The 144,179-nt window shown below is 37.9% G+C and overlaps 3 protein-coding genes across 3 annotated transcripts; 1 reads left to right on the forward strand and 2 right to left on the reverse strand.

Annotated features, from left to right (window-relative positions):
- Positions 1-15,709: 15,709 nt before the first annotated feature.
- On the reverse strand, positions 15,710-27,700 carry LOC132284367 (large ribosomal subunit protein uL11c). The gene is made up of 4 exons (XM_059786467.1): positions 27,346-27,700; positions 27,025-27,197; positions 26,682-26,745; positions 15,710-16,224 (listed from the first exon to the last, which is right to left on the reverse strand). The coding sequence occupies exons 1-4, from the start codon at positions 27,602-27,604 to the stop codon at positions 16,016-16,018; spliced, it is 705 nt and encodes a 234-aa protein (XP_059642450.1). The 5' UTR covers positions 27,605-27,700; the 3' UTR covers positions 15,710-16,015.
- Positions 27,701-50,473: 22,773 nt separating this feature from the next.
- Positions 50,474-51,035, forward strand: LOC132286245 (uncharacterized mitochondrial protein AtMg00810-like). Its single transcript, XM_059788513.1, has 2 exons — positions 50,474-50,723; positions 50,938-51,035. The coding sequence occupies exons 1-2, from the start codon at positions 50,474-50,476 to the stop codon at positions 51,033-51,035; spliced, it is 348 nt and encodes a 115-aa protein (XP_059644496.1).
- Positions 51,036-54,316: 3,281 nt separating this feature from the next.
- Positions 54,317-113,896, reverse strand: LOC132282977 (ubiquitin carboxyl-terminal hydrolase 9-like). The gene is made up of 14 exons (XM_059784829.1): positions 113,082-113,896; positions 112,704-112,876; positions 87,998-88,246; positions 81,105-81,246; positions 80,157-80,216; positions 79,946-80,041; positions 62,538-62,930; positions 62,309-62,449; positions 60,827-60,997; positions 58,422-58,679; positions 58,165-58,313; positions 55,901-56,461; positions 55,518-55,794; positions 54,317-55,077 (listed from the first exon to the last, which is right to left on the reverse strand). Exons 2-14 carry the CDS (start codon positions 112,853-112,855, stop codon positions 54,913-54,915), a joined length of 2,814 nt encoding a protein of 937 aa, XP_059640812.1. The 5' UTR covers positions 112,856-112,876; positions 113,082-113,896; the 3' UTR covers positions 54,317-54,912.
- Positions 113,897-144,179: the final 30,283 nt, after the last annotated feature.

The raw sequence follows: 144,179 nt of genomic DNA on the forward strand, positions 1-144,179 counted from the left end.
ATAAAAAATTCTAGTGAAAAGAATAAGTGTACCTAGAACAATAAAGCTTTAATAAAAGGTCCACTTTTTGTCTTGATGACCGGTACTAGATTTGTGTGCTAGTTTGAGGGTAAGGATGTGACTAATTCTTTAGTTGGCTAAGATAGCAACATATTTGATGCCGATCCACTCAAAAAGGATTCTAGAGTTGTTTTGATTTGCATGATCATTTTCTTGATGTGTGGAGGACCATACTTGCTTGCTTGATGTCGAAATTTTGGGAGATTGCTTAGAAATGTTTGAAACATTGCATACTTGAGGTAGTTTTCTCCCAATGCTTGTTTGCAATATTGGTGCCTCTTTTGAAAGAATGAGCTTAATGTTTGTGGGTATCATTTCTGGAAACTCTCACGAGACTTCACTCGTCCACTAGGGGTAACCTAGGGGTTTAAAAGGCTTGTTGCATATGCTAAGTGCAATCGTGTTCCCTACGAAAGTGGCGTTATCCATTTATTACTTTCTAGTTCATAGTTGTATAGTTGTTCATTTCATTTCTTTACTTTTTAGTTCATTGCTAGGGACTAGCAATATTTAAGTTTGAGGGTGTGATGAGCGCTGAAAAGTGCGTATTTAAACCCCTTAAGCTTAGGTATTCTAGAACATTTATCTATCTTACTTTACCATTTTGTATTGATTTCGTGTTATTTCCATTTTCAGGTACTTATCCCCAAAATAAGCTAACTCCGCCAAATAAGAGCAGAAATGAAGTAATTCTGGGATGAGTCAAAGAAAGGAGCAAAGTAGAGCAAAAGGTGGAATTTCAGCAACTTCGATCGATCTCAAGAAAAGTTCGATCGATCCTACTTTCATCGATCTCAGCACTTCAAGATGGATCTGAGCCATGTTTATCACTGTTCAAAGATCTCAAAAGTTCGATCGATCCAACTTCCTTCTCTGATTGATTGACCATTCTTGTCCATATCCAAATGATTGATCATATTCAGTTATACCACCCTACCAACCGCTTTTGTCCTTTTCCCAAAAATATCTCTCAAAATATCTCAGACTTGTTTTTATCCAAAAAGGCGCCACCATCGTGGATCGATCCAGCCTAAGTTCGATAGATCTCAGCCATGTTTGATCGATCCAAGTCCAAGGTTCGATCGATCGAACTTCCTCCAGTGCAAAAAAGTTAAATTTCCAACTCACAAAAAGTTATCCTTTATCCGATCATTGGGGAATATTTGTTGTATGACCCCAGCTCATTTTGGGTGTCATTTGACCTACCTATATAAGGATAAGGATTACTTTTTACATATATCATATCATACCTTGTAGATTCATCTAGAGGGAGGATTTTTAGAGAACTCTTAGTGAGGAAGCAAAGGAGAGGAGGAGGCTAGAGACACCATTGGAGACTCTTCATCAACCAAGGAGCAGATTTCTTCCATGGAGCTTGCCCTTGAGGGTTGGAGGACATCATCCATGAGTGGCTAGACATCCTCTTGGGGCTAGAGTTAGCCCTAAGCATGCTTTCTACTTCTTGATTTATGTATTTTTAAGGGGATTTGTATTGTGATTCATGTCTTGACACTTTTATATAAATAGATCTTATTTATTCAATGATTTATGTGGTTTAATGCTTCCAAATGATCATTTCATTCTATCCATATGTCTATGTATGCTAGAATAGATGTTCATGTGTTTGTCTCTATTTCTTGTGTTATTGATACATGTCTATGTGTATTGATGCTATAGATCTAGAGATTGTCAAGACATAGTGTTTAATGTCATGTTCTTGTGGTTTATTTGATGGTTCATACTCATTTCTTGATGGATTGTACCTCTCCCTTAGTTTAATTAGTTTAATTTCATGTTATTAGCTTAGTTGTAGTGTAGTTGTTAAATGGGAGGACAATCCATGCTTGTTGTTGATGTTCCATACTTATGAAAGCAAATAACATATATCTCTAACCTTGTGATGTGTTTGGTTGTGAGCTTAAAGAAAGGATTAATGGCTTAATTTGATATGTTGTGCTATCAACCATGTTGTTTAAACAATATATGCTTAATTTGTCATCCATGCTTGTTGGAACAACCACACACACACTTTATTGTAATACATGTTCTTCCCCTCATTAATCATTCATTAAAGGTGTAAAAAAGTTGTGTTTAGTGGTGATCTCTAAATCCCAAGATCTCTCTCTCTCTTTTATTCTTTCTATTGCATTATTGTTTACTTTAATTTAAATTACATCTGGTTTACTTCAACCAACCAACCACTACTTTGATCACTCGACCTACTAACCCTAATTTTGATTTTTCAACCTAGTGCGACCCTCAATCCCTTGGGAAGATCCCTACTCACCCTAGCTATATTTTTAGTGAAAGGTAGTAGTGGCAATTTCTAAACGTAAAACTTGGCCACATTGCATAAACTTTTTGGGTTTGACGACGACCCTACACACCATTTTCTTTTTAATACAAAACTACTATTACTATTTCTACTTTCCAAATTTAATATTTACCAATACCACTAATTATAACAATAAAAGGTAAGAACTAAAAAATAAAAATAGAAATCTCTTCATCTCTCGAAATCACGTCTCACCACCAATCGTGTGACGGCCCTGCTTTTTCAAGTCAACGCGTCATGTGATGAACCAAAGATTGACCCGATAACGGATTCGAATACTGAAGTGAAAATAGAAAATAAGACTCTAAGAAGTCCAAGTGACCTTCCATGAGGTCGTAGAACTCAATGAGAACTGATGCGGAAGTAAAAGATCGAACATATGACAACTAAGCCCCAGGGGCAAAATGGTAATTTTCTAAAAATATAACTCAGGTACCACCAAGTACACCGCTGGGAAGACAACGAAAAATTTATCAAAATGAACTGATTCGGAGTCCGGACAAAGGAGAAACGGCATTACGAAGAAAAACGAGCACTTAAGGCAAAAAGGGTAAACTGGTAATTATCCAGGAAGATCCGGGTGCAACCGAGCACACCGTTGGAAAGACATCGAAAAATTAGTCAAGTTCAAAAAAAAAGTTCACTCAATTTGGAGTCCGAACGAGGGAGAAACAAGGGTTTGAAGTTGAGACGTCGCGGTAGCCCGACAAAGGCCATAACGCGCCCGGCACCCATGTGCGAGCCCACCGGCGCCCAATGGCATGCACATGATGATAGCAAAAAAAAAAAAAAAGTGTGAGTTTCCAGAACTGAGGCTTGAAACGGAGGTTGAAACGAGTTTTTCTGGAAAAATATAAAGAAAAAACTCCACCTAAAATCGAGTTTTCTACCCGACCACGTGGAAGGAAATGAAAAAAACTCACTGCAAAATCCCCAAAACGCCCCTAAATCAGAACTAGACAAGAGGGCAAAAAGCTGCTACAGTAACTATCCACATCTGAGATAAAAAATGAGCTACCAAACGAATTTTTCTGGAAAAACACGAAGTATAAACCCCTCCCGAAATCAAATTTTCTACCCGGCAACACAAGAGAAAATGAAAAAAAACTCGTTTTAAAATGCCCAAAATGCCCATTCATGAAATCAGGTCATGAGGGTTAAAAAGCTGCTAAAATGCAAAACTAAAAGCTGAACTTTGCAAGGGATTTCCGGTACCAAGATGACATTTTCTAGAAAAACACAAAGAAGAAACCCCCCCTAAAATCACGTTTTCTAAGTGACCAAGTGAAAACCGAAATTTATTTCTTGAAGGAAAACCCCAAAATGCCCTAAAATCAGATTATGTAATAAAAATGTAAAATGAGTCCATAGGAGGCTCAAATCACCAAGGATGAGATTTTTCTTAAAAACGATCATGCACACAAACATAACTTACCTATTAGGACGTGCTATAATGGTCCATGGTTTAAAAATATCGCCGATGCAAAATTCGACCCCCCTACGGCCAAAAAGGCAAAAATGAACTAGAAATGGGAAATTTAAAAACTAAAATTAACAAATGATTTCAAATTACGGTTCGGCCCTTAGCCACACTTCATGCATATTAAGTAGGTCCTAATGAATGTGCTTGGGCACACTTTGCATCACCCAATTTGGAAATGAATCCTTAAAGGCTTGGATTTTACTATTTTAGCCCAAAATACAAAGTATGAAACTAAAATGCAAAAATGAAAACAAAATGGTGAGTGGCCCTTGGCCACACCTCATACATAGTAAGTGAATGCTAGATAATGAATTTCATACCCGATGCACACTCCGGTGCAAAAATGTCATACTAAAACCCTATTTTCTCGTATATTCTCATTAAAGGCAAGATTTCAACATTTATGAATATACATGAATTTCAAATATGGTTTGACCTTTGGCCTCATATCTTATACATAAAATGAGAATCAAAAAGTGTGCTTAGGCACACATTACAAGTTTAGAATCAAATATACATATTTGACAAATAAGGCTACAAATGGCTTTTCATGCCAACCTTTACAAGAATGGAACCTTCAAGTCCCCAAATCATCCAAGCATAACGAGAATCCCAACCTTGATTCCTGTACCTGAAAAATGTCCCCACTACGTGGATGAGTAATATAAAGCTACTCGTAGGAAATGAGCATGCATCGACCTAACGTTTTACAAAGTTATTACATTAACTTAAAACAATTCAAAAGGGTCATGCCACCTAATGTCTATGTCAATGGTGAGACTCAGGGAGCATCCTAAGCTACCTTAAAATATTTCTAACATAAATCACATCATTCATCCAATTCAAATAACATAGAAGCATGTTATACAAAGTAACAAGATATAGATCCTCAAAGCCATTGACTTAAAATCTAAAATGTGAAAACAACTAAAGTGGGTCATGCCACCTAATATCTATGTACCAAATGAATCTATAGGATCATTTTTAAGTTGCATTTGAACAATATAGCATAGATGTACTTAACAACATAAAAAACCTGCAATGATTCATTAGAAATCATAATGCCTGAATGTACTTAACAATATCAAAACCTGCAATGATTCATTAGAAATCATAATGCCTGAGACATTAAATCGCCAATAACCAAAACCACAAGTCACAATTAAACATTGGTTGCCAACTTGGAATTGAATGCGAAATCAAGAAGTAGAAGACTTGGACATCAAATCTTTGATAAAGCCAAGACCTAAACGGTTATTCCGGGCATTAAACCGCTGGGAATACCACCCTAAGTGCGCACTATAAGTGGGGAGAACTCATACCTCCCGCACTAGAGCCAAACTCTAGCTATGTCTCTATAACAATGTCCCAAGTGACTCCAAAACAAATAAGTTAACAACTTATATACGAAATATATATAAATCACGAAACTACATTCCATGCATAAGTAGGTTGTAACCACACAGCTCATGCTCTAAATCCACAACTACTATAGCATGACAAATGTCAAATCTTCAAAGCACGATTCGTTACACGCTATAATAACATCACATGTCGAATCTTCAGTGTGCGATTCGTTACATACTATAACAATATAATTTAATATTGAAAACATAAACTAAAGAATCTACTACAAGTCCAAAATCATGATTTAAATATACAATCAATGTCAAACACATGATTAAATCATTAACGCAATAGAAATGAAAATTAATTATATAACCTAATCAATTTCTCTAAGGCTCAAATCTCAATTCAATGACCCCTAATTAACATATGTTAAACAATATAGCATGGTCATTACATATACCACATTAAAAACTCAATTAGGTCATTGAAACAATAAAGTGGAATTTAATTAAATCATGATAATTAAATCCCTAACTTCCAAAGCAATTTCAAATGGTCTTAATTTAATATATGCTAGTATACAAGCCCTAGTCATTACAAATATCAAGTTAAAAACTCAATTAAGCCAATGGAACCTTTAAATAGATTTTAATTAATTCTTTTAATTAAAATCTCTAAATTTTCAAACTTATCCAAATGCTCTCAAATTAAAGTATGTTAAAAAACATACCAAAAATTAATTTAAAAGCATATCATAAGTTAATTCCATGCAAGGTACATACATGAGAATTAAACTTTTACCAAAGATAATTATTAAATAAAAAATGCAATTCTTATTCAATTAATCCCAATTTAATATATGTTAACAAACATATTAAGGGCTAATTTATCTTCCTGCCATAATTCAATTATAAGCTATATACATCCTTATAAATTAAATCTTATATAAAAAAATAAATATTACTAATTTTCTAGATTTGATACAAGGCATGTAAACAAGTTGTATAATCATAGAAAACACTCAATACAACATATACATAATCCTAAAACATCCCCTACCTCAATTTGAGATGAAAATCTCAAAAGCCACCAAAATGAAACCGCTCCGAATCCGACAATACTTCGGGGTTTTGTCGGGGACAACGTCGCGAACATTAAACTCCAAAGAGGACCTATCAAAATCCTAACTTGACCTCAAACCCGAACTCAAAAATTGGTCAAAAATGGGTTCTTATAAGGAGGAAAGATGTGCGTAGTCAAGACAAACACAAAACGCAAAGGCACTATAACTTTTTAACAAAGGGAATGAGGTTTAATTGAAAGAATAAGGGTGAAAGCCTCCCTTGGGCTGCCATGGCAGCTTCTAGTCATGCATGAAGAGAGGGGAAGATGATTTTTTAATTTTATAAGCCCCTATTTATAGGAAAACCCTAAAAGTGCCCCGAACGGGCCCCGCCGGGTCTGAAAAAATGAAATTTGAGCAGACGTATTCAAACGGCAAAACTCTATGAAAGAAAAAAAACCAAAATGAGAAAATATGAATAACGGAAGAAACGGCGTCAAAAACCAAATCCCGAGCAGAGAGATATGCCCCGAACAAGTTCGGCGGCAACTGGTGCCATAAACCTTGAAAGTAGAGAAAAACAACTAGAAGGGAATTCTAAGAGTACGCGACTCGACGAAAAGTGAAAATGAATCCCGTACGAGGATCCAGGCTCAAAATAATACATTTAACAATAACATTCATTAATTACACAATGACCCCTCCAAAAAGTGAAAACTGCGCTAATGCCCAGAATGAAAATATCTTCCAAAAATATTTTCTTAAAAACCCCTGAAATAAAATATCTTCAAAAGATATTTACGAAAAACACCCTAAGGAAAGAAAAAGATTCTGAAAAACTATGCATCCATGCCCCTATGGACACCGAGAGCAACCAGAGTATTTTACTGCAAAAGTAAAGATACGTATTTCGTGGAAACCACTTAGAATGAAGATACGTGAAGTCAAAAACCAACTCCGAACACAAAAAGTGAGGTTATGTCAACAAAGTGACAAACGGGAAAAAGACAAAATAGGGAAAAGGAAGAAAAGTGAATAGTGTCAAAAAAATGAAAATATGGAAATGACGCGGTTCTCAAAGGAAGTTGTCAATTCAAAGGAAAGAGTCTCGAAAACCATTCTAGAGCACTCTAGATGACACTAAATGACGAGAAAATGAACTTAGAAAGGAAAAGAACAACGGAAAAAAAAATATCTGTGAAAATCTGAGAAAAAGGAAAGGAAGAAAAATGATCAGGTCATTACAAATCGGGATTTTGTTTTCTTTAAAAAAAAAATTATAAGTGTTAGAAAATTGCATTCATGACTTGATACTAAAGTTGACATTGCCTATTTGTTTGAGTGTAAAAAAGAAATTAAAAATTACACTCTTGACATACAAAATATCGACTAAAAAATAATAAAATATTAGAAATAAAATCTCTATTTTTTTTATACACTTGACCAACTCAAGGTAATTTGTGATTTGCACAATACTTCACTCATAAAAAATGTAATAGATTACAATTTGAATTTTTGTATACCTTCCTAAATGCATGCTATTTAAAAATTAGAAATTCAATATATTTTTATGTGAACCCTTTGTCACAAATTGTCTCATCTTTCTTATTAATTTTGTTTTATTTTATTCCAAATTCTAACTAGTTATAATCACATTCCAATTACTCATCCTCGCAATATCTTGTTTCTAGTTCTACTATAATAATAAAAATTTATCGACGTAATGAGGAGATTCACTACAAAACAAACTATTATTCTATGAAACTTCATATTTTCTTTGTAAATTAGTTGTTTTTCTTAGTGTTTTCTTTAATACTGCTATTATTATACCATCATTATTATTTTTTTCACTATCATCAAATTTCTTTTTTCTTTTTTTCTTTTTTTCTTTTTTTTTGGTAGAAAAGCATGAAAGGTAGCTAATATGTAAAGTTACAACAAAGATATCAATCCACCATTATTATTACATGACAACTCTCATTTTCACTTGATCACAAACCAATTGCAAGAGATAACATATTGAAAGATTTCATCATTGACTATTAGGTTTCGAGGCATCAGTCATCAACTCTTGCATATAAGAAAAAATGCTTTGAATCGTTGAATGAATGTAGAGTTTGAAAGAAAAAAAAATGCTTACTTCTAAAGACTCATTTAAAATTCAATGATTATTTATTTTCTCTCTAGTGGAGAGCCTAAATGAGGACATCTTTAGCTATTGGACTTCTGCAATTTCTTTTTCTCACTCAAAAGAATAGACAATGTCAACTTTAGCATTAAATGATGGATGCAATTTTCTAACACTTTCTTTTTCAAAGAAAACAAAAATTCCGATTAGTAGTGGTGAGACGTTCCAGAGTGAAACAATTTCTATTTTTATTTGTTTGGTTTATTTGTTTGGTACTTACCTTTTATTGTTGTAATTAATAGTATTGATAAATATTATATTTAGAAGCTAGAAACAATGATAGTGGTTTTGTATTAAAAGGAAAGCATATAAGTGGGTTTGGAATGTGACCATTAGATTTAATCTAAGGGTCACTATAGAATTTTCTTGCTTCATAGGGAGCAAGAGATCACTACTCTATATATATATATATATATATGGATAGGCTTCCTCTTTCTTTTGCATAAACCTATTTCTTCTGCATAAACCTAATATAGGGATAGAGAGAGAAAAAAAGAGAGATATTTGGTGGTTTTGTTAGATTAAAAAATAATGATATTTTTATCATTTAAGATTGTAGATATTTTGTATTAAATTGTATTAAAAAATTAGGGGTAAATAGGCCATTTCACATGTGTCAGAGTCCAAAAAGTAATTTGGGGTATAATTAAAAGTTAAAACCAAAATGTCAATCTTCGTGAGATTTGACCTAAACTGAAGAGGTGTTGGTGTAATTTGCCCTTATTTTTATACTAAAATGAAATAATTAATAAAAGACATTTCGTTGTTCCCACCACTAATTCAGCCTTGTACATAGTCTTCGTCCGGTATAGTTTTGAGTAATTTATAGTTGCCTCCCTTATAGATAGGTTAAATTATATTCGCATTCCCTCCCATGATTTAAAAACTTTGTAACAAAAACACCCTTCCGACACGATCAACCACAGTCAACGATGACATCACTACTATATCACCCTAAAAATAACTACACAAACCCTGAAATGTCTGTGAAGACAATTTTATCCATTTAGATGTATGTAAACAAACATTGATACTCTCGCTTTGAAAAAATCCATGTTCCAAAGTTCACGTAGCTTGTGTATAATATTTATACATATATATATGTGTTGACGCTAAAATCGGCTCCTAAGATCCGATTCTAAATTGATGTAGTGCGGGCGTGCCAAAACCAATTATATGGTTCAAGTGTGAGTTATCAACTGTAGTCTCTTTGAGAATATTGACTATCAGGCGATGCGAGGAGAAAGAGAACAAATATAATTCCTCTTTAAGTTCTAATTGCCTTAATTAAAAGGACTTTATCAGTGAATAATATATAGTAATAATTAAGAGAATAGAAAGGGGAGAAAAATTAGATATAAAAAGTGATAGGGAGAAGAGATAGAGAGACAGAGATATAGGGAGAGAAATAGAATGAGACTGAAATAGAGATGGGGAGAGATAGAGATAGCAAGGATGCTATTTGGGGAAAGTGCTTGAGAAAGCAAACAAATAAATTAAAGGATTCTAAGGGTGTTGGACCTCTATCTCAGCATGCCTCTTTGATTATTTATATAATAAAACATAGAAATAAACTCCTATATGCAAGTATTTTACTTGCATTACAACTCTATTGCAACTAACTATAAATTTAAAATAAACTAATCCTATAGATAACCCAACTAACTATAAATATAAAATAAACTAATCCTAAAGATAAATATAAATATTTAACTTACATCAACTAAAAGATAAATACTAAAATTATAATCCCTATCCATTAAATAATTCAAATGCTTCAATCTCCTTTGCCTCTGAATGTAGCTTTCGTAACCTTTTCCACATGTCAATTTATACCCAAATTGGTTTTCATGTCATTAATACAAAATTTACCAAAAAGGGTATCAACAATGTCCCCAATTTTAAATGTCTTATCGGCTGTCGGCCACCCAAGCCGGTAAGATTTTTGAAATTTAAAATATATTGGAAGGAAATTTTGAACAAGGGTTGCGCTGGTCACTTGGAATAAGATTGCAAATCAACGAGCTCCAAAGCTTTATTTCTTCTGAATCACCCTTAACATGATCTTTATTTCTTCTGAATCACCCTTGAGATGATCTTTATTTCATATTAGCCAAATCTGCCGATTTAAGCTTCTTCCTAAATTCTCAAAAAGTTTGCCGATGTCGCCTGCCCATAAACCCAAGAAGGAATTGCCCCCATGCATTTCTAACTCCATTATCAAATCATAATCATGATCGGCAGGGATTAAATTGTTGTGAAGCGTCATTCTAGCCGATCTGCCTATTATCTCTATGACATTGTGCCAGGATGAAGTTTTCTTAGCTGATTTCCTTTCTGCCGATTTCGCATTCAGCTCCATCGGCAAGACTATATCATGCCCAAAAGTCCATTTATCAGCAAGCATGACCTCACCATAATCGGCAGGAGTCGAGATATGTTGTAGAATAACCTTTGCCAATTTTACATTCGGCTTAATCGGCAGGACTACATCATGTCCAAAAGTCCGCTGATCGGCAAACATGACCTCACTATAATCGACAGGCTGAAATGGAGCATATGGATCGACTAACTTTTGTTGGGGGTTTGCAATCACATGCCCCCCGGCAGTTGCTAGTTTTTCAGCCAATTTTCTTTTAGCCGATTTTGCCTCAGCCGATTTTCTTTCAGCCGATTTTGCCTCAGCCAATTTTCTTTCAACCAATTTTGTCTCAGCCGATTTTCTCAACTGAGCTCTAAGTAACCTTTTGAAATTAACATCGGTTAGTTTTTTTCTTCTTTTCTTGAAATTGGGCTGAGGACAGCGAGTTAAAACAATTCTTTCATCTGATGATTGTTTTTGCCGATTATTAAATGTCACAATCGGCAAAGAATTCTGGTACCATTCATCAATAACATGCTGATAGCTTTTCCAACTTTGTTGTTGATAAGTCATCTGTTGTGACTGATTTACCGCCTACCGATAATCAGCTGCTGAAACTTGCCAATAATTGGCTGCTGAAACTTGCCGATAATTGGCAGTCGGTAACTGATAATATTCTGGCAAACTTTGCTGCTGATTTTTTGGTAAAATTTCCTACCGAGGTCGGCAAGACTGTCCAATTTTGGTACTGGTTATCAACAGCCCCTCATGTAACAAAGGTTGTGATACAGGGGTGACATGATGATTTACCACTTGGTCAGGATAAGATTTCCTATACATAGGCTGAGCACGTTTACGCCCTTGAGCTACCTTAGCCTGGATAAGCCAAGCTATCAATTCTTTAATCTCTTGATCAATCTCCCCCATTTCTTGATGTTTTCTTTGAGGGGGAATTGGCATAACTGGTGGGCGTTGTGTTTGAGTCATTAGTGTTTTCATCCTCTGCTTAAATTCTAGCCAACTTTCTTGCTGATTGGCCATCGGTTGCCCCCCGAGTACCGAAGATTGTGATACGGGGGTAACATGTTGATTTACCACTTGCCGATAATCAGTTGCTGGCGTCTGCCGATAATCGAATGTTGGCGTCTGCTGATAATTGACTATTGGTACTTGCTGATAATCGACTGTTGGAACATGCCAATAATCGGCTGCTGAAACTTGCTGATAATCGGTGACTGTTGGAATATGCCGATAATCAGCGGTTGTTGGCGTCTGCCGATAATCGACTTCTGTTGGAACATGCCGATTATTAACTATCGGTTTTTACCGATAATCAGCGACTTCTGGAACATGACGATAATCAGCGACTTCTAGAACATGCCGATAATCAGTGACTGATTGCTGATATTGTCTGGCCAACTGTATGGCTGATTTGAATATTGGTACATCGGCTGATTTGACTGATCAGAATATTTGTATGTCGGTTGAGAAGTCGACAGCATATTTTTACTATAAATCACTCACCTAGTGAGGTCCCACCGAGCGTGCCAAAAATGTTGACACTAAAATCGGCCGGTTAGAGCCGATCTTAATTTGATGTAAAACGGGCGTGCCAGAACCACTTGTGTGGTTTGATTGTAAACAGTCAACGTTAATCCCTTTGAGAAGGTTGACTTTCAGACGATGCGAGGAGAAAGAAAACAAATATAATTCCTTTTTGAGTTCTAATTGTCTTAATTAAAAGGACTTTATCAGTGAATAATATATGGTAATAATTGAGAGAATAGTAAGGGGAGAAAAATTAGATATAGAAAGTGATAAGGAGAAGAGATAGAGAGACAGAGATATAGGGAAAGAAATAGAACGAGACTGAAATAGAGATGGGGAGAGATAGAGATAGCAAGGATGCTATTTGGGGAAAGTGCTTGAGAAAGCAAAAAAATAAATTAAAGGATTCTGAGGGTGCTGGACCTCTATCTCAGCATGCCTCTTTGATTATATATATAATAAAACATAGAAACAAACTCGATCCTATATGCAAGTATTTTACTTGCATTACAACTCTATTACAATTAACTATAAATTTAAAATAAACTAATCCTATAGATAACCCAACTAACTATAAGTATAAAATAAACTAATCCTAAAGATAAATATAAATATTTAACTTACATCAACTAAAAGATAAATACTAAAATTATAATCCCTATCCATTAAATAATTCAAATGCTTCAATCTCCTTTGCCTCTTAATGTAGCTTTCGTAACCTTTTTCACGTGTCAATTTATATCCAAATTGGTTGCCATGTCATTAATACAAAATTTACCAAAAAGGTTGTCAACAATATGTGCAACTCCATGGCAAGAAACTCTTATTGCAAAATAGTCATTGATTATGTGTTTTGAAATTGATTGATCGGCAAAATATTGTAAGTGAGAATTATGCTTAGATTTTGAAATTGCCAAAGTATTGCACGTAATCGAGAATTAGGGTTAAGTTTTGATATTTTGATTTGGGAGAAATTAATTTGAATTGAAGGAAGAGAGGAAGGCGCAGCAAAAAAAATTACAAACCCTCAAATTTATTATATAATTAGACCAAACTTTAGAGGAAGTCATTGTAATTTACCCAACTTTTAATCAAACATTGTAGGAGTGTGTCATGGGCTTAACTAAATAACTCAAAGCAATTAGCGAAGAAGGGACAAAGCTATTGCGACTCACACATATTATTTCCACACACGACTTTTTTTACAATGTGGTTCCTCTTGCGTCACATTTTTCATATTCTTTGTTGCGTTAAAACCACTAAAAGAGTCTGATAAGTGCATTATTTTGTTGGGAATAGTCAACAACACAATCAGGGCAACTGATGATATTTGTTCGACGCAGTGGCAGTTCTTTGCCAAATCATTACTCATGCTGCATCGGATAATATGTTATCCCCTTCACGTTTTAATTGCATTGTTGTCCCCTCAGCCACATGAAAGAATTGGATGGCAAGATTTCCACTAAAGTTGTCTTTATTGGACGAATTTGGGATAACAATCTTTTCAGACCAAAAGTATTACTTTTTAGTAGGATGGCACCATAACTTGGGGTAAGTTTGGCTAACTATAATTCGTCCGGTTAAAAGATTCCTCATATCAATTATACTTCGTTAGAAAATTCATCATACATCCCGATAAAAAATTGTCATATCAACTCCATTTTTATTTCAGACCGAGTTTTTAATTAATACACCATCTTCGCTACTACCTTAACGGACAAAATATATTATTTTTGCTCCTACTCTGATAGACAAAGTATCGATTTCGCTCCACGTACTCTGTTTAATTGTGGAGCGGGGCGAGTTATGTTACCTTTATTATTTAGTAAAATAAAACTAACCCAATATATACAAATTAAGCTGATAAATAAATTGACTCACCTTTTAAAGTATTAAGTAGTGAATATTTAATATGTTAACTAAAATGCAAAATATGAATCGTTTAAAAAATGGAGAAAGTGTAGAAAACATCCTTGAAGCATACTTTTCGTATTACTTTTACCCCCTATTTGAAAAAGTGTGCAATAAACACTTTTAATTTTTTGATATAATGCAAAATTACCCCTCTGTCAAAAATCTGACATAAATTAGTATTGTAATGTCCATTTTACCCTTTTATTTTTTCCAAAATGCCCATGCAATCACCCTCTTCACTACAATCTTACTCTCCCGTCCCAATGTGGGGCACAATTGCTCTGTGGCAAATCACACCCATTGTATCATATTTTCTCACTCCATATGACTGCCCACAAATAGTTTGAACAGCACTTGCCATGCCCTACTGTAAATTAAACATGAACTAATACAACGTTAATCATGTTTATCAAAGAACCTTTGGCTGTATAATCACCCCTTCCTCAAAGAGGAGGGTAGGGTTTGATCCCTGTTTGATTACTTTTTTGTTTTTTTTGGGCAAGTCCTGTTTGATTACTTTACCCTTCGTAGACAACAAAATAAATAAGTAAATGCTGCTTAAATTGAGTTAAATTAATTTCCTATTTGAACAAAACTGCACCCTGTGAGCAGCAAACCAAAGTACACAAAAAGTTTGTTTAATGAAAGAGGTAGGTACAGGTACCATGATCCCATAAGCGAGGCCTTGAATTTCGATGTTGCTCCGGCAAGCTCCAGCACGCCCAAATGGCCGGAAAACATGAGGGTGACAAAGTTGAGCAAGTCAGCATGTAGTGTCCTTTTTGGTCTTTTTACAAAAAAAAATTATTTTTATATATTTTATAAAATTATTCAATAAGGGTAATTTGGTCAATTTATATTTAAATATGTCGGAGGAACCTAATTGCACCAAATTGAAACTTAAGGAGTATTTTTTGCACGTGAGGAGTGTGATATGCACTGTAAATATACTTCAAGAGTGTTTTTTGCACTTGACCCTTTTAAAAATATTAAACATATATAAATTTTTTAAAGGTACAAAACTACATATATAATCGGAGCTAGGACAGAACGGGTTCATTAGTAAATCTATACCCGTCCCAAACCCAATTAAGGGCTACCAAATTCACTCCTTAGAGGCCGAGTGGGTGGGGCGGGACGAAAACCTGACGTGATGAAGAAAATTGTGATCCCTACTTTTCAGTCATAACCTTTCTAAGCACTCTTTGAGTTCACATACCTTTTTTACACCTCCGACCAAATCTTCAATCACCTCTTCTTCCTTTCCAGGCGAAGACATGCTGAAGTAGATCATGACTGTTCTCAGTTGCAATACGCGTAAACAAATAAGACTTTTTTAAACAAGGAAAATTAAATAACCTTTTGAATCAGATTTTCTTTGAAAAATCACCTTTGAATCTAAGTCAGGATGAAAATCTCTTGTAAGAAAACTGTAAAAATGAAAGACAGCATTCAATACAAAGAAACCCTACGGTTAACTCCCAAGAGGACAATTAGTTAATGGTGGTTGTTTGAACCGTCTCTCTCACACACACAAAATACACGATCAAGCATATAGTGAAACTCTCTGGAACAAACTGTCACTGTTAGAAAACCACAACCCCGATGGCAAAACCGGACACAGAATATTACAGCACAATACTAACACGTTTCTTTCAGAAAAATGCTTCAAGATACAGCTGCAGTCAATTTCTGAGGATGAACTAAAATGATTACACAAGTTCCTTTTTTTTAGGTTCAAGAATAGGAGGGTCAACATCGATACCCATGTTAGCAGCAGTGCCTGCTATAATTCTCATTGCTGATTCAATGCTCGAACAATTCAAGTCTGGTAACTTCTCTGTTGCAATTGCACGCAACTGGTCAATTGTGACCATCCCCACTTTCTGTAGCTTTGGGTCTTTAGAACCTTTCTCCACCCCTAAGTAAACGGTCAACATAGTCAATCAGCTAATTTAGAATGTCATACTTTGAATAACAAAAATTAAAAGGAGGAAGAATGCCAAATGAGTGGAGGAAGAGAATGACAAAACAAAGGGGATATGCAAAATTGCAATAACTACAGAGGCATTGAATTAACGTCATGCAATAAAACTATAGGCAAGGGTGATAGAGCAAAAGATTAAGGAAGTAATCCACTGTGCCCAATAACCAATTTGGATTTATGTCGGGGAGATCCATGGTGGAAGCCATTTACTTGTTAAGACAATTAGCCGAAGAATGTAGGAGTAAGCAAAAATGTTCTACATATCATCTTTAAAATTTGGTGGGTTTTACTAAGAAAACAAATTCCTTAAGATATGACATAGATTATTCAAAATATGTATCTAAGTACCAAAACTAGATTCGCACTACATGCACTTGGACTAGTGATTTTCCTATAAATGTGAGGTTGCACACTAAGCCCATATTTATTCACATTAATTTTAGATGAGATCACAAAAATTTTAGAAGAAAACAATAATTATTATTCATAATATGTATCTATATTATGAATATGTACAAACACAATATTTAAAATAATTCAGTATTTAATTAAATTTGAAATCGTAAAACCTTCAAAATCTAAAAGAAAAATATATCTTTGGAATAAAACTTAACACTGCAGTTCCTCAACTGAATACTCTTTCATTTTTTTTTTCCAGAAATTAGGGTTCTGTGACTTGAATTGATCATCAAATTCTTGGGAAGACTGGTAATGAAATAAATTACAAACAAGCAGAGAAACTTGGCATGCTTCTAAAGTCAAACTCACATATATGCTTAGTGACTTGTTTTAAACTAAACAATCAATCATAAATAAATCGAAAAGAGCAAGTACAGTAAATCTAAACAAACTAAACAATCAATATAAAAAAAAAAAAAAAATCGCTTAAATTTCTCTCTATATACATATCTTTACATGTATATTGGGTAGATACACATATACATTGAATATAATTATATAAGTTAACAAAAATTGTTACGCCAAGCGCAGCGAACCCAAGCAACAATTACGAAACATGACAGAAAAGTAAACATCACACACAAAGAACACAAAGATTTATACGTGGTTCAGCGAAGTCTACATCCACGGTGAAGATCCAGCCCACGGTGAAGATCTGGCGAAAGTCTTCACTATGTGTAAAATCGGATATTTTTTGTGTGTTTGGTCTATTTTTCTTTAATTTCGCAACAACTAGTATCAGAGCCATTAGGTTCGAATGGGAGCGATGGGTAAAGAAGAAGGAAAGATCAAAATCGACAAGTTCAATGATGCTGATTTTGGGTTCTCAAAAATGCAAATTAAGGATTATCTATATCAGAAGAAGCTGTATCAGTCTCTTTCTAGAAAGAAACCAAAAGAGGATCAGCAGGCACTACTATTGCGCAACGTTGCCTCCAACATAGCGAAGGAGATGACAACAACAGGTTTAATGGCTGTCATTTCAAATATGTATCAGAAACCCATTGCGTCTAACAAGTTATATTAGATACGGTGATACAACCATCTGAACAAGTTTTAACACTGAAGTCAGAATCTAGTAGACATGTTAAGCAAGGAAGTGCCAATTGAGAAACTGAAGCTACGTTTAACTTCAGTTGGTGTTCAAGCTTTTGAGGATAATGGAGTGAGTTGCTCTGGAGTTTTGCTTTGTATGGAGGTATGGAGGAGTTGATAGTTTAATGTTATCAGTCTCCAAGTAGGAGATTGATGGGTAGTGTGGAGCCTGATATATATTGTACACCAAGCCCAACTCCACGGATTCAACTTTGCGGTAAGTTGGCGACAAGGGGAAGAGCCCCCCTACCAGAAGGTGGAGGTTCGGAGGCTTGCCCCCGACCCGAATTTTTGGATGTATTTTGGTAATTTCCGCACTTGTTATGTTGCCCTAGTGTGAGGATATTTATTCATTTTGAACTCTCTGTATTGGTGCCATTTTTTTTATCATCATAATGAAATACCTGCAACCCTCGGACGTAAATTGTAATCCTAGTTTTGGGTGAACTAAGAAAAAATATTTGTGTTCTTGTTGTGTGTATTTGATTTGTTTTTCCTTATTTTCTGTTTAATTTTGCAACACTGGATACTCGGCATACAGAAGAAATTAAGACCGACACAGAATACTAATCATAATCTCGTCTTCGCAATATAAATGGATAATAGCAGCTGATAACTACCACATTAAAAGTTTTCAAAGAATCTGATTTGAGCCTCCTATTGAGTTTGGCATTATCTTAGTTTCCACCCTAAAGCCAAAAGTGGCTTCAATTAGGAAGCAAAAAGATAATCCTGTAAGAAAACCTCAGGCATGATCCAACATGGAGAGTCAGAGACAATAAACTTAGTAGTGGGGCCTTTGAAAACCCCAAAGATCTAGACAAAGGAAAATTGATAACCTAATCCAAACTTAATGGAAAACTAAGGAGGTAATGGTGGATGCCTCCCTGTGAAGGCACTTTTCTCCTTGTTCAGATTCATGAGAGAGAGAGACAGAGAGACAGAGAGAGAAATCTGTGTATATCTTGTATCTTCTCTTCAGCCCAAATGAGGCTTATATAAAGGACAAAGGGTTATTCCCTAATTACACAATATTTGCTTAATTACACAATAATCCTAACTACTATGGGTAATTACATAATGACCCAAATAAACATTCTAACACTTCCCCTCAAGCTGGAGAATATATATCAAATAATCCCAGCTTGGAATAGATAGTCCTTAACCGGTTATGACCCAGTGCTTTGGTAAACATATCAACTAGTTGATCTTCAGACTTCACAAATGGAGTAGAGATGCTCCCACTTAATATTTTTTCCCGAATGAAGTGACAATCAACCTCAATATGTTTGGCTCTCTCATGAAACACAAGATTTGATGCAATGTGAACGGCTGCTTGGTTATCACAGAACAATGGAGTAGGAGCTTCAACTGTTAACCCAAGTTCTTTTATAAAATGTTGTATCCATGTCAACTCACTAGTGGTATGGGCCATTGCCCTGTACTCAACTTCAACACTAGATCGAGCTACCACCGTTTGCTTTTTACTTTTCCATGTAACAAGATTTCCTCCTACAAATGTGCAGTAGCCTGTAGTAGATCTCCTATCTGAAGGAGAACCAGCCCAGTTAGCATCTGTAAAACCTTCCACCCTAAGATGACCATTTGATTTGTATAGTAACCCAAAACCTGAAGCTTGCTTGAGATATCGAATAATCCGAAGAATAGTAATCCAATGTGGCATTCTAGGAGCTCCGATGAACTGACTTACAACAATAACTGCATATGAAATATCAAGTCGAGTGATAGTGAGATAAATTAATTTCTCAACAAGGCGATGAAATTTGCCCGGGTCATTAAATAGATCACCCTCATCGACACAAGTTTTGTATTTGAATCCATAGGAGCATCAACCGAACGACCACCTAACATACCTGTTTCTTCTAGCAAGTCCAACACATATTTTCGTTGAGATAAACTTATACCCTCCTTGGATCTAGCAACTTCAATACCCAAGAAGTACCTAAGTTTACCCAAGTCTTTAGTGTGGAATCGATTTTGCAGAAACAACTTCAACGTAGCAATGCCTGTGCATCACTTGTGATCACAATATCATCTGCATACACCACAAGAAAAATGAAGCCAGCTTTAGTGTGCAGGTGAAATACCAAATGATCGGTCTAGCATCTGTTAAGACCAAATTCTAATGCCGCCTCAAAGAATTTTCCAAATCAAGCCCGTTGAGATTGTTTCAATCCATACAGTGCCTTTGTAAGGCGACAAACAGTGTGACAATACTCCCCCTGAGCAACAAACCTAGGTGGTTGCTCCATATAAACTTCTTCAACCAGGTCACCATGTAAGAAGGCATTTTTGACATCCAATTGAAACAACAGCCAGTTACAGTTGGCAGCAATGGAAATAAGAACCCAAATAGAAGAAATCTTAGCAACAGGGGAAAAAGTCTCATCATAATCAACACCATAAGTCTGAGTGTACCCCTTTGCCACTAGACGAGCCTTCAACCGCTCAATAGACCCATCGTGAAGGTATTTAACAATGTAGACCCACTTCCAACCAACCGTTTTGGAACTCGGAGGTAAGGGAACAAGATCCCATGTTCCATTATGTTGAAGGGCATCCATTTCATCTACCATGGCTTGTCGCCAACCCAAATCAGAGAGAGCATCCTGCAAAGTCTTGGGAACAAAAGTAGCAGATATTTTGGATAAAAAATAAGATAAAGAGGATGAAATATGACGGTAGGAGACAAATTTAGAAATGGGATGTGCAGTAACACACGACCGAATACCTTCACGGAGAGCAATAGGCAAATCATCAGGTAAAGGCGTCAGATCCGAAGACTCTGAGGAGATGGAGGGAGCGAAGTAGGCGGTCAAGGTCGTCGAGTATAAACCTGCAATGGGATAGCAGAGCAAGGAGGTGCAGAAGCAGGAAACTGTGATGGAACCGTTGGCATAGGTGGCTTAGAAGTAATATCAATAGTAGTAGTAGAATCAAAAAAATATGGGAGAGACTCAGAAAATGTGACATCAGCACTAGTGAAATAGCGTTGAAAATAAGGACTGTAACAATGATAGCCCTTCTGAGTGTGAGAATGCCCAAGAAAAACACACTTAGTGGCACGAGGGTAGAGTTTGTCTAGGTTATGGACATAACACACACATCCAAAGACCCACGGAGTCAGATTAAACGATACGGAGTCTGGAAATAGAATAGAATGAGGAGATTTACCTTTTAACACTGATGAGGGCATTCGATTAATAAGATGACATGCCGTAAGAACAGCATCACTCTAAAATCGTTTAGGAACATGCATATGAAATAAAAGGGCACGACAAACTTCCAGGAGATAACGATTTTTCCGTTCAGCTACTCCGTTTTGTTGCGGAGTATAAGTATAAGATGATTGATGAATGATGCCTTTAGCATGAAAATAAGATTCAAAAGGGTCCGAGAAATATTCTTTGGCATTGTCAGAACGTAAAACTTTAATGGAACACCCAAATTGGGTTTTTATTTCTTTGCGAAATATTTAGAAAATAGAAAACAATTCAGAACAATTTTTCATTAAAAACAACCAAGTCATCCGAGAATAATCATCCACAAAAGTCACAAAATAACGAAATCCATTAATAGAAATATGTTTTATTAGTCCCCATACATCTTAATGAACTAATTGAAAAGGACTAGCAACACGATTATTGGCTCTCGGTTTGAAAGATACACGACAATGCTTACTAAGCTGACATGTTTCACAAGACATGGACTCAATACGACTAAGACCGGGGACTTAACACTGCAGAACTAATAGTGATGGGTGGCCGAGACGACAGTGCCATTGGAAAGAAGAAAAAGATGACTGAAGAGCTGTGGGAGATGGTGCAAGATTGAAGTAATACAAGCCACCTACTTCATGTCCCGTACCAATCCCCTTCTTTGTCTTGAGATCCTGAAAAAGACAACATGTGGGATAAAATGTAACGGAACAGTTAAGAGATTTAGTAATTTTACTAATGGACAACAAATTAAAAGGGAATTGAGGAACATATAACACAGAGGAAAGAGAAATAGACGAGGTTCCCAAACCCAAAACTTTAATTGATGATCCATTAGCAAGAGTAACTCTTTGAGAGGAAGGAACAGACTGAAAATCAGATAAGAAATGAGAACTACCAGTCATGTGATCGGATGCGCCAAAGTCAAGAATCCAGGGACTCTGACTAGAGGACAAAAGACATGCAGGGACACTACCTGATTGGGCCAAGGACCCCATGGAAGATGAGGTGGAAGGCCGTTGTTGAGACAGAAACTGAGCATACTCATCGCGGGGAATCGTGACCATAGCAGTCTCAATAGCCACATGTGGAGCAGTAGGTGTGGCAAAGAGAGAAGAATCCCCATCATTAGAAGTCGCTTGATGTGCATAGAAAGAAGGTGGCAGTTTCCCATGAAGATCCCAACAGTAACTGACAGTGTGATTGGTAAGACCGCAGTGAGTGCAAAGTTTTAAGTCTCTGCCTTTACCTCGACCACGGCCACGGCCACAACCACAACCACAAGTAAAACGACCACCACCGCCACGAGAAGACTGAAAGCCACCCTGGTTCACAACTAAGGCAGAGCGGTCACTGCTAGGAGGAGCAGTGACAGCACTTGATGCACCCCCTGAAGCACCACTAGATAAAGTGGCACACTGAAGTCTAGATAACATATCAAGTAGAGAGGGAAGTGCAAGGCTACCCAAAATCTGTGCACGAACAGGTTCATACTCTTGTGACAAGCCTGTGAGAACCCGAACAACATTAAAATCCTCACGTTGCTGTTGCATGCTTTTCACATCAGAGGTGAGGGGCTGATACAAGTTTATTTCTTCACAAAGTCCCATTGCCCGTGAGAGGTATTCTTCTAAACTTTTGAGTCCCTTGTTGGAGATCAAAAATTGTCTACACACCTCATAAATTCTGGTTATATTACTAGTACCGGAGTATAACTGTTGGAGTCGGGTCCATATCTCCTTGGCAATGTCCAGATATAACAAGTTGGAGCCAATATGAGGTTCAATATAATTCAACATTAAGGAGATGATCTGAGCATCCCTTTGTTCCCATGAACTGAAATCAGCACCACTGTTTTTGGGTTTATCCTTAACCAAACGAGTGCCAAAGCCTTTGGTTTTCAAGAAAATGGCTACTGACCTGGCTATAAAATGTAATTTTTGCCATTAAGCTTGATTGAAGTCATGGGAGGATTGAAGGAGGTAGAAGATAACAGGTCTGAACTGGAAGCCATGGAGAAGGTTTAAAAAAAAAAACGAACCTGGGAAAAAAAATATTGCAGAATCGGCAACTGGGTCGGATCTGGACAACCGGGTCAGATTTTGGCAACCGGGGCTGGATCAAAGCCAGGTCTCTGCTATCTCGGTTTTAGTACACCAGGTTTGGAATAGCATAACCGCATAACCAAACACGGCTGTTCTTCTTCACAACACCACCGACAAACTCCGGCAAGCACGCAGTGGCGACGGCAATAATCAGCGACACCACACCGAATCAAAACCTCTGCAACTTCCAACCAAGAGAAAAGACGAATCGATGAAGCCTCACCTCTGCAACTAACGACGGTAGATGTCGGCGAGCTTGCTGACGACCAAAGCGGCAACAACACGACCGACCAAAGGGGCTTCAGATCTGACGGCGACAAAGGAAGCTTCAGATCTGACGACGATGACGACGACGAATGTGTTCTCAATCTACCGGCGACAAGAAGTTCCAGCAAAGACACCAACAAAACACTCGCGATTCCGATCGCGATTCCAATCTCATACAAGGGCAACGCAATTGTCGTTTCCCACACCCATGAATCCATATTGCTCTGATACCATGTTTAGATTCATGAGAGAGAGAGAGAGAGAGAGAGAGAAATCTGTGTATATCTTGTATCTTCTCCTCAGCCCAAATAAGGCTTATATAAAGGACAAAGGGTTATACCCTAATTACACAATATTGCTTAATTACAAAATAATCCTAACTACTATGGGTAATTACATAATGACCCAAATAAACATTCTAATACTCCTTAATGATGGTGCTGTAAATGAAAACAAGGGAGGTTCAAGTGGAGTTATGAGAAAAAATAACAGATCATATTCAGCTTTGCTACAGCTGATTAACCTGATTTAATCATTATGCATTCCTATTGGTTTAAACCTGGCTGCTGGAAGGGAAATGGATAAAATCATTAAAGCGACTGATTCTATGACACCAAAGTGCTTGGTATATAAAGCTGAGTATATTCCTTGGAAGCTGCAAAAAGTGGTGAAAGAGTTATACAAAAGATGGCTTTCCAGTGTTGTAAAGTAATGATTGTGTATAGAGACCAATTCCATAGCTCTGTTTTTTTTCCCCCCGAATATCGTAATTTGGTTGTCATTTAGTGTTTCAGCCTTACTGCATTCAAGAAGAGGTGAAGGGGCTTTTGAATAGAAACTAAAGGTTGTATTTTTCTCAGGAAATATTAAATAAATCTGATTATTTTCTTAAAAAAAAAAAATCGATGACCTATCACAAGGTCAAGATCATGAGGCCATTGTTCTTGTGTTATGCTGGGTCAAAGACAAAAAGAAGGTTTCTTTTGTTCTAAAGGGTGCCATAGGAGGGCAATCCAGGTAGATCCCAATTCCAAAGTATATCAAAGAGACCTCATCCAACCCAAATTCTCTGTGTAGGACACATGGAACCTATAAAGTTCAAAGAGGAATTAAAAGTATCCCCTTCTTCAAAGCCACACAAATAGAGAACTGAGCATTGCATGCTTCAGCTTATAACCCAGAAGCTCTCGTCCAGTCCTCCTTCAGAAGTGAGCCTATTTTACTACCCTAGACACACCACCGAAATGCAAACAGCACAGCTGTCCAACACTGGCCTCGCATTCCTACTAATTCTAGCCCATGTAACAACTTAAATACCTTTAGCACTGACCTCATCATAATTTACCATGTTCCAAGCATACAAAAAAAGAATATATCACAATCTGCAAACAACCAAACAGTGTAGTAACAGAAGGTTAACTGTTTCCTCCGTGTTCTTACAAATGATACACCAATTTGGCACCATCTTTCCCAACAAAACTCTTGCCACTGAACAACTAATAGAAAGAACTCATCTTTACCGGAAAATCCTAAGTCCTTCCACCTTAAAGCATCCTTTCTGCCATTAATGACCAAAGCACCATAAAATAAGTCAAGGAAAAAAAAAAAAAAAGAAGAAGACATTGCACCAGTCTCATCAATTGGATGTCCCATACAGTTCCACTCTTTGAGATATTAACACTAAATGCAATGAAAGCCTCCTTTTTTGTAGTAATCTTCCCCAGATTTGGACATATCTCTTATGAAGCAAGCTTTTTTTGTAGTAATCTGCAAACAACCAAACAGTGTAGTAACAGAAGGTTAACTGTTTCCTCCATTTTCTTACAAATGATACACCAAAGAACTCATCTTTACCGGAAAATCCTCAGTCCTTCCATCTTAAAGCATCCTTCTTGCCATTAATGACCAAAGCACCATAAAATAAGTCAAGGAAAAAAAAAAAAAAAAAAAAAAAAAAAGAGACACGTTGCACCATTCTCATCAACTGGATGTCCCATACAGTTCTACTCTTTGAGATATTAACACTACATGCAATGAAAGCCTCCTTTTTTTGTAGTAATCTTCCTCATTGGACATATCTCTTATGAAGCAAGCTTTTCGCACCAGGCTTCATGTCAGTAGTTCACCACCCTATAACCATCCCCCACAATGAATCTAACATGCTCAAAGTATTCCTCCATATTCTTCCTGATGCTTTTACACAGCAACCCAACTTCTAGTCTTCAACAATCTCTCCGAGCTTCCTAATACATCGTTTTTACCATCTTTTTACCATCTTGTTCACATGGAACCACTGTCCTTTGCAAATATCTAAAACCATCCCCCATAAAAGCTTGCTTAAACAACCAAAACTTTGTAATACGCAACCTCCGTCCCCTAAAGGGGAACAGCACATCCATTTCAATCAAGTTGCCTAACACCCTTCCACTTGGCATAAGAAGTTGCTCTGAAGTTCTGAAGCCTCATAGACAAAGTGGTCAGAATAGTGAAAATAGCTACGAAGTATGTTGCCAAGAATTGTGATTCTCAACGCCTTCAATGAATATTTGAGGTGTGTTCCAAGGCAAGGCTCATTGGAGATGCCTCGAAGCACAAATTTAACTCACATATCTATGGCTAGACAAAAAACAAAACGTTATCCAGTAACCGCACAAGGAGCTCTTAACCATAAATTTAGGACATGAAGGTTATTGTCATAATTTCTTATGTCAGTCTCAATTAGCACCTTAATTTGTTTTAATAAAACTAATCAAGATTATTGTTATTGTTTTTTTATGGTCATTTATTATGCCAATCACGTTGGAGAGTTATAGATGTTCACTATCTATAATATCTCCATGATGTTCACTATCTACAATATCTCCAATGTAACCTTCTTAGATTCCTCTGTTGCTTCTGCTTAAATTTTGTATTTCATTTTTCAAATTCATGAAATACAAATACAATGTTGTGGATACAACTAGACTTGCCTGGACCTAAATGTTAACCTTTTAATTGACAACCTTGATTTTGTAAATTTTTTAAACAATCAAACAGCAAAGGGTTATCATAGATCAAGAAACAACGCACATAAAGTCCAGGCATTGTTAAAGCAACTCAAACACACACCATACAAACCATGGAAGAACAAAAGGCTTGAAAATGCAAGTAGCTTAACTAAATAAAGTAAATAAAATAATAAAGTGAGAGAGGGAACTATAAAAGCAGCAATAAGAGAGAGACAGACCTGCAGCCTTCAGGAGCAGGACTGAAGCAGGTGGAGTCTTCAAGATAAAAGTGAAGCTTCTATCCTGCAAACAAAGAATATATTATATATCATACAGTAAATGTATGAATTAAGGGAAGGTTTAAATGGCATCCATAAAGGTAAAAAGCAACAAATCTAGTGAAACAAATACGAGTATGTAGTGAGTGATTTTGGATTGATGCTAGTATGAAACCGCAAGAAGAAATGGTGGGATACAAATGAGAATGCTGAAAGAAATCCAAATAAGAAATAGTAGTAGCATAGTATATTCCACTCCCACTAGAGTATAACATTACGAGAGAGAGAGAGAGAAAGAACTGACATCATAGACGGTGATTTCAACAGGAATGACATAACCGGCTTTGTCGGCGGTCCTGGCATTGTAGTCCTTACAGAATGCCATGATATTGACACCCTTTGAACCAAGGGCTGGCCCAACAGGCGGTGCAGGTGTGGCCTTCCCTGCCTCCAGAGCCAGCTTAATCAATCCAGTCACTGCAAGCAACAATATATATATATATAAGAATTGATGTATGTACAAAAATACTAGATACTCCTATACATACAGGTAGAATATAATAAGTAGGGCTACGAAAAAAATAAATAAATAAATAAATCAAGAAATTAAAGGGAAATGGGATACCTTTCTTGGATTTTCCACCAGGCTTAGGGGGCGCCATTGATCTGACAGTGAGAGACTGCCTTGAATTTGAAGCGAGTAGCAGTTGGGATTGCTTAGAGTGAAGGAATTGGTGAGAGATGTTGGATTTGGAAGACAAGTTGAAGTTTTTGAATAACAATTGAGAAGAGAGATTGCCCCCATTCTTACTCTTTGAAGACCGATGAGTACTAATGGTAGCAGTAGGGAGGTGATGATAATAGGTAGATAGAGAAGACGCCATCAATTTGTTCAAGTTTATGATTGTTCAGAGAAAGAGTGGCCGAGCAAGCAGACCAACAACAAGAAGTGGATAAAAACGCCCTATATATATATATATATATATATATATATATATATATATTGTGTATAAAATATATATCCCTAAATCGCAAAATTTCCTGCTTCCGCCTTCCCTATTGAGAGATTCGGGCACTGCTGCGACATCGTTTATAATAAAGAAAACTCTCAGACATCCCGTAATCGAATTCACACATCATGCTTTTCTACCATCATCCTTGCAATTATTTTCATAAGAACGGATCAACTTCCTAAACTCTCTTTTACTAATTATTTGTTCGTATTTATTTATCTATCATAACTCATTTCACTTGTTGCATCTAAATTTTAAAATTATTTCTTATTATTTCATTAAATTTAATCATACGTTTTTAAAGGGAAAAATAATAATAATTTGTTTTTTAACTGGTGCATCTGCGAGTCTCTTATGAGATTTCCCTTTTTCTATTTTGTACTAGGGTTTCAATGCCGGCAGAATCCATCTCTGTCCAATTTGTCCACACCACCACATGCGCCTACAGTCACCAAATTTAATTGTAGAAGTAACACGTTAAGTTCTACATTCTGACTTGCCATATTATAATTCTGCCTCAACATCCATCTCAATATTTGTTCACATTCACTTATAATAATCCATTGCTCTTTTTTAATTTCAATGTCCAACACTCTAATGCTGTGTTTGGTGTGTATGAATGGAATAGAATGGAATGCAAGTAAAAATGGAATAAGGATGTGAATTGAATGGAGTGGTCATTTTCATTCTATTTTTTATTTGTAAATATGAAATGTATTAGAATAAAATGATAATAACCATTCTTGTGTTTGGTTGGACTAATTTAAAATTTAGAATAGAATAAATTTCAAATTGAATTATCTAAAATATCTCTCTTAGTAACAAATAAATTAAATTAACAAAATGACATTCTCTAATAATTTTTTTAAAATAAATGGTGGCAGTGGCAGTGGCAGTGGTGGCGGTGGATGGTGGTGACGATGGTGGTGGAGATGGAAAATAGTAGTGGTGTAGGTGTTGGTGTTGGAAGGCGGCAATGGTGGCAACGGTGGAAAACGGAGGTGGTGGCAATGGTGAAAAGCGGCAGTGGTGTTCGTGGAAGGCGGTGGCAATAGTGTAATGGTGGTAGTGGAAGGAGATAGTGGTGTAGGTGGCGATGGTGGAAACCAAAGAAGGTGACTGTGGTGGTGGTGGAAGGTAGTGGAGGTAGCGGTGGTGGTGGTGGTGGTGGTGGTGGTGGTGGTGGTGGAAGGAGGTGGCAGTGGAGGAAGGCGGTGGTGGTGGAAGGCGATAGTGTTAGAAGTGTGTGGCGGTGGTGAAAGGAGGTGGCGGTGGTGGTGGTGGTGGAAAGGGGTAGTGGTGGAAGGTGGTGGAAGCCGATAGCGGCGGTGATGGTGGAAGGTGGTGGAAGGTAGTGGTGGTGGTGGAAGGCGGTAGCAGTGGTGGTGATGGAAGGTGGTGGGCGGTGGAGGTGTAAGTCGATGGCAGTGGTGGCATTAGCAGAAAGTGGCGACTGAAGGCGGTGACGGTGGCGGCGGCGGTGGCGGTGACGGTGGTGAAAGGTGGTAGTGGTGGTGAAATGCGGTGGCAGTGGTGGAAGGCAGTGGCTATGGTGATAAATGCTTAAATGTTGCACATTTCAGCACCTAAGTTAGGGTATTTCAGTCATTGCAACTATCTTACTTTCATGTTTTAGTCTTAATTTATGTTTATGTGTATTTCAGGGCAATAAAGATAAAATGAGCTAAGAACGGTTCATTATGGCGTTTTGGAGTCAAGCTAGAGCATTAGGGCAAAATTCAAAAGGAAGCAGAAAAATGCAGCAAAGAGTGCATTGCGTCCGGACGCGAGTCTTCAATACACTGCGTCCGGACGCCATGTTGCTGGCAACAATTTAAGTTACGGGTTTGACATGTTTTGATGGTTACGGGATTTTGTCTTTTGGGCTTATTTTTATAACCTTTGGACTTTAATAGGTTTTGTATTAAAGGGAAAACAAGACCTTTATTTTAGAGTTAGTTTTTAATTATTTTTATTAAGTTTTTTTTTTTAATTTTTCGAGAATCGATATCACATTCTCTCTAAAAAAAAACGCGAAAAGGAGAAAAAGCTAGGGTTTTGAGAAAAAAAGTACAGAGAAGAAAAAAAAAAAAAAAAAAAAAAAAAGGGCAAAGATGATGAAGAAAAGGATGGAGATTGTTCTGTCATCAAATCCATCGACTATGAGTGACTAATTCTTCAACTTAGGGTTGGATAAACCCTAAGCATGTAACATAATCTCTCTCCCTTTCACTTTTTGGGAATGAATTTGTATAATTAGTGTATAGCCTTGAATGTTTATGAATAAATTCTTCCAATTGATTATCATTGTTAATATCATGTTATCTTATGTGTGTTCGCTTGATAATCAACCTTATTTCTTTGTGAATTGAATCTTGTGATGGCTATGCATGGTGATAATTAGTTGTATTTGTGTTTTAATTTGATGAAAAATACTTCTACTTGATGGATGGCACTATATGTTTAGGTTAATTCATTGTCTAATCAGTTTTAAGTTAATGTTTAATTAGTTTAATTTAAGTTTAATTGCAATTTAATTATTAGGTAAATATCCATACTTGTGTTTGAATTCCATACTTTTTGTCACAATTGCATTACCCTCTTGATTGATGTATATTAAAATTGTAACTTGAATTGATGAATCATACTTTGAATTGGTGAATTGCACTACAATTAGTTTAATTGTCATTAAGTAGTTGATTCATGCTTGAAATTGATGGTTTACACTTTTCATTGCAATTATTAGCCACAATTAGATTACACATTATTATTTCCTCAATTAGTTGAAAGTTAGTGAGTTAGGGAATGTACTTAGTAGTGAATCCTATACTCTAAGTCATTTTCCCAATCTCTTAAACTCTATTATTTAAAGCTTTAATTTTATTGCAATATTTAGATTAAAATTAGTTCTAATCACAAAACAAACCTCTTTTTAACAATCATATAAAGTAGAATTCAATTCCAAAAATCAGCATTTTTTTAGATCTCTGGGGACGATCCCTACTCGCTTCATATTCTATAGTATAAGTGTTTAGTGGTTTTATAAATTATAAAATATGATGCCCACTTGACATTATATCTAAACCTAAAGTGTTATGCATTAATTTGTGCACACGCTCGGTCGCATCATAGTTTTGGCGCATTTGCCGAGAATCTAACGGTTTAAAGAATTGAATTATACATTAGTTCTTTATTGATTGTTTACATTAAAGTCATTTTATTTTTATTTTCTCACTTGATACTTGTCAATTAGGTACTTGAAGCAAAGTGGAGCAAACGCTGGACCTGGAAGCAATAAAAAAAAAATAAAAAATTGAAGTTGCTTAAGGACTATTTGTAAGTTTTTATTTGAATTCTTGAATTTAATTGTTTACTATCTTGTATGTTTTGGACAGCCCAAGTGGTGGCTTAAATTGAATTGTTTTATTTTTAAGTCCAAGCATACCTTCTTGAAGAAGGCATCGGTCCGTGTGGAGGCTTTTATTTGTTTTAGTGCATTGATATTTTTGAGGAGTTTGGGAACATCGTATGTGGAGGTTAAAAAATTGAAGTGTTGGTGTGTTGACTTATTCTAGTGCATGCATGGTCGTAGATCACTTAGTCATCCTCTTGCTCATGTAAATCAAAATCTCGAAGTTTCCCTTCGGCGTTTAAGAGGTAGCATTAGGGATAGTCATCCTATTCTTCCCACTTTTGATCTTCCATCACCTTTAATGGAAGACCCAGTTGAAGATCTAATTGAAGATCTTAGTCATGTGGATCACCAAGGTGTGTACCACTCACAACTTCATAATGTGGAATCCCAAGGTGTGCATCCACCCTTGGGAATGCCACGACTAATCAATCCTGTTGTGCAACAACCTAATCTAGGAATGCCAAGGCCAAATGTTGTGCCCCCAATTGGTGAGCAACAACATCAATATATTCAAATGGCATACCCTCATCAAGGTCAAATAGCATACCCTCCTCTTAATCCTCTCAATCCTCTAATGGTCCTTAGGGATCGTTACACTCTAAATCAATATAATGCACCCACTTGCATTCAATTACCAAATTTCTGTGCTCACTATTATGAGATTAAGGCTTCCACCATTAACATGTGCCTCATTTTCTATAGGTTGAGCAATGAAGAGCCTTATAGACATTTAGATGAGTTTTTAGAAGTTTGTTCCACCATGAACATCACGGATGTGCCAGAAGAAGTCTTTAAAATGAAGTTTTTCCCTTTCACTCTTCGGGATATAGCTAAATATTGGTTTAACAACTTGGGGCCAAATGCAATCACCTCTTGGGCACAATTGCAACAAGAGTTCCTAAAGAAGTACTACCACGCGAGTCGAACCGATTCCATTCGTGAGTTTGCACAAGAAGAAGAAAAACCCCTTTATGAAGTATGAGAACATTTGAATGACTTGCTACGGAAGTTTCCACATCATAACATTCCTAAGTGGCAATTAGTTCAACGTTTCTTTTCAAGTTTATCCGATGCCAATAAGGGAATTGTTGATGTTTCATATGGAGGCAGCTACATAGAAAGAAATGAGGATGAAATTTGGCATCTTTTAAAAAAAAAATGAGTAAAAACTCAATGCATAGATCTTCATCTTCTAGGGGGGGTTGCCTAGCAAATGTGGGAGGAAAGAAAGCTCTAAATCAAATAGACTCTTCCATGGAAATTGCCGCGAGGTCAAAAATCTTACTCAAAAGTTTGATAAATTCCTTTTGAATCAAGGTCTAGTAATTCAATCTTATTTCCATCATTCTAATGAAATGTGCATGACTTGTTCTAGTTACACTCGCCATACTTCAAATATTCTCATCCTCAAGCATCAAATTCTCAATCTTACTCTCATCCTCAAGCATCAAATACTCAATCTTACTCTAATCCAAATCAAGTGCCTCCTAAGAGTCCCGCTTTTGAGGACAAGGACTTGGAAGCCTTGGGTGATCTTCAGAAAGATAATCAATTGTTTCATTCTCACTCTCAATCAATTGCAAAACTTGAAGCTCAAATCAAGCAATTAGCTAATTCTTTAAATGCGAGATAGAAAGGTAAGTTGCCTAGTCAAACTGAGACCAATCCTAAGGGGCAATTTATGTCGTAAGCAAGTCCTTCATCGGGATTTTTCTGGAAATGAGCAAGTTCAAGCAATTACTACCTTGAGGAATGGTAGGAAGGTGGACAATAAGGTAGAGGTACCTAAGAAGGATAGTGAACTAATATAACCAAGTGGTTGCATCCGTCCCATTCCAAATCCTATTCCTACTTCCTTGGATGTTAGTGGTTCCAAAAAGGACATTCCATCATCTTCATCATCATCTTCCCCAATTAGAGAAGCCTTATGAGCCAAAAGTTCCATTTCCTCAAGCATTGAGAGAGACTTCATCATTTGGGAGACAAGAAGGAATAATTCATAACATGATGGAACTGTTTAAACAGGTGAAAATTAATCTTCCCCTTCTAGATGCAATTAGGCAAATTCCACCATATGCAAGTTCTTGAAGGACTTGTGCACACAAAAGAGGAAGATAAAAGGAAAGGACCCTAAGAAAGTGCTTCAAACGAAACAAGTGAGTTCCATTCTTTTTTCTAACACTCCTCCTAAGTTCAAGGAACCGGATGCTCTAACCATTCTTGTGTTATTGGAAACCAAGAGGTTCGTAGAGCTCTCCTTGATTTAGGTGTAAGTATTAATCTTATTCCATACTTTGTTTACTTGCAATTAGGATTAGGGGACTTGAAGCCAACATCGCTAGTGATCCAACTAGCCGATAGATCAATAAAGAAACCCAAAGGAATTGTTGAGGATATTCTAATTAAGGTTGATAAATTTTATTTCCCGGTTGATTTTTGTGGTACTTGATACTAAGCCAGTCCCTAATCTTACCAATTACATTCCAGTCATCATAGGAAGACCATTCCTTTCAATTGCCAATGCCACCATTAATTGTTAATTCGGCATTATGGACATCTCTTTGGCAACATGATGGTTAAGCTTAATGTTTTCAATGTGAGTCAACATACCACAGATGAAGACGAGTGTTTCCTAGTGGATGTCTTGGATGAAACCATAGAGGAGAATCTTCCCTCTATTCTCTCTAAGGACCCTCTTGAGGCGTGCCTTTGTGAAATGTTTGGAAATTGTGGTTTTGACACAGAAGGATTCATAAGTGAGGTGAATGCTTTGATGGATTCTGTGGCCACTTTGGATTTTCCACCTTCTGAAAAATAAGAAAGAACCTATTCCTTCACTCTCTAGTACTCCACTAGTTCCTTCTCTCATCTTTCCTCATACTTTTGAGCTTAAGCCTCTTCTATCCAATCTCAAATACGCATTCTTAGGTCCAAAAGAGACTCTTCCTGTCATCATTGCTTCAAATCTTGAAAATAACCAAGGGAATGATCTTTTGTAAGTGCTTAAAGCTAACAAAGAAGCCATTGGATGGAGTGTGACTGACCTAAAAGGCATTGACCCTTCTATTTGTATGCATCGTGATGAGCGCTGAAAATTGCGTATTTAAATCCCTTAAGCTTAGGTATTCTAGGACCTTTATCTATCTTATTTTTCTGTTTTAGACTGATTTCGTGTTATTGCCCTTTTTAGGCACTTATCCCAAAAATAAGTTAATTCAATCAAATAAGAGCTTAAAAGAAGCTAACTCAAGCTGGATGGAAGAAAGGGGCAAAGTGGAAGCAGATTGAAGCAAAGTGTGGAAATTCAGCATGTTCGATCGATCTCAAGAATACTTCAATCGATCTGGAGTTCATCGATCTAGACATTTCAAGATAGATTCAAGCCTTTGTCTTTTTCCAAAAGAATCCACCAAGTTTAATCGATCCAACATTTCTCAGATCGATCGAAATGATTCGATCTTATCCTATCTTATCCACACCTACCACCCACCTACCACTTTTGTCTTTTTCCTAAAAATATCCCAAAATATCTCAGAGATTTATTTTTATTCAAAAAGGCGCCGCCAAGGATGATCGATCTCTGCAGTATTCGATGGATCTTAGCCAAGTTCGATCGATCGAACCTCCTTAAGTCCAAAAAAAAATAGATTCCAGCTCATTGAAAGTTGGCTCATGGTGTAATCATTGGAGGGACCTTGGTGTCCGAGCTCAGACCATTGGGTGTGACACTTGACCACCTATATAAGGATTTTGAGCCATTTTTACATGAGAACTAGTAGCATTCATTATATCTTATATCTTGGAGAGGAGGCTAGAGATTAGAGAGCTTTACATATTTTTGGGGAGTTCTTCCATTCTTTTAGGGTTTCCATCAAGAAGGAGGTTATTCCTACCATGGAGATAGCCTTTAAAGGTTGGATGACTACTTCAATGAGTGGCTAGACATCTACTTGGGGCTAGAGTAGGCCCTAAGTTTGCTTCCTAGACTTAGTTCTTTGTATATTTTTGGGGAATTATTTGTAACAATGTTTTGATCTTGGATATATATATATATCTTGTGGTTTCTACTTGATGTGTATGGATTAATGCTTTCAATTGATTATCTACTTCTAACCATATGTCTATGTATGCTAGAATGGATGATTTATGTGCTTTTCTCTAGATTTAGTGGAGTTTATGCATGTCTATGTGTATGGATGAAGTTAATCTAGAGATGGTCAAAACATAGAGCTTAATTGAACACTCTTGCAATTTATTTGATGATCCACACTTGTTTCTTGATGGATTGTACCATAACTTTAACTTACTTAGTTAAATTTATTGTCTTTAGTATAGATGTAGTGTAGTTGCTTTAAATTCATATATAGGTGGACAATCTACTCTTGTTCCTTGGTGTTCCATACTTATGAATGCATTAGGTGCATGTTTCTAGATTGTTGTCTATGCATAAATTGTGGTTTCATTGAATGGATTTTGGTCTCATTTGATAGGTTATGCTTTCCATTTGATTTGGCTTGACAATCTATGCTTATTTGTAATCCATGCCTAGTTTCAATTAATGTCACACACACACATAAGTTGCAAGTCAATTTCCCTATTAATATACAATTGCTAGTGTCTAGTGAAGTCAAGCTTAATGGTGAGCTCTAGTACCCCAAGTCCTCTCCTCTATATCTTTCTCTACTTTATTAATCATTGAATTTTGTTTACTTTAATTTCATTTGCATAATAGCTTAATCAATCAATCCAACCAACCTTTGATCACTCGACCTACTAACCCTATATATTGTTTCCATTGCAAAGGCACCCACAATCCCTTGGGACGATCCCTACTCACCCTAGCTATATTTTTAGTTAGAGGTAGTAGTGGCTGTTATAAATTTAAAACTTGGCCACATTGTACACTCACACTCTTAGTTCATCTCTTTGCACACTTTTAGACGTTGGTGCGGCGACACACCACATCGCATACACATGGAAGAGGATGAAAGGCCATTTAGGGATGCTCAAAGGAGATTGAACCCAAATATGAAGGAAGTTGTCAAGAAGAAGGTTGTGAAACTTCTAGATGCGGGAATCATTTATCCTATCTCTGGTTCCAAGTGGGTTAGTCCAACTCAAATGGTTCCCAAAAAGTCGGGAATCACAGTTGTTAAAAATGCTAAGGGTGATCTCATATCAAAATGCACCGCCACTTTGTGGCGTGTATGCATTGATTATCGAAAGCTAAATTCTGCTACTAGGAAGAACCATTTTCCATTGCCTTTCATTGATTAAATCTTGGAAAGATTGGCCATGCAACAATATTATTGCTTCCTAGATGGTTTCTCGGGTACACTTAAGTGGCTTTAGATCCATTAGACCAAGAAAAAACCACCTTCACATGTCCCTCTGGCACATTTGCTTATCGACGGATGCCTTTTAGATTATACAATGCTCTTGCCACTTTTTAAAGGTGTATATGATGTCAATTTTTTCGGATATGGTGGAGAAATATTTAGAAGTCTTCATAGATGACTTCTCGGTTTTTGGGTACTTCTTTGATTCGTGTTTCCAAAATCTCTTAAAAGTGTTTCAAAGATGTCGTGAGACTAATCTCGTGTTAAGTTGGGAAAAGAGCCATTTCATGGTTCGAGAAGGAATCGTGCTTGGACATGTCATTTCTAAAAGAGGAATAGAAGTTGATAGAGCAAAAGTTGAGCTGATTTCTGAATTGTCTCCACCTACTATGGTGAGAGAAATCCGCTCCTTTCTAGGTCATGTTGGTTTTTATCACCGATTCATCAAAGACTTTAGCAAAATTGCTAGACCCTTGCATAATCCTCTTGCCAAGGAGACACCATTTGTCTTTGATGAAGCATGCCTAAATGCTTTTCATCAACTTCGCACTTTTCTATCATCCGTTCCCATTATGCAACCTCCAAATTGGTCATTACCATTTGAGATTATGTGTGATGCTTCCGACTTCGCAATAGGTGCTGTTTTTGGACAAAGGGTGGGTAAGCTACCATGTGCTATATACTATGTGAGTAAGACTTTCTCAGGTGTCCAATTGAATTATTCTATCACCGAGAAAGAATTGCTTGCCGTAGTATATGCCCTTGATAAATTTTGGTAATATCTCTTAGGATCCAAGGTTATTGTGTTTTCCGATCATGTCGCTCTTAGGCATCTTTTAATGAAAAAGGAAACCAAACCTCGCTTGATAAGATGAATCCTACTTCTTCAAGAATTTGATTTTGAAATCAATGATAAAAAGGGATCCTACAATGTCGTTGCCAATCATTTTTTTAGATTAATGGTTGAATCTTCTCAAAATCTTCTAATTCATGAATCATTTCCTGATGAATAACTTTTTCAAATCTCAAATGGGATGTTGCCTTGGTTCGCCGACATTGTTAACTATCTTGCAACTGGCAAACTTCCCATTAATCGGTCAAAAAAAGAAAATGACCGATTCTTTGCTAACATCCGAAAATATTATTGGGAAGATCCCATTTTGTTTCGTTATTGCCCGGATCAAATCATAAGGAGATGTGTGCCGAAAAGTGAAGTTCTGAGCGTCCTTGTGTTTTGTCACACACTTGCTTGTGGTGGGCATTTTAGTGGGAAAAGACCGCTTAGAAGATTCTTCAAAGTGGGTTCTTCTGGCCTACTATCCACCGAAATACCTATAACTTTTGCAAGGTGTGTGTTCCGTGCCAAAAGTTAGGATCAATGTCAAAGCCCTTAACTTCAGTCTTCGTAGTTGAAATCTTTGATGTATGGGGTATAGATTTTATGGGACCATTCTCAATGTCTTACGGCTTTTAATACATCCTCGTTATTGTTGACTATGTTTTAAAGTGGGTTGAGGCTTGTGCTACCAAAATGAATGACCACTCCGTGGTAATTGCATTCATTAAATCAAATATCTTTGCTCGTTTTGGTATGCCAAGGGCCATGATAAGTGATAGAGGAAAACATTTCTGTAATCAATTCTTGAAGCAACTCTTTTTTAAATACTCTGTCACATATAAAGTGACCACTCCCTACCATCCTCAAACAAGTGCGCAAGTTGAGGTGTTAAATAGGGAAATCAAGCATATTCTTGAGAAAACTATCAATCCAACCCAAAAAGATTGGTCAAGGAAACTGAATGATGCTTTATGGGCTTATAGGACGGCTTACAAGATTCCAATAGGTATGTCTCCATATAGACTTGTTCACAGGAAGCCTTGTCACCTTTCGGTTGAGCTAGAACTCAAAGCACTTTGGGCAATAAAAAGGCTCAACTTTGATCTTGATAAGGCTGGAAAGGACCGTTTGTTCCAAATCAATGAGCTAGAGGAATTGCAAAATGATGCCTACAAAAGTTCAAAAATTTATAAGGTAAGGACTAAAGCATTTCATGATAAATAGATTGTGAAAATGTCCTTTAAGGCCGGGTAAAAGGCTTGGTTATTCAACTCTAGGCTCAAATTCTTTCCTGGAGAGCTTCAAACCAAATGGGAAGGCGCTTATCTAATCATCTCCGTCTCATCTCATAGGGCAATTGAACTTCAAAATTTTTGAAAGATGAAGGGACCTTCAAAGTTAATGGTTAAAGGTTTAAACCATACATAGATGGACAAGCTCTTCAAAGAAACGTGGAATTCACTCTCTTGGTAGATCCCATTTACTTTGAAGATTGAGAGCATTTCATGTCTTTCTAGCAACGTTAAACACTAGTTATGCCCCCAGCACCAGCCACCGTGCGCGAAAGGTTACGCTATGAGCGGCCTTGACAAGCCGCGTCCAGACGCAGCTCCTTGTGTCCGAACGCGATTTTGTGTATGATATAAAAAATAAATAAAAAAAACATTTATTTTACATTCTTTTTACATTTATGCATTCATAAATTCAAAAATAAACAAAAATAATAAAAAAAAAACAAAACAAAACAAAACAAAAAAAGAAAAAAAGAAAAAACATTTTTTTCAAAGTAGCATTCTGTCTTGCTAGAGACGTTAAACTTAGCCCATTTGCTTTTCATTTTTTAGGTTGTATATATAGTAGCTTTTTTCTTTGCATATTAAAATAAAAAAAATTCCATTGTGCCCTTCTATATAGTTATGTATGTTTTTGTTCTTACCAAGGGTTTTATCTCACATCTCTTTGCATCGTGTTCTATATTGTTTTGGAATGTATGATTCTTATCCCATTTAATATATGATGTGAGTTGCTAGTGTAGTTTTTCCAGTAGGTTTTTGCATCCAAGTTTAGGGGCGACCTCTTTCATAATGGATCATTGTCGAGCTTCATAGACTTTTGCTATAACGGTATATTATTTCCATCATTTTTCATTATTTTCTTTGCACATTGAGGACAATGTGCAATTTAAGTTTAGGGGTAAAGTAGTCTTGTACATTTTACTTTAAGTTAAGCTTTTAATGCATGATTGAGATTTGAGATATATTTGGCAATGATTTCGAACTTTTGAAGCATAGTGCCTTTGAAAAGTAAGTTGTTAGAGTCTAATACTTCTTGTATGCTCTAGGATACCATTTAGGGGTAAATTTTAATTTTTAATATCATGTTTGCTCTTATGGGACACATCATCTTGTTGGTTGGAAATGCTTTGAGAGTTGATTCTAGAATTCTACACTTGCACTTGTGCACACTAGCATTCAATTTGTAGGGTACATGCTTAGTTGATTATTGTCTTGGTTTATCCCAATTGAGATAGTATGCTTTAAAAGCTTTTATTCTTGATAAAATGACCTTGCAAATAAAAGAAATAAAAACACTTACCAAAGGTGAGAAAAAGCACTCACCAAAGGTGAGGAAGAAAAAGTACTCACCAAAGGTGAGGAGAAAAAAAAAAAAAGAAAAAAAAAAAAGAAAAAGAAAAATGAAATCAATTAAAAAGAATAATGTTTGATTGAATAACAAGGTTCGTTCACTGTCTTGATGATTTGTACTATATCTGTTTGCTAATTTGAGGGTAAGGCTATGCCATGATTTTGATTTGCTAGGATAGCAACACATTTTGATGCCAGTTCACTCAAAAAGGATAATAGAATTGATTCAATTTGCATGATTAACTTATTTGATGTGTGGAGGACCATTTTTTCTTACATGATGTTGAAATGTTGAGAATAGCTTAGAAATGGCAGAAATTTGTATACCTGAAGTAGTCTATTTTCAACACTTGTTTGATATGTGTCGTTGCTTCTCAAGTAAGAAAGAATTGTTGATATTTGTGGGTACCATTTCTGGAAACCCTCACGAGACTTTACTCGTCCACTAGGGGTAAACTAGGGGTTTAAAAGGCTTGTTGTATATGCTAAATGCAACCATAATCCCTATGAAAGTGGTATCATCTTTATTTGCTTTAATAGTTCATAGTTATATATATGTTTGTTTCATCTCCATACTGTAGTTCATTGCTAGGGACTAACAATATCTAAGTTTGGGGGCGTGATAAGTGCTTAAATGTTGCACATTTCAGTACTTAAGTTAGGGTATTTCAGTCTTTGCATTTATCTTACTTTTATGTTTTAGTCTTAATTTATGTTTATGTGTATTTCAGGGTATTAAAGTTAAAATGAGCTAAGAACGATCTATTATAGCATTTTGGAGTCAAGCTAGAGCATCGGTACAAAATTCAGAAGGAAGTAGAAAAATGAGTAGAGAGTGCATTACGTCCGGACGTAGCTTTTGGCATCCGGACGCGAGTCTTCAATACACTGTGTCCAGACACCAACAGCTGCGTTCGGACGCCATTTTGCTGGCAACAATTTAAGTTATAGATTTGACCTGTTTTGATGGCTACGGGATTTTGTTTTTTGGGCTTATTTTTGTAACCTATGGGCTTCAATAGGTTTTGTATTAAAGGGAAAACATAACCTTTATTTTAGGGTTAGTTTTTAATTATTTTTATTAAGTTTTTTATTTTTTTATTTTTCGGGAATCGATATCACGTTCTCTGTTAAAAAACGCAAAAAAGGAGAAAAAGCTAGGGTTTTGAGAAAAAAGTACAGAGAAGAAAAAGAAGTGCAAAGATGATGAAGAAAAGGATGGAGATTGTTCTGTCTTCGAATCCATCGACTATGAGTGGCTGATTCTTAAACTTAGGGTTGGATAAACCCTAAGCATGTAACCTAATCTTTCCCTTTTTTCACTTTTGGGGGATGAATTTGTGTAATTAGTGTATAGCCTTTAATGTTTATGAATAAATTCTTTCAATTGATTATCATTGTTAATATTATGTTATCTTACACGTGTTCGCTTGATAATCAACCTTTATACTTGATTTCTTTGTGAATTGAATCTTGTGATGGCTATGCATGGTGATAATTAGTTGTATTTGTGTTTTAATTTGATGGAAAATACTTCTACTTGATGGATGGCACTACATGTTTAGGTTAATTCATTGTCTAATTAGTTTTAAGTTAATGTTTAATTAATGTAATTTAAGTTTAATTGTAATTTAATTATTAGGTAAGTAGACCATCCATACTTATGTTTGAATTTCATACTTTTTGTCATAATTGCATTACCTTTTTGATTGATGTATGTTAAAATTGTAACTTGAATTGATGAATCATACTTTGAATTGGTGAATTGCACTACAGTTAGTTTAATTGTCATTAAGTAGTTGATTCATACTTGAAATTGATGGTTTACACTTCTGATCAACCATGGTCCAAACCAAAATTGAAATGCAAAATGAAATGACGAAAATACCCTAAATGACATACATTGCAAAAATGAACATATACATGAATTTAAAAGCATCCATTGCATATATAAAAGGTATTTAGCCCTAGGCCTCATTACATGCATATCAATGAGTCTCAAAAAAGTGTACTTATGTGCACTTTATATATATCCTAGGGAAGCTACTTTCTTTAAAGCAAGTTACATTTTACATATCAAAAGTAACTAATCAAAAACACATATTGGCATCCAAAACAACCCATCAAAGCTAAGGATGTTGTGCATCCCAAAATAAAGTCTCCTTACCTGAAAATATCCCAAATAACTAGGGAGAGTAAACAAAGTTACTCGTAGGAAGAAGTGCATGCGTATACCCTAAAGTTTCATATGTCATACAAGTTCAATACAAGGGATTATTCCTCCTAACGTCTATTTTGCAAGGTGAACTAAGGGATCATCTCAAGCTACATTTGGCAATTGAAATGAAATACACAACATACAAGTACACAAGCGCAAGTATACTCAACCACTTTAAAACTTCAAGTACTAAAATCACAAGTTACAGTTAAGCATTAGTTGTTAACTTGGAATTGAGCAAAATCAAGTAGCGGAATATCTTGGACATCAAATCCCAGAATAGAACTAAGACGTATAAGTTATTTGGGCTACTAACCCATGGGAACAACCCTAATGCACACTAAATTGGGGAGAACTACTCGTACCTCCCGCACCAGAGCCTCACTCTAGCCATGTCAAATATATAATGTGCCAAGTATTTCCAAAATCAATAATAAGTCCACAACTTATACATAAGTAAATAATGTATAGAACCACCTTCCATGTACAAGTAGAGTTGAAACCACACAAACCATATCCTAGGGTTTCAAGTCTAGAATGGCATTCAAAATGTCGAATCTTCAATGTGCGATTCATTACACATAACAATAATATACAATACGTCGAATCTTCAATGTGCGATTCATTATATAAAACAATGATATCATCAATCATGCTAAATCAATTCACCATCATAGTAGGCCACAATTACTAAATCTATAACAACTTAGTAATAAGCTTGTAAGGTAAATACTAGTAATGTTCTACAAGAGTTCATTATCATAACAAGATAAATCTTTAGAATTTTGTAATCTTCTAAAAGAACATATACTTTACAACAAGATAATTATGGTACACATGCTTTGAATCACTTAACCCTAAATTAAATATATAGAATTTACATCTAAATGTAATCCTATAATTCAATATATAGAAAACTCCAAAAACACTAAAACACTAAGAATATAAACATATAACAACCCCTACCTCACTAGAGAATAGAAACATATAACAACCCCTACCTCACTAGAGAATAGTATCTCTAGAATCCAAGGCAAACAAAGGCAAATGAAGAATCTAAGCAAAGGTGTTGTAAAGGAGGAAGAGGGGAAGGTTTTGTCTTCCAAGACCTAAGCTCAAAGGTGAGTGGAAGAAGGTCAAAATCAAACAATGGTGGCTAGGTTTCAAGAAGCTTCAATGGAGGCAAGGTGATAGAGAAAAGTGGGGAAGAGAAAGAGTTAGTGGAGAATGGTGTATTCCTCTACTAATTAAGGCCACACACACTAACCCTAAGCTACCACTACTTCTCTCTCACAAACACTTAGTCACCACCTTCCACTTGTCAGCAAAGTACACCTCCTCACAAGATCATATCCTAGGCCTACACTTATTAAGATCCCAAGCTCCCGCATCAGGCTTAATCTTAAGCCTACACTTGTCACCATTTAAAGCCAACAAATGCACCAACCAATGGTGTAATGACCCGGTCTTTTCACTCCTTCCCTTTTTTCGGCATTTTTCTTTTCTTTTTATTTTCGTCTTTTTCCTATTTCGTCTTTTTCCCTATTTCATCTTTTCCCGTTTATCGTTTTTGTTGCATAACCTCACTTTTTATGCTCGGATTTGATTTTGGCTTTGCATACATCCATGATATTTAATTTCCATGATATCTACATTTTTACTTTTGTAGAAAAGCATGCTAGATGTTTACTTTTTTTTGTAAAGGGCTTGGATGCATAACTTCTTGGAAATATTCTTGACTTTTGGGGTTTTAGCGTAATTATGTAAAGTAATTATTCTTCCTCTCAGGGACCATATTGCAACTTAATTAGGAAGATATTTTAGAAAATGACCTTTTTGCAATTTCCAGAAAGTGTGACAAGTGTCACACTCCTATGGTGCCACTTGTTGGCATTGGGATGGAAAGACTTGGAAGCATAATCTTATAACACATGGAGGGTAGAGATTCACACACTTGTTAGCCTAGGATTGGAGCACTTATTGGCTTGGATGATTGGCAAGTGTAGGTTTAAGATTAAGCCTAGGAAGGAGCTATATATTAGTGACAAGTGTAGGCGCCAAATTTAGTCTTGCATTGTGCGTATGTGAGAAGTAGTACAAGAGCACATAGTGAGTGGCGAATCCTACCACATTTAGTTTAGGGTTTGTGTTTTTATTTCATTTTATCTCTTTCCTCTCAAACCCTAACCAAGCCACCATTGAAGCAAAGCTTAGTTTAGAGCTTTAAGCTTTATTTTGGTCTCCTTCCACTCACCTTAGACCTATAAGCTTGGAGTACTTTTGCTTCCTCTAACTCTCCTCTATAAAACCCTAGTTTGGTTTACCATTTTAAGCTTGGCTTCTTGGTTTAAAGAGATTCAATTCTCTGAGGTAGAGGGTGATTTATACTTATGATATTGTTGTTATATTTATTTTATAACTTGGTTCATATGGAATACATGTCTTTGATCCAAATTTTTAAGTTAATAGTTAAGGGTACCTTGCATGAAAGACATGATTTTTGGGAAGGCCATGACTTGATTTATAACTTATGTTAATTTGAAGTCATTTAGGGTTGTTTTGAAATCTAGAGAAATTAATCAATTAATTTAATTAATTTTCATTTATATGTTCCTATAATTTAAATTAAGTTTTGAAGGGATATATGTAATGATTATGATAGGTTCCCTAACATATATAAAATTGAGCATGTTTAGATGAGAAATGAAATCTAGAGAAATTAGTTGTTTTATTAAATTAATTTCTATCTTTGTTGTATTGATGAATTGAGTATGAATTTCATGTTGATTACATGATTAAGTCTTGATTTTAAACTTGTATAATACTTGTGAGAGTATGTTCCTATCATTGAATAAAATTGTTATAAGTTGTGACAAGTTGCATAATAATTATTCAACAATTTGCATGCCATTGTAGTTATGAACTAGAGCATGTATTGTGTTTCCAAAAATTAGTTCGTGCATGGTAGATGGTTTTACATTGTATGTATATGTTATGTTAATACATATATGTTGTTGTACAAATTGTTGATTTTGGAAACTTGGGATGTTGTTGTTATGACTAAGGCTAGGGCATGGTTCTAGTATGGAGGATTGTCCCTCTACAAGTCTAGTGCGCACATAGGGAGATTAACCATGGGCTAGTAACCCTAAAGTAACTATAGTGTCGGTCTGATCTGGCGTGATGTCTAAGTATCCACTTTGGTTTGATAACTTTATAAGTTTATATTTTATTACATTGTGTTGGAAGTTCCAATGTCGGTTGAACATTATGAATTGAATTATATCAAATTGCAAAGTTGTATAAAGTAGGTTCATGCATGCTCATTCCTTACGAGTAAACTTGTTTACTCACCCCAAAGTTACTGAGTGTTTTTCAGGTAAAGAAGCATTATTGTGGAATACACAACACTTTTAGGATTGCTTGACTACTTAGAATATTTTTTGTTATGTTAGAATTTGCTCTTATTAGCATATCATGCTACATTTTGGTTTATTTTGACAAAACATATATTTAATGTTCAAACTATGTAATGTGCACTTAAGTGCACCTTTTGACACTCTTTGGATGTATATGTAATGAGGCCAAGGGTCAAAGACACTTATATGACATGTATGCTTGTTTAACTTCATAGTTTGTTTATGGAATATAAAGGGATTTCAAGGGTTGAAGGGTCATATTTTGCATATGACATGCTATGAGGCCGTAGGCCATTGTAGCGCGTCTACTTATTCATTTTACGTATGCGTGCATGTTTACATTTCACAAAACTCTTAAGTTCCAACTTTTGAACTATTTTTGGATGATGTATAAAAATTTAAGCAAAATTCATGCATTGGGTATCACTTAAAGCTTTATTTTGATTGAGCATGTTTTAGATGCTTGCATGAGGCTAGGGAATGTTTTGAAACTTGTCCGGATCAAATGGAAAGCATGCATAGCTTTAGGATTGAGCCAAACACCTTCCCCATAGATTGCAGCAGCTTTTTCTGCTGTTACCAGGTCCATAGGTCGGCTGATAGTAGTTATCAGCCGATTGATGACTGTTCGAGACTAATTCCAGTAGGTTTGCAAGTGAAAAATGGCATTTTGGCCGGCTGGTACTGTTCATCAACCGGCTGATGATTGAGTTTCAGTTGGCTGGTAGTATTTGTCAGCCTGCTGATCCTCCCTGAAGCTTGGTGTCTTTTTAGTTTCTTGGACAGATTTCTTGGGCCAACTTCAGAGGGTCATATCTCCTTCATTTTTTATCCAAATCAGGTTATTCTTGAGCCTAAATTCAAGAGCTTGAAATTAGCTTTCCAATAGTACCAACCACGTATAAAAATCAAACCATAATGAGAGTTATACCAGTTTTAGTGAGATAGGGTCGCGGTATCTCTAAATCGAAGAATGCCGTTTTGTTATTATTTTCATATATTTTCCGTTCGGACTCTGAATTAGGTGATTCTTGAGTCTAAATTCATTAGTTTTTTGTTGTATTTCCAATGGTATGCTTGGTAGCATCCATTTCTCTATGAAATGACCATTTTACCCTCAGTCCATCTCTTGTAAGGTTTCAAAACCTTTGTTTTCTTCTTGCTTCTGTTGAGTCTCAAGACTACTCGGGAAGCCACCTTTGTGTCTTAGGGATGACATCCATCTCTAGAGACCTTGGTTATGTCTTTCGCTTTTGTATTTTGGATCCATTAATGGATCATCTTCGGGTAATTATAAGACGCACTGGGTTCAGAAATCCAGGGCCGTCATAGGTGGTATCAGAGCTCTTAGGTTTGAATACATTAGGATGATGGGTTTTGGGTGCATATCATGCTTTTGTTAATGTACTTGATATATATGCATGCTTTTGATGACATGTTTTGGCGTTGTAACATGTTTACGTGTTTCTTGGCAATACGCTTAGTATTATGACATGTCTTTATGCTTATATGCTTTTGTGTTTAAAAAGCATCCTTGTTTGACATGTATGCTTATTGGCCTAAGTTCTTAACTGTTTAAAGAGCTTTCTTTGATTGCTTTAGCATGACCATATGTTACATACCTTATCTTGCTTTGTGTTTCATGTTTTTATAGTGTGAGTTGCATTCAATTATAATAGCTTGTGTTATTGTTGATCTCTTCTTTTCTTTCGTACGTTTAGCATCATGGTTGTCACGTGTGGAGAGTTTTCATGTTAGGGCATTGAGGAGCAGATGGATGACACCGAGTTTACGAGGGGTTCGGGGAGGCCCAGGATTCCAGTTCGTGGCATGGGTCCTAATCCACCACGAGCGCAGACTTATGAGGAGCAGATCACACATAGAGTGGCTCTGGGAATGTCAGAGTCCATTCAGTAGATGTTTCGTCAACATATTACAGGGATGCAGATTCTGGTACCGGCGCTAGCACGGGCACCGGTTGCTAATGAGGCATTGGACTACTTCATGAAGTTACAACGGGTTAAGATCGACCAGTTTATAGGGAATATGGATCCGCTTGCTTCAGAGGCATGGTTTGATCTCATGGTACACAAGCTTGATAACATGGCAGTACTTATAGACCGATTGAGGATCTCCTTGACAGCCTCTATGTTCATGGGAGATGCCGATATCTGGTGAAGGTCTATGACCAATATCCACGATGTGGAGGTGATGACTTGGGAGGAGTTCAGGATATTGTTCTTTGACTGCTTCTTTCCGAGGGCTATGAGGCAGGATATGATAATGCAGTTCACAGGTCTTTATCAGGGCATGATGAGTGTCATTGAGTATGAGACATGCTTCACTTCTCTTTCCCGCTATGTACTAGAGATGGTAGCTACCGACGAACTCAGGGCAAGAAAGTTTCAGGATAGGTTACATCTTGATATTAGGCCATGGATTTTAGTACTGGATTTGAGGACCTACAGAGAAGTGGTTCAAAGGGCTATGATGGTTGAGGCAGAGGACCGAGATTAGCGCAGGATCAAGGGTTTGTATAAGCAGTCTCGTGGAGAGGCTTCAGCAATATCTGTTGGGGGTCAGTAGAAGAAGGCTAAGGCCGGGGACAGTTCTCGTGTTCAGGGACAGTCACAGCAGGCTCGGTCTGCACCTACAGTTCCTGTTTCCTCAAGGAAGTTGATTTGTCACCACTGTCAGCAGCCGGGGCACATCAAGGCTCGCTGTCCACAGTTGCAGCCTCAGGGCAGTCGTTCTCAAATGAGTAAGTCTTCAGCTTTGACGCAGGGACTTTAAGGGGGTTGACGTTTGATCTCATTCATTCTGATGTTTGGGGTCCTTCCCCAGTTACTGTTTTCTCTGGGCATCGATATTATGTGACATTTATTGATGATTATTCTCATTGTACTTGGGCTTATTTATTAAAAAAGAAATCTAGTGTCCTTTTATTTACCCAGTTTCTTCAAATGATCAAAACCAAGTATAACACTGTTATCCGTAATATTCGTTCTGATAATGGACGTGAATATGTTTTGAATGAGTTCCAAACTGAACTTACTAAAAAAGGATTTTACATCAACTCACTTGCCCCTACACTCCTGAGCAAAATGGCGTGGCTGAACGCAAAAACCTTCATCTTATGTCTGCAATCCAATGTCTTCTGAGTGGTATGCATATACCTAAATTTTATTAGCATATGGTTGTTCCTACAGCTACTTTTTTTATTAATCACCGGTAGAGTTTTGGGTGGTAAGGCCCCAATTTAGATTCTCCAACGTGATTATACATTGTTTCACTTTCTGCCTTGTGTTTTCGACTGTACTTGTTTTATTCATAACCGTAGTCCTTCTTGTCATAAACTTGATGATAAATCTATTAGGCATAATTTCTTACGGTATTATGCTATGTCAAAGGGCTATCGTTGTTATGCTCCTGTGGCCAAACATATGTATCATTCTCTAGATGTGACATTTCATGAAATTGTTCTTTTTTATAGTACTAATTCTGTGGTACAGGATTCTCTCTTTTATGGTCTGGAAAAGGTGATCTCTCCTATTGCCCGTCATGTTCCTCTCTTTAAAAATCATACTGTCTTGGAAACTCCTTCTCCATCCATGCAAGGTTCCCCTCCGTCTTTACAGGTCTACTCTCGTCGCCATTACACTCAACTTCCCCTGCCAAAATCATCTTCAGAACCAGGTCCAAGTAACTTTCCTTTTCCCGTGACTCTTACCATTCCTAAACATATATCCCGTTATCATACTTGTGATCGTCACCCTCCTAATTGGTATGGTTTTTCTAGTAGCACTAACCACCTTATTTCCTCGTATGTCTCCTATAATGGTTTTTCAGGTGCATATAAATCCTTCTTGGGCAAGACTAGGACCGTTTTTATTCCTCGATTAGTGTCAAAGGCCCTCTTGGATACCAATTGGGTGTCTGCCATGACAACAGAAATGGATGTTTTACAGTGTAATAATACATGGGAACTTGTTACTTTACCTGCTGGAGAGAAAACAGTGGGCTGCAAATAGGTCTTTACTGTGAAGTACTTAGCCGATGGTTTTATTAATCGGTATAAGGTTCGGTTGGGGGCAAAAAGCTTTACTAAAATTCCTGGCAAAGACTTTGGAAATACCTTTGATCCTATGGCAAAGTTGACGTATGTGCGATTACTTATCTCCTTGTCTGCTGCCCATTCTTGGCCTCTGCATCAGTTAGATGTCAAGAATGCATTTCTTAATGGAGACTTACTTGAGACTATATATATGGATCCACCCCCTGGATTTCGGGCTGAGGGGGAGTATGCTGGGAAAGTCTATTGGCTGCGGAAGTCTCTTTATAGTTTGAAGCAATCTCCTAGAGCTTGATTTAGTCATTTCAGCGATGTCGTTCTATCCATGGGCTTTGTGCGTTGTCACTCAGACCATACTTGCTTTGTTTGATGTCACTATAATGGTCACTGCATTATGTTATTAGTATATGTGGATAATATCATTATTAGAGGTGATGATGCTTCAAGGATTGCTCGGGCGAAACTTCATCTTCAAAAGTCCTTTAATGTGAAGGACTTAGGTCCCCTTCAATATTTTCTTCGAATTAAGGTTGCTAGATCTCGTCATAGAATTTCCTTATCTCAAAGGAAATATGTTTTGGATCTTCTTCAAGATACTAGCATGCTTGGGTGTCGACCCGTTTCCACTCCTATGGACCCCAATCTCAAACTCTTTGTTGAGTCAAGGGAATTACTTCCAAATCCATCCATGTATCTATGTTTGGTAGTTCATCTTATCTACTTGACTAACACAAGGCCCAATTTGACATTTGTTGTTGGTGTGTCAATTCATGCATGCCCCTCGCTTAGCTCATATGGATGCAGTCTACCATATTTTGAGGTATCTTAAGTCGTGCCCTGGCCTTGGTATATTCTATGCCTCAAGAAATCAGTCTGGACTCTCATGTTTTACTGATGCAGACTATGCTGGATGTAAGACAGATAGACGTTCTACCTCTGGCTTCTGTACTTTCTATGGTAATCATCTCATATCATGGAAGAGTAAGAAGCAAGCTATTATCTCCAAATCTTCTATTGAAGCTGAATACCGAGCTATGGCTCAAGGTACTTGTGAGCTCCTTTGGCTTCAATCAATTTTGTGAGAGTTGGGTCATGTAGAGAAAGGTTCTTCAGGCTGTTTGTGACAATAAATCAGCCATTATGCTTGCTTCCAATTCTATCTTACATAAAAGGTCGAAACATAATGAGGTAGACATTCACTTCATTCGAGAGAAGGTTCAATCAGGTATCATTAATCCTATTTTTGTTTCCTCTTCAGAACAAACTGCAAATGTGTTCGCAAAGTCTATTGGGCCTTCTCTTCTCCAGTCTTCCATAGTCAAGCTGGGCTTAGTCAACATATTTGCTCTAGCTTAAGGGGGAGTGTTGGAAATTATATTTATAAGTTGACTCAATGATTGTGGTAGATTTTTTGGGTCTTCATTATAGGCTAATGTTTAGGCTTTTATTTAGGGATTTGATTTTTTTTTTCTCTTTCCATATTTGTAATTTTCCTCTTGCCTATAATGAGAGTCAGACTCTCAAATTGAGTACGCCAATTTTACCAAATTACTTTATATATATAAATATATATATAACTAGATACATGATAGTGAGGGGATTTGAGCGCTTCTTTGAATTTCAGAAGGTGGGTTTGAAACCTTTTCGACTTTTTCTCTTGGTATTGATTACTTATTTTTCAATGGCTTTCATTGAATTTTGTCTAGAAATTTCTAATTGTTTAACCAGAGACGTAATGTGTTATAGTGAGAGAAAGGAAAATATTTGCTTTTTTTAGGTGACTTCGAATGGCAGGGAAGGGTTGGTGTTAGACTAAGGGTATTTTAGTCCTTTTAATTTTTTGATATTTTGAAATAAAAAGCATTAAAAATTTAAGGATAAAATTATCATTTTGCACATTTTTAACGGTGTCATTGACAGAAAAGTAATTTGAAGTCTAAGTGATAGCAATTTTCGAAATATATTTTTGCGTGAAATTTGGTCAAACCTTAAGGGGTGTCAATGAAATTAATCTTTTTTCTATATATATATATATATATTATACACATATATAGGTATATTATATAAATAGAGGGAGAGTAGTTGTTGTTTAATTTGAAGTTAGTTTAATTATTTGTAAGAAATGGACCCGATGCCAGCTTAATCAAGCTGGATCTAAAGGGGATATACCCATACAACGGCTACAAGAATTGGTCGGCCACCAGCAGCGTAATCGGTCTAGTCGAGGGAGCTGCTGGGAGGACTTGAGGAGCTATTTTAAGCTCGTATTAGATATTACACTCTGGTAAATATAGCTGAGCTTGGGTTCACAACCATTGGACACCGTTTAACTATATATATATATATATATTGGACATGAAGGAAGAGGATCACATGAGACATCTCTTAGATTTTCCACTAGAGCTCATTGTCGGTGAGAGGTACAATATCAAAGCTGATGTTCGGGCCTACGCTGCCAAGGGCTGACCCTAAGACTCTCAAAATTTTGAGAGGCTATGGGGAATTCTCACATTTGAGGCACTTTATACCTAAGGTTTCATATGCAAAAAAAAATTAATAATAAAAAAATAAAATTATAAACGACGAGTATATAAAATATATTCATATGTTGTTTTCACTTTTACAAGTAATACATTCAACCAAAACTTAACGCACAACAATATAATTGTGTTCATCATCAATAAACAATTGTGTGCATGTGCAGTGTGCATAAGACGACTAATTAATAACTATAAATTTATCACCACTAACAACTATTTGTGTGTCAATACAGTTTGCATATGACAACCAACCAATAATAATAAATTTATTACCATAAATAAATAATTGTGCATCTGTACTGCGTACATATTCAATATTATTAGAAAAAATAAATCAAATAGAGTAAGTTAGAAGGAAAAAAAATAAAACCAAGAATAATTAGATGGAGAACGTGTACCATGACTTTGATTTTTAGGTTTCGACAATACCACTTCCTATCTGTCTTCATGCAATAAGATTCGATTTGTTGTTAATCATACTCAAAGATATATTTGACAATATTCCATGAAATATATTATAAGTACTTAACAAGAAAGTTGAAAAAGAAGCATCGTGGTATAATGTATATAATTTTTCCATTAATTTTTCCATCTTTCTTCTTCTTTATGGAATGTTTGGTCGACGGGGTCAATGGTTGTGCTCTGATGGTGTTGGTAATTTCGTGTTGGTAATATCCACCACAACGTTGACTAATTTTGGTGTGCCATTGGTTTTCCTTTTTTATTTTTTTACTTTTTTTTCATCTAATTCAATTATTATTATCTTTTATTTGGAAAGGCTAATTCAATTAATTGTTTCTTTGGTTGTTAGTCTAATTATTATTTATTAATTTAATTGAATAACAAAGTAGTATATGTCAAATTTATATAATCTGATAACTGTATTTGTTTTAATTAATATGTATTAGATTCCGTATTAGTAATTTGTGTCACACGTCACCAAAAAAATAATAATAAAAAAAAAAAAATTAGTGTCACCGTCGCATTAATTTTACATACTACTATCCTGCTTTTTCTTCCTGTTGTTATTGTTCAATTATTACTGCATGATATATAAGTTTGTTGGGCTCAAGTGTGGCTTTTCATGTTTTGAGCCTTAATAATTTCATTTTTCATGAAGCCTTAGTAAAATTGGGCCAAATCGGAGGCCCTTCCAAATTGATGAGGAGGAAGCACGGTGGCATCACGACCTCGACACCACCAACGCCCTTGACGGACTCTCTCAAGAAGGTAGTACTACCATTACACCTCTTAAAATTTTATTTATTTATTTACCTCTTAAAATTTTTCTTTCTATAACATTTTTTTCCCTTCTTATTCTTTTTATTCTTCTTCTACTTATTTAAATCAATTAATACATTCTACTTATTTAAATCAATCCATAATGAGAATTCCCCATCAAGGGCAGTTGTAATTGCTTAATGAAAATATTATTAATCAATATTTTATTTTATTTTGTATGTGTAAAGTAAATTTTTTATACACTACTTATTTAGCATATAATTTTACACTTATTTTTTTTTTCTATATTTGTCATACTTGTTGATTGTTTTTTTTTTTTTTCAATCAACTGCAATGTGCCACAGAAATAAAATCCTAGCAGACCCTGCATATATATGAATGATATATATGTATGTAACTTAGGCACATCCAACTCAAGTATGATGAAAATGATGATATATAATATATATATTACTTATTTATGCAACAGAGAAAAAAAATAATAATAATAATAATAGAGGCAGAGATTTGGAATACTCACAGCAAATATATCTGGAAAGAGGTAGAAGATGGAGTCTGAAGGCAGCAAATTCAAAGAATCCATTATATAAAATTGATTTTAGAAGTCATCAAATTTTATCACCACCTCACCTATTATGTAAAATTGATTTTAGAAGTCATTTTGCTCACATACAACAAGAACTAAACAAGTTTAATTTGGATCAAAAGCATAAAAGTAACCAAATGGGCAATAGCCCAACTCGTACAAACTCACACTAGCCTCGGCGAAGACACGAGCGTGTGAGTTTGCTTAAGCTTCTAAAAAAAAAAACGCAAGTAAAATTTATGAATATATAATGACGTGAAAAGATGAACTAACTGCAATCATTACAACACTCGTACATTAACCCACAAACTATAAGTTTCACAACAAAAATAAATGACAGTAGCAGTAGTGAAATGCTGTTTAAACCATACCCTCCTCCATTCAACTATAGAGAGAAGGGTGTGAAACAAGAAGCTGCATAATGTACTTTGTGAGATATGGGTACCAACACTCTACAATGAAAAGGATCCACAGAAAAGAATATTCAGGAATCCGTCAACTACCTGAATGCCATTAAAAAAATAAAAAGAATCTTTCAAAAATCATAAAAATAAAAATAAAAAATACTATTTTGAATAAATCTAACCCTCATCCTCTTGCCATGTTTGCCAGGTAATTTCTTCTCTTCCTAAATGCCAAGTAACTGACTCTAACCCCTCCCTGACGATTGATTTTTGTCCAAATGCCACTGTCCACATTTCCCTTGTCTTCAGCCCAAACCCGCAGGTTTAGATCATCAAATAAAAAACACCATGGTTGACCAAAAATGTGGTTTTTTTTTACCAAGTCAACCTTCCCTCCAAAATGGATAGCAAGAGCGCCATGAACCATGCAATACCAAAATGCATACAACAGATCTCAGCCTTCAAGAATTCACATTCACCTGGGATGACTCTCCCACTCCTATGTTCGGTTCAGCTTTAACTCTTTGGAAAAACAATACATAAGCAGCTGATGTCTTGATATCAGCTTCACCAACTGGTGAAACGTGGGCATCATCAAAGTGATACCATCTGTTCTCATCAATTGACTGCACAAAAAAGGAAATCTTTGAGCTTTTCTTTCTTCTACCCTTTTTCGTTTTAAATTCGACAAGAGTCCCATGAAAAAAGGAAGTATTCTGTTGCCAGGCATACAAAGCAAAGTACATTTAAATAATACGTAAACAACAGCAGATGGATTCTTTCACTTCTGTCTCAGAACCAAATGACCGTGTACTTTGGATGTGGCCGCTACCAGGCCACAAGAAATTCAAGAGAATCGGCCAAATGACAGCAAAATATAATGTAACTATTACAAGAATATCCATCCACACTAAGGATCTTGCAATTGTTACCAGTTAAATAGATATTGAGATGATGAAAACCACAGCCTGTACCAACTATAAGATTGGCAACAAATTGGTTTCCTAGAAATATCTTCAACAATAAAAGTAAAAAAGTTAGAACAAAATGAATATCATGTGTTTACCTTAGCATAAGCAGAGTAGTGACCGCCACCTAAGCCACCATAATGATTGCTAATGGCATATAGCTCATATACATGAGATCGTGTGGATGCATCTTTACTCTTCACATATTTGCTTAAATCAAGATTGAGAATGGGGAAATTTACAAAGGTATCAAGTTTGTTCTTCAGGTACCGGCTGTATGAGAATCGTTTCAAGTGAAAAACAAGTATGTCCGGAAGCCTCCACAAGTCTAACTTCTTAGTGGCTTGCCTGTGTTCCTTGCACCGTGGGCAATACCTGCATTCATATTTTAAAGCACAAAATAGAAAACGTTAGTAAGAAATTTAAAATTAACTGGCCTCAAAATACATAGTTCTGCTGTACCAATGTTTGAATATTTTACCACATATCATCGGGCCCTAAAGGTTCCTCCTTTAAGAATGCATCCAAACATGAAAATAAAGAGACAACTTCCTGCCGGGTTTTCTTCGTGGTAACACCTGACTTGTGAACTTCAGGGAGATCCTTCAGGTAGCTGGCATCATACAACTCATGTTCTTTATCAGTCCAATCCAGCATAACTTTCACCAGTTTACTGGGTCTTATGAGGGAATCCTTATCAATTGGCTTACAGCTCAAGCCCCTCTCATCTGCTAAGCAGAGGTGAAAGGACAACTTTCTACTGGACATTTCTTCCATTTCCATGTTGCACATTGACTGGCACTGAGATACAGACTGGTTATCAGACCTGTTCGTTGGTTCATCAACACCTTCTGAGATGGATCCATTTTCCTTGCTACTATGGATCTTAGTTGAACTAAAATATGTCTTTCTTCTCAATGGTGACAAAATTCTACTAACAGCAAGATTGATATCAGCTCCAGTGTGTGGGCCTTCTAAATACGTAATCAGTGGTGTCAAAAAGGACTTCCTCTCAAAGCCCTTCAAATTCTCTGACATACAGCTGTATAGAAGTTCTTTGGTTATGCAAATTACAAAAAAGGCGAATAAAGAAGATCAATGTATGGCTTAATTCTAGTATCTACAAAATAACTAAGGCTATTGGCCTCCCTAGTCTCTCAGCAAGGGAATGAACCACGGACTCATAAACATGCATGTGATCAAACAGGAACACATTGTTAATTAAAAGCATGTATCAACAAATTTGTTCATTAAATTTTGAGTTACACAATACACAAACAGGATAAATTGGAGAGGCATGACTGCATACACATGCCACATCTACCATGTAGAAATTATAAGCAAAATCCAAAGAAATATGACCAATTCCTTGTTCACAGGCACCCTAATGTTGCAAACATGAACGTCCATCTATTTGCTCACTTTCCTCTTGCTCTTGGACCACCATCTCCTCCCTATCTCTACTTTTTCTCCTCACCCAAATTAATTAATTATCCTCTTCCATCTAGCTGCTGACATTTTACCTCAAAGTTCACTCAAATTTTATCTTCTAGCTTCTCCCTATTTTTTCATTTTCTACCTTTTTTTCCTTTCTTTTGCCATGTGGGGAAAACCTCCTTCTTTCACATGATAAGGACCTCCATATATTAACTGATAAAGTCATTGGTATCTTTGAGACACACCCCCATCTTTGTAACTTTGTGGTGATGATGGCTAAGAATGGAAGAGAAGATAAATTTGAACAGATTGGCCTCTTCAGATCATATAGACCCATATTTTCACACACAGAAATAAATAACTCTGACCATCATAGCCCATTGAACCCATCAATGAAATGAATTAAAACAATGAAGACCTATATTTTGAGAGTGAAATCGACCCACCAAGTCCTCTTCGTGTCATATGCTCTCTGGCCATCAAAATTTGATCTCAATTACCAACTCCGCAGATGGGTGTATTTTTGGCTTTGGGGATGAAGAAGAGAATTAGTTCGTGAGGAACTTCAAAGATCATGCATGAAGAATAAGATTTATGGATGTCAAGTGTTTTTGGTGTATGTAAATGTTCAGAGAGAAAGCTGGGTAGGGATTCGGGAATTGAAGTAGAGAGAGTGGCAAAATAGAGAGGCAAAGGTAGAGTGAAAGGATCTTGGTAAAGATGCCAACATAGATGAGGGCTATGGAAGGCAAGGACATAGCCGAGTGGGAAGGGAGCGATCGTGACACAGGGTGAGGAGGCTGTCCCGTGCCTCGTTGCACATGAGTCTTCATAGAGATCAATTTAAATATATATGTTGGGGTCAATTCTGTCGCTACATTAAATAAGGATAATTTCAGAATTAATAGAAAAATCCATCGTGCTTAAGGAATCACTAATAGCTAGGGTAATTTGTAATTTTGTTATAACCCAAGGAAAGGTTGACCATAATTTTACTTTAGTTCTACGCATGGGTGCTAGATGCAAACACAAACACAGCCATCCACAAAACAGAGGCAGATAGAATTATTGATGTACAAATATCAAGTCATGAACTAATTATAAATGAAATCAGAATTTTCATGAATTAAGCTAATGGCCACTGAATATGTGTCCCTTTCCAACACATGATTCTTTTATCTTTGTAAGTCATGTGATCTGTTGGCTGGAACAAAGAACTTTCCAAGCCTTTTTTTTTTTTTTTTTTTTACTCCCATCATCTTTATCCCGTGTAAAACTTTAGGTAAGGATTTAAGAATGACAACTCACTCATCTAGGTATCGATGACATATCTCCAGTCTCGTTAATTCTGCATGATTTTTTGGAAGTCTGTATGCCACAATATGTTCCTCATCTTTTATAGACGACAATGGCTCCAAAGGGATCTCCAAGTATCGATATATTCGATGATCATAGACCTGGAGATTGAAAAAACAGTGCTTCAGAAAGCAGGAATATAAAAAGAAATAAGCAACATAATTATAAATAATTATTAATTAATGATAATCAAGAGAATATAATCTTACCTCTGCAAGCAACAGGCATTCATCACTCTTTAAACAGCATGCAGTACTCAAAGTCTGAATAAGATCTTTAGAGCAACCATGTTTTAGGACAGTAACAGTGAACGGCATCGGAAGACCACTCCCATCACCATAAAAGACAGTTATTGTCATTGTCCGAGTAACCGTCGATGGCAGCGGCAATGATAAGTACATGAAGGGATCAAATGTTATTGAAATTTTTTCGCAAACCGGACAGACCAATGTTGACTTATATTGACCCTGAGCATTTGTTAGCAAGTTTACATTGCCATTAGAACAATGTTCAATTTGTAAAAGCTCAGAACTATCAAGCTCTAAAACACTAATAAACCAAAAGGAAAAATACCTCATATATTTATACATATTTGCTGGCTATGTTACGTTGACTCGGGTACAAATGTGTCCAATCTTTCTGAGGTCTAGTACTAACATTATGTCGACACTTATAAGTGTCCAAGTTGTCCAAATATCAGAAAAAAAGGGTGTGTTTGAAAAAGCAAATAGAAAAGGGTGAACCCTGAAAATAATTGAGTATCATATAGGTTATAATATTACATGAATGGGGTTTTTTTAAATTGAATTTAGTGACATAAACAGAAGTCTTTTCCAAAAAATTGAAAAAAAAAAAAAAAAAAAAGGGATGCATTAGTAAAATTATCAAAATAACAAGATATTTTAAGTCCTTATCAAACAGTATATTTCATCTTCCTTGTTTGAAGTGAAAAGGCAGGACACCCTAGATCAGCCACGACTCCTTAGGTGACTCCATTAATCACCAGCAAGAAGATGATATTGCTCAGCCATTACAGAGTAGCACAGAAATATGTAACAAAGGTTGAAATCATGACAGCATTCAAATTTAGTGTGCCAATCCATAGTTTACTCCATTTCTTTTTTACATCTCCAATTGAGATGTATCAACACCTACGAAGCACAGACCCTCTGTCGGAGGTTCCATTGCGGTGTTGGACATGGACCCGCCAGGAACATGGCCAGACATGTGTCCTTCACGCCTAGAAGTGTCCATGTTTTTAAATGATATTTTTTTTGAGACAAACACATCCCAAATACACCAAGTACGCAGCTCGATAAGCAAAGACGTGTCCAGGACACGTTCCGGGACATGGCAGGTTCAATTTGTAAACATTAAAAAAATAAAAAAAAGTAAAAAAAATAAAAATAAAAGCATGGGGTATTGGGGCTTTAGCTCGAATTTTAAATTATGTTGCTGTTAAAATGTAAAATTAAGTTGGTAAACTAGCAATGCTTGACTGCCTAAATGATAGAAATGAACTACTTAATTGCTTTAAGTATATTTATTGTATGGTTGAGGAATTTAACTCGATTGGAGAAATGCTTTAAATTGCTTCTTCTTTTTTTAATATTGAAAAATTATAGTAGTATACTCCTAAAATGTGTAATGGTATTATTGAGAAATTGAAAGAAGCTAATTTTTTACGTAATATCATATTTTTATTATTATTATTATTTTTTACGTATCCTTGCCGTGTCTGAGTCCTTTTTTTTTTTTCTTTTTTCTTTTTTTTGGGGGCATTTGCCATATTGCCGTGTCTATATTGTGTCGTACCTATGTCTCATGTCCATGTCCAGGCTTCCTAGATCAACAAAGGTTCCATACCCATATCCATCTCTTTTCTGTTGACATGGCCACATGGGTACTCACTACTCTGGTGCAAAGCAGCGATTCCATGTAACAATCACTGGGTGAACCATTAAAATCTTCTATCCAGCATGAATTTAAATTCAATGCCAATTAATAATTCAAACAAATAAAAACACATTATCCAACAAAATAAACAAATGCTTTGATGGCTAAAGGATGTCAGCAAAATCATTTCAGTAGAAAAAATGAAAATAGGATTGATAGGATATGCTTTGTAAGGGAAATTTTAATAGTAGTAATAAGCATGCTCTGCCGAAACTACAAGGAAAATGAAGGATGGCTCAGCATGCAAAGCATGAAAGAGGCAATTCAACAGGAATCACTCTCCTCACTCAGATACATATATATATATATATATATATATATATATATATATGTATGTATGTATGTATATATATATATATATATGTATGTATGTATGTACGCACATATATAGTATGTAGCAACAAATATAACTAACTTCTCAATACCAAAAAAGACTAACAAAATAAACCTTGAATACTCCAACAAAAAACTATAAAATGTTGCATTCTAGGCTCAATTCATAGCCCTGCTCAAAAGAAAAAGGGAACGAATAGAACAACTTGACCATAGTAACTTAATGACCCGAGAATTATCTATAGTGATTTTATGCAACACTAATGACAACTTCACTATACACAAATTTAACAAACATAAAAGCATGTAACAATGAAATACTCACTTGGCAAACATCCACAATTACAGAGTCATTGCGGGCCTTGTGATATCTCCAACACTCATCTGCAACTTCCTCATCGGCACAACCATCGTAATCTTTTGTTTCAATGTAAGGCTTTTGCTTAACGCGATTCAAATCTTCATGCAGCCCATCCAGCAAGAAGGCAAGGAGTTCCTAAAGAGAGAATTCATTACTTAGAATTATAGATAAGAAAAGAAAAAAGAACGACTAAAAAAAACTTGATTCATTAGCTGATAAGGGTAGTCAACACCTAAAAAAAACAAATAAACACCAAGCTAAAATATATTTTTTAAAATTTTATTTTATTTTATTTCTTTGCTACACCACAAATGTTGCTATTGAGTATTAAACTTGCATCTCATGGATGACCATATCAACTTGAAAGTCACTGAAACCCAGGCCTTTGACTAGCAACAATTGCAATTCCTTTTCTTTTTCTTTTTCGTTTTCTTTTTTTTTATTACTATTAATAGTATAACACGAAATGCATAACAATATCCAACATATTTAATGTACTCAATTCCGTGCATGAATATACATGCATGCATACAAACAAGCCACTCCTACCTTACATGCATAAACGTGTAACAATATCCAACATATCATAGATATTCCAAATTACATGCATATATGTATTTATATAAATATACATGTATAGGTAGGATACAAACAAGCCCCTCCTACCTTCCCTGTGGGTAAGGTGCAGCCCAATTATTGAGGTACATACTCGTCATGAGGACTTACAGTACAATACATAAATGACACAAACTCCTATGGTAGAACAGCCATCAATGGGCAGGGAGAGTCCATTTTTCCATATTCAGCCAATTCTAGTTGCGAACAATCCAGATTGTTCAAAAGCTTTCAATTGAGCAGCAAACCCATAATTTTGTACAATTCAAAGATACTCAAGGCAAAGATAGGCAACCATCTCTTGATATCTTGCCTCATCCCACACCCGCACAAGTGCACATATACAAAAAAAAAAAACCATTTTGTCACTCCCATCTCATAACCACAATCAAAATTCAACTTCAGCTCATACTAACATAACAATTAAAAATATATATATATATATATATTGTTTTCCAGATATCACCAAAATTGAGGCAAGTAAATCCCAATCAGTGACACAATCAGAAAATTTCATAAGATAAAGATTGAGCAAACCAGAATAAACAGAGCAGCATCGTATAACTTTAAAATAAGCAACAATCACAGGAAGGTTATCTAAACACGTAATCCAATAGAATTAATTTTAAAAATACTAAGAAATCAACAATACAACGGACTGATTTCTTTTCAAATTGTTTTTTCTTTTTCTTTTTTTCTTCAATTGAACATCACTTTTTTTCTTGCTGGCACATTTTTAGCTTCTAAAAAAGTTACATATGATCTATTTGACTGCGAACATTGCGATTAAGAGGAGAGAAAATATGTATACATATATTATATAGCACTAACTTGAGAATCATGCTGATTATATCCACTAAATTGGGGAGCAAATCGAGCAAGTTTTCCCTTAAATGCACGAGGTGCAATTGGCACCCGCCCAGAGGACCAGAGTTTCCTCAATAAGTCACCAAATGCAACTGCAAGCTCACCCTGCACAACTACAACAAATATTAGATACCTTATGCAAAAGGTTTCATAATTCAAGCTTTCGCGTGATATATTAAGAACGTCAACTTACATGCATTCCTAAAGGATTTTGCTTGTTGATCTCATCACTGTAATCTTGCAAGAAGTACTCAACAAGGGGTGGTGTATGGACTAAACATTGAATGGCACTATTCATAAAACAAGTATTTCCCAAATTCTGCAATCCTGCCAAACCTCCCCTATCTCCTCTAGCTATAGGCTTTAAAAATCCGTCCTCCAAATCTGAAATTGGTGAACTAAAAGTACTTCCCTGAATAAAATTGGAACTGTAACCAGTTGAATAACCGTTGGATGATGTTGGGCCCCCAGCAATTGTTGTAGATGATCTCAACGGTTCTATTGGAACCAAGGCTAACTCATTTCCAGTTGAATCCATGCCAAATCTAGAGGGCTTAAATCCATCAACTTCCGCCTCGAGAAGAATCTGCAAAAACAAAACAAAAATTCATCAGAAAATAGACTACATAGCTACCAAAGTCAAAAATAATTGAAATCACAAAATTGGAGATGTATGTAAAAATTAGGAAAAGGAAAAACAAATAAAAAGAAGAACAGAGAAGAAAAAAAAATAAAAAAAAAAAAACGGTAAACTCGGATACTTGTGAGAAGTAACTGTGTCCATGTCAGACTACGACACTTCTCATACACTTCCAGATATGGGCCCAACACATCTTGACCGTATCCATAATTTTAACAATAAAATTCTTAAGTATGGACACATGACTTACACCTCTCTCTTGGAAACATTTGACTGATGAACCATGAACGTTGGATAAGACCTTTTACCATGGAGAAAGATAAAACTAAAATTGTAAGAAACAATAGAGTGAATATTTTTATAAAACATATATAAAGTTTGACCACACTTCAAAAGTAAAAGATATGTGCTCATGAGAGTATGAAGAGTCAAAATTTATGATTTCTAAATCATATAATTATAATCATCCATGTCATATAGAATATTTATATACATGTATACCTATATAACATGTCATAACAAGGAGACAGCGTATATCTATGTACATGTATACCTCATATACAAAATATTTATTTGTCATATAATATAATACAAAAATATATAATTTATGGCAGTGTCCAACCCAAGTCTGTCTCGGATTTTTTAAGATTTTTCCTTGTCAACGTGTTCATATTGTGTTGCGTCCAATTCCCCTCTTCATATCCACGCTTACTAGGCAGTGAAAATAAAGCATAGAACATACACCTAATCAAAACTATGAAAGTGAAGTATATTACCGACAAGATGACTTGAAAATTGACCAATGTATTTAAGTTCTACCATAGTTAAAACCACATACTTTTTCATCTGATAACAAAAAAAGCAACCCTATCATGAGCTAGTCAACAACATAGGTCTCATGAAGAGAAAATGATTATTTTTAAGTAAGGAAATTCGGATGGAGCAAGTGGTGGGATTTGGTGGAAACAAAATATGAAAAAAATATATATACTCTTTGTTAGGTCAATAGGAATATTGTTGACAAAAATTGCTTATAATTTTAAGATTTGGTTAAATTAGGTAGTTGAATTACCTCTGGCCAAGGACATATCGAAGAATTCAGAGCTTCAACAAGGGAGAAAAAGGAAATTTTAACTCTCAAAACTATGCACTCACCTCTATTTGATTAAATAAGTTGAGTTTTTAAATTTCATGTTTTAATCTTCAAAGTTATTTTTTACAAGGCATTAAACCGTTATTGAATATCAGAAATCAGAATCCTATTAGAATTAGGATTAGAAATAGAATATCGAGTATGATCAATCAAAGGACCAACTGAAACTCGCTGGACTAGGTTCGATCAATCAATTGAAAGTTGCGAAACAGCAGTTTCCAGATCTAATTTGAACTCTTTTAATACTAATCTTTTTCAGCCTCCAACATCTGTATAAAGACCATATGCTTTCAGAAAACCTAAGCAAGCACATAGAGCATATGTTGAGTATAAAACATTTATGTGAGGCAATTTGAAGTACATCCTTGCAATTCAATTAGTGGATCTTTATTTCATTATCATATTGAGAATAAGCATTCATGTGTTAAAATGTATCAATCCTAGAGCTTCAAGTATTTAAACACCATAACCAATTCCACACAAAAACAAACAATCGAACGTGACTAGTCATGGAGATCAAAGCACGGGTTGAAAGCAGATCACGTGAACATCAGATTTGTTGACTGACGATGACAAGAGCTCCGGTGGAATGTCTAGCGTAAAAGTTTAGGTCAGAGGTAACTACGGAATTCTTGGGTTAGAGTCTCATTAAACTAGTGTGCAATACCTATCTCCTAAAAGTGAACTTGATCTGCCTTGACGAGATCTCGTGGCTTTTTCCCTATTGTTCCGCGTAAAAATCAGTGTTCATGAGTGGATGTTTTCAAGTTTAATACTTCGGAACTCTTCCAATTAATTAGAATTTAGTTGGTTGCTTTAGTTGGAATTTAAAATTTGGCTAAAGTTTGTTACTTAGTTTTTGCAAGACCCATCCAAACTTCAACCACCAGTAGGTCTAATTGTGTATAACGTACTCCTATGTATCATAGCCTTGGGCAACAAAATATTCTTCAGTTTCTTCCCTATATTGGTATCAAAGCATAGCAATTGTGAATTTCTCACTTGAAGCGCATTGATAGTTCAAAAAAAAAAAAAAAAAAAAATTAAGTGATACTTTTTAATTTTATCTTATTTTATTTCCTAATTTTCTCTTTACGAGAGGAAGGGAGGTGTGAGAGGGGATTGGCATGTCCCCTACCAGTCAGTCTACAGAGTAAGATAAAATCATGTGTGCGATCACATATGTGAATAGATGAGATACATAAAAGCTTCCCTCCTTTCATAGGCTTTAAAGGCGCACCTAGGCTTCAAAAAGCCCAGGCTTGTCAAGGCACAGTCAAAGTGGCTCAACCCACTACAGGACAGATCTCTTCAGTCAGACTTCCGTGAAGCCTTAAGTACGAACTTTTTCGCAGGCTCCGGGCTACAGAAAAATTAATAATAATAATAAGGTGTCTCTTTAATTTTTTAATAATTTAATTATGTCATATTCTTTCTTCCTTTTTTAATGACTGAATTTCCATAATATACATCACATTATGGTCAAATTTACAGATCATGTAATTTGCTCTTATTCTATAATTGAAGGAGATCTTGAGTTAATTGTGTCGTGTTCGATTCTGAATTTTTATGATAACAAATATATGTTTCCAATATATATGATAATTGATTTTTATTGTTGCACATTTTTAATGTTATCTGATTCAGTTCATGCATGTGCTTATTTAATGAATGTTGATTAGTTGTGCTGCTTATGATTTTAAGAATTCATAATTTTTGTGTCCTCATATTTATTGTTCATTTTTGTCACACGCCTTACATCAATCAAGCTTCTGCCCTTCTTAGTGCCTTCCGCCTAGGCTGAAGGAGACCTTAATGCTTTAGTGTGTCTTGAGCCTTTAATAATTATGCCTCCTTTGGAAAACAAACACAGCGCTTGAAATTCATTTTTGTCATGCTTAGCTCAATAATGCTAAGACACACTTACACAGCCTTTTATATTATTTCATCTATTTATTTATACATTAGAATGATGACAATTAACAAGAAAAATCAAAGAAAGTGAAAGTTTGAAAGCCTATGAGCCTGCTTGGTTTGTAAAACTGCTTTTTGAGTGACAAAAAACTAGGAAAACTGGTTTTATATTTGCTTGGATCTGTTTTGAATAACAGTTGTAAAAAAACTGTCACAATCTCTTGGGTGCAAACAATTCCTTAGGGGAGGGGAGGTGTGAGTAGCAATTAGGAAAAAGGATATAAAATAAAATAAAATAAGAGTGAAGCTTTTTAGAGAACTACAAAATGAAGTTCTCTGAGTTTTTGGGTTACAATTTCTCAAACTGTGAAAACAAGGAAAACTTATTGCCACTTTGGTTTAAAACCCTCGCTTATAATCTCCTCTCTCTCTCTCTCTCTCTTTCTATCTCTCTCTCTACAGCAAAGCTCCAGTAATTTAAGTCATCTCTTGTTGTCAATTGAATTCTGTATCAAGGTGAATCCGGAGAGATTTCACAAAACCTCCAGTGATGGTTAGCTCTCTTCCGTCCGATTGATCAATTGGTTATTTTTGTGGTCGACAATTGATTATTTATTGCACCACCCTTCAGTGACGCAGAGGAGGATGATGACTTCAATGATTATTTTTACTTCTTCAGCATTGAGGTTCAGAGTGAGGAAGAAACTAGGGCTACGGTACTCCCAATTTGGGTTTTCCTCAATTGCTTAGCTTTGTTTGTTTTTGGTTGTGATGGAGAACGAGTTGTGATTTGCATGCATGAACAACACATGATTTGACTTTACTCTTGGAAAAGGGGCAAAGAAAAGAAAGATGAAATAAGGAATTTAATATAATTATAGTTAATTTTTATTTGTTTTCATTATTTTGATAATGTTTAATTTTAGGGACATTTTAGTACTACTTTATTTTTGGGTTTGTTTATGTTTTGCCTATATAAAGGCGGCTTCTATGTAAGTTAACAAGTCAGTTTTGGAGTACTGAATTATTATCTGTATCTCTTTCTCCCTCTTTGTTCTTGCTTTTCTCAATCCCTCAGTCTCTCTAGCCTATCTCTTTCAATCATCTTCTCATCCCCTTCGTCTATTTTCTCACCTTGGTCAAGCCTCATCTCATCTTCTCATTCTCATCCCCTTCTTTCTTTTCGCTACTAAATAAAAGTTATAACAAGCGTACCCGTCCTGCACCAACTTGGTATCAAAGCAAAAAGATCCAAGTTTAGCAAAAGATTCAAACAACAATAATCAAATCACCAAATCCAAAACCCATCACCTATACGGTTTGTTCAAAACCTAGACAAAATACCCTGAACAAATACACTGCCCAAAACCTATACAACCACTGTCATCACAGTCTAACATCATCAACCCAATGTCGGCAACCAATCACAAAACCCTAAATCCTAGTCATAACCCAAACAAACCCCAATATTGTTCAACTATTGAAACCATTGCTTCTATACTGGTTCATTGTCTCTCCCTAATCTAATCAATTGAACCTCACTGAATCTACTCACCAAAACAACTTTGCACTATCCTGCCATAACCACCGCTACCTCAGCCTCACCGATACCCCAGTTGAAAATCATCATCGGACTCTTCATCACCATAGTTGAGATTGAACCCAAATAAAAAACCACCTGTTGATTTGCCTCTGCAGAATCACGAAGTCACCTCGTCACTGTCGTTGTGCTTTGTCGCTGTGGGTCAGCACTACACCAACATCTTTCCGGTCTCACTCTAGACCAACCGCAAAATGCTGAACATGGAAAGGCGGAATTATCAAAGGGGGCAAACCAAGACAATCTCTGGTGTACATACTGTAAAATGTCGCGACATACCAGGGATCGTTGCTGGAAATTACACGGGAAAACACCCATATCCAGCCGAGAATGGGGAAACAAAGGAGGACAGCAGCAGTGACAACAAGGACAAGCCTATATGACCTCACAGGTGGGTCAGGACCAGACAAAAGAATATGGAAGATTCAACAGTGAAGAAATAGAGAAGTTAAGAAACCTGCTGGGAACCTTGAGAAACCATCTTCTGGTGCTTGTTCTTTAGCCTCTCAGGTGAGTCTTTATTCTCCCTTGGATTAAATGTTTCTGATAAATTGTTTGTGGATTCATGGACCATAGACTCGGGAACCACAGACCACATGACACATGCCTCAAACCAATTCAGCACTTCTACCCCATGTCCTAGCAATAGGAAAATCACTGTTGCTGATGGAACCACAACCACAGTTGTTGGTGTAGGAGATATCCATATAACCCCTAGTCTTGTTCTTAAAAATGTTCTACATGTTCCTAAATTGTCCGCTAACCTTGTGTCCATTCAAAAGCTTACTAGAGACTTACATTGTCATGTTACGTTTTATCCCTCTTACTGTGAATTTCAGGACCAAGATTCGGGGAGGAGGATTGGATGTGCCAAGGAAAAGGAAGGACTCTAGTACCTTGAGACACTGAGCTTTCCGAGTATGATCAAGCTCTTCTTCCAATAAAGATGTCATATGGTTGCATCATTTTCGTCTCAGACATCCTTCTTTTGCAATTCTAAAAATCATGTTTGCTTCTTTGTTTAAGGGATTAAATATTGGAACATGTCATTGTGATATTTGTGAGTATGCAAAACACACTCATGTAGCTTTTCCCATTAGCAACAAAAGAAGTTCCTCCCCTTTCTATTTAATTCACAGTGATATATGGGGACCCTCCACAGTCCCAAATATTTCTAGTTCACGATGGTTTGTGTCCTTTATTGATGATTGCACTAGAGTCTCTTGGATATTTTTACTTAAAAACAAATCGGATGTGAGTAATATCTTTCTCAATTTCCATACAATGATCCGCAATCAATTTGGTACCAAAATAAAGAGGTTTAGGTCTGATAATGCGAGGGATTACTTCAATCAAGTCTTGTCATCCTTCTTTCAAAAGGAAGGAATTATTCATGATCATCTTGCATTAATACTCCACAACAAAACGGAGTAGCCAAAAGGAAAAACGATCATCTCCTAAACACTACTAGAGCACTCTTGTTTCATCAAAATGTACCAAAACACTATTGGGGGGAAGCAGTACTTATATCTGCCTACATCATAAACAAACTTCCTTCACAGGTTTTAGGGTCAAGAAGTCCAATGGAAGCCCTTTCTAAATTCTACCCCAACCATAGCGCCACAAACAACCCTACCCCGAGGATATTTGGGTGCACTTCATTTGTTCATGTCCATAGCAACAACCGGGGCAAATTAGATCCTAGAGCCATTAAGTGTGTGTTTGTAGGATACTCGACCACACAAAAGGGTTACAAATGTTTTCTTCCTCCTACCAGAAAACTCTATATCTCAGCTGATGTCACATTTGCGAAAGGGAAACCATATTTTACTGAACCTTATCTTCAGGGAGAGTCGTCTATCATGGAAAACAAAAGATTTTTTCCAGCTCGCTTTACCGTCTTCGTCTCGTTCACCATCTCTCTTACCTGTATCAAACACTCAATCCAACTCGGTACCTGAGCCTGAATCTGCCGTTTTATCACATGTGTCTCCTGTGAAGGATAATATGACTCTTGATCACGTACGGTATGGGAAAGGGAAGGTGTACTCGAGGAAGCAAGGTCTAGCTCCTGATCCGGTGCAAGCCCAGACTCCTGAGAATGAGGTAACGGTATCTGAACCTACTCCACTTATAGAACACTAGCTCCCTGGACCTCAAATAACTGACCAAGATTTGCCCATAGCCATTAGGAAAGGAACTCGAGAGTGTACCAAACGACCATTATACCCTCTATCTCATTATGTATCCTTCAAGAAATTCTCACCAGCCCATAGAGTTTTCTCACGAGTCTAAATGAAATCTCTATTCCAAACACTTTATTTGAGGCATTATCAAATGAAGAATGGAGGAAAGCAATGAGAGTTGAGATGGACGCATTGAAAAAAAATGGGACGTGGGAGGTAGTTGATCTACCAAAAGGTAAAGAAGGCAGTAGGGTGTAAGTGGGTTTTTACCTTAAAGTATAAGACTGATGGATCGTTAGAGTGCTACAAAGCAAGGTTAGTTGCTAAGGGATACACTCAGACATATGGAGTTGATTACCAAGAGACCTTCGCTCCAGTTGCAAAAATGAACACTGTGAGGATCTTGTTGTCATTAGCAGCCAATTTTAATTAGGAATTACAGTAGTACGATGTGAAGAACGCCTTTCTACATGGTGACCTAGAAGAAGAAATCTATATGAGCATCTCGCCAGGATTTGGAGGAGTTGAAGGGAACAAGGTATGCAAATTAAGGAAGGCCTTATACAGTTTAAAACAATCGCCCCGTGCCTGGTTTGGGAGATTTACTAAGGTGATGTTAGCTACAGGATAAAAGCAGAGTCAGGGAGATCACACTCTTTTCATCGAACACTCGGTTTCAGGGAAAGTCACGGCCTTGATAGTCTATGTGGACGACATAATTATGACTTGAAATGATGAGAAGGAGAAGCAAGCCTTGAAACAATGTTTGATCAAAGAATTCGAGATTAAAGATTTGGGGATTTTGAAGTATTTTCTAGGGATTGAAGTGGCTCATTCTAGACAAGGTATCTTCATCTCGCAACGAAAGTATGTCACCGATCTTCTTAAGGAAACAGGAATGCTCGCAAGCAAACCAATTGCAACACCTATAGAGCCGAACCATAGACTTGGAGAGGCTATTGGAGATCAAGCATTAGATAGAGAGATGTACCAGAGATTAGTTGGAAAACTCATATATCTTGCCCACATCTAGTCGGGCATAGCATATTCTGTTAGCGTCATCAGCCAATTCATGCATGACCCCAAGGAGATTCATCTTCAAGCTGCCTACCGTGTGCTTCATTACTTGAAAGCTAATCCTGGGAAGGGGATAATGTTCAAGAGAAACTCTGAGCTTGTCCTTAAAGCCTACACAGATGCAGATTACGTAGGGTCCCCTATAGATCGGAGGTCTACTTCAGGTTATTGTACATTCCTTGGAGGCAATTTGGTAACATGGCGAAGCAAAAAGCAAAATGTTGTAGCCCAGTTAAGTGCAGAAGCCGAGTCTAGAGCAATGGCACAAGATGTCTGTGAGTTGTTATGGCTAAAGATTATACTGGAAGACTTGAAGATTAAATGAAGTGGACCAATGAGACTCTACTGTGACAATAAATCAGCAATCAACATTGCACATAATCCAGTGCAACACGACCGAACTAAGCACATCGAGATAGACAAGTCATTTTATCAAGGAAAAACTAGAAAGCGGATTAATTTGCACACCATACATTCCCACTGGAGGTCAAATGGCAAATGTTCTTACAAAGGGGCTCAACCGTGTTATCTTCCAAGAAATTATTTCTAAGCTAAGAATGGTTGACACCTATTCACCAGCTTGAGGGGTAGTGTGGAAAAATAAGAGTTAGTCTCCGTGATTAGTGATAGGTTAGCACTAGAATCGTGTAAATAATTGTTCCCTAGAGTTTAGGGATTTGATTGATAGAGAATTAGGGATTCCCGATAATAGGGTTTCCAAATTTAGTTAGTTGCTGATTTTTCTCTCTGTAATTTCTTATATATAGCCCAACAAAGGCTCTGGTAAAAACACACAGATTCAATATAATTGAATTCATTTCTCCACGATTATACTTATGCCTCCATATTCTTGCTTATTTGAATTTCTTGATTCCCTTGTTCAGTTTGTCCATGATTTCATGCCGATATGCAATGAAAAATTGTTTTGAGTAATAAAAATTATAAATTTACTGCATATGCTCATCCTAGGAATCAAAAATTTATTGAAGGAGAATATGTTCTAATTGATGTAGACCCACAACTTTTTTCTAATAATGCATATTTGTTTTACTTTCCATCAAATAATAGTAATAGTCCAATTTTTCTTGTAGAGTATTTGAAGCCTAACACAAGTATGTTGAGCTTCCTGTGTTGTTAGCTTATTGTCACGATCCGATTCCTAATGACGCCATGAGCATAGAAGACACGCATGCTGGTTGGCTAAGAACATTCATTGACTGGGAATGGTTCCAGGGAAGGGGCGTGCAGGACCACAGGATGGTACCTCTTCAGAGTTCAGGCAGGTCGACTCGGTTCAGTTCGAGGTGCTTGTCGCTGGTCGTGGACTTGACTATGAAGAAGGGAGTTGGTCATCCCTGCACAAACTGGTCGGGAGCTGGAGCCGTTCCCCTGACAAGGCCATGGCAGGCCGAAACCAGTCAGCATGTATCCTTGGGAAGGCAAGTCGTGGTGGCTGACCAGGGCGCTTGCGCGAGATGAAGCAACGCCTTGGTGCCGCACGGGCCGTGCCGCTGCGCCAAATCTCTAGGCCCGTGACATTATGTTCCTACAAGTGGAGTTATATTTTTCTTCAATACCAGCACTTGTTCTGCCATCATGTCAGCCACGGCAAATGGATCGGTCAAGGATGTTCTTGACATATGGGAGTGCAATCCAGTTTTAGATGTCACAAGGAATACATATGAGTTTTTGTGTTGACCCAGACTATATAGAGCAATACTGCAAGCTTTACTCTCCGGAGGAGAGTTTTTCTCAGCCAGAGAGAATTAATGGAGAATTGAGTTGAGTTGCGTTTCGCATGCATGAACAACACATGAATTGACTTTACTCTTGAAGAAGGGGCAAAGAAAATAAAGATGAAATTAGGGATTTGATATAATTAGAATTAATTTATTTGTTTTCATTATTTTGGTAATGTTTTAATTTTAGGAATATTATAGTACTTTATTATTTTAAGGTTTCTTAGGGTTGGTTTATGTTTTGCTTAAATGAAGACTACTATGTAACTAAACAGGTTAGTTTTGGAGTATTGAATAATTATCGTGAGTTTGTGAACTCTCTGTATCTTTTTCTCCCTCTTTGTTCTTGCTATTCTCAATCCCTCAGTCTCTCTAGCCTATCTCATTCAATCCATCTTCTTCTCCCCTCCTTCTAGCCTCACCTCATCTTCTCATTCTCATCCAATTCTTTTTTCTGGTTTTAAATCAACATTACAACAAGCTTATCTATCCTGCATCACGTGGCCGGATTCGTCTTACTTTTTTTCTGTTCAGATATGTATGTGATTGCCATTGTTTTCTCCAGTGTATGTGTAACTTAATGTATGTGTTTTAGCTAATTTTGAGTCTTGTAGGAGAAAGCTGTAGTTTTATTGATCACTGAGATGGAACAAATTGTGCATGATCTCTCTATCCAGTAGTGAATTTTTTCCGAATACGCTATTGCAGTAGTGAATCTTTTTCGAATTTGCACAAAAGCCCAAAAATGCACCAATACGCTACTTTTTACAATATAATTCAATAAAAATGGGTTCCTAGTGACTTTTTGATGGAGAACCGGGCCTGGCCCGAGAGCTTGAAAACCACATGGCCCACACCTACTATTGGAGACGTGGGAAAGAAAGATAAAATTAGGGATTTTTGTCTATTTATTATTATTATGGGATATTTCAATAATTTAGGGTTTTATTTATGGTAATAGGTTGATTAGGGTTTTTTTTCGATGCCTATTTATATGTTGGTTTAGACATTGTGAAAGTCAGTTTTTAATGATTATTATTGATATTGAATTTGAGATTATCTGTGATTTCTTCTCCCTTCTGATTTCTTTCCCTCTATTCTTATTCCCTTTCTCTCTCAATCTCTTTCTTATTCTACTTGAATTCTGATTTCAAATCGCCCCTACCTGCTGCTGCATCAATTGGTATCAGAACCACTGCTGCTTCACCATCACCAAAACCATACAAACCCTAGTTGTCATCTTCCTCGATCTTCGTTCACACTGATTTGTCAACGTGTGCCCAGATCTTTGCAATTGTTCACCGAAATTTCAGCATCCTCTTATCGATTCTGGAAAATCAACTTTGGATTATTGCAATCTGCGCGACTGATTTTGGAAAGTCGACTTTGGGTTATTGCAATCTTTGCATTCCATATTGTCACCAAAATTTTAGCGCTACTGATTTTGGAAAGTCAACTTTGGATTATCCCGTCTCGTTTGGAAAGTTTATATTTGGGTTTGGAAAGGATATATTTTGTTTCCTTATATACCAGATTTGACCAAACTCAAATTTAAAATAGTCAGATCCAGCCCTTTTAAGGAAGTTGCAGATTGAGTTTTCAGGCCCAAGCTTAGCCCACTTCAGAAGATCAGACCAAACTTCAAAGCCACAACAGAATAGTTCAGCCTGTTCAGTAGTAGAATGACACACAAAAAAAAAAATATATATATATATATATATATATATATACAGAATTCCTACTTCAGTTCGAGCAGCTATTTTGGGGTAATCTTCAACACTCGGAGCATTCAATTGGGATCTATATTCTACTTCGGTAAAGGTACATGTACTGCAACTAAAAAAAAAAATTGTTATTAGTACTTTTATCCATTCGATTAGTTTAGAAATTGCAAAAGGTCCTAATTGAACAATTTAAATTTTGAACCCCTTTAAATTGCCTCGGTTGCACATTTAATTAATATATATATATATATATATATATATCTTTTCATTGTTTCCACTTTATTTTTACCTAGGAAGCACGGACACTCCAAAATGGGCGAAGAATCCGTGTCCGACACGTGTCGGACATGGACACGCGTCGGACACGCCCCGACACGTGTCGGACACGCCAAAAAACATGTCTGGAATTTTTTTATTTTCTTTAATTTTCGGACACAGCTCGGACACGGCACGGACACGGCTCGGACAGACTTTTCTGGAATTTTTTTTTTTTTTTTTTTTAAATTTTTAATGCTGATATGTTAATTTTTTTTTTTTTTTTTAATTTTTAATGCTGATATGTTATATTTTTTGTTTTGTACTACCCTAAAGATGCTGATATATATATATACTAACCTAAAGATGCCACAATTCGCCGTGTCCGTGTCCTAAAGATGCTGATATATATATATACTAGCATATCAGTGATATATATATATATTCCAACTTAAACATATCAGTGTTTTTTTTTTAAAATTATTAATGCTGATATATATATATATATATATATATATATATATATATATATACTATTCGCCGTGTCCGTGTCCTAATTTTTTTGGATTTGCCGTGTCGCCGTGTCCGTGTCGTGTCGTATCCGTGTCCGTGCTTCTTAGATTTTTACACCTAAACCAGTGCATGACTTCTAGCATAATTAATTTCATTTGCATTCAGATTTCTTAGTTGTGCATTGTTCTAGTTTATAATTTAGTTTACTTAATTCAATTTGAGTTCTATGTTGGCATTATCCTCAACCATTCGTATGTCATACCTTTCCACCATGACCATCAGCAACCTTCTTTAACTTTGTCCATTTACCTAATCCTCTTAACAATGTCAGAGGAGAACATCGTTTTATGTCCCCAATGGCTTTGTTCTAAGCCAAGCAAGGTTAAGATTGTTGAGTCCAAACAAAGCTTCCCATCACACGGAAATAGAATTAACTGGTGTGAAAATGAAAGGGAAACAAAAACAACACTGAAAATAAATTTGGAACAACTTCTTCTGAAAATTGGAAATAGGCTTTTTCAACCTCCATCCTCCATCAGTGAGCTCCTTTGGTTGCTTAACAAAACTGATCACTTGCTTTGCAAAGTACACCAGGACCCATGTGCTTCAATGCAAGCTGCACTCCCTCCAATAATGAAAGCTTTAATTGCTAAAGAATTTTTAAAGCATTCAAATGGTGATATTAGAGTTGCAGTAGCCTCATGCCTTAGTGAGTTAACAAGGATTAGAGCCCCAGATTTTCCCTATAATGATGATCAAATGGTAGAAATATTCCAGGTGATTGTATCATCTTTTGAAAATCTATCTGATACATCTAGACCATCGTATGGTAAAAGGGTCAAAATTCTCAACACATCTGCAAACGCCAAGTCATGTTTGATAATGCTAGATTTGGAATGTGAAGAGTTAATTGTTCAGATGTTTTGGTACTTTTTAAAGGAAATAAGGGATCATCATTTAGATACATGGAACAAATTATGACTCTTCTATTGGAGGAAAGCGACCATATCTCAGTAGAGCCACTTCGTCCTCTTCTAGCTAGTGTTAGAAAGGAAAATCAGACTATTTCACCAGAATCTTACAAGTTAGGAGAAAAAGTTTTGAACAATTGTGCTACAATTCTTAAGTCTTGTCTTTCAAAAGCTCTACAATCCATGGCCCTCTTGTCAATTGATTTTGCTGAGATAGTCGCTTATGTTTGTCAAGATGAATCTGAAAAAGAGAATTTTGAATATAGTCACATCTCTCCAGTGTTGGCAAAAGAAGAAAAAGTGACTAATGATGTTCCCCATGTCACATATGAGGAGGTGTTGGATTCTACACCACCTAAATTTGTTAATGAAATTAAAAATGGGACAATTGAGGAACCTCCAACTAAATTGCCACACATGAATGTTGAGCAACACACCATTGCCTTAGCCCCAAGATCATATTCATTTGATGTCCTAAATGACCATACACATCCTAGGGAAGATGTTGAACTGAATGAAACAGATGATAAATTTGCACAAAATGAGATCACTCAAGATTGCATTGAAGAGATTGGTAAACTTCACAAGTCATTCACTGCCATTGTGTCAAACAAGGATGTCAAGTACAACAGTAATTTTGGGAAGACACTTTGGATATTCTTAGGAACAAATTTGAAGTTTCTTTTTGCATCTTGTCCTTTGAATGATAGAAAAATTGAGGTTGTGAATCAAGGTCTAGGAAAGTTGGTTAGTTTTATTACTAGCATGCGTCTAGACACTTGGAACTTGTTTTTACCTATCATGGAGTATGTTTATACAAGTTTGACTAATCAAAGTACTGGAAGTTGTTCTTTTGAGATTATCTACCATTCTTTACTATGCCAGTCCATTGATTATAATCCTTCGCCTCCATGTATGTATTCACTTGAGTTTCTTGATTCCTTTATTCAGCTTGTTCATGATTTTCATACCGATATGCGACAAGAAATTGTCTTAAGTAAAAAGAATTATGAACTCGTTGCATATGCTCATCATAGGAATCATGAATTTAATGAAGATGATTATGCTATAATTTGTGCACTACCTCAACCTTGTCATAAAAACTCCTTCCAGATAAAACATGCCAAAATTGATAGACTTTGCCACATCATTCAAAAATCAGGACCTAATGCGTATTTCTTTGACTGGTCTTTGGATACGAGTACTAGTTCAATTTTTTATGTGGAGTATCTGTTACCTAACCGAGGCACCTTTGAGCCTCCTATTTGGTTGGCATGTGTTCCTACAGGCAGTGTTCCATCTTTCTCAGCATCAGCACCGGCACTTCCGTCGTCTCAGCTGCAGTATATGGATTGGATTGATCGTATTTGGGACGTCCACAATTACCTTCTAGCTTCAGATTTTATTTGGATTGTAACAAAACAACTTTATTATATTGACTCTTACTTTTTGAAGATATACATTTGCATTTACTCTCTGGAGGAGAGTTCTTCTCAACCGAGAGAGAATGATGGAGAACCGGGCCTGGCCCGAGAGCTTGGAAACCACATAGCCCACACCTACTATTGGAGATGTGGGAAAGAAAGAAAGAAAGATAAAATTAGGGATTTTTGTTTATTTATTATTATTATGGGATATTTCAGCAATTTAGGGTTTTATTTATGGTAATAGGTTGATTAGGGTTTTTCTTCGATGCCTATTTATATGTTGGTTTAGACATTGTGAAAGTCAGCTTTTTATGATTATTATTGATATTGAATTTGAAATTATCTGTGATTTCTTCTCCCTCTGAATTCTTCTCTCTTCTGATTTCTTTCCCTCTATTCTTATTCCCTTTCTCTCTCAATCTCTTTCTTATTCTACATGAATTCTGATTTCAAATCACCCCTACCCGCTGCTGCATCACTTTTACTAACTCTTAAAAATCATTTAACACAAGTAGTGCAATATTTATAGATTCTAAGTCGTCATCTTTATTTAAAAGGCTCAGTAAATATGATTTTACTAAATTAATGAATAATAGATTTAAGCATTAAATTAATGAAAATTCATACCTTGTATAACATTTGAGAAGAGAACATAAAAAAATAAAAATAAAATAAGGCTGAAAATAATAATAAATTAGAAAAAATATAATACAAGTCAAAAGTACCAAGAAAATTGTATTTATTGTATAACAACATAACATGTGTATAATTTATTATCATATTGATTATTATATCTGTGTGTACCTGATTTTCGAGTCAAACTAAAAATGAGAATGTATCCGGGAATATCCCTAAAACAATGTGAGAAATATAGAAGAGTGGATTGAGGGAGGGAAAATCAGCCCAATCTAAGAACTGAAAACAATGGTAGAGAAGAACAAAGTTTGGAGTCATTGACTGAGCCCGATTTTTCTCTGGTTGTCTTCTTTTTTTAGCCACCTTTTTATAGCCCTAGGTCATCCAGACTGCATCTGTTGGGCCTGGATAAAGTGAGTCAGGGCCCATATCCCTTTATGGATCATGATGCCCTAATCCCTACTTTTCCAGATCTACTGCCAGGTGTACGTACCTTCCTTGAATGACCTAAAATAGAGCTATAAGGGTCTCTGTGATTAGTCTAGCCTGTCTTTCGCTTTTTCTCCTCAGATTGGGTCTGCCTTAGCAAGACTCAAAGCTGCTTCTCCATCCTCCATTCCAAAATCCCTTCAGCATTCAAAATGGTCTCGAAGAACCCTACCATAACTCTTCGTCACTAGTTCCCCCGCCCAGCGCGTCATGTCGAGGGTCCAGGCCCATCAATCGACGGGCCATAACTTGGATCGAGGTTCCGGGCCCATCGATCAACAGTTTATGGCTTGGTCAAATCGAGATTCTGGGCCCATCAATCAACAGTTATGGCTTGGTCAGATTGAGGTTCTAGGCTCGTCGATCGACAATCTGGCTTGGTCAGATTGAGCTTTTGGCCCATCGATCGACAATTCATAGCTTGGTTGGATTGAGGTTCTAGGCCCATCGATCAACAATTCATAGCTTGATCGGATCGAGGTTCAAGGCCATCGATCGACAATTCATGGCTTGGACGGATCAAGGTTCTGGGCCCATCGATCGAGTGTTCTTGCTATGGGCTTACGTCTTTGCTGAGCTAGCTAGTCTATGTACATCAATCGAGTGTTCAAAGCATTATGTCTTGTACCTAACAGTGATTGTATACATTGACTACTTTGCTGACGTGGCTACCTTGCTGGCGTGGCTTAACTTACATCCACAATATCTTACTTTTTGTTTAATTATAATTAATATATTGTGCATGTAACTAAGGATAAAATTAAAGGACCAGTTTAGATTAAAGAATAAACTATCGTTGGTAACAATAGGAATAAAGTCTGTAAAGCATAAACTTGTACATGACTACAAGAATTATACATTCGCAACATGTCTGAAAGTACAATTAATTTTTCGATTATGAACACATCCAATATGCGTTTGACATGCATCCAGGAGAAACTAACACTTGTCAAACAAGGACAAATCTCCTCATCCGGAATGTCCGCCATTCTTACAACACAATGAAAGGATTATAGAATCTTATAAGATATAACACTTACTGACAAGATAAATATAAAAGAGAGATTTGCAGTGCAAGATTTCACATATAACAATAGGCAAAGAAACTAGACTACAACAGTTACACTATTCAAGACAACTAATGCAGAGCAAGGTCAATGTATGTGCATGTTGTTTAACGTATGTGCATGCTCCATACTAATCCAGACATAAGTGCAGAAATTAATAGCCGAGCATAAACTATAAAAGCAAATAAAATCATTGTCAGGAGTACTCACATCTTGGTCCATCTGCAAGTTAGATTCCTCCAGGGATTGGCTTGAATCCACTAATATTGTGTGTTTCCGTTTATTAAAGAAGTCCCAGATACGTGCCTGTTGAAAGTTTTTAGAAAGAGAGTGTTTTTTCCTTCAGTATTAAGTACCTAAAGAAAGAAAAAAAAAAATTTTTGAGAGAAAATAAATGCGGAAGAAGAATCACAGGACAAACCTTCTCCAACTCTATCCCTTTAAGTGCGCACACTCTCTCATAAAGCTCATGTAATGAAGCCTGAAACGTATTTCAACCAATCAAAAGATGAATGACAGGTAATAACAAGATGAAGACTTCCATATACCATAACAACCATAAAATGTCATATTTTTTAGATCCAGATCTCCTCTGTTTGTGTGTCTATGCATGCATGTGCATGTGCGCATGCATGGTGTGTGTGTGTATGTGTGTGTGTGTGTGTGTGTGAGAGAGAGAGAGAGAGAGAGACCAACAACCAACCAAGAACACTTTTTACTGTTGGTATGATATACCGCTCAGCTATCTCTATTAAACAAATATATGTGCACAAGATTAAGTAAACAAAACATTAAAATACATCGCAACAAAACTATTCTCATCGAAAAACTAATTTCCCTAGGCCAGATGAACTGACAATAATGTGTTTGTGTGAGTGAAGGCACCCATCTGTGTGAAAATAGGAAACAAGGCAATGTCGGGATCCAGTTCCAAAGAACCATGATACACTACTGGGCAAGCCCCAAATGTCACTAATACAAAATGAGAACTGAAATAACAAATTTCCTTTTTTCTTTTTCTTTTTTTTAAGTAATGAAATAACAATATTACTGTAATATTGGAAACAAAGGGTCAATATTTGGTATATCTGCAAAGAACTTAGCTTGGTAAAATACGATGAGAGAATGTCTAGACATTATATTCATTTAGCTGATTTGCTTATTCTAATTTCAAACTAATAGATGTAATTGAAAAATAGGCAGATAAAAACAAAAAAAACAAAAAAAAAAAAAAACCCTCTATATTTCAAGCAATATGCAGCCCACTGAGTACATGAATGGCTATAGTAAGAGGGGCCATGTGATTATTATTATTTGCTATTACCCATTAGAAAGGAAAGAAAGGAACAAATGAAGTGAGAGGTAGTACCTTTCTACTCAACCTTATAACTAATTGGCTGTTATCTCTTGAATCAATTAATTTCAGGCATAGAGGGTAAACTTCCACTATGAACGCCTTTTGAACACCCCGAGAAATCAACTTCCTTGGTAATGCCGGTCCTCCTGAATACCTAAGAAAAACGTGATGAAGAAACAGAAAAATGTGAGCAGCATACAGAAAGCACACTTCCCTATGTAAACAAGGGAATCAAAATATCCAATGATATTTGGACATAGACCCGTCAAATCTTGTGAACATGGGAATCAAAATATCTAACTATTATGGACCCATACAAATCTTGAAAACAATCTAGCATAAGAGGTGGCAATGCAGTTGTTGCAATGCTGTCGTAGGCATTATATTAGGGAATACATTGATTTTGTTAAAGGCTACAAAGACATGGAATTTGCGTAGGCCAAGCACTTAAATATATCATGAGTCCATTTTATTCAAGATAATAAGCTTCTCCAAATGTAAATGGGCCAAGTGTAAATTGTGTGTAGGCCAAGCACTTAAAAATATCATGATTCCATTTTATTCAAGATAATAAGTGTTGAAAAGGAAAGATTTGGTAGTAATACTACCAAATATTATTAGTTGTAAATATAATATTTGGAGGATATTTGTTGTAAATAGAATATTGGTCAAATGCTGTAAATTAGGAAATTATTAATAAGGCCAGCTAGTTATGTGCATGTATTCTCTCCTATAAAGAGAACCCGTGTAAACTTGTGAATTGTGTGCTAATACAAAAAAAAAAAAGTTTATTCCATATTTCTTTCCTTTCAAGTTTATATAGTATCAAAGCCACTCTAAAAAAAAAAAAAAATAAACCCTAAATTTCTTTTCTGCACAATTTCTTTGCTGATCAACTATGTCTGACGTTTCCTCCATGTTAACCTCGCCTATCACAACCCAGTCAACCAATCCGATAACCCAAGCCCCCAGTACTGATTCTCACTCGGTTCAGATCACCAATATTCACCTTAATTGTGACAATTATTTACCGTGGTCCCAGTCCGTTCGGATGTACATCAGAGGGCGGGGAAAGATCGGATACCTGACGGGAGACAAGAAGGCACCAGCATCAGAGGACCCAATGTACATGACCTGGGATGAAGAAAATTCAATGGTGATGATTTGGCTTGTGAACTCCATAGATGAGGATATTAGCTCCAACTATATGTGTCACTCCACGGCCAAGAAGCTCTGGGACAACGTGAATCAAATGTACTCTGATTTGGGAAATTAGTCTCAGATCTAATAATTGACTCTAAAACTTGGTGAGATTCGGCAGGGAGAAGACTCGAGCACCAAGTATTTCAATTCATTGAAGCGCCTTTGGCAAGACATGGATTTGTTCAATGATTATGAATAGAAATTCACTGAAGATGCCAATCACTACAAATGGACCGTGGAGGCTCATCGCATTTACAAATTCCTTGCTGGGCTCAACGTGGAATTTGATTAAGTACGAGAACGGATCATTGGCAAGACTCCACTTCCTCCAATTGGTGAAATGTTTGCTGAGGTTCGAAGAGAAGAGAGCCGCAGACATGTAATTTTGGGGAAGAAGACTACCAGCGGACCTATTGAGAGTTCTACCCTTATTGTTGCAGAGACTGCTGCTAATAAAGCAGTCGATTTTCAGCGAAAAACTGAAGAGAAGCCACGGGTCTGGTGCGACTTCTGCAACAAACCGCGCCATACTCGGGAGAACTGCTGGAAAATCCACGGAAAACCAGTGAATTGGAAGAGTAGCAAGCCTAGTGACAGAAATAGGCGTGCAGTTCCTACTGCTAATGAAGCTGAGACAAGTCCCTTAAGCAAGGAGCAGATGGATCACCTTCTGAAGCTGCTGAAATTTAATTCCTCATCTGGTATTCCTAGTGTTTCTCTTGTACAAACAGGTAGTGCACTTAATGCCCTTTCTTGTTGTTTAAATTATACTCCATGGATCATCGATTCTGGAGCCTCTGATCATATGACCAGCCTTTCCAATCTTTTTAGCACTTACTTACCATGTTCTGGCCTTAAAAAAATTAGAATTGCAGATTGTAGTTTCTCACCTATTGCAGGAAAAGGTTTGATAAAATTATCCAAGAATATAGATCTTAAATGTGTTCTCCATGTCCCTAAACTATCCTGTAACCTTTTGTCTGTGAGTAAACTAACCAAAGAATCTAATTGTTGTGTAATTTTCTGTGATTCTTACTATGAATTTCAGGACCGGAGCTCGGGGAAGAAGATTGGTAGTACTAAGATAATAGATGGACCTTACTACTTTGATGGGGACTTCTCCAGTAATAAAAAGGCTCAGGGCCTTAGTAGTGTTAGTTCTAACTCTGTTTATGAACAAATGATGTTTTGGCATTTAAGACTAGGACATCTTAGCTTTCTATATCTTACACATTTGTTTCGTACTTTATTTAAAGGTTTGGATTGTTCATCATTCTATTGTGAAAGTTGTTGCTTATCTAAGAGTCATCGTACTATTTATTTGCCAAAACCTTATACTTTTTCAAAACCATTTTATTTAACACATAGTGATGTTTGGGGACCTTCAAGAGTCACTACTATCTCTAGGAAAAAATGGTTTGTTACTTTTATAGATGATCATACCCGTTTATGTTGGGTTTATTTGATGAATGAAAAGTCTGACGTTGAAAAAAATTTTAAGAATTTTTACACAATGGTTGAAACTCAGTTTCAAGCAAAAATTAGCATTTTTCACACCGATAATGGAATAGAGTATTTTAATGAAATTTTGGGGAGTTTTTTGAAAGAAAAGAGTATCCATCATCAGTCTACATGTGTGGATACCCCTTAACAAAACGGAATTGCTGAAAGAAAAAATAAACATTTACTTGAAGTGGCTCGTGCTATAATGTTTTCAATGAATGTTCCAAAATATCTATGGGGGGAAGCTGTTTTAACAGCTTCATATTTGATTAATAGAATGACTTCACGTGTTTTAAAATATAGCATGCCATTAGAATGTTTCGAAAGAATTTTTCCATTATCAAGGATATACTCGGATTTACCTCTAAAGGTATTTTGCTACATAGCTTTTGTTCATATACCCAATAATACTCGGTCCAAACTTGATTCTCGAGCTGAAAAATGTGTTTTCATAGGGTATGCTTCTAATCAAAAGGGATATAAGTGCTATGATCCCCAAACAAGAAAATTTTATATAAGTATGGATGTCTCTTTCTTTGAAAATAAATCCTACTTTCCCAAAAATTCTCTTCAGGGGGAGAATGAGGTGATGGAAGAAAATTTTTGGGATTTATCTCCTACTCCTTTACCAAATGTGATTTTGACTCCTTCACCTCATCCTACTGTTATTCCCGAAATTCAAAGTCAGGAACAATGTGATAAAACCAATTAAAACAATCAAGGGAATCCTAGTCATATAGTGCCGAACATTACTGGATCTGAAACAGGGGAAGAATCACAACAACCCGGTACTAAAGTTCCCAATACTGAGCCTCTGGTTTATACTCGGAGAATACCTCATCAAAAGAGTCAAAGTCAGCCTATTCCTCTTGGAAATGATCAATCTCAACCTCCGAGAACTGGACCTCCAGATATCACAGGTAATTTTGTTCCTAACTCATCTTCAGTACCTATTGTTTCTCCTAACCAAGAACCATCAGACCTTGATATTCCTATAACTGTTAGGAAAGGTATTCGAATCAAATATCCAAATCCAAAATATCCCATTGCCAAATACCTTTCTTATGAAAAACCCTCTCATACTCGGGGCTTTTACCTCAAAAATCTCACACTTGTTTGTCCCGAGAAACATTCAGGAAGCTCTTGATGATCCGAATTGGAAGTTAGCCGTGATGGAAGAAATGAATGCTCTAAGAAGAAGTGGTACTTGGGAGATAGTTGATTTACCTAAGGAGAAAAGAACAGTAGGCTGCAAGTGGGTCTTTACTGTGAAATGTAAAGTTGATGGTAGCATAGAGAGGTACAAGGCAAGACTAGTAGCAAAAGGGTTCACCCAGACTTATGAAATTGATTATCAAGAAACTTTTGCTCCTGTAGCCAAGATAAACTCAATAAGAATTTTGTTATCTTTGGCTGTGAATTTCAGCTGGCCATTACCAGTTAGATGTAAAAAATGCCTTTTTAAATGGAGATCTTGAAGAGGAGGTCTTTATGAATCTACCACCTGGGTTTGAGGGAAAATTGGGACCTAATAAAGTCTGTAGACTGAAAAAATCTTTATATGGTCTCAAACAGTCCCCTAGAGCTTGGTTTGAGAGATTTGGGAGATCTGTGAAGAATTGTGGCTACTGTCAGAGCCAAGCTGACCATACCATGTTCTACAAACACAGTAGAGAAGGCAAGGTTGCAGTGTTAATTGTCTATGTGGATGATATAGTCTTGACAGGTAATGACAATGAAGAATTGGAGAGACTGAAAAAGAGACTTGCAGCTGACTTTGAGATCAAGGATTTGGGTGCATTAAAATACTTTCTTGGAATGGAGTTTGTTAGATCCAAAGAAGGTATATTTGTGAATCAACGTAAACATGTTCTTGATTTACTTAGTGAGACAGGTCTGCTAGGATGTAAACCAGCCGAGACACCCATTGAGCCCAACCTTAAGCTGCAGCCTTCTAAAGATGAAGAAGTTATGAATAGAGAGCAGTATCAAAGACTTGTTGGAAGACTGATCTACTTGTCACATACACGTCCAGATATAGCTTTTGCAGTCCGCATGGTTAGCCAGTTCATGCATTCACCTGGACAAGTATACTTTGATGCAGTCTACAGAATTTGCAAGTTGAAGCCTATACTGATGCTGATTGGCTGGGAGTGCTATTGATAGACGGTTAACTTTTGGCTACAGCACCTTTGTTGGAGGTAACCTTGTCACCTGGCGGAGTAAAAAACAGAATGTAGTACCAAGAAGCAGTGCAGAGGCCGAATTTAGATCAGTTGCTCATGAAATTTGTGAGGTGTTATGGATTAAGAGACTATTGGATGAATTAAAGGTCTCTAATCCGTTGCCTATGAAATTGTATTGTGACAATAAAGTTGCTATTTCGATCGCTCACAATCCAGTGTTTCATGACAGAACAAAGCACGTGGAGGTAGACAAACACTTCATCAAGGAAAAGCTCGAAAAAGGATTGATCTGTATGTCGTACATTCCTACTACCGAGCAAGTTGTAGATGTGCTTACAAAGGGACTTCATACAAGACAGTTCGACAGACTAATTGGCAAGCTGGCTATGGAGGATATCTTCAAACCAGCTTGAGGGGGAGTTTTAAAAAGGAAAGATTTGGTAGTAATACTACCAAATATTATTAGCTGTAAATATAATATTTGGAGGATATTTGCTGTAAATAGAATATTGGTCAAATACTGTAAATTAGGAAATTATTAATTAGGCCAGCTAGTTATGTGCGTGTATTCTCTCCTATAAAGAGAACCCATGTAAACTTGTGAATTGTGTGCTTAATACAGAAAAAAGGTTTATTCCATATTTCTTTCCTTTCAAGTTTATAATAAGCTTCTCCAAATGTCAATTGTGTGAAATTAGATAAAATGTGGTTGTTTAATCTAGTCATGAGCAGGATTTGGAAAGTGAATGGATTAGGTGTCAATGCTGATGTTACTTTAAAAGATTTCTGGCCCCCTTAAAGTGGAATATTCAACCTCTGTTCGCTACTATTCTGTTCAATTCATTTACTTTACAAAATGTTCCGCATTATTTGAGGTAAGCAAAAAAACAAAATAAAGGCTATCAACAACACAAATCTATAAAAAAAAAATAATAATAATAAAAAAGAAGGTAAAACATGGAAAAAATTTATTCAGAAAGGCACATTGCAAGTGAAGACACGAGCAGCGAATCCTCTCCTCCTTTCTTGAATGTCAAGTGGCAATGAACAAATAATTATACTTCAGCTGTTGTAGGACAATGGAGAAATGTAGGAAAGAGGTTTTATAATCAATCAGATGCTAAACTCATAAATGGAAAAGAAAAGAAGATGAAGAGAAGGAGAACATGATACGCCAACATTTAACCAATAATATATCACTGTCTAAACAAGAGCAAGTATAATGGGTTTTGCAAGCATGCATGCAAATCAGAAAAGGGAAAAAGAAAAGGGTAGAAGAATCTCAAAAGATTTCCAGATTGCGCTTGTGTCTGAGCTCTGGTTGGCAAGATTTCTATGTCCTTAACATATGACCCTCCACTCGATAAAAATTAAGCAAAACCGGATATGGGAGAAAATGACTGAAATGTCTAGATTATCAAGTATAGATTTCTACGTCCTTAACATATGACCCTCCACCTGATAAAAATCTGCTTTCTGTATACCACCACATTATCAAGTATGGAACTATTAAGCATGACAATCCATCATTATAATTCTTCACAGATACCCACCTAAAAAAATCTCACAGCTTTTCAGTAAATCTACAACCATTGCAAAAGCCAATAATGGATAGCCATCTTAATTTTTCCACTTTAAGACCATTGCTTCTAAACATTCGTCAAGTTCAAGTTCAAGCTGTATACTGCTATATATCAGGTTCATCATTACTATCAAATTTATCGCAAATAATAAAACTGAAGAACCTCATCCTCCACCATCAATCAATTCGTCCATATTGAGCACAAATAACCATATCTTCAAGGCAAACCGCCTATCTCTACAAATATTTCTCTAACAAAGCAGTATATAAGTACGTGATTGCTTTATTATTCAACAAAAATTATAACTCTCTTCTTAGTTAACGAAACATGATAAACAGTACTGACAAAACAATATATATATATAGAGAGAGAGAGAGCATCATACGTCAAAAGCATATAGACTAGAGGGAATTAGATGAAGGACCATTACCAATGCAAGAGCTTCTCCCAAACATCTTGTGGTACTAAAACATAATGATGTCCTTCCTCCATTGTTCTAAGAAGCTGTAGATCATCACCCTCACAGTCACTTCCATTTGAAACTATGTCCATATTGTCAATTGGACCTGGTTTATCAGCTGTCTTTGACAGAGTAGAAGACTGTGAATCAGTAGAATGTTCATCATATGAATAACCACCAATGTCTTGCCCAGTGTATCTCTGCCAGCCTGTGAACCACCTACCCAAAAAACAGAAAGAACAAGGTTACATCAACATGAAAAACAAAATTTAAAAATGTTACCAGCACAAAGTTCATTAAAGAGATTGCAGCTGCAAGATGCAGATGACTAATGCTACCATGAAATGATAGTAACCACATAACCATTCACGAAAAGCACAGCGAGATTCTTAAAAATATAAAACATATTATTAAAATTAGGCCTGACTGAAAAATTCAGCCAGGATGACCATTTGCAATAGTTACTAATGTAGTATTTTTTTTAGCATCCAACAAAAGTACTTGTCAGCAGATATGATACCCACATGAAATGTCTCACAGGATAAATCTGACACTGCCACATTACAAAATAAGGAAGGAAATAAATGTTTTAAATAACCAAAAGAAATATGTCTTAAACGCGTGTGCCAACACATAAGCTGGGCTTTATTAGATGAAACAAAATTAGAAAATGAAGCGGAATGTGCTTGAGGTGACAAAGGAACATCCAATAGGTATAGACCGTCCACTTCATGCCCCTGCCAAGCTGACCAAAAGCAAAAAGCAAGTCAAGAACATACTTGCGTTGAGAGATAAAAATGCCAGCATCGGAGCAAGCCAACTCAATGCCCCAAAAGTACCGTAGGGGACCAAGATCCTTAATCTCAAACTGACGGATAAGATAGCTCTTAACCTCAACAATTCCAATAGTATCATCTTCGGTAAGAACAATATCATCGACATACACAATGAGAGCAATTGTCTTACTACTTGAATGACGTAAAAACAAGGTATGATCAGCTGCACTTTGATGGAAACCAAACTTGAGCATAGCAGTGCCAAAGCGATCAGACTAAGCTCGAAGAGACTACTTGAGGCCATACAGAGAACAACGAAGACGACATACCATACCAAAACGAGCAAGAGAACGAAAGCCCGAAGAAGGAACCATGTACACCTCCTCCTGCAAATCACCACTGAAAAAGGCATTCTTGACATCTAACTGAAATAGAGGCCAAGATCGAATCGCAGCAATGGAAAATAATACACAGATGGTATTCATCTAGGCAACAGGGGCAAAAGTCTCTTGATAATCTATGCCATTAGTCTGAGCATAACCCTTGGCAACCAACCGGGACTTGTAACAAGTAACTGACCCATCTAGATTATGCTTAACTCTAAACACCCAACGACAACCCACAGCCTTTCGTCCAATAGGAAGCGAAACCACGTCCCAAATCTGATTTTTCTTAAGTGCTTGTAGTTCTTCTGTTATAGCATCACGCCATTGAGGTTGTGCTAGTGCATCTGCAACACTAGAAGGAAGAGGAACCGACGCAACAGAAACAAGAAAACTCCGATAGGAGGGTGAGAGAGCACAATCAAAAACAAAATTAGAAATAGAGTATGTATAAGAACGTTTACCCTTTCGAAGAGCAATGGGGTGATCATCAAACGAAACAATAGCTTAAGAAGGCGGAACTGGTGCCGAAGGAACAGGGTAGTCGATCGTGGGAGTAGAAGCTTATAACTGTTGTCTCCGCCTAGAAGCCTGTGGAAAAAGGAACAATTCCCCCTGTTGGAGAGGTATCACGAGGAGGAATCATAGAAGACGAAACAGGTAACGGTAGAGGAGTTGAAGACGAAGAAGGTGATCATCCATTATATTCAATAGGAACCATTCACTTTGAGAACCAACTGAACCACTATAGTATGGCGTATGCTCAAAGAAAGAAACTGTTGAAATATCTTTATTATTTTTATTTTTATTAGCTGTTTTTAGCCTTTTATTAAATGTTTTATGTAAGATCCCTATAATCATGGATCACGTAGATAAGATCCATGTAATTATGGGATCCCATAGATAAGATCCCCGTAATCATGGGATCCCATAGATTTTGGCATATTTTATGTCTTTCTTTGATTTGGTTTCCTTTCTTTATACCCTATTCTTGTATATAAATATAGATCTTGACTCTCAGTTTGAGTAAGCCAAAACACAAAACTTCTTCTTTTTGGTATCAGAGAAAAACAAAAACCTTCGCCTCCCATCTTCCTTCCCAACACCGCCACCTTCTCTCTCTCTCTCTCCATTTTCCCTCACCTCTGGCGCACCTCCATCTCTTCCCAGCACTTGCACCGTACCCCTCGGGTAACCCTCTATTTTTTACTCCTTTTTTAGGAGAATTCCCTTAGGTTTTTTTATGATCTAAGGGTCCTTCTGGTGTTTTTTTTTTTTTTTGTGGGCTGCCGGTGTTTGTTCGGCAGCGTATTTGGTGGAAAGCGCCGATTTTTCCGGCCTTATTTTTTCTCTTTCCTCCCTCTTCAATTTGTGGACCAGCCTTAGTTTGATACTATGAGTGATTCTAGTAGCCAAAATGACACTTTATCTTCGGGCCGTGGCCACACTACCACAATAGCCAATACTATTGGTCGGTATACTACTCCACAGATTGTTGTCCCTCCTGCTTCAACTCCTCCCAGATCATCTTTTCAGGACTTCAAATAGTTACAGCCCCAGATTGGTCAGCTTCAGAAGCAGTTCGGAGCCTTATCTACCAGGGCCTGCTCTTCTACTCCCACGACTACTATAGCTACAGGTACTCCTTCTGCTTATCATGTTAAAGCAGGAAAACCGACTTGGGTTCTGGATTCCGGAGCCAATGATCACGACTCGTGAGTTGTCATTATTTTCTACTCCCGTTACCCCTATTAATTAGGCTGTTAGTCTAGCCGATGGGTCAACCACCATTATTCGTAGCAAAGGAAATGTTCATCTATCCCCTGACATTATTATTGTCATCTGTGCTTTATGTTCCTAACTTTGCATTTAATCTTCTTTCGGTTAGCAAGCTTTGCCAAATCACTAAATTGTGCAGTTATTTTCTTTCCTCATTACTGTGTTTTAAAGGACCTGTGTTCGAAGAGGATTTTTGGCAGGGGATATGAGCACGATGGCCTCTACTACTTTTGGGATCCTCCACTGACACCCCCTCCACTTGCTTCAAGCCTTCAAGCCTCTGTTCTTCCATTTTCGAGGTCTTATGATTTTTCTTTTCAGACTTAACGTTTATGGCATGCTTGCCTTGGACATGTAAACTTTCAGTATTTATGTCTACTTATCCCTTCATTAAAAACGGCTTGCAAGGATAATAAGTTTCAATGTGAGAATTGTGAGCTTTCTAAACATACTAGAACCAGTTATATTTCTCATATGCATCGTGCACCTAGTATATTTGATCTCATACATTCTGATGTGTGGGGTCCTTCTCCTGTTACTGCTTTTTCGGGGAATCATTATTATGTCACATTCATTGATGATTATTCCCGTTGCACATGAGTATATTTACTTAAAAAGAAATCTGAAGTTTTTCCCTTGTTCACTCAATTCCTCCAAATGATCAAAACTCAATATAAAACTGTTGTTAGGAATATTAGGTTTGACAATGGTCGTGAATACATTCCAATGAGTTTCGGTCTCAACTTAACCAACAGGGTATTCTTCATTAGCTTACTTGCCCATATACCCCTGAACAGAATGGTGTTGCAGAGCGTAAAAACCGCCAACTAATGTCAGTTGTTCGATGTCTTTTAAGTGGTATGAATGTGCCAAAGTTATTTTGGCACATGGCGGTTCTTACAGCTACTTTTCTCATTAATCGTACCCCTAGTATAGTCTTAAATGGTAAGGCCCCCTTACAAGTGCTTCAGCCTGATATTACTCTTTTTTCCATCATCCCTCGGGTGTTTGGATGTACATGTTTTGTTCAGAATTGTAGCCCTTCTCATATTAAACTTGATGACAAGGCCATTAAATGTATCTTTTTAGGATACTCTTCCATGTCAAAAGGTTACCGGTTTACACAAACACATGTATCACTCACTTGATGTCACCTTTCATGAGCATTCCCCTTTTTATGGTTCTACCACTATCTTGCAGGAAACTTCTACTCTCGATCAAGAGGCTTCTCATCTTGCTCGTCCTCTTCCTATTTTCCAAGAAGAGTCTTCTCTTGTTGTTTCCTCACCCACTTTGCAGGTCTATTCACGCCACCCTCGTGCTCCGCCTCAATTGCCTTCATCCTCCTCAGACTCAAGTTTAGGTATATCTCTCTCTCCTTTACATTGCCCTGACCCTATTCCTGTTCCTTAGTCTCGGTATCCAACTCAAGACCGCAAACCCCCGCTAGATTTGGATTCGTTTGTAGTACTGATCATCCTATTTCGCAGTATATCTCTTATGATGGTCTTTCAAGGTCTTACCGAGCCTTTCTAGGCAAACTTGATTCCATTTTCATTCCTAGAACGTTGTCTGAGGCTTTCCGGAATCCCAATTGGATGTCTGCTATAAAGGTAGAAATGGATGCTTTGCAGCATAATGAAACATGGGAGCTTGTATCTCTCCCTCCTGGTGAAAAGACTGTTGGTTGCAAATGGGTATTCAGTGTTAAATATCTGGTTGATGGTTCTATTGATCGGTATAAAGCCCGCTTGGTGGCCAAAGGGTTTACTCAGATTCTTGGTAAAGACTTTAATGATACCTTCGCTCCTGTGGCTAAATTGACCTCAGTTCGTTTGCTTATCTCCCTTGCTGCCTCTCACAATTGGCCTCTTCATCAGCTTGATGTGAAGAATGCTTTCCTTAACGGTGATCTTCTTGAGACTATTTACATGGATCCTCCACACGGTTTTCGAACTGAGGGGGAGTATGCCGGAAAGGTCTGTCGATTGCGGAAGTCTTTGTATGGATTAAAACAATCTCCCAGAGCTTGGTTCAGCCGCTTTAGTGATGTAATTCTATCCATGGAGTTTGTTAGATGTCATTCTGACCATACATGTCTTATCCGTCGTTCCTCCAATGGTCGATGTATCATTTTGCTTGTCTATGTTGATGATATCATCATTACTGGCAATGACATCCCTGGGATTGCTCAAGTAAAGCTTCAACTGGCTAACGCTTTTGAAGTGAAAGACCTTGAGCAGCTCAGATATTTCTTGGGAATTGAGTTTGCTAGATCTAAGCAGGGTATCTCCTTATCGCAAAGGAAGTATGTCTTGGATCTTCTTCGAGACACGGGTATGCTTGGGTGTAAACCTGCTTCCACTCCTATGGATCCTAATCTGAAGATCTCGACGGAGTCCGGAGATCTCCTTTCTGATCCCTCGCAGTATCAACGCTTGGTAGGAAGATTGATTTATCTTACCAACACCCATCTTGATTTGGCTTTTGCGGTTAGTGTAGTGAGCCAGTTTATGCATGCTCCTCGTACAGGTCATATGGATGCAGTATATCATATTCTTCGATATCTTAAGTCCTGTCCTGGACTTTGATTATTCTATTCTTCTAGCAAGCAAGTTAGGCTATTCTGTTTCAGTGATGCAGACTATGCTGGGTCCAAGACTGACAGACGTTCCACATCTGGCTTCTGTACTTTCTATGGAGACCATCTTATATCCTGGAAAAGTAAGAAACAACCTGTAATTTCGAGATCTTCAGTAGAGGCCAGTGTTGTTAAAGGCGCGCCTAAGCTCGAGGCTCAGGTTTAGCGCCTGTTGTTAACCTAGGCTCACTAATGTTTACTAGGCGCGTGCCTCGATTACACCTCGTCTAGTTTGTGAGGTGCACCTAGGCGCGCCTCAATGATATTTGTTTAAAAAAATACGATTGTTCTATTTCTTAAGCCAAAAAAGGTACTTTTGGCAATTTAATAAACAAAAAAGAAATCTCAATCATACGATATAAGAAACTTTTGTTCAAAAGAATAAAAAAATAAGAAAGCCCAAGAGTCAAAGTGTTAACTGAACAACGATAGAATGAGATTGTGAGATGAAGATGAAGCCCTAGTTGCAGAGATGAACGACGAAGCCACGTCAGTTCTTTCTTTTCTTTTCTTTTTTCTCTCTTCTCCTCTAGATCTCTCCTCTCTTCTTATCTTTGTTTACATCTCTCTCTTCGTTTAGTTCTCTCATCTCTCTGTCTTTTTTTTTTTTTTTTGCTCTGTTATTTCTTATTCTTTTTTTCTTGTTAACAATTTTTTTTTTTTTTTTGGGTTAACATATTTATTTCTTTTTGTGCTTTGTTTTGCCATTCAAAAAACACATTTTTCTTTGCCTTTCAAGAAAACAAATTTGTGCTCTGTTTTATGGTTGTTTGATGCTTGTATAGTTGATGGATTTACTTTTTTATATTTGATATTAATTTTTAGAATATTGATATGACTTATGAGATATGAATTTTATTATGGTAGTTTAAATTTTCAATTGTGCGCCTCACTTCACTCAGGCACGCGCCTCGCCGTGCGCCTCACGCCTATGCTCCAAAGGACCTCTAGTGCCTTGGTGCGCCTTGGGCCTTTAATAACTATGGCAGAGGCTGAGTATTGTGCCATGGCTCAGGGTACTTGTGAGATTCTCTGGCTTCGATCTTTCTTGGAGGAGCTAGGGCTAGGTGAAAAACGGTCCTCAGACTTGTTTTGTGATAATAAGTCAACCATCATGCTTGCTTCAGATTTTGTTCTTCATGAGAGGACTAAACATATAGAGGTGGACATTCATTTTATCAGAGAGATGGTTCGTTCGGGAATTATCTAGTCATGCTTTGTTCGTTCCTGTAATCAGTCGGCCGATGTGTTCACCAAATCTATTGGTCCATCTTTGCTTCATTCCTCAATTACCAAGCTAGGCTTAATTAATATCTTCACTCCAGCCCGAAGGGGAGTGTTGAAATATCTTGTTTATTTTTATTAGTTGTTTTTAGCCTTTTATTAGATGTTTTATGTAAGATCCCTATAATCATGGAATCACATAGATAAGATCCCTATAATTATAGGATCCCGTAGATAAGATCCCCATAATTATGGGTTCCCGTAGATTTTGGCAAGTTCTATGTCTTTCTATGATTTGGTTTCCTTTCTTTGTACCCTATTCTTGTATAAATATAGATCGTGGCTCTCAGTTTGAGTAAGCCAAAACCCAAAACAACTTCTTTTGAAACATCCATATATATAAACCGCCGACGACTGGGAGGATGGTAACAACTATAACCTTTTTGAGAGTGAGAATAGCCCAAAAACACACACTTCAAAGCCTTGGAGTCAAGCTTTGTACGAGTCTGCCCCAACTGCTAAACAAAGCACACACACACACAGAGTCGCAAAGGAATCAAAAAAAGAGATGAATTGGGATGTAAGATTGAGAGTTGAAGGAGTCCTATTAATGATGTAAATAGCTGTAAGAACTGCATCTCCCCAAAATGACTGGGGAACATTCATGCCAATGTAGATTGCACTAGCTAAGTCAAGGATGTGGCGATTTTTCCTCTCAGAACAACCATTCTGTTGAGGAGTTTAAACATTAGTCATCTAATGCTCAATCCCAAATTACGTACATAACCGATGTACCTCCCCATAAGTATACTCTGTACCCTGGTCAGATCTGAATTTTTTAATGGTACGACCATATTAAGTCTGAATCATTGTCATAAAAAATTTAAAAATGGTGTACACCTCATTTTTGGTTTATTAAAAAAATTTGTGGTGTTTTTGGAGTTTTTTATTGTCGTATGACAGATTATCGCAGATTCAGGGTCCTCGACTGTTAATTCTCTTGGCTGAAGTTCTGTAGGTAATGGTGCCATTTTTCCCACCAACTCATCAAAAAATCCAAGACTTCAAATCACCACAGTGAAGTTAGATGGTTCCAACTATTTGATTTGGGCACAGTCTACCAAGATATTCATTGGTGGAAAAGACAAGATTGGCTATATTACTGGTTCTGAGAAAGAGCCAGCTGAGTCAGAAAAGGCATATCCACAGTGGTTTGCAAATAACACTATGGTTATGTCTTGGCTAGTCAATTCGATGCAACCAAACATAGTTGTTGGCTATATATTTATGAAGACTGCTAAGCAGATTTGGGATTCAGTTCAACGCACTTATTCTCAGAGCCAGAATAATGCACAGATTTTCCAGCTGGGGCGAGATATCACCAGGATTTCTCAAGGTGACTTGACAGTTTCAGGTTACATCGCCAAGCTTCGTGCTATTTGGGAGGAGATGTCATATTATGATTCCTTCCACTATTGGAAGGATCCAGATGATGCAGTTTTATATGCAGGGATTGTGGAGAAGATGATGCAGTTTTATATGCAGGGATTGTGGAGAAGAATTGAGTGTTTCAGTTTCTTGCCGAGTTTAAGTATGCTCGTGTTCATTTATTGGGCTTATCTTAATTCCCTAATCTTGAGGATGCATACTCCTATGTGTTGTCAGATGAGAGCCGTCGGACTCATCCATTAGGTGTTGCTTCTATTGATCGTTCTGTTATGGCAGTTCGGGTTCCCAACCTTTCAGGAACTGCACCATCCCAATCAGTTCAGAGCTCTACCACCGGTCCTCCTTTGGGACGACAACGTGGACGGTGTGACCATTGTAAAAAAATTGGTCACATCAAATCTTGTTGTTATGCTCTACATGGACGCCCACCGCACCAAAAACAACAGCTTCGATCCTCTGCACATTCTATTACACAACTATTATCGTTGTCAACTCCTGACAACTCTGCCTCTACATCTTCTGCCAGAGTTACCTTGACTCAAGCTGATTTGGACAAGTTCAAACAATTCTTCAAACAAATGGAGGCATCATCTTAGCCAACTTCCACTTATGCCCACTCGGGTACTATTACGTCTGCACATAGCGTATCTACATCTTCGACACCATGGATCATTGATTCTGGTGCTTCAGACAATATGACTGGTATGTCCTCATTCTTCCAATCTTATAGTATTTGCTAACAGTACCATAGTCCCAACATTAGTTATGCTCTAGTTCCCAAGCTCAGATAAGATTAAAGCAGAAGCATACACATGAAAAGGCTTACAGGAACATCGAGTCAATTTAACAAAAAGATGTACTTTATTGATTTTGGGTAGAGATCTGTTACAAATCATGCCTTAGTCATGTGACAGCCAGGTAAACAATTGGAGTGGCAACAATAATGGTCTTTTCTCAATCAAACCATCACTAACCTCCTAGCTTAACTACAAATGCTACTTTATGTGATGTAGGAAGACATCCATTATTCAATTCAAAAAATCAAAAGAGAGATTATTATTCACTAAGTGAAACAAAGAGATTTCTTTGGGTTTCAAACCTCGAAAACCAACAACTTTACATCTCTCCAAAAACTTGAAGCACCTTTGTTATTTGTATAATATATGCACTTGGTTAAGTCTCTTCTTTTCTTCCCCAGTTTTCACTTTTAATTAAAAGAACACATCTTCCTCTATATCTCCCTCTATGTCGAAGTTTCTTATAAATACTATCCTCTATACCTTGCATATCTTTTTCATCTAAATAATCTTTATTGGGAGAAAATATAGGGATTTGGTCTGTATTGGGAGTATTTTAGGGATTAGATTTGATCTAAATCTTAAATTGATTTTATCCACCATTTTCATCATCTGCTTATTAGAGGCATATGATCAGTGATTTGATTTACTTTCCACTTATGTAACAGTGTGTAATATAAATTAGGAGCTATGTAGCACGGGCAATCCTCCCAGGGGTCCGTACAAGTATCAGACACGTGTCCAACACAGACACACATGTCCGAGGCTCGGACACGTGTCCGACACTTCTGTGAAGTGTACAGAAATTATTTTTTATTGGACACGGGGTGGACAAGGCTGGGACACGCGGAGGACACTTACCGGACACGACGGGGACACGTACTGGACACGGCGGGGTATATTTTGTAATTTTTTTTTAAGAAAAATGGGGTACCTAATGTAATTTTAGAAGTTTAACTCTTTTGACTCTTTTGTCTGAGATTCTAAACTTCTACTTTTATTAAATTTTATGATTCCATTAGATTTATTTTTTTATTTGATTCATTCATCTCAGTACTCGAATTAAATAAACTTTTAGACCGTAGCAAGAAAAACAGAGAGAAATCAGAACGATTATATTTGTGGATGTGTAAAATGTACACTGTAAACTGTAAAGTTGTTGATAGATCTGCTTTGTTCTTAATTAATTGAAGTATTTCTTTTATTGCATTATTTCTTTGGGGAGGTTAGATTTATGGTATTGTGGATTTTGAATATATATATATTATTATTTTATATCCGTATCCCCACCGTCTCCGTGTCTGTGTCCTATTTTTTTAAAATTTCTCGTGTCGCTATATCCGTGTCATGTCATACCCGTGTCCATGTCCGTGCTTCATAGATTAGGAGTATGGCTAGCGATGAGAATTTGTGGCTTACAAGAGCATTTTACATTCAACTTGGTATCAAAGCCAAGAACACGACACACACTCCACTGCTTGATCTCTACTTCATCTTCTCTTGGTTCATCCTCTTCCCTTTTTGTATTCTTTAAATTTTTCAGTAATCAACAACTAGACCACACCCAAGCAAACCAAACCCCTTTGGGAGTATTTCTTCCCTCCATCGCTTCATGCAGTAGAGGGGTCTCTAAACCGACGACCGGCTCGGTCATTATGTGTTGTTAACAATTCGTCCAACCTCTTTTCATACTCTGTCGACTTCCTCAAGGGTCAATACAAGTTGTTGACGAATTGTCCTGCCGAGTTTCACTCTTGCAGACAGAGCTGCTCACTTGGAAGACTTCTCTAGCCCGTGTGACTTGCAGACAGTAGTGTTTACAATCCGCAATTTGGTAAGAATCTGCGATTTGATTCTATATCATCACAATTTGAGAAATGGAATATGTTGAGATTTAAGGATAACGCATCCTATGGGCACAGTTCCCAAGCCTAAAGGATTACTATGGTTTTATTCACAGTTTCTTATGGGACTCCGTCCAGAATTTGAGGCCCTTCGCGCTTAAACTCTTAATACTACACCTCTACCCTCTTTTTTTTAGGCTTTTGCTATTATTGATGGGGTTGATCGTCAATGTCAGGTTACACCTTCGATGGCTCCTACTACACTTCCTGCACCTAAAACTGATCAGATGGCATTAGTCACTTCTTCTAGACCATCTAGTAATCGCAGCAGTGGCAGTGGCAATAACCGTGGACAGGGTAGTTCTACCATCTGTGCACACTAAGGTAAAATTAGTTATCCTAAGGAACAGTGCTTCCAGCTCTACCCACACTTTAGATCTAGCCGCACTACAACTCCTATTGCTGCTATTGCCGAGTCTTTTGGTGTCCATAAGTCACCTGCTCCTCCACCTGGATGTATTGATATGCATCAGTTGCATACACAAATTGGGTCTACTATCCGAGATCATTTATCACAAGCTGCTCTCCTTTCAGCTACATCTACTGCAGCTCACTTAAGTACCATCCCTTCGGCTATATCAACTGTAGCTCACTCAGGTACCCAATCTGCATTCCATGCCTCTCAGTTTGGTATTGTTCCTCTAACTTGGGTCCTAGATTCTGGTGCTTCCGATCACATTACTGGTGAGTCTCGATATTTTTCGGATATGGAATCATCCTCTGGGCAAGTACGCCTTGCTGATGATTCGTTTACACCGATCATTAGTAAAGGTATTGTCCCTTTATCTCCTGATTTATCTTTACAGTCTGTTCTTCATGCTCCTAACCTTTCCTTTAACTTACTATTTGTTAGCCGCTTAACTCATTCCTTGGCTTGCTCAGTGACTTTCTTTCCTGATCACTGTATTTTCAGGGCCTAGCTACGAAGCGGATTTTTGGCAAGGTGTATGAGAGGGACGGGTTGTACATCTTTGGGACATCTCCAACTCCTCGTGGTTTTTGGATGTACATGTTTTGTTCAAGACCGGTGACGTACGAAGCTTGATGATAAAGCTATTTGTTGCGTTTTTTTGGTAATTCGACTATGTTGAGAGGGTACCGTTGTTAACTTGTTATGACCCTAGCACTCGTCGGATATTTCATTCTCTTGATGTCACTTTTTTCGAAGATGTTCCCTTCTTTGGCATGACACATCTGTTTTGCATGTTCCCTCTTCTTTTACTCCATCAGTGACTTTCTCACCTCTGGCTCAACCTGCACCAGTTCTATCCTCAACATCTCCTCCTATAGCTCAGCCCGAACTTCGCGTATACACTCATCGCCCACGAGATCCCCCTCTTGCTACCCTGCCACTGTCCTCTTTTGGTACAGGTAATCTTAACCCTGTTATTCTCAATTCTACTTCAGATCCTACCTTGCCTACTGTTGTAGATCCTGCTTTGCCAACTTCTGATTCTAATTTGCCTATTGCACTCCGCAAAGGTAAAAGGACTTGTGTGACTAATAATCCTATTGCCTAGTTTGTTTCTTCTCAGGGACTTTCGCATAATTACCGAGCCTACCTGCCACCTCGGCTATTTCCATCCCTTGAACTGTATCTAAGGCTTTGCAAGACCCACATTGGATAACAGCCATGGCTATTGAGATGGATACCTTGCAGAAAAATAAGACGTGGGAGCTTGTTACTTTACCACAAGAAGAGCAAACTGTGGGCTGTAAATGGGTATTTACAGTCAAGTATAAACCTAAAAATGACTATATTTGAAAACTAGTCAATGATGACCCTCCATGGATTCACCTATATAAGCCGCGGCTAAAGTTGCAAAAATAAGAGCTTGAATACCACTCGTAAATAATCCAAGGAACATGACAGGTATAGGAACCACTGAAGGTACTAAAGAAACAAGAACAACAACTACTAATTCATCAGCTAATATATTCCCGAAAAGTCGAAAACTAAGTGATAACAGTTTTATGAAATCTTCTAAGATGTTAATGGGTAAAAGGATTAGAGTTGGTTGAATATATTTCCCAAAATAACCTAATCCTTTTTTGGCAAGACCTACATAGAAATATGCCACTGACGTGAGTAAAGCCAAAGCATGCGCCTCTGCATCTAGCATTGGGTAGACATCAAACAATAACTGTCCTAGCTCTACCGTATCTTTTGTTTCATTTCTTCTGGAACAATCACAAACACTTTTTTTATTATGGATCGACTACTAGAAATTCAATGCGTAATCTCAGCATTCAATGTGTATTCCTGAATAATCTCATTTTTCAATTATTCAACTATTTCATTTTACCACCCGTCGAGCAGGGACGAAAGTTGGCCTTAGTGATCCGACGGTGCCGAGTGGAAGGGCCGTCGCTCAACGGATAAAAGTTACTCTAGGGATAACAGGCTGATCTTCCTCAAGAGCTCACCCACATTAATAGCAGGCCTGATTCCAGCATTAAATAGATCGGCGGATAAAAATATTTGTCCATCAGTAATGGAAATTACATTAGTAGGAATATAAGATGTATGTCATTTCATTGGTTTCATCGGAACCAAGCTAACCAACTCCTAGAATACAACTAGTAAGGGGGTCAACTGGTTAGTCATTGTGATATATAAGTTTGTCACCCATGATTACCAATGTCGGGAAGAGGTCGACCGAGGCTTATCCTATAAGAACTTACGCGGCAAAGATGAATGATTCTCAGCATAGCTATTCTGCTATTCTGGATATTAAGGAGTTCAAGTCATAGCACGGCTGGGAAATAGAACTAGAACAAATATTCCTCTCTATTCTTGCCCGAAACATAACGTAGAATCGGATCCTCATTAAGCTAGGTTTGCCGCGAAGGGCTTTACACAAACTCTGAGGAAGGACTTTAATGCCACTTTTGCTTCGGGCGCCAAGCTGACTACTATCCGCCTTCTTATTTCCTTAGCGGCTTGCTACTCTTAGCCTATTCACCAATTAGATGTGAAGAACGCCTTTCTTCACAGGGATGTGACAGAAGAAATTTATATGGATCCTCCTCCCAGTTTTCGGATTCAGGGGGAGTATTCTGGGAAAGTGTGTCGCCTTCTAAAATCCTTATATAGACTGAAGCAATCAGCTTGGGCATGGTTTCGCCGATTCAGTGATGTAGTTATTTCTATGGGTTCACTCGATGTCACTCAGATCACACTTGCTTCTTCCGTCATAGCCAAAAAATCGTTGTGCAATTATCTTAGTATATGTTTATGACAATCATCATAGGAAATTATGCACCTTTCATTGACAAGGTAAAGATAGACCTTATGTAAGCTTTTGAGGTTAAAGACTTAGGTCTTCTTCGATTTTTTTTTGGTATTGAGGTTACGCGCTCTAGGCATGGCATTTCGCTCTCTCCGTGTAAGTATGCACTAGACCTCCTACACGACACTGGTATACTTGGGTGTCGTCCTACTTCCTCTCCTATGGATTCAACGCGTCGTCTTCATGCTGAGTCTGGAGACCTTTTTCCAGATCTGTCTGCTTATCAGCGCCTTGTTGACCACTTAATTTATCTAACAAACACTAGGCCTGATCACACATTTGCAGTTTGTGTTGTGAGTCAGTTCATGCATGCTCCTCGGACCTCACACTTAATTGCAGTATACCGAATTCTTCGGTACCTTAAGTCCTGCCCAGTACTTGGTCTATTCTACAGATCCACACCACAACCTCTTATCTCATGCTACACCGATGTTGATTATGCTAGATCTCTGACTGACCGTCCCTCTACTTCAGGTTTCTGTACTTTTAACTGGGCAATTTAATTTCCTGAAAAAGTAAGAAACAAAGTGTTGTGTCAAGTTCTTCTGCACAGGCAGAGTATCGTGCCATAGCTCAGGGCACTTGTGAGATCCTCTGGCTTCGTTCCCTATTAACTAAGCTAGGATTCCCTATATATAGTTCATCAACACTCTTCTGTGATAACCGGTCTACTATTATGCTTGCATCTGACTCAATTCTTCATGAGAGGACAAAGCATATTGAGGTTGATATTCACTTTCTCAAGTAGAAAGTGCGTTGTGGAGTTATCCATACTTACTTTGTTTCTTCTACTAATCAACTTGCCGATATGTTCACAAAGTCAGTAAGACAATCTGCTCTTCACTCTGGTATTGGCAAGCTGGGCTTAGTTGATATCTTCGCTCTAGATTGAGGGATTTTATCTGTATTGGGAGAAAATATAGGAGTCGGAGCGCGAAGAAAGGAGGAGGGGAGATCATCTTATCTGGTTTTTAATGAAGCTACGAATTATTTCTTGGAATGTTTGTGGTCTCAACGACCCGAATAAAAGGAAGGTGGTAAAGGTTGCTTTGATGAAGAGGGGGGCCAAGTTGTTTGTTTGCAAGAAACAAAGTTGGCATCCATTTCCGATGGGTGGTTAGGAGTTTGTGGGGAGGAAGGTATGTAAAATGGGAGGTCTTGAATGCTATAGGTACTTCGGGCGGTATCTTAGTTAAGTGGGATTGTAGATGGGTGTCTCGGTTGGATGAGTGGGTGGGGAGATTCTTAGTGTCTTGCAAGTTCAAACTGGAAGAGGACAATTTTAGTTGGGTTTTCACTAGGGTCTATGACCAGTTGTTGATATTGATTGGCCTTTTTCTGGGAGGAGCTTAATCATGCTCAAGAAATGTGGTCTCTTCCTTGGTGTTTGGGTGGGGATTTCAATTCTGTTAGATTCCCATTAGAGAGGTCCACAGGAGGTAGGAGGTCTTCTGAAATGGATCAATTTTCTGATTTCATTGACGAGCATCTTCTCATTGATTTACCAATGGAAGGCGCAGCCTAGGTCAAATGGCAGGGACCAGTCACTTTTTCAAAGCTGGATCGTTTCTTGATTTCTGGGGAATGGGAAGAGAAATTCCCGGATGTCGTTCAAGCAGTTTTAGCACGGGTCATATTTGATCATGTTCCTTTGGTTTTAGATTGTGGAGGTTTGAGTTCCCAAAGGTCTCCGTTTCGATTTGAGAATATGTGGCTAAGAGCGGAGGACTTCCAAGGGAAAGTTCAGTCTTGGTGAGATGGAGTTGTTGTCATAGGCTCATCTAGCTTCATGTTAACTACAAAGTTGAAGGCTCTCAAATTCAATCTTAAGAAGTGGAATAAAGATGTTTTTGGGAATGGAGGAAGAGTAGAGTCCTTGCTGATTTTTATGAGATTGATCGCCTAAAAGAGGCGAGTGGGGATGTGGAGTTTCTGCGTTCTAGAAGGGTTTCTTGTCAGGCAGCTTTTGCTGAGATTGCTAGTATGGAGTAGATATCTTTGCGACAAAAATCCTAGGCTCTTTGGCTAAAAGAGGGAGATCGCAATACAAAATTTTTTCACAGACTCACTAACGCTCATAAAAGAAGTAATCATATAGGACGTATTCGGGTGGAAGGTGTTGAGATGTGGAAGGAGGACGATGTGCGTAATGGGATTGCTTCTTTTTATTAGAAGCTTTATACCGAACCGCTTGCTTGGAGACCTAAACTTGATGGTCTTCATTTCGAGGCCATTTCCGAGATCGATAGGGAAGGGCTTGAGATTCCTTTTACTGAAGAAGAAGTTCTAAAGGACTTATCTAGTTGTAATGGGGACAAAGCTCCGGGGACAGATGGGTTCACTATGCGGTTTCTTTTGGAAAGTTAGGCAGTTGTGAAAAACGATGTGATGGGCACTTTTCAGGAGTTTTATTCTACTGGTGCCTTTGAGAAGTAACTAAATGCAACTTTCATTGCCCTTATCCCTAAGAAGAGAGGTGCTTCTGACATTAAAGACTTCCGTCCTATCAGCTTAGTGGGATGTATCTACAAGCTTATGGCTAAGGTCCTTGCTCTTAGGTTGAGGGGAGTGATGGATGGGGTTATTTCGGACTCCCAGAATGCTTTTGTTGGAGGAAAAAAATTTCTTGATTCAGTTCTTATTGCAGGTGAATGTGTGGACTCCAGATTGAGAAGTGGTGTTCCCGAAGTCTTGTGCAAACTTGACATTGAGAAAGCGTATGATCATGTGAATTGGAATTTCCTGCTTTATTTGCTTTAGAGAATAGGGTTTGGAAGTAAATGGAGGAAATGGATTGAGACATGCCTTTCGTCTGTCAAATTCTCTATTCTAGTGAACGGGTCTCCTACTAGTTTCTTTGGGTGTTCTCGGAGTTTAAGACAAGAAGATCCCCTGTCATCTTTCCTCTTTCTTATTGTTATGGAGGGATTAAGCAGACTTATGCGAAGAGCAGAGGATCTTGTTCTTATCAAGGGCTTTATGGTGGGAAGAGATCCTGTCCATCAGATGGAGGTCTCTCATTTACTTTTTGCGGATGGCACCCTGGTTTTCTATGATGCTAATGTGTCTCAACTTAGATATCTGAGCTGCATTTTGGCCTGTTTTCAGGCTGTCTCTGGTCTGAAGGTTAATGTGGCTAAAAGTGTGCTTGTTCCGGTTGGAGATGTTCAAGATATTTCATCTTTAGCGGAAGTCCTTAGGTGTAGGGTGAGTTCTTTTACAATTCCGTATTTGGGCTTGCCTTTAGGGGTTTCCTCTAGAAAGGTGGGGAGTTAGGACCCTGTGATTGATAGGTATGCGAAGAGATTAGCAAGATGGAAAAAGCAATACTTGTCTAAGGGAGGGAAAGTTACGCTTATAAAGAGCACTTTATCGAGCCTTCCCACATATTTTTTATCTATGCTCCAAGTTCCATGCTCTGTTGCTAATAGGATTGAAAAAATTCAAAGGGATTTCCTTTGGGGTGGAAGAGGTGATGAATTTAAGTAATCACCTTGTCAATTGGGAACAAGTTTGCAAGCCAATGAAGTTTGGTGGTCTTGGTATTAAAAGACTGGTCCCCTTCAAGCTCTTTTGGGAAAATGGCTATAGAGGTACAGAAGGGAAAGGTATCGCCCTTAGCGAAGGCTTGTTTCATGCCGATATGGGGAAGAGAGTGGTAGTTGGTCTACTCGTCCGGTTTCTCTCGTGAGAGGAGTTGGGGTGTGAAATTCATAAGGGATGGGACACTTTTTCTACTCATCTCAGATTCAAAGTTCGTGATGGAAGATGTGTATACTTTTGGGAGGATCTTTGGTGTGGAGACCGGCCTTTATCTTGTTTATTTCCCAGGTTATACAGTATTGCAGATGATAGACATGCCTATGTAGTCAACTGTTATCAACTTGATAGCAGAGGGATTACGTGGGACGTGCACTTTCGACGCTCTTTTCAGGATTGGGAGGTGGACGAGGTATGTGTTTTCCTGGATTTGTTGTATCGACAGGAGGCAGTTGGCTGAGGTAGTGATGATATGACATGGATACCCTTTTCCCATGGTCGCTTTGAAGTTCGTTCCTTATTCTTATGTCTTTCTAATTTCGATATTGTTTATTTTCCCAGGAAGACTATTTGGCGTTCTATGGCTCCAACTAGAGTGGCATTCTTTGTTTGGACCGTTGTTTGGGGTAAGATCCTTACGATTGATAATCTAAAGAAAAGGGGCAATTGTCTTGTTAACTGGTGTTACCTGTGCAAACAAGATGGTGAGTCAGTTGCTCACATTCTCATGCATTGTCCTATGACGAGGGATTGTTGGAATCTTATCTTTTGTCTGTTTGGTATGCGTTGGGTTATGCCTCGTTATCCTAAGGATTTGATTCGTCTATGGAGAGGATGCCGTGTGAGTAGCGCTATTCACGATTATTTGAGAGTTGTACCACATTCTGTTTGGTGGTGCATTTGGAAGGAGAGGAATAGTAGACTGTTCCAAAGGAAATAATCGTCCACGGCGATTTTGAAACTTCATATCATACGCTCTCTTTTTAGTTATGTAAAGAGGAAGTCATGTTCTTCTTCTGAAGATTTAATTATTTTTTTGGCTTCTTTGGGATCTTAATCCCTAGTTCCACTTTTGAATAAGGGATGCGTTCCCCTCTTGAACGCCTTTTTATTTCAATTATTACTTATCAAAAAAAAAAAATCATCTGCCTATTAGAGGCATAGGATCAGTGATTTGATTTACTTTCCACGTATGTAATATTCAGTGTGTAATATAAATTAGGAGTATGGCTAATGAGAATTTGCGGCTTACAAGAGCCTTTTGCATTCAACTATCTTCATTAGTGAAAAAATAAAATTCTTTATTTACTTTCAGAAGTTCAGTTTCTTTACTAGTTCAACAAAAAGTCCAGTTCAATATGGACCTCCAAAGCACATAATATGTACAAAAGGATGACACTGTTCCCATTCACGCAGAATACTGAACTTACGAGAATCCTAGCATAAGTTCACGGTGGCTCGGCAAGGTAAAATACAAAGTAGGATGTTTTCTACCATAATCCTATCAAGAACAAAACAATTTTACAACTTGCCATGCCTCACCTACAAGCACTAGTGTCTCAAAGTTCATAAACTAACACAGTTGAAATTTTCATTTGTTTTGAGGCTGCCAAGTCAGATTCCGTAGGGGGATGGTGTCAGAATTCCTAGGTAAGCTTAAGCAATAGATCCATCTAGTTGACTGGGTGTCGGGCTGTCCAGGATTATTTTGAAGTGTATAACAAAAAAACAGTTTGCTGACAGGACGAAATATTGCACCACACAAAGCAACTGTTATTTCCGAAAACCCTGACAGAGCGGTTAGTTTGACAATATAATAAAGCCCTATCACTCCACTATAAAAATAATTAATTAATTAAAAATAAAAATAAAAGCAGCCAACGAATATCAATGCTCAATTGACAACTTCAATGATTGGTTGCTGGAATGTCCGAGGTCTTAATGGATCAGGTAACATAATCTTGATTTGGTGTACTTGGAAACCATAGTTCAGCGAGGAAAGGTCGACAGAATTTCTTCCAAGCTGCTGAGGGGATGGCAATGAGTGGCAAATTACAACTTTCACTATAATGGGAGGATTTGGAGTCGCTGGGATCCAACAAAGGTGAAGATGAATTTTATTGCTTGAGGATGTCCAAGGCATATTGTGTGAGGTTTGCTTCCTTCAATCTTCAAAAAAAAATTATTTTACTGCAGTGCATGCTGCTACAACAGTTAGGGGGAGAGAGGATTTGTGGAGGGCTTTGCAGATTCATGCTAGGACTATTTCTAGTCCTTGGCTAGTTATGGGTGACTGGAATGTGGTGAGATTCCATGAAGGGAAAGTTGCGGGGTTGAGAATCCCTCAAAGGGTGATGGATGAGTTTAATTCTGTCCTTCAATCTATTGGTATTGATGATATGCCTGCAGGTATTGGGGGCTGGACTTGGTCTAATGGCCGATAAACTGGCAGAAGAATTTGTTCAAGGTTAGAAAGAGGATTAATAAACCATCAGTGGTTGCAGGTTTTTCCAGATTCTAAGTTGTTTCTTTCTTACTGGCCCTTTTTTGTCCGATCATTTTGCCATGGTGGTCAAGTATGATGGTCAAGTTTGGGACCTAAACATTTTAGGTTTCTGAAGATTTGGTGCCAAGAAGATGAAGTGGAAGGTTTAGTGGCTGCTGTTTGGAAAGAGAAGTGCACAGGAAATCCTATCCATACTTTCATGAAGAAACTGAGGTTGGTTAAACAGGCGGTGAAGGAGTGGAACAAAGGTAGAGGTAGTGTGTTTCATCAGTTGAACTCTGCTATAGAGCAGTTGGAGAAGGCCCAGATGCAGTTACTTAGTGATCCAATGCATGAAGACCTTCTTAGTGTTGTTAACAAGTCCAAAGAAGAGGAGGAGTTACGGCAGGGTCAAGAAGAGGTTGTGTGGGCACAAAAGTCTAGGGTCCAGTGCTCCAAATTTTTTCACCAAAAGGTTAATCAGAGGAGAACCATAAATTTTATTATTCATTTGGAATCTGAGCAAGGTGAAACCACTTGGGATCAAGAGACCATAAAGGATTGGCTTGTTGATTTTCATCAGAAGTTGTACTCCTCCACAGGCTCAACAGATGTTCCTACACGGTTACATCAGCCCAGAAGAAGACTTGATAAAAATCAAAGAAGAGATTTAGATATGTCAATCACTGATGAAGAAATTAAAGAGGTAGTTATGAACTTCCATCCTGATAAGGCTCCAGGCCCACAAGGATTCCCTGCTAGGTTCTATCAGAGGTTCTGGCATATCATATAGTATGATCATATTCCAGCTGTGAATTGTTGGTACAATTCACATTCTGTGCCTCAAGGTATGACTGCTACTTTCTTAACTTTAGTTCCAAAGAAGTCCTGCACCATTTGGTGGGTGGTGAGCAGATGGCCTTTATAAAAAGGTAGGAAGATTCAAGGAAATATTATATTGATTCATGACTTGCAGAAAGGGTTTTCCAGTAAAAAGGGCAATGCATCCATGGCTCTTAAGGTGGAACCTTAAGAAGGCATGTGATTCAATCTCTTGGAGTTTTCTCTTCGGGATTTTGGAAAACTATGTGTAGGTACACAAAATGCCCTTTCTCTATAAACGGAAAGTTTTCATGCCATACACACTCTTCCTTTCTCACCCTTTCTTCTTCCTATTTATACTCCCACTGTATTGCCCTAATTCCCTTTCCTTGGTCTTCGTGTTTCTGGGTCAATGGTCCTTTTATGTTTACTGGCTGGCCCAACTGACGTGATGACTCAAGCTAGTACTGTTGTTTTTGGGCTGACGTTTCACCGTTCGGCCCATTTCTAGAAATATCTGTAGTAATCTCTCTCATGGGCATTTTAGCCCTTTCACTATGGTTTTGGTCATCAATGGATCCATTGGATAAGGAACTGTCTCTGCAGCCACGTTTTCAGTTTTAGTTAATGGGGTGCCTGCTCGGCTCTTTGCTGTTGAGAGGGATATTAGGCAGGGGTGTCCTCTATCACCCCTTCAAGCTAGAGTGGATGAGGGTTCTATCAAGCTGTACAAAGCTGTTGATAGGGGGGGATGCAGAATCAGTCACTTTTTGCAGATGATTAGTTTGTTTTTGTTTAGGGTCATTTGGGTACTGCTAGAGTCCTTATGGATGTCTTCCATGAATTCCATGAGGCTTTAGGTTTGGTGGTTAGCACAGACACGGCTAATATATTCCCATCTGCGGCTGTCAAAGGAAGAGGGAGTCTGCTTAGAATCATGCAATTCAAACAGGGTTCCCTACCAGTGACTTATCTTGGGTTGCCTCTTTTAGACAAGGGCTTGAAAAGTAGACATTGCAGTGCCTTATTGGATAAGGTTGATTCTAGATTGTCTGTGTGGAAAAGTATGCACTTATCTATGGCGGGTAGGGAGGAGCTTGTAAGGTCTATCTTTACATCCTTCACTTGATTTTAATATTCCTGAGGCACTTGAGAATATGTCTTCAAAACTGAAGAATTTTATTTGGGGTGCCAAGGAGAACAAGCAGAAGTTGCACGTGATCAGTCGGAATAAAGTATGCTTTAAAAAGAACGAAGAAGGTTTTGTGTGGAAATTTGGCAATTTTTCTTCCAAGTCTGTCTGAGACAATTGCAGAATGAGGGACAACACAGTTGGTTTGCATAAGCTATTTGGAGTGTTTGTAGGCCTAGAGTGGCCATTACTGTATGTCTTGTTGTTCACAAGGTTGTTCCTTCTTGCTCAGTCCTAAAATACAGAGGTATCTCTCACCCCTCTGTGTGTCATAACTGTTGGAATGCTAAAGATACTATAGATAACTTGTTTGTTCAATGCAATTTTGCTAGGACTGTTTGGACATGGTGGTCTTTTGTTGTGGGTATTAACTGTTGGAATGCTAAATATTCCTTCTTACTCGGTCCTTAATTTTGCTACTTAGGCTCCACTTGTTTGGACGTAAAATATTTTTCAGAAAATATTTTTTTTATTTTCTGGTGTTTGGTTGTCATAAAATATTTACGAAGAAAAAAAATATTAAAATTTAACAAAAATTATTTATCCATCAATTTTCGGCAAGTTATTTTACATGTTTCGCCCGATGGACTCAACCTCAACCTCGATGTAGACCTTTGCCAAACACTAACAAAGTAAAAATAAAATAATATTTTACCTGAAAAAGAAAAATATTTTTCAAAAAGAATATTTTACGTCGAAACAAATGGAGCCTTAGTGCTCTCAGGTGTGGGATTTCACTCAAAACAAGGATTCCCTCTAGATTGCTTGGTTCAAGCAAAAATACACCGAAAAATCAAATTTCTAGTTTTACACCCCAAAATAAACTGACTCATCTATTTGGAGAGCTATGCTAAGTTAGGAAGTTCATCAAGCAGTATATTACTTTTTCTATTGGTGATGGCAGTTCTTTTAATCTGCACTAGGGTCCATGGGTAAAATGGTGTTTCTCTTATTCAGTTTTATGGGCTTATAATCTGGAGAGCTTGCGATATAGACAAGTCTAACATGGTTAATTCCCTTATTCAGCAAGGTCAATAGAGTATCCCGGCTGTGTTTCCTAATGAATGGATCAAAACAAAAAATATCACTTATGGTGCTAACAGAATTGTGTGAAAATTTGGCAATTTTTCTTCCAAGTCTGTCTGAGCCAATTGCAGAATGAGGGGCAACACAGTTGGTTTGCATAAGCTATTTGGAGTGTTTGTAGGCCTAGAGTGGCCATTACTGTATGGCAATTTTTCTTCCAAGTCTGTCTAAGCTAATTGCAGAATGAGGGGCAACACAGTTGGTTTGCATAAGCTATTTGGAGTGTTTGTAGGCCTAGAGTGGCCATTACTGTATGTCTTGTTGTTCACAAGGCTGTTCCTTCTTACTCAGTCCTAAAATACAGAGGTATCTCTCTCCCCTCGTGTGTCATAACTGTTGGAATGCTAAAGATACTATAGACAACTTGTTTGTTCAATGTCATTTTACTAGGACTGTTTGGAAATGGTGGTCTTTTGTTGTGGGTATTAATCTTCCCACTTTCACTTCTATATCTGATATGGTGGGATGGATTCTTTCACTTCCATGTCTAATATGGTGGGATGGATTCTTAGTTCACTTACTGGCACTTCAGTTACATCCAAGTTTATCAAAAGCTTTTTTGTTTCTATCATTTGGAATATTTGGAAGGAGAGGAATTCTAGAGTTCATGGGGTCCTGTCAGATTTGCTGATCTCCTTGGGCTGTTGATTCTGCCTTGGAATCAGCTACCTTTTTAAGGATTCCAGTTGGAGAATTCATCTCTTTAGTTTCTTTTATAAAATTGCCCCATTCAGCAGAGGAAAAAAATAAAAAAGAGAAATGTAAGAGTTGCTCAAACAGTCTCGATTACCTTAACCATGAAAGCAAACCCAAGACATGGTCTATGATTCCACCTATAACAAGAATGCCTCAACCAAGGTTGGTGAATGAACAACTAATGGAAAATGAATTTTGATTTCTGCAGACATTTAGGGTGACTTGTAAATATGACATAGCAATTAATGGTCATATGTCATAATAGCAACTTCAATTGACAAGCCATTTAAAAATAACGATTCCTTAAAAACATAAATCAATTAAACTCGATGTCCCAGTTTTATCCTTCAATTGCTACCCAAACTCTAAATGTAAATACAGCCAGGAGCACAGGCATGACCCCCACACCATTATGGACTTGATCAGTCAACATCAATGATTGAAAAGTACAAAACAAAATTCTAAAATAGTAAATTTCCATGCCAATACAATTCAAAAAAATCTATAGCAATGCAATTTATTTATGATACAGTAGTATGCAAGGCGATCGCAATAGGTGTACAATACGATAAATTAATAGGATTTGAAACTATGAATGACTCTGACTACCTGTTGGAAATGACATAGTACAAGTTGCCTTCAATTAAGTTCGACTCTGCCTTGCTGGCTAACTCCGTTACGATCCGTTTTTCTTCCTCCGGTGTGCACGGCAATCCAATTGCTTCATTCTCCATCATACAACCCGGTTCAGGAATCGTCATTACCGATGCTATTATATGCACCTGTTAAATGAACATATAAATAAATTAAGAAAAAGAAGAAAAAAAAAACAAAACAAAACAAAAGCTGAAGATTTCAAATTAATCTCTAGGATTCAAGTCATATAAACCCAAATTAGCGACCAATTCGGCTATGAAGCAGAAGTCTAAGAAAATTAATTGAATTGTTAAATCAAAACAATGAAAGTTTTTGAAGGATTGGACGAACCTTCTTCGATCAGGAGACGATCAACAGACAGAAGAGAGACAGTCAAGAAATGTGTTAGAGCGAGGGGATTTGGGGAACCCTAGATTGCAGGACGCTTTGATCCCAATGTGATTGAACGAGAGAAATCTTTTACCGTATTTTTCAACGATCTGTCCTCTAACTTGACACCCACTTTTTATAGCCTTCAACGAAAATTGAAAGTTTATTTATCCAGCGTAGCCAAAACTTTTTACCTAAAAAAAAAATAAGTAGCCAAAACTTCCGATATTTCAAAAAATTTCTCGCCTGCCAAAACAAATGGTAATTATTTTCTTCTATTAATAGCATGGATGCAACTTGCACGGACTAATCCAGCCCAGCCCAACCCCGATCAGAGATTTTGAAATTTTGACATATAATTCACAAATCGGATTCATGTTTGGGTTGGGTTTTGTCAAAATCAAGACATATTTGAGTTAGTCTCAGACTCAACCCGAACCCAACTCGAAACTCGAAAAAAAAAAAAAAAAAAAAAATCTATTTCTTCTTTTTATCTCCTCCTCCTCTTTCTCACTCTTCTTTCTCTTTCTCTCTCTGCCCATACATACAATTTAGCAGTCAGCGGCTGAAGCTTACGATGGAGAGAGAGAGAGATCTGGATTTTGATTTTTTGAACATTCTTGGAGAGCTTGCGATGGAAAGAGAGAGAGAGATCTAAAGCTTGCGATGGAAAGAGAGAGAGAGAAACAGCAGCTGAAGCTTGCGAACCCGAACTGGAACAGCGGGAGATGGAAACTGAAAGATCTGGGTTTTGATTTTTAGAACAATCTGAAATGATATGCCGATCTGGGTTTTGAACTTTTGATTCTTGCACACAGTTAGATAAAACTGAAATATATGGGTTTTGAACTTCTGATTCTTGTAGATTTTGTAATTCGCAGTTAGAGGAGGAGGGGGGGGGTTAAGAGAGAATGAAGATGGAGGCGATAGGGGAGGCTGAAGTGATTTGCCCTAAAAATATTTTGTTTTAATATATAATATAATATAATATAAATAATATATATAAATTTTCGAAAAAAAAAAAAATTAAAAAAAATTCAACCCGTCAACTCGACCCAACCCGCCCGAAAATATTCGGTTCGGGTTATGATCATAACCCATGTTAAGTATAATTCGGGTTGACCCAACCCAACCCGTTTCTAGTTGAGGCTGCGTTGGGACTGGGCTGGGCTGGGCTAGCCCAAGTTGCAGCCCTAATTAATAGTACAATCGCAAATGATAAGGCCTTGCCACGTATCATTGAGTGGTACCTCTTCTACTTCTGTTTCTATTTTTTTTTTTTTTTTTTTTTTTTTTTGAAGGAAAGGTAAATTTAGAGTCCTAAATAATAAAATAGTCTATTTTAAAAGCCTATTTTTGTTAAAATTTCAAATACCCTCTTATAATCTAGCTAGCTTTTCGTTGTTATTGAGAGGTATGCTCTCTAATTATCTTTTCAAATTGATTTTATGTACAATTGTAGTGAGACCAAATTCACAAGATTATAGAATAAAATAAAATAATTAAAATAAAATAAAATAATGGGGTATTACATGATACCCTAATCTTTCATTCTCAAGATATTGGTCTTTTTTACTATAAACCTAAGCAAAGAACTGAAAAACGTATTGCATGCATCAATAAGTCATATGCTTTAAGTCTTATTAGGATTTTAAGGTTTCAAAGAGTGGCTTGCATCTTTAATCGGACTTTTACAGTACAATATTGATACGTTTGTTTTATTTTGCTTTTTAATTTTATTCTGAAAAACTTTTTTGATTTTTTTTTTTATAATTAATCAATTTTATTAAATAAGAAAACAAGAGCAACTAGAGACGTATACCTCTCAACAATTCAAAAAAAAAAAAAGAAAAGAAAAAAGGCCAGATTTCAAAGATGGTATTTGGGACTTTAACAATAATTCTTGATGCATTTTTAATTATTTTGTTTAAATCAATCAAATTGAAAAATAGACTTTTGAAATAGATTATTTTGTTATTTAGGACTCCTAACTATATCTATGTGTAGTTTTTCCATTTTTTATAAGTGGTTGGTGAAAGTGTTTTTTTTTTTTTTTTTTCCCTAAATGACGAAAATTTTATAAATTTATCAAGTAAAAGTACAATTATGCACGAGGAGAACCCTCACAATATCCCACAAACAAAGAGATACATTAAAACAAACCCTAGAAATCAAAAGAATTTAAGATCCTAAGATATCCGGAGGCATACCTCCAAGACATCCATAACATCCCAAATAATACATTTGATAAGCGCCGAATATTACATATTCAAGTGCCATTTCTTACATTAGTTAAGTCCATTATTAGAGGATAATGTACAATTTTAATTCAGTTGTGTATTTCTTTCTGATTTCAGGTATTTTTCCCGAGAATGATTAAAGAAGCGGTTTTGACAACTTTCTGTTGAAATACGTGCGCTGTGTCGGGGAGTCATCTTCGGGACCTAACCTCTTCAGTGGCCATTTTTGTGAAGTTCGTGGCTCTTCGAGACCTAACCTCTTCAGTCGCCGTTTTTGTGAAGTTTGTGGCTCAGTGTTCATAGTGGAAGTGTGTATTCGCTCCAGCCTGAAGAAGCTTGCAACAAAATAAAGCCTGGATGAAGTGCAGGTGCAAGCTCCCGCGGGTGCCCGCCAATCCCCCCTACTCTCTGCCAACTTCCGCGGGCCCTTGATCAGCCCTCGCGGGCGCCCGCCAAACATGCCAATGCCTTCTTTGAATTTGCAAGCCCCCGCAGGCGCCCGCAGGCGCCCGCCAGCGCCTCGCTGGCGCCCGCCGATCTACAGTAGGCAATTCAACTGCCCCTGAATTTCAGCATCTTGGTCCCCTTATCCTTCTTTTGTGTGGTCTAGCTTCATGCAGATGGGGGAGCTCGAAATTTTAAGTATGGGGAGTAGGTTTTGAGTGTATATAGAGGGGAAGTTCATTATTTTGGATATCTCATTTTTTTAGTTAAGTTCTAGAGAGAGAAAGTAGCATTCTTGAGGGGTTTGGAGTTCTAGCTTGTTGGAGGGCAAAAATGGAGATCTTCTTCATGTCTTCCTCTCCCTTCATTGCTCCTATGGGTAACTAATCCCTATCTAGTGGGTGATGAAGCCCCATTTTGTAAGCATTGCTATGTTTTGATTTATATTTGGAGTATAATGTATATATGTAACTTTTCCATAAACTAGAGCACTTCACATAATGTAATGAATCTCATTATCTATAAATGATCATTTTGAGTCAAATATCTTGTCTTAGATTGTTTTTCTCTCATGATTATATTGCTACATTTTCATAGTGATAATGGAGATGAGTTCATGGAAGTGTTTTTATTGGCATGATATTTAGAAATTTTGATAATCTATTGCTTAGGCCTTTCCTTTGATAGATTCTTCTTGTTTCTATTTCATGTGCTCTTATTATGAGATTAAGGGCTTAATAATCTATGGCTTGGTGATCATGTCTAAGGTTGCATCCTAGTTTAGGTAACCAAACCATGTAAGCCTTGATAGGTTATTCTTGTATCTTGTTTTCATATATTTCTTGAAGATAATGTATCAATGTTATGTTGTTGCATTCCATGGTTATATGTAATGACCCGGCCTTTTTCCTCCTTTTCCATTTTTGGCGATTTTCTTTTTTCATCTTTTTCCTATTTTGTCTTTTCCCTATTTTGTCTTTTTCTCATTTCTTTCGTTTTTCCTTCCATAACCTTACTTGTTGTGCTCGGATTTGATTTCGGTTTTACATGTATTCATGGTATTTAAATTCCATGACATTTACATTTTTACTTTTATAGAAATGCATATTAAATGCTTACTTTCTTCGTAAAAGCCATGAAAACAAGACTTTTTGTAATTATCCATAACTTGAGGGGTTTTTGGGTAATTAAGTAAAGTAATTATTTTTCGTCTTAGGGACCATTTTGCAATTTTATTTGGAAGATATTTTCAAAAAGGACTTGTTTGTAATTTTCAGAAAGTGTGACAAGTGTCACATTCTCATTGGTCCACTTGTTGACATTTGTGTGGAAACACTTTGATGCCTTGGATGATGACATGTGGAGGGTGGAGATTCACCCACTTGTTAGCCTAGGATTGGTACACTTGTTGGTATGGATGGTTGACAAATGTAGGTTCAATATTAAGTCTTGGAAGTTTACATAGGATGGTGACAAGTGTAGGCTTGAGATTAAGCCTATGAATGAACCATAGATTCATGACAAGTGTAGATTCATCATTTAGTCTTGCATTATGTGTGTGAAAGAGGTAGTGTAAGAGCACATAGTGAGTGGAGGATTTCTAGCCCTTCCAGTCACCATTTTACACTTTATCATTTTCATTTTCACTTGTCTTCAAGAACTATAACCTAGCCACCATTGGAGAAAAGCTTGGTTAATAGTTTTTTTCTTCATTTTGGCCTCCTTCCACTCACCTTAGACATAAAACCTTGGAAGACAAAAGCTTCCTCTCACTCCCCTCTTCATTAACCCTAAACTTGTTTTCCATTTTGAGCTTGGTTGCTTGGATTATAGAGATTCAATTCTCTATTGAGGTAGGGGGTGTTATCATTTATCTTCCAAGTGATTTTATTTGTTCCTATAGTGATATCTAAGTTATATGTTTGTCTTGTATTAAAATGAGAAATAAATGATTAATTGTCACTTGTATGTAATTTACTTTAGACTTGATAAATAACATGACCATGGCTTGATTCATAACTTATGTTAATTTGAGGTCATTTAGAGTTGTTTTAAAATCTAGAGGGATTAATGAATTAATTTAATTAATTTTTATTTATATGCTCCCATGACTTAAATCAAGTTTTGAAGTGATTTATATAATAACCATGACATGTACTACAACATATATTAAATTGAGCATGTTTAGATGAGAAGTGAAATCTAGGGAATTTAGTTGTTTTATTAAATTGTTTAAATTATGATTTTAAACTTATATCATACTTGTGAGGTTATGTTCTTGTTGTTGAATGATATTGTTGTAATTAGTGGCAAATTGCATAATGATCATTCAATATTCTTCATGCCATTTTAGTTGAGAACTTAGGGCATGTATTGTGTTTCCAAAATTGATTTGTGCATGTTGATGGCTTTACATTGTATATATATATGTTATGTTGATACATATATGTAATGTGCACAAAATGTTGATTTTGGAAACTTGTGGATGTCGTTGTTATGACTATGGCTAGGGCATGGTTCTAGTACGAGGGAAAGTCCCTCTACAAGTCTAGTGCGCACATAGGGAGGTTACCCATGGGCTAGTAACTAAAGTAACCACATTGTTGGTTTGATCCGGCGTGACGTCCAAGTATCCACTTTGGTTTGATTTTGCATTTAAATTCCAAGTTGTTAACTTTGTAAAATTACATCTCATTGTATTATGTTGAAAGTTCTATTGTCACTTGATGGCATGAATTAAATGGTATTGGATTGTAACTTGGTACAAAGAAAAACCCATGCATTCCCTACGTGTAAACTTGTTTACTCACTGCTAAGTTAATGGGTGTTTTGCAGGTAAAGAAGCCTTAGTGTGGGATGCACAACATTCTTAGACTCACTAGAGTTCTTGAAGTATATTTTGATGAGATAGAATATGCATATGTTAGCATATCTTGTCCTACTTTTGCTTACTTTGATAAAACTTGTACTTATTGTCTAAGTTATGTAATGTGCACTTAAGTGCACCTTTTGACACTCTTAGAATGTGGTTGTAATGAGGCCAAGGGCCAAAGACACTTATGTGAAATGTATGCTAACTTTGAACTTCATTGTTGCCTATGGAAGATATGTGGATTAATGCATTGAAGGGTTCTATTTTGCATATGACATGCCATGAGGCCATAGGCCATTGCAACACATCTATTTTATCACATTACATATGCTTGCATGCTCACTTTGGCAAACAAAACCATCCTTGATGAAACAAAGATTCTAAGTAGCATTTTTAGGGAGTTTTACCCTATTCTGTTCTAGGGGAATTTTGGGTATTTCAAAATCCATTTTTTTCATTTTTCCTCGAGAGTCACATAGAAAACTCAATTTTGAGGGGGGTTTCTTCTTTGTGTTTTTCCAGAAACTGCCATATTGGCCCTTAAAAATCTATTTTTTTCCGAAAAATCATTGCTGCTAGGTTTTTGCCGACTTTAGTGCAAATATACTTGGTACTATTCATCGATTTTTTTTTGAAAAGCGTGACGATCGATCCGAAACTTCTGGGGGTCTTGTTGGTGTATTTTAAGATTGCATTTTCAATTTAGGTAATTTAAAAACCTTCCGAAGCCCCACTTTCTTTCTTTGGGCAGTAGCTTGGAACGATTTTTGACCTCTAGACCTGATTTTCTTAAGGGTATTTTGGACATTTTACAATGCATTTTTTTGGTTTCCGATCATGAGTCGGGTAGAAAAATTGATTTTAAGGGGGGTTTCTTCTTTGAGTTTTTCCAGAAAAGTCCGTTTAGATGCCCGTTTTTACTCTCAGTTGCAGCAGTAGTGGGTTGATGGCACTGTAGCTGTTACGACCTTCGTCGGGCCACCGCGACGTCGATTTTGTTTTTGACCTTTCTCCCTCATCTGGACTCCAAATCAAGTGAGTTTTTTTTTTTTGAAATTGATTAATTTTTCATTGTCTATCCAACGGTGTGCTCGGTTGCACCCAGATATTTTTGGATAATTACCAGTTTACCCTTTTAGCTTTATTGCTCGTTTTTTTTTTGTTTTGTCGTTTCTCCTTTGTCCAGAATCTGGATAATGAAATTCTTGAGTCCATCATCATTAGTTTTTCATTGTCTTCCCATTGGTGTGCTCGATAGCACTTGAATCCATTTTTTTTTTTTTGCAAAATGACCATTTTGCCCCTAGGTTCCTTTTTGTTCGTTTTTGAAACGACACTTTTGCATTTATTTTCCTTTGGGTTCCATGACCTCATTGAGGGTCACATTGGTGTCTTAGAGATGCATTGTATCTCTAGAGACCGTTGTTTCACCTTTCGCTTCCGCATTTCGGATCCGTTATCGGGTCATCTTTTGGTCATCACTGACGCACCGGGTTTACAAAACTTGGGCCGTCACATTATATATATATATATTTCCCCAAGTAAATCATGTTCTAGCATGCTTATTGATGGGTAGTGGATTCACTTCCCTAGTTCCCTTTTTAATTATCTTTGCCTCTTTACTTCTTAGCATTAACGCTTTATGCACTTTTCAATTCATAACCTTAGTGACAATCCAACAAATCCTCTATAACCCCCTTTATCATTCTAAAAATGACTCTAGACACCTAAGTTGCCATAAACTAGCAGTCCCAGTGGTTTGACTTACCCGACCAATAGCCCTATTTTATAATGATTTGTGCTATTGCAAAGGTTGATTTATAATTGACAACCGATCAATTTTTGGCGCCGTTACCGGGGACTTGCACACGGTTTAGCAATCGAAGTTCTAGGGTTAATTTTGGTTTGATTGTCAATATTGTGATTTGTGAATATTTCTTGTGCAGTTTTGACCATCTTGGTGTTGAAAGTTGTTTGTGAGATTCTAGGGACTTGATGTTTGCCGAGGGAACGCTAGCAAATTTGTAAGTCTAGAGGACTCCAGGTAAGTCTCTTGGCCTTTTAGTTTCGAAATTGTTAATATTGTGTATGTGTAAATTTGGTGATAGTTAAGTTGTGAAGCCCTTGTTGAGGCTATTTTCTTGTTTATTTTCAATTGCAAAGCATCGGTCCTTGTTGTGGCCATTTAATTTCTGTCTTGATAATTAAGGAGAAAGGGAACATCGTATGTGGAGTTGATGGTGATGATTTATTGTATTGATTATGGGGTGTGTTGTTGATGTTTGGCCGTAGATCACTCTCCCTACCAACTGTAGAATCGCCAACTGATATAAATCTCTTGAAAGAACTCTTAGACGAACCCTTAGGGAATCTTCTCATATAAGAGAGCTTGAAACTGAATTTAACAGAATGGATGAAAATGTAGGAAATGTCAGAAATGAGGGGATTAATAATGATAGGGTCGAAATTCCAAATGTGGTTCCCATGACTCTTAGGGACTATTTCATCCCTACCACTTATGTTTCTCCCTTTTGCATAGTGATGCCAAATATTGAGGCCGCTCAATATGAAATCAAATCTAGCACCATCCAAATGCTTCCATCTTTTCATGGCTTTGAAAATGAGGACCCTTATAAGCACCTTGATGAATTCCTTGAAATATGCTCTACCATCAAGCTGAGGGGCTTTCCTGATAATGCTCTCTAATTGCATCTCTTCCCATTCTCATTAAAAGAACAGGCAAAATATTGGTTAAACTCCCTTGCTGCTAATTCCATCACCACATGGGCTCAACTGCAGCAAGAATTCTTAAAGAAATATTATCCAGTGAGTAAAACCAATTTAATAAGGCGTTCCATTCTTAGTTTTTCACAAAGCGAGGGGGAACAACTCCATGAGACTTGGGAGCGATTTCAAGACCTCTTAAGGAAATGTCCGCACCACTTAATTCTAAAATGGCAATTGGTGCAAGCCTTCTATGCTGGGTTAACCAACCCACATAGGTTCATGGTTGACTCATCTTATGGAGGGATGTTCATGTCCAAAAGTGCGGATGAGGCATAGACCTTACTTGAAAATTTGAGTGAAAACTCATTGCAGCATAACTCTTGTAGTGGTCCAACCTCAACCAATACAAAGAACACCAACCCTTATCAACCAAAAAAACTGAGGGAGGAATCCTCCTAGGTGGATGCCATAGCTCATAAATTCTATCAATTGATGGCACCACATCTCTCCCCCTCTTTGTCTCAAAATTTGGCAACTGCGGTTTGTGCATCATGTACTAGTCCATTCCATCTCTCGGAAGATTGTCCCACTCCGAAACAATTTCCTAATTCCAATCAAGAGCAAGCAAATGCAATGTTCTCAAGGCCCGGAAATAATCCATATTCCAATACTTACAATCCTGGATGGAGAGATCATCCGAATTTCTCGTGGAGGCAACAAGCCCCACAAAACTCAAATTTTCAAAATCAAGGGCAACAAAATCAACCCTCTTCTCAATTTCAAAATAGGCAATTTCAGGCCTCCTCAAGCTACCTGATCGGTTGGTCAATTAACATCAACCTTCGCAATAGCACGAATCATTGTAAAATAGGGCTATTGGTCGGATAAGTCGAACCACAGGGACTACGCTAGTCTAATACAACCTAAATGTCTAGAATCATTCTTAGAATGATGAAGGGTGTATAGAGGTTTTGTTGGATGTCACTTAAGCTAGGAAATTAAAAGTGCATAAAACAGTAAATTGCAAGAATTCAAGGGAGTGAGTACAAGTAAAGAAGGCTAGGGAAATGAATCCACCTCCATCCCTCTACACATGCTAGGTTAAGATTAATTTAAGGGGAAAACAACATATATGATAGTCATGATACATAACAATACTAGGTTGCTATAATATCCTTAAGAAGTTCATTTAATTAGAAAGGCAAGAATAAACCATCAAAGGTTCACATGATCAACTACCTAAACTAAAATGTAGCTTAGAACATGCTTACTAAGCCAAGGATTATCAAGCCCTAATTTAAATGGTGAATGCACATAAAGCTAAGAATCAAGTATAGCCCATCAAAGGGAAACCCTAAGCCATGAACTATCTAGGTTCTCCAACTCCATGCCATTAAAACCATTCCATGATCTAACTTCCATTGTCACCATGGAAGTGCAAGCAATATGATTAAGAAAGGCAACCATCCAAGACAAGATGAATAACTCACAATAATCATTTAAAACATTCAACATTCATTACAACAAAAGTGAGGCTCTTGACCATGGAAAGACTATCAAAAATACATTGTAATCCCCAAAAATAAACTATACTAACACATGCTTACAAGGGAGGGGTTTCATCACCTCCCTAGATGAGGTTTAGTTACCCATTGGTGAGCTAGAAGAAGGAAGAAGCATCATCCTCATCTCCATTTTCGAGCTCCTACTGTAGCACTCAAGAACACCCTCTCCTTGCTCTCTTCTCTCTCCTTTCTCTTGCTCAAGATAAAGCTTAATGATATATGTGGCCTTTGGGTAGCCTTTTATGCTCCAACCATACCCTCTCTCCTCCAAGGAACACCTCCAACCACTTCATAAAGAGGGAAGATGGCATTGAGGAAACCAATGTGCAAGTGGGCTGAAATGAGCCATTTCCGAAGGGCATTCTGCCTGATTTTCGAGCGCACGCTTGGTGACTTCGAGCACTCTAACTTAGTGCAATGTGCAACATGCTCCTCTTGCTCAGTGCTGACCTATTTTGGGAAAACTGCTATAACTTTGTGCCCCGAACTCCGAATGACGATCTGTTTGAAGCTTTGGAGAGCTGATTCAGTTCTTTAAAAACTTCATGTTTTGATGAAGACCCAAATCTCAAGTCTGGTTGGTCGAAAATGGGGAGAAAGGCAGTACATCAGTGCTGCCAGGCAGTTCTGCGCACCTCTGTTGTGAAGATCATAACTCTCTGCTCCGAACTCCGAATGATGAACCACTTGAAGATTTGGAAAGCTGATTCAGAGCTCTAAATCTTTCATGTTATGAGGGAAGACCAGTTCTCGAGTTTGGAAGGTCAAAATGGCAAGCAAAGACCAGGCTCTACTGCTGCCAGAATTCAGCATTGGCACCCTTTTGTTGCTCAAGACTCCACAAGGCCTTATTCTTGTTCCATTTTGGCCAATGAACCTGAAAATGCATAAAAACATAGAATTGGAGTTAATCTACATAAAATAATTAATAACTGGACTTTGTTAATGTAATTTAGGGCGCTTGAATATACATTATTCGGCGCTTATCACACCCCCAAACTTACATTTTGCTAGTCCCTTAGCAAAACTACAATGAAAAACATAAAGAAAAGACAACCATGGGCATGCTACTACAAAAAATATCCTCCATGGTAAAATGAGATAGAAACATAGCTCAAATACAACTTGAAACAGACAAAAACTGGAGATGGGGTCATTGGGAAAACTACCTTGCATATATGAAGCATTGATACAAAAATTGGCTAAATACATTTCTACATACATGCATCAACATCAAAGTCTATATAAATAACTCAATTATCATCTCTTGAATGGAAATCAACTCTCGCTTCAGTGAAAGTGAATTGGATTCTCAACATGCGGCTTTTACTTTCTTTTCCAATTCCAAGGTACAAGTTTTCAAGTCAATGAATTCCCTTTTACATGAAGTCCCTAAGGCATGATTTTATTTTCAAGACAACTTTTGTTGCTTGTTAACAATTTATTTCAACACATAAGCGAAACATAGAATGGTTGTGCAATGCTGAAGTCCCTTAAGCTTTCTAACCAACCCTTGTAGCAAGCGTTAGGCCAACAACTCCCAAACCAGATGGCTTTAGGGTGCTAAGTGTAGAGACACTCCATAGGGCTTAATAGCTCAAGTTGGAAAGGCTACGAACTCCAACGAACCATGTTTATTACTAGTTTAATTTTTTTTTGAATGACCGTGCAATGTTTAAGTCCCTTAAGCTTTCTAACCAACCCTTGTAGCAAGCGTTAGGCCAACAACTCCCAAACCAGATGGCTTTAGGGTGCTAAGTGTAGAGACACTCCTAGGGCTTAATAGCTCAAGTTGGAAAGGCTACGAACTCCAACGAACCATGTTTATTACTAGTTTAATTTTTTTTTGAATGACCGTGCAATGTTTAAGTCCCTTAAGCTTTCTAACCAACCCTTGTAGCAAGCGTTAGGCCAACAACTCCCAAACCAGATGGCTTTAGGGTGCTAAGTGTAGAGACACTCCTAGGGCTTAATAGCTCGAGCTGGAAAGGCTACGAACGTCAACTGGTCATTATTATTATTATTATTATTATTTTTTTTTTTTTTTTTTTTGAATAAACATGCCAAAGGTATCCATCTATCAGGTTCATCAAATCAGATTAACTAGGCCAAGGTCAAGGTCAATCAAGTTGCATGCCTCACAGTTAAGTTTCCAATGTGCATCTGTGCATTGTGAAGCTTATAAGAGTGTAAATCCAGCAAGAATCTAATTGAGGCATTTATACAGACTACATTGTATTTACATGATCATTTCAACTCAAATTTTTCTTTATTTTCAAAATTTTTCAATTGCTTCTATACACAAGGTATTAAACATATGTTTCATCTCCGACAAGTGTCAAGTTATACTATCATTGCTTAGCAAAAATTATGGAACCAAAAATATGCCAAGAATGCTTGATGCACCCCCAAACTTAAACGACACAGTGTCCTCAATGTGGACATGGATGCAAGTGAGAGACAAAAATGACAACGAGTATAAAAGGAACAACAATACCCGGGGGAGGGAATGGCATTTTGAGACAAAAACCCCCAAACTTGAACCGGACTGCGCAACCTGGAAAGCAATATGAAGAACCAAAAGAAACAACCACAAACACATTAATAGCACAAGCATAAAGACAGAAAACGAATGTATCGAAAGTTAACAGAACATAAAGAACTTGCATTGCAAAAAGAGTTTACATGATGACAAAAAGAACTGTACAGGGATCATATCGACCAGAGCAACCTATACATAGCAAATTCTTACAGTTTAAAAGGAAAACAAAATATACAAGAGAAATAGTTACAGATGAAACAAAAGAGAAGGTCCACACGCGCAACAAGCTACTGGCCAGAAGGTAAACGGGCGAGGAGGGAATGGAGGAGAGATTGAGTCTTACGCCGTTCAGCGGAAGCCAAACGACGGTCCTCAGCGGCGACACGGCGGTCTTCAGCAGCAAGACGACGATCTTCCTCAGCACGTGAAGAAGACTCACACAGAGCCTGAGTGCACGCGGACAAAGAATGCTCAAAACGATCTAGTCGCGCATGAATACCGGCAATGGAAGCCCGGATGAAAGCCTGGTCCTGGTGAGAGTCGACCGAAGGCTCTATCCTCGCAGTGGCTGCGGCGGTGGAAACTGCCTCAGAAGGAGGAGGAGGTGGAGCGTGGATGAACAGGGGGGCAGGAGGCGGAGGGGTACTAGAATGGCTCAGAACATTGATCCACCGGCGCTGGGTAAAAATTTTGATTTTGTCGCCTCTTGGTTCGTGGGGAGGAACAACGAAACCCTTGTGCTGAAGGAGTCGAGTGAGGAAAAACGGCAAAGGCAATTTCCGATTTTCAACTCGCGGAGCCCGTGCATTATGAGCATCATGCCAAAACTTCATAAAGGTGGACCAAATGAGCTCTGGGATGGAGAACCATTGGCCTTGGTCCATGGCATATAAGGCTTGCAGAAAGAGGCCCCGACGCTCGGTGCTGTGCACCAAAGGGCAAACATTGTGCTTGAAGACAGTGTCAATGAACCATAGGCGTTCCGGAAGATTGGTTTTGCGGATAAAAGACCGGGGCCGAGTAGGACCGTCAATAGGGCAAATGGCAGCGGCAATCTGCGCCACAGTTAATGTATCCGGCTCCTCATATAAAGGGAGATTCTCACGATTGACAATGTCATCGGGGCACTCAATGGGGCAACCAGAAACCTGAATGATGTCGGTCATAGTGAAAGCATAGGTGGTGCCGTCAATGGATGTAGTGAGAGAAATGGGTGGCTTTTCAGGGCACTGGAGATTCTGGTAGAAGAGGCGCACTACACGGGGGTAGGCAACCCTGGCAAGGGGTGCGCAAATGTGTTGCAGACGCCGGTTAGTCAATTCGGCGACAGCCCACGAAGTTGTGGGTAGAATGTCAAAGGCATCCGTGAGCGGAAATGAGAGTTCGTAGTTGAGTGGTTTGCGATCCCAAGGATCACGTGGTCGCTCACGAGTGACAGCACGGGCACCTGAAGAGGGTCGAGGAGGGCGAGAAGGACCGGCACGAGACATTTAGAGAGGTGGACTTGGTTGAGGAATTTCAGCGAACACCTGGCGTGCACCACAAAAAGGAGAAGAGGAAAGTGAGTGGGATGGAGGAGCAAACCCAAAATTTTTAACAAGGAAACAAGCACTAGCATTGACAAAGCAACAACAAATCATCAACAAAACCAAACTCCAACATTACTAGCCCATCCTCCGTGTAAAACACCATGAATGAACAAAGGAAAAGAAAAACTAAGGAAGAGGACACAAACCTGAATGTCAGGGTATCCGAGAGCAAGAAGGAAGGCAGGAAGAGGGAGGTGAGAGGATGGAGTCTTCGAGCACTCGCAAGGGGGAGAGCGAGTGCTCTGCATGGAGACAGCAGGCTCGAGTGGGTTGTATGGGGAGTTCGAGCACTCGGAAGAGGAAGCTCGAGTGCTCGAAATGAGAGCAGTGAGTTGGCCAAGCAAATGGTGAAGCTTCGAGCACTCGAAGCTTGGGCTACGAGTGCTCGATTCTGAGGCAGTAGCATGCAGCTGCGGAAGATGGGCTAAAAAGCTTAGAGCACTCCAACTGGGAGCTAGAATGCTCTAAATGAAGGCAGCAGGCTCATGATTTTTGGTGCTTGAACCTTGAATGGAGCTTGAATGCTGTTGCATGGCCATGCATGAGCTTGCATGGATGGAAAAAATTGCATGGAAAAAATTTTTCTGGAAATTTTTCATGGAAATTTTTTTCTTTACTGATGCATGCATGAATTTAAATTGCATGGAAAAATTTACAACTTTTACAACATCACACAAAGCTTGAATGCAATTTCTGAAGAAAAATTTTTTAAACGTTGCAAATTCATTCCATTCCAATGCATGGATGAAAAAAATTTTTTTTTTTTTTTTTTTTTTTTTAAACTTTGCACTGCACACAATGCATGGATGAGTTTAAGAAAATTTTCAAGCTTTTGGCAACATGATGCAAAAGGGATAGAATTCTCAAAAATGAAAATTTTAAGCATAGAGAATTTTTGAAAATTTGCATGTCAGTCCTAAATTCAAGTCATGCATGGAAAATTTGAAACTTGACACATTATTTCTAATGTATGGATGTAACACCTCTCCAATGCATGGATAGAAAATTTTTGGAAAAATTGTCAAATTGCTCAACATTTCTAATGCCTGGATGAAAATTTTTCAAACTTTGCATTTCATCTCCAATGCCTGGAAAGTTTTGAGAAAATTTTCAAACCTTGCAGCTTCTCTCTAATGCATGAAAATTTTTGAGGAACCATGATTCAACAATGCATTGAAAAGGAGAGGTTGTGCACATGAGTTGCATGCCAAAGGTCCTATGAAATTGCTCAAAAGCGATAGAAATTTCCGGGAATGAAAATTAGAGCTAAGAAGGTCTAAGAGGCCAGTCTAAAATTGTGAAACACAACTGAAGACCATTTTAGAAAAATCAAATTTTTGGCTTATCGAAACCATTTCCCAGAAAATTTCAAGGCACGAGCAATTTAAGAAGGTAGAGAAGCTTGGAACATCGAAAGAATTTATTCCCTTGCTTTGCTAAATTTAATGTCGATAGCTAGACGAAGTTAGAGCAGGCACTATTCCTCATAAATGGGATCCGTCAAGGGGACTTCCTCAACTTTTCGGGTTAGAATTGTGCTGTCAATGCAAGGCTTAAGCCTTTGGCCATTTACCTTGAAGAGTGATCCACTTGCAGGATCATGAAGTTCGATTGCTCCATGAGGAAAGACGGTAGTGACAATGTATGGACCATCCCATCTTGACCGGAGTTTACCGGGAAAGAGTTTCAAGCGGGAATTGAAAAGCCAGACCTTTTGTCCCGGGGCAAAAGACTTTTTGACGATGTGTTTGTCATGGAAAGCTTTAGTCTTTGCCTTGTAAATTTTTGCATTTTCATACGCGTCATTACGCAATTCCTCAAGTTCATTCAATTGCAACGCACGATTAGAGCCGGCTTGTTTGAGATCAAAATTGAACCTTTTTACGGCCCAATAAGCACGGTGCTCTAATTCTACCGGGAGATGACATGCTTTGCCAAAGACAAGTCGATATGGTGACATGCCAATGGGTGTCTTATAAGCTGTCCGGTAAGCCCAAAGTGCATCGTTTAGCCGTAATAACCAATCTTTGCGATCCGGTTTAACCGTTTTTTCTAGAATGTGCTTAATCTCCCGGTTAGAAATCTCTACTTGACCACTCGTTTGAGGGTGGTAAGGTGTAGCAACCTTATGAATGACTGAATACTTAGCAAGGACGGATTTGAGATAACGATTTCGGAAATGAGATCCGCCATCACTAATGATTGCTCGGGGTGTACCAAAACGACTAAAGATGTGAGATTGAATGAAATGGATCACGACTTTATGATCATCGGTTTTGGTAGCCGCGGCTTCAACCCATTTAGACACATAATCCACCGCTACAAGGATGTACTCATAGCCATAAGAAGATGGAAATGGTCCCATGAAGTCAATCCCCCACACATCAAAAATTTCAACAATTAAAATGTTGGTGAGGGGCATCATGTCTCTTCGGGACATGGATCCAAGTTTTTGACATCGTTCACACGATTTGCAAAAATTGTATGCATCCCGGAACAAGGTAGGCCAAAAGAATCCGCTTTGAAGGATTTTGTTAGCGGTCTTTTTGGCACTGAAATGGCCTCCACAAGCAAGAGTATGGCAAAAATTTAAAATGCTTGTGGCCTCGGTTTCAGGAATACATCGCCGGATGATTTGGTCCGGGCAATACTTGAATAATTCCGGATCTTCCCAAAAGAAATGCTTGACTTGGGAGAAAAACCGGTCCCTCTCTTGTTTGGACCAATGAGCTGGAATTTTGCCAACCGCAAGATAATTGACAATATCCGCAAACCACGGAAGAGTAGAATGTGAAACTTGAAGAAGTTGCTCATCCGGAAAGGAATCACGGATGGCTGCAAATTCCGAAGATTTCTCAATAAGTAAGCGAGAGAGATGATCGGCGACAACATTGTCGGTCCCTTTTTTGTCCCGGATGTCAATGTCAAACTCTTGAAGTAAGAGGATCCATCGAATTAAGCGGGGTTTTGTCTCTTTTTTCGCTAACAAATGCCTAAGGGCGGCATGATCTGAAAAGACGATGACCTTGGAGCCAAGAAGATAGGAGCGAAATTTATCCAAGGCGTACACCACAGCTAGCAATTCTTTTTCAGTGGTGGTGTAGTTCAATTGGGCATCACAGAGAGTTTTGCTAGCATAATAAATGACATGCGGAAGTTTATCCACACGTTGGCCCAAAACCGCCCCTAATGCATAATCGGATGCATCACACATGATCTCAAAGGGAAGAGACCAATTAGGGGGTTTCATGATCGGGGCAGAGGAGAGGAGAATGCGAAGTTTGATGAAAGCTTCCATGCAAGCGTCATCAAAATTGAACGGAACATCCTTGGCTAAGAGATTACACAAGGGCCGTGAGATTTTGCTAAAATCTTTGATGAAGCGACGATAGAATCCGGCATGGCCAAGAAAAGAACGGATTTGACGGACGGAATTCGGAGGAGGAAGATTAGAGATTAACTCAACTTTTGCCTTGTCTACCTCGATTCCCCGCTTAGAAATGACATGTCCTAAAACAATGCCTTCTTGGACCATAAAGTGGCTTTTCTCCCAACTTAGAATGAGATTCGTCTCTTTGCATCTTTGGAGCACAAGAGATAAATTTTTGAGACACGAGTCAAAGGAGGAGCCAAATACGGAAAAGTCATCCATGAAAACTTCCAAGAACCTTTCAACCATATCGGAGAATATGGACATCATGCACCTTTGGAACGTTGCCGGTGCATTGCATAGACCAAAAGGCATGCGTCGATAGGCAAAAGTACCAAAGGGACATGTGAATGTTGTTTTCTCTTGATCTTGGGGGGCGATGGCCACTTGGTTATAGCCGGAATAACCATCAAGAAAACAATAGAAGCTTTGGCCGGCTAACCTTTCTAGGATTTGATCAATAAATGGGAGTGGGAAATGATCCTTCCTAGTTGATGAGTTGAGTTTACGATAGTCAATGCACACACGCCACCCGGTGGTGGTTCGTTGTGGCACGAGCTCGCCCGCTAAATTTTCAACAACGGTGAGCCCGGATTTCTTGGGGACAACTTGTGTGGGGCTCACCCACTTGCTATCAGAGATAGGATAGATGATTCCCGCATCTAGCAATTTGATCACCTCTTTCATGACCACTTCCTTCATGTTTGGATTTAACCGGCGCTGGACCTCTCTAGTAGGCTTTGCGTCATCCTCCATATGAATGCGGTGCATACAAATGGAGGGGTCAATTCCTTTCAAATCTGCCACTGTCCAACCAATAGCTTCTTTATGCTCTTGGAGCACCGCTAAAAGGTTGGTCTCTTGGTCTTTTTGAAGGTCCGAGGCAATAATGACCGGAAGGGTTTGCTTTGGACCAAGGAACACATACTTGAGATGGGCCGGGAGCGGCTTAAGCTCAAGTTGTGGCGGATATAACAATGATGGGACCGGAGGAGTGGTGGAAAGTTGGGGAAGTGGTTCTTTTGGAATTTTCCAAGGAGGTACATCCATGATAGCATTAATATCAAGCAAGGAATTGACGTCTTGAATGGCTTGATCAACATCAAAGTTTGAGAAGTCAAAATGAGACATGCAAGTTTCAAGGGGATCTTTGCTTAGGATGAAGGGGAGAGATTCTTCGACCACTTCATCAATGACATCCACAAGAAAACAATCATCCTCATTGGAGGGATGTTGAGTTGCATGAAAGATGTGGAGTTTGACTTGCATGTTTCCAAAAGCAATGTCCATCACCCCGGTTCGGCAATTAATTGATGCATTAGCCGTAGCCAAAAATGGTCTACCAAGGATCACGGGAATGTGCTTTTTTGGGTCATGGACTGGTTCCGTATCAAGAACCACAAAATCTACCGGGAAGTAGAATTTGTCCACTTTGATGATGACGTCCTCAAGAATACCTCGTGGATGCTTGACCGATCTATCGGCAAGTTGCAAAACCACGGAAGTCGGCTTAAGATCGCCCAAACCAAGTTGTAGGTAGACCGAGTATGGAATTAAATTCACACTAGCTCCTAAGTCAAGGAGGGCCCTCTCGATTTTGTTGTCACCAATGACGCACGAGATTGTGGGGGCTCCCGGATCCTTATACTTCGGGGGAGTGCTGTGCTGAATAATAGCACTAACATTTTCAGTCAACCTCACTTTTTTTGGCAAATGATTTTTAGAAGTGCGCTTTTGAGTGCACAAATCTTTGAGAAATTTTGCATAGGGAGGGATTTGCTTGATAGCATCCAACAGGGGCAAGTTAATCTTCACTTGCTTGAAGACTTCCCACATGTCTTGAATTTTACAATTCTTGTTCCCAAAGTGTGTCGACTCTTGAAGACGTTGAGGAAACGGAGCTTTTGGCTCATAAGTAGTTTCCACATTTGGGGAGACATGTGTGGGATATCCGTGAATGGTATTGGGACAAGAATTTGGATTAGAAGAGCTTGAATTTGGATTTTTCAACGGCGACACTTCTTCACTTTTGTCTCCATCGACCTTGTTGTCCACCACTCTACCACTCCGAAGGGTGGTGATAGCTTGAACTTGTTCATGAGTCGGCCCACTCGGAGGAGGGGTTTCGTCAATCACATGCATTCCTCTAGGATTTTCAAAAGGTTGAGAGGGAAGCTTGCCCTTGTCCTTTTGAAGCAATTGATTCACCGAGTTAGCTATTTGGCCCACTTGATTTTCGAGATTAGCTATGGATTGAGTATGAGAGTGGACCATTTGGAGAGTAGGCTGCAAGGATGTCAAGAGTTGCTTGTTGGCATCCATTATTTGCTTATTTAATGATTCCATCATTTGCTTGTTTGCAGCTACTATCTCGTCAGTTGGACACACAGGAGGTTGATTGGAGACATTTGGATTGTAAGGAGGACGGTAGCTTGAAGAGGCTTGGAAAGGTCTACCTTGATATTGAGAAGAGGGCTGATTTTGCCGCCCTTGGTTTTGGAATTGGGAATTCTGTGGGGCTTGTTGCCGCCATGAGAAATTCGGATGATCACGCCAACCCGGATTGTAGGTGTTGGAATATGGATTGTTCCCGGGCCGTGTGAACATGGCATTAGCTTGCTCTTGGTTGGGACTAGGAAATTGCTCCGTTGTGGGGCAATCTTCCGAGAGATGGAATGGACTAGTACATGAAGCACAAACTGAACTTGCCGAATTTTGAGACAATGAAGGAGGAAGATGTGGTGCCATCAATTGATAGAATTTATGAGCGATGGCATCCACTTGAGATGATTCCTCCCTTATTGACTTTGGTTGACAAGGGTTGGTGTTGCTTGGAGTGGTTGCGGTCGGAGCCCTACGAGAATTGTGTTGAAGTGAATTTTCACTCAAATTCTCAAGTAAGGTCCAAGCCTCATCCGCATTCTTGGACATGAGCATCCCACCACAAGAAGAATCAACCATGAATCTATGGGTTTCGGTCAAGCCGGCATAGAAAGCTTGCACTAATTGCCATTTTGGGATCAAATGATGAGGACACTTCCGAAGAAGATCTTGTAACCTTTCCCAAGTCTCGTGGAGTTGTTCTCCATCAACTTGAGAAAAGCTTAGAATGGAACGCCTCATTTGGTTGGTTTTACTCACCGGATAATACTTCTTAAGAAATTCTTGTTGCAATTGAGCCCAAGAAGTAATAGAGTTGGGAGCGAGGGAGTTCAACCAATATTTTGCCCTATCTTTTAGGGAGAATGGGAAGAGATGGAGATGAAGTGCATTGTCCGGAAAACCTCTCAACCGGATGGTTGAACAGATTTCAAGGAACTCGTCAAGATGCTTGTATGGATCTTCATTATCAAAGCCATGAAATGATGGAAGCATTTGAATGGTACTAGACTTGATCTCATATTGAGCTGCATCGATGTTTGGCATCACTATGCAAGATGGAGAAGCATAGGTGGTAGGGATGAAATGATCTCTAAGAGTCATTGGCTCGATATTAGGAATTTCAGCCCTTTCATTCCCCGGATTTCCTACGTTATCCCCCATTATATTGAATTCAGTTTCAAGGTCCCTTGTAAGAGTGGGTTCCCTAAGGTTCCGTCTAAGAGTTCTTTCAAGAGAATTGATATCAATGGGCGAATCGATTGTGGGTAAGGAAAGTGACCTATGACCGAACATCAACAATAAAGCATATACTCAACAAAGCAATTCATCAACCACAACTCCACATACGATGTTCCCTTTCTCCTCAATTATCAAGACGGAAAATGTAAATGGCCACGACAAGGACCGATGCTTTAACACAAAATTTAAACAGGATAAGAGCCTCAACAAGGGCTTCACAACTAAACTAAAACTAAATTTAACACATGCACAATATTCACAACTCGAAACTAGAAGTCACGAGACTTACCTGGGGTCCTCTAGACTTACAATTTGCTAGCATTCCCACGGCGAGCTTCGAGTCCCTAGAATCTTACAACACTTAAAACACAAAGGTGGTCAAAACACACAAGGAGTATTCACAAGACACAATATTCACAATCAAACTAAAATTAACCCTAGACTTTGGTTGCTAAACCGTATGCAAGTCCCCGGCAACGGCGCCAAAAATTGATCGGTTGGTCAATTAACATCAACCTTCGCAATAGCACGAATCATTGTAAAATAGGGCTATTGGTCGGGTAAGTCGAACCACAGGGACTACGCTAGTCTAATACAACCTAAATGTCTAGAATCATTCTTAGAATGATGAAGGGTGTATAGAGGTTTTGTTGGATGTCACTTAAGCTAGGAAATTAAAAGTGCATAAAACAGTAAATTGCAAGAATTCAAGGGAGTGAGTACAAGTAAAGAAGGCTAGGGAAATGAATCCACCTCCATCCCTCTACACATGCTAGGTTAAGATTAATTTAAGGGGAAAACAACATATATGATAGTCATGATACATAACAATACTAGGTTGCTATAATATCCTTAAGAAGTTCATTTAATTAGAAAGGCAAGAATAAACCATCAAAGGTTCACATGATCAACTACCTAAACTAAAATGTAGCTTAGAACATGCTTACTAAGCCAAGGATTATCAAGCCCTAATTTAAATGGTGAATGCACATAAAGCTAAGAATCAAGTATAGCCCATCAAAGGGAAACCCTAAGCCATGAACTATCTAGGTTCTCCAACTCCATGCCATTAAAACCATTCCATGATCTAACTTCCATTGTCACCATGGAAGTGCAAGCAATATGATTAAGAAAGGCAACCATCCAAGACAAGATGAATAACTCACAATAATCATTTAAAACATTCAACATTCATTACAACAAAAGTGAGGCTCTTGACCATGGAAAGACTATCAAAAATACATTGTAATCCCCAAAAATAAACTATACTAACACATGCTTACAAGGGAGGGGTTTCATCACCTCCCTAGATGAGGTTTAGTTACCCATTGGTGAGCTAGAAGAAGGAAGAAGCATCATCCTCATCTCCATTTTCGAGCTCCTACTGTAGCACTCAAGAACACCCTCTCCTTGCTCTCTTCTCTCTCCTTTCTCTTGCTCAAGATAAAGCTTAATGATATATGTGGCCTTTGGGTAGCCTTTTATGCTCCAACCATACCCTCTCTCCTCCAAGGAACACCTCCAACCACTTCATAAAGAGGGAAGATGGCATTGAGGAAACCAATGTGCAAGTGGGCTGAAATGAGCCATTTCCGAAGGGCATTCTGCCTGATTTTCGAGCGCACGCTTGGTGACTTCGAGCACTCTAACTTAGTGCAATGTGCAACATGCTCCTCTTGCTCAGTGCTGACCTATTTTGGGAAAACTGCTATAACTTTGTGCCCCGAACTCCGAATGACGATCTGTTTGAAGCTTTGGAGAGCTGATTCAGTTCTTTAAAAACTTCATGTTTTGATGAAGACCCAAATCTCAAGTCTGGTTGGTCGAAAATGGGGAGAAAGGCAGTACATCAGTGCTGCCAGGCAGTTCTGCGCACCTCTGTTGTGAAGATCATAACTCTCTGCTCCGAACTCCGAATGATGAACCACTTGAAGATTTGGAAAGCTGATTCAGAGCTCTAAATCTTTCATGTTATGAGGGAAGACCAGTTCTCGAGTTTGGAAGGTCAAAATGGCAAGCAAAGACCAGGCTCTACTGCTGCCAGAATTCAGCATTGGCACCCTTTTGTTGCTCAAGACTCCACAAGGCCTTATTCTTGTTCCATTTTGGCCAATGAACCTGAAAATGCATAAAAACATAGAATTGGAGTTAATCTACATAAAATAATTAATAACTGGACTTTGTTAATGTAATTTAGGGCGCTTGAATATACATTATTCGGCGCTTATCACTACCGTCCTCCATACAATCCAAATGTCTCTAATCAACCCCATGTGTTCCCAACTGATGAGATTGTGGCTGTAAACAAGCAAATGATGGAATCATTGAATAAGCAAATGATGGATTCCAACAAGCAACTCTTGATATCTTTGCAACCCACTCTCCAAATGGTTCATTCTCGTACTCAGTCCATAGCTAAGCTTGAGAATCAAGTGGGCCAAATAGTTAACTCCATGAATCAATTGCTCCAAAAGGACAAGGGTAAGCTTCCCGCTCTACCATTTGAAAATCCTAGAGGGATATATGTGATTGACGAAACCCCTCTTCCGAGTGGGCCAATTCATGAACAAGTCCAAGCAATCACCACCCTTAGGAGTGGTCGTGTTGTTGACAACAAGGTTGATGGAAACAAGGATGAGAAAAATTCTCCTTCGAAAAATCCAAATCCAAGTCCCAGCTATTCTAATCCAAACCTACTCATGAAAATCCCAAGCTTGTCACCCCAAATGTGGAAACTTCTTATGAGCCTAAAGCTCCGTTTCCTCAACGTCTCCAAGAGTCGACACATATTAGGAACAAGAATTGCAAAATTCAAGACATGTGGGAAGTTTTCAAGTAAGTAAAAATCAACTTGCCTATCTTGGATGCTATAAAGCAAATCCCTCCCTATGCAAAATTTTTCAAGGATTTGTGCACTCAAAAGCGCACTTCCAAAAATCATTTGCCAAAGAAGGTGAGATTAACTGAAAATGTGAGTGCAATCATTCAACACAGTGGTCCTTCAAAGTATAAGGATCCGGGCGCTCCAACTATCTCGTGTGTCATTGGTGACAACAAGATAGAAAGGGCCCTCCTTGACTTAGCAGCTAGTGTAAATTTGATTCCATATTCAGTTTACTTACAACTTGGGTTGGGAGATCTAAAGCCAACCTCCGTGGTCTTACAGCTTGCCGATAGATCGGTCAAGCACCCACGAGGTATTATTGAGGATGTCATTATCAAAGTGGACAAATTCTACTTTTCGGTAGACTTCGTGGTTTTTGACACGGAACAGGTCCATGACCCAAAGAAGCATATTCCCGTGATCCTCGGTAGGCCATTTTTAACTATGGCTAACGCTTCAATTAATTGCTGAACCGGGGTGATGGATATCGCCTTTGGAAATATGCAAGTCAAACTCCACATCTTCCATGCAACTCAACATCCTTCCGATGAGGATGATTGTTTCCTTATCGATGTGGTAGATGAAGTGGTCGAAGAATCTCTCCCCTTCATTCTAAGCAAAGATCCTTTGGAAACTTGCATGTCTCATTTCGACTTCTCAAACTTTGATATTGACCAATCAATCCAAGAAGTAAATTCCTTGCTTGACATTAATGCTGTCATGGATACTCCTCATTGGAAAATTCCAAAAGAACTGCTTCCTTAACTTTCTTCTACTCCTCCGGTCCCTTCCTTGGAGTCTCCTCCACAACTTGAACTAAAGCCGTTCCCGGCTCACCTCAAGTATGTGTTTCTTAGTGCAAATTAAACTCTTCTAGTCATCATTGCTTCTGACCTTTTAAAGGATCAAGAAACTAGCCTTTTAGCGGTGCTACAAGAGCACAAAGAAGCTATTGGCTGGGCAGTGGCTGATTTGAAAGGAATTGACCCTTCTATTTGCATGCATCGCATCCATATGGAGGAGGACGCTAAACCTTCTAGAGAGGTGCAGCGCCGGTTGAATCCCAACATGAAGGAAGTGGTCATGAAAGAAGTGATCAAGCTATTGGATGCAGGAATCATCTACCCTATCTCCGATAGCAAAAGGGTGAGTCCCACTCAAGTTGTTCTTAAGAAATCCGGCCTCACCATCGTTGAAAATTCCGCGGGAGAGCTCGTGCCACAACGCACCACCACCGGGTGGCGTGTGTGCATCGACTACCGGAAACTTAACTCTACCACTAGGAATGATCATTTTCCACTCCCATTCATTGATCAAGTCCTAGATAGGTTAGCCGGCCAAAGCTTTTATTGTTTCCTTGATGGTTATTCTGGCTATAACCAAGTGGTAATTGATCCACAAGATCAAGAGAAGACCACATTCACATGCCCCTTCGGAACCTTTGCTTATAGACGCATGCCTTCTGGGCTATGCAATGCACCAGCCACGTTCCAAAGATGCATGATGTCTATATTTTCGGATATGGTTGAAAAATTCTTAGAGGTATTCATGGACGACTTCTCTGTCTTTGGATCCTCCTTTGACTCGTGTCTTCAAAATCTATCTCTTGTACTTCAAAGGTGCAAGGAAACAAGTCTCATTCTAAGTTGGGAGAAAAGCCACTTTATGGTCCAAGAAGGCATTGTTTTAGGACATGTTGTTTCAAAAAGGGGAATTGAGGTTGACAAAGCTAAATTGGAGTTAATCTCTAATCTCCCTCCTCCAAATTCAGTCCGTCAAATCCGTTCCTTCCTTGGACATACAGGTTTCTATCGTCGCTTCATCAAAGATTTTAGCAAAATCTCTCGGCCCTTGTGTAATCTTCTTGCCAAGGACGTTCCATTTAATTTTGATGAAGCTTGTATGTAAGCTTTTGTGAAACTACGCACTCTTATCTCATCTGCCCCAATCATGAAACTGCCTAATTGGTCTCTTCCATTTGAGATCATGTGTGATGCATCCGATTATACATTAGGTGCGGTTTTAGGCCAACGTATAGAAAAACTTCCATACGTCATCTATTATGCTAGCAAGACTCTCTTCGATGCTCAGTTAAATTACACCACCACTGAAAAAGAATTGCTAGTTGTGGTGTATGCCTTGGATAAATTCCGTTCCTATCTTCTTGGATCCAAAGTTATTGTCTTCTTGGATCATGCCGCTTTTAGGCATTTGCTGGCTAAAAAAGAGACCAAACCCCTTCTAATTCGATGGATACTCTTACTTCAAGAGTTTGACATTGAAATCCGGGACAAAAAAGGGACCGACAATGTTGTCACAGACCATCTCTCTCGTTTACTCATTGAAAAATCTTCTGAATTTGCTGCAGTCCATGATTCCTTTCCGGATGAGCAACTTTTTCAGATTTCCCATTCCAGTCTCCCTTGGTATGCGAATATTGTCAACTATCTAGCGATAGGTAAAATTCCATCCAATTGGTCCAAATAAGAGAAAGACCGGTTCTTCTCCCAAGTTAAGCATTTCTTTTGGGAAGATTCGGAGTTGTTCAAATATTGCCCGGATCAAATCATCCGGCGATGCATTCCTGACAATGAAACCACAAGTGTCTTAAATTTCTGCCACACTTTTGCTTGTGGGGGACACTTCAGTGCCAAAAAGACCGCCGACAAAGTCCTTCAAAGCGGATTTTATTGGCCATCCTTGTTTTGGGATGCATACAATTTCTGTAAATCTTGTGAGCGATGTCAACAGCTCGGATCCATCTCCCGGAGGGATATGATGCCCCTCATCCTATCATAATCATAGAAGTACATTTCCATCTTCTTATGGCTATGAGTACATCCTTGTAGCGGTGGATTATGTTTCCAAGTAGGTTGAATCCGAAGTTACCAGAACCAGTGATCATAAAGTAGTGATCAACTTCATTCAGTCTAACATTTTTAGTCATTTTGGTACGCCCCGAGCAATCATTAGTAACGGTGGAACTCATTTCCGAAATCGTTACCTTAAATCCGTCCTCTCCAAGTACTTCGTCCTTCATAAGGGTGCCATACCTTACCATCCTCAAACGAGTGGTCAAGTGGAAGTATATAATCGGGAGATTAAGCACATCATGGAAAAAACGGTTCGACCGGACCGCAAAAATTGGTCATTAAGACTAAACGATGCGCTTTGGGCTTACCGGACAGCTTATAAGACACCCATTGGCATGTCGCCATATCGACTTGTCTTTGGCAAGGCGTGTCATCTCCCCGTTGAACTAGTGCACCGTGCTTATTGGGCCATAAAAAGGCTTAACTTTGATCTCAAACAAGCCGGCTCTACTCGTAAATTGCAACTCAATGAACTTGAGGAACTTCGAAATGATGCGTATGAAAGCGCCAAAATCTATAAGGCAAAGACTAAAGCTTTTCATGACAAGCACATTATCAAAAAGTCTTTTGCCCCTGGATAAAAAGTTTGGCTTTTCAATTCTAGATTGAGACTCTTTCCTGGTAAACTCCGTTTATGATTAGATGGTCCATATGTCATCACCACCGTCTTTCCTCATGGTGCAGTCGAACTCCAAGATCCTACCAATGGATCTCTCTTCAAGGTTAATGGCCAACGGCTTAAGCCTTACATCGATGGCATAGTCCCTTTTCGAAAAGTTGAGAAAGTCTTATTGACGGACCCAATATACAAGGATTAGTGCGCTATGCAACGCCTGGTTTGTCTAGCTATCGACAATAAATTTAGCATTCATGGAAGAAATTCTTCCATTTTCCGAGCTCTTTTCTTCCAAGTGCCTCGTTCCACAAATATTCTGAGAATTCGCTAAGTTTAGCCAAAATGTGACCTCTTACAGAATTGTCTCGAATTCCATTCCAAAAGTCACATGCGGTTTTCTTAGTCATTTTAAGGTCTCGGTGCAATTTTCGGACTTTTGCAAGGTCATTCCGGCAATTTTCTTGACAAATCCAAAGATAACGGGAAATTCGGACCTCAAGTCTAGCGTTTTTGAAAATGCGCTTCAATTCCTGTTCCGTAGGTTCTACGAGGTGTCACGGAGCCTTCGGCACTTAAATTTTCAAATCTGGTATTTTTCGATCCCATACCGGGCTTTGCAAGACAAGCTTAAGCTACACAAGGCAGCTGCAGAGAGGCCTCGCGAGTGCCCGCCGAGCCACCATGGGTGCCCGCCAAATTGCGCAGTAGCAAGCTAGCCTCCGTGGGGCCCCGCCAAGCTGCGCGGGCCCCCGCCATCCGTTCCGCGGGCTCCCGCCGCCTTCGCTGGTAGGGTTTTAAATGGGCTTTCAAGCCCATTTTTCCCTCTTTTATTCTCCCTTCAACCCTTCTCCCTATCTACTCTCGCCCCCATCCCTCTCAAACCCTCAAACCATCCCACTATCTCTCCCAATTCCTCCCTAATCCTCTCATTCATTCATCTCACCCATCATCATCTTCCAATCTCCATCCTCATCATCCATCATTCAAGCTTGAGGGGATTGAGTCCTACACTTTGGGTAAGTGTTTCTACCTTTCTTTTTCTTTAAATTTTTGCACTAAGGAGGATGGGATTCTTGTTCTGAGGGATTGGTGATTGTTGGGTTGTGTTTGAATGTCCATTACAGGTTAAATTTTTTGGGTTTTTGCATTTCTAACCTTATTTTTGCTCTCTTCCCAATTCTGCTGCACGCCAGGTGTTCGTAGAAATTCCCGAACCAGTTTTCTTCATTTCAATGGCTCCTAGGGTTATTTCCAAGCGTGCTCGTTCATCTGAGGGCCCTTCTAATGCTCCTCCGACCCCAAATTGGGCTGAATGGCCAATTGAAACCGAAGCCAGATTCGACATTGCAAATACTTTCGAGAAGAATTTAGAGACCGCGTGGTCCGTCCGCGGATTGAGGGCCGTGGCCTCGCCTCTCTTTTCAAACCGCGCGCTCATTCTTGCTACCCGCGTGTGGTCCGTCTGTTCTACGCCAACATGTTCCACTCATGTGAGGAACCGGACAAACTCAAAACCACCATTGATGGCTATGATTATGAATTTGACCTGGATGACCTTGCTATGGCTATAGATTGCCCCTTGGTTTCGCCGGTGGATGAGGCGGGCCTCACCCTTTATGTTGAAGGTCTCGATCTGCTTACCTTAGCGGACATTGTGGGAGAAATCTATCATGGTCAATTCACCGGCAACAGAACCACAAGCACTAATAAATCTTTCTTACCATGCCGGCTGTGGTTCCTCGATTCGGTCCTAGCCAAGAACGTCCTACCCGTGCCAGGCCATTCCGAGTGAAAGGGGGATTTTCTGAAAACCCTCTACTATGCTGAAAAGGAGTGTTGGTTTTGTATCCCACAGCTTGTCTGGGACCAATTGCTAAAAATCTATAATGAATTAATCTTGGTTCGGTCGTGCACCACCACCACATGGGCATTCCCATTTCCATACCTTATTACAAGGTTGCTAAAAAATGCGGGGTTCCGAGCTCCCCGTGGTGAGCAAAAAGAGAAAGGTGTGTTGAACTTCAACGTTGGGGTTTGGAAGTCCAGCACAGCTCAGCTTTAGACGTCCTGTCAGGCCCGCATTGGTGACGAGTTGGATTGGGGTGCTCCAGCCCCCCCTGTGGCTCCTGCTCCTAATGCCCCCGCTTCTCCAGCTGCCCCTTTTGTCCCGCCGCCGGATGTCATGACTCATGCCGACTATCTCATCTTGGATGCTCGTCTCGATGCCTTTTCCTTGCTCTTTGATGCTATAGAGAGTGCCGTCCAGAAGACTCAGGAGAATCAAGAGATTCTGAAGGCTATGCTCCAGTCATTGATTGACCGTGCACCTGGCCCACCTAGTGCTTCCTCCTCTACTCCAATGGTGGAGTGATTTCATGTTTTTCGTCTTATTTCCCTTTTCAGTAGTAATTTTTAGACTTATTTTGGGCCGCGTTTGGCATTTGCTTTTCAGTTTTTCTTTTGCACTTATTACTGTATCACTTTTGCTACTTTGCATGGCTTATACTTTTTAGTTGAATAAATTGTAGTTATTTTCATTGAATTTGGATTCATATGATTCTTGTCTTGTATAGATATCTTTTGACAGGTTTTTGAAACCAAGTTTGGGGGCATGCTCCTGGAATTCACGAGCTGGCCTATTTTTGCACCTCCACTCCAATCCTCTCAACTTGGTACTATTGTTCCTTTCCCCATTTGTTCATTCTCTTTACTTATCCCTTGTCTTCTCATATTGGGGACAATGTGACATTCAAGTTTGGGGGTGCATGTGCATGCTATTTCATTTTTGGTGCATGAGCATGTTATTGCAGTTTTGATATTTTTGCTCATTTTTGATGCTCGTAAGTTAATAAAATCATATCATTTTAAGGGAACTTTTTGAAGGTTGAAGCATGTGCTTAATACTTTGTGTATAGAAGCCAAGACAAAATTTTTGAAAATAAAGAAACTTTTGAATTAAAAATGTTGATTCATAATCGGTTTGTATAAAAACTTCAATTAAATTTTCGTCGGATTTCATACTCTGTTATGCTTCACATTGCATATTTGCACACCGGAAACCTAATTGTGAGGTATGCAACCCAAAATGACCCTGATCGGGACTTAGTGATCTGAATTACTGACCCTAATGAATGGATATCCTTGGCAAAAGTGAAAAAAAAAAAAAAAAAATCAATGACCGGTTGAAGTTCGTAGCCTTTCCAACTTGAGTTATTAAGCCCTAGGAGTGTTTCTACACTTAGCACCCTAAAGCCATCTAGCTTGGAAGTTGTTGGCCTAACACTTGTTACATGGGTTGGTTAGAAAGCTTAAAGAACTTAGACATTGCACGGTTGTTCAAAAATAAATAAAGATGGTTTGTCGAAATTCGTAGCCTTTCCAATTCGAGTTATTAAGCCCTAGGAGTGTCTTTACACTTAGCGCCCTAAAGCCATCTGGCTTGGGAGTTGTTGGCCCAACACTTGCTACATGGGTTGGTTAGAAAGCTTAATGAATTTTCGACATTGCACGACCATAGTAGGTGATCTTTTGAGTTAATCAATAAAATTGTCAATAAGCAACAAAAGTTGTTCAGTTAATAAAGTTATGCCTTGGAGACCTCATTTAGAAGGAGATTTAAGGATGTGAAAATGTGTTCTTGAGATTGGAAAAAGAGG

This window comes from Cornus florida, unplaced genomic scaffold (genome assembly GCF_030987335.1).
Source record: "Cornus florida cultivar Cherokee Brave unplaced genomic scaffold, ASM3098733v1 CherokeeBrave_3.0.0_Hap2_Chr11, whole genome shotgun sequence".
Classification (NCBI taxonomy): Eukaryota; Viridiplantae; Streptophyta; class Magnoliopsida; order Cornales; family Cornaceae; genus Cornus; species Cornus florida.

Bases quoted from the DNA above. Each gene is read 5' to 3' on its own strand.
- LOC132284367 (XM_059786467.1), bottom strand. From the start codon at position 27,604: ATGGCGTCTTCTCTATCTACCTATTATCATCACCTCCCTACTGCTACC. The intron at 26,746-27,024 runs GTCAGTTCTTTC...CTTTGTTTGCAG, and splicing joins TTGAAATCACCGTCTATGAT to GATAGAAGCTTCACTTTTAT. The intron at 16,225-26,681 runs GTCTGTCTCTCT...CCGTTTACTTAG, and splicing joins CCTGCTCCTGAAGGCTGCAG to GGGTGGAGAAAGGTTCTAAA.
- LOC132286245 (XM_059788513.1), top strand. From the start codon at position 50,474: ATGGATGCAGTCTACCATATTTTGAGGTATCTTAAGTCGTGCCCTGGC. The intron at 50,724-50,937 runs GTACTTGTGAGC...TTTCCTCTTCAG, and splicing joins ATACCGAGCTATGGCTCAAG to AACAAACTGCAAATGTGTTC.
- LOC132282977 (XM_059784829.1), bottom strand. From the start codon at position 112,855: ATGACGATTCCTGAACCGGGTTGTATGATGGAGAATGAAGCAATTGGA. The intron at 80,217-81,104 runs GTACTACCTCTC...AATACGTTTCAG, and splicing joins TTATAAGGTTGAGTAGAAAG to GCTTCATTACATGAGCTTTA. The intron at 55,078-55,517 runs GTAAACACATGA...TTTTTTGTGCAG, and splicing joins ACTACTCTGCTTATGCTAAG to TCAATTGATGAGAACAGATG.